Consider the following 110123-nt stretch of genomic DNA (forward strand, 5'->3'; position numbering starts at 1 on the left):
TGTGCGTGCTAACTTTGCCCGACACTAACGGAATGTGTTGTTAAATTAATCCGACATTTTGCAGCTGGCATTATCACAAACAAACCGATTCTAAATGGTGCGTTTTCTTTTAGCCTACATCGTAAAAAAATGTTTTGCTGGGCAAAGTCACAGCCCTCGGGTGTGTTCGGAGGGAGGCGTATCTAAGCATCTGAGTCTCATAGCAGGAGATGCCAGACATTGCCTACCCTACAACACAGTCGCGCGGGAAACAAAGGCTAGTATAGAGTCAACAGTCTCGCGCTCCATCCCAACCCATCAAGCCATGTGAGAGAGAGAGAGAGAGAGAGAGAGAGAGAGAGAGAGAGAGGAGAGAGAGAGAGAGAGAGAGAGAGAGAGAGAGAGAGAGAAGAGAGAGAGAGAGAGAGAGAGAGAGAGAGAGAGAGAGAGAGGAGAGAGAGAGAGAGAGAGAGAGAGAGAGAGAGAGAGAGAGAGAGAGAGAGAGAGAGAGAGAGAGAGAGATCTACTGTACAGGGACGCAGGCAGATATATCCACCGTCGGGTTGAGCGCCGCTCCCCGAAAACAAGACTTACACCTCCCCGCCAGAAGCTGAACGTGCAACCCGGACGGATAACAGAATTACTGCCCATCATTAGATAGTCATATTGATTACCTGTATCGTATACGCCTCTGAGCGGGGGTTTGGCTTTTTCCAAGCGAAGGCGAGCGATACATTTCCTATTCAAGTGGAACAGGTCTGGCATCCGAGTGAGTATTTATTTTGATTCAGAACAATTCTAGTTATTCTTGTGATTATTATTATCGTTTTCTGTCACATGTTTACACTACTGTAAGCTTGGCGCTTTAAATACTATTTTAAAATATGGAAGACAGACAGATGTGGGTGTTATTTAGTGTATAGTCAGCAAGAATAACATAATGGCGCGATATAGTGTAACAATGTTACATTTACTTTTCACAGAGAAATAGTATGAGACGTCGACTTTACGCCGGTTACGTCTTTCATCATATATTGTGTACATCAACCATGTTTATATTCAGTGAAAGGAAAACAACGGGATGGTGCGTTTTGCAGCGCGTCCTCTTCTAACATCAGCATGGGGTTATTGCTCGGGTGTGGGGAAGAACCACATCTCGTTATATACTGATGAAACAGGGTGGGATGATCCAATATGGCCGTGCAGAACTGGATTTTTTTACGATGAAAGATTGCCTCGTACACATCTGGATACGAATCATCCAGTTTGTAAATCTCAACCCCCGCGTAAAGTCAAATATTCTTCGGAGCGTGTCGTGTTGAGCATCACCTCTGTTGCGATATTCTGTCTCAGATTTGAGCCTCTCCACACCCACATGATCATGCGCTCGTTTCCCAGCTGGAAACGTTTTGTTTTCGCCAAGGACGACGTGAAATCCTCTAGATAGCAATAGTGTTTGTACCACGAAGCATTTTTTTACCAGGGTTACGTAACGTAGTTTGTGTTTTTCTAAATCCTGTGAAATGTCTCGTGTTTACCTTTGGCGGAGAATGACAGGACGCGCGCGACGACGAGACAGTGATATCATATGCAATGCCAAAAACATCCAAGTTTACGCTCGCGTGAACATTCGAGGCATTCGGTCATTGCGGCCACCAAAGCATCACCATTGATGAGCAGACTTGCATTATCGCCTCGAGGTCGCTGTGTATGACAGTTTATTAAATTAGTTCAGTGTTTTCTGGTAACTTAGAGAATATAAAAATCATATAAAATACTTGCGTGAACTTGTGGTTATCTCCAACGAGTTTACGCAAGTATTTTATATGATTAGGCCGCCTATTTTATATGATTTTATATGATAGGCCGCCTATCCCAGTATGTAGCCCGCAATCTTTCCATAAAAAAAGAATCATGTTGTTATTACAGCAAAAGTACCAATGTTTTACTGTAAATAATATGATTAAGCACATTTGTGTAAACTACTGTACTACAATCGTGGTTATTTTGGGGGTAATCTTTTATAAATAAATGTCATTTTTAGTATTAACATACATTTTCTGTTAGGAAGTTGACTGCACTTTTTTACATTTACAATTCTGTTGAAATATCTGTATTCATTCATATTGTTGTTTTTACATCAAGAAAGGTATTGTTCATTTTGAAAGGAATTCTCTATGATAGACACACTTTTATGCCAATGTGGATATATCTTATGTATCTTGAAATATTTTACAGGCCTGCTTGAATGTGACACGTGGCTTTACTCAAATAATACAAATATACATATATGGTGTTTTGATGACATGGTCTGTCACTTCACAGTTGTAGAGGTCCAGCAGCAAGGGCTCCTGACAACTGCCGTGACTGGACATGGTTAAGAGTTAAAATTAAACAGCTCTGCCACTGATGCTTTAACCCCTCACCTATATCTTTCCCTTTCTCTATCAGAGCTCTAACAGATAATAGCTGTAGCTTAAGCTGGGACGGACTCTTCTGATATACTCAAGCCCTCTCTGCTCACGTCAGCCCTTATGAAAATATCTTACTAGCCATTCAGAACTTGAGTGCACACTTTATGACCAATTTGAAAAACTGACCAATTTAGAGGAGATCTTTAGCAATGGATAAAATGTCAGTTTAAACATTTTTGAAAGTGGAAATGGACCTAATTTACTTAGGGTTGATTCTAAGGCTGTTATCTTTAAGAATCAGGGTTTCAGCACTAGTGGAGAGAAATCTTTGAAGCAGTTGGTGTGACTTTCATTCTGTATGCTTGAAATGTATGTATGCGCCATGGTCTGATTTAGGATGTAGGTATCCTTCCTTCCTCTTCTCCTCCCCACACATTGGCGGGGCCCTTGCTTATTGCACATCTCAGAAAAAGGGAGTGTATCTTGGTATCTTTAACAGCTGATCTGGACCTGCTCAAAATCCTCATGTTGAAGTTTCTCAGGTCTCCCTCCCACATTCCTCGCAATCAAATATCACTTAGTATGTAACGCAATGCTTTTCTGTCTGTTCGCGAGTTAGTTTGGGAGGGGTTTGGCTTTTATGTTCAATTTTGAATTTCGTTGAAATACATATTTTGTGTCTTGTATTAAAAACAGTTCATATTTATAAAATCTCAAATGGCCCTTGAATGGTTATGTTTAACTACCACTGAAAAGAGTCTTAAATGAGACTGCATAGTTTTCCTGAGTGCTCTACAATTTAACAACAAATGAACTGATTTTAGATTTGCAATTATGCTTTGTTCAATGTGGCGTGCCTTAAAATTGAGTTGAGTAGATATGTTATCCTACAAGCCATTAAAAATCCAGAGAGAGAGAGAGAGAGAGAGAGTGCTCTCAGGAGAGATTTACTTCACCGTTCTTGTCTCTGAGGAATGAAGATGGGTCTGCTTTGTTGTCATTTCACTGTAATTTGTACCTAATGCTTAAATAGGACCTGACATTTTTTTGTCAAAGCAAAGCTTGCATTATATAAGCATCTTTGGTTTATGTCTTAGGTCTTTGGTTAATGCCTTGGCATGTGTTTAATGAAGTCGATTCTCTCATCAGCACTCGTGCCATGGTTATCTATTGGCTGCTCTTTGTCACTTTTGGCATTTTAAATACTTTTGTTGGCCAGTGAGTGATCCAGTGAAAAGGTCACAGTATGGCTTTAGTGTGTTGCCCAGCAGTGGACTAGAGGGGGGAAACAAGCTCTAAGATAAGTGCAACCACACTGGAGACTTCACAGATTGGATAAAGCTGGCTAGTGTTGTGTTTTTCCTGGACTCCCAAATGCTTTTCCAATGCTGTCAATGAGATTTGGCGAAAGGAAACGGTTGCATGGTGTTGAAACTTTTCAAAGAGTTTCTTCTCATTCTTCAACCACTGATGCAGTGTTGATCTAATTTGCATTTTATTATAAAGTTAAAAATCTGGTTATATGTATCAATTAAAAGGAACTTTAAAGCAAGATATTACTTAATACCCCTAAAACTGTTTTGTCCATCAATGAAAATAACTTGAAGGTCAGGATCAAATATGACTGTGGGCTTGTTGGCATTTATACTTAAAAAAAGGTTCAGTTATTGTTATGCATGTTTTGTTGATTGTTACCAGTGTATCATTTGCTTGTTGAGGTTGTTTCTTTCTGTTAGCACACTTCATGTTTTGTGAGTGGGCCGTTCTCCATGAATCATCTCAAATGCAGCATCATGCATCATGCTTTAAAAGCAGGTGTTAATATAAAATTAGTTGTTTCTCTGTTGATCTTGGGTAAGTTTGTGTTTACCGACTGGTCTGAATGGGCAGAAGTAAATCTTTTGCTTGGATTTCATCTCACATGATCGGTCCCATGGTGATTCTTGACGTCTGATATCAGATGGTGAAAATAAAATATAGAGGAGAAGTAGAGATAACATATCAACAAACATTTTACAGTTTGTTCAGTGAGAGCGAGAACATGTGACAAGCTCTGCTCTGGTGGGCCATTGAGATTTCTAATCAGCTGGATGTTTTCCCCTGCAGCTGTTTTTCACCAGAATAGCTATTTTACTGTGGACCGTTGCAGAACCCTGCATTAAAACAGGCTATGACAAAAGACATCTTTGTGCCAGGTTGGGCTTGGCCTTCCCTTCTTGGCCATCTTCTTATTCCATGGTTGACCTCTTTTAAATCTGTCCCTTTTTTACTTATTGTAAGCTTTCAGTGTGTGTTTGCCACCTTCTCAAAAGACAGATCAATGTAGCAAACAGCTTTAAAACCACTGAGCACTGTTATGCTCATGTTGATGTTTGTTAAAGTTTGAATGTTGTTGGAAACATGCTCCACCATATAAGAAGTGCAAAGATGACTTTGAGCGCTTTTCCAACATCATTGCACCTAACCATTCTAAACATGGTCAAAAATGGTTACAGTTTCCACTTGAGTCTGGTTCAATTGACCTGGCACGATAACAAACTGTTCTCGGCACAGAATTATTGGCACAATTGTCTTAGCGTTACAACCGCTAATAGAATGCGTGCAGAGACGTTTTTGTATTGATGCTCAAATCAATACAGATAAACAAAATGCCATATAATACAGCAAATCAAACATCTCAAATAACCATGCGTGCAGTGACGTTATAGCTCAGTCTCTTGTGTTACCAAGGCAGCGCGTGACGCGTTTGTTAACATTCTAAGGATTTCCGTTATCATGGATCGGCACAGAGTGGAAAGATGAAGCAGCGGGAATGATTCGGCGTGATGGTGGAAAATCGCTCTTTGTTTTTTTTTGTTCACAGATCTTGTAGCCAAAAATGTGTTCGTTGTATGAAGAAGTTATTTTTCTTTCTTTTGGACCTCAGCAAAGTTGCTCTTTCCTTTAGGTTTAGCGTGTTCTGGAACCAATTTAGGAAGGAATTCAAAGGACTGTTAACAGTCATGAAATTTGCATGCCATTCATAACTTCTCTGTTCTTCCATCTCTGCTGGACCGCTGGGATCAGCTGCATTCTGGGAACAGATTTGCATTCTGCCAGTATATAACTGTAGTTTGATTTTTGAAAATCGTAAAACAGCCAGCCATTTCTCTTATCGATTCCCATCGACCTGTTTTCCCTCGAAGGAAAGAGGTGCAAAAATGCCTTGATTGAAGGAAATGTGTATATTGTAAACTTAGACAAAATTGTATGCAACCTGCTGTACAGTTGACGACAGAATTGATCAATCGAAGAATATCCATGAGTGAATATCCACAATTGAACAGTCTATGACCAGGAATACCTGCAATATCCAGTTGGTAATATATGAGCTACATTACCTATATTGTATCCTTGTGCAATGTGCTGGTGGCATTTTCTTGTGACTAAGGGTAAATGAAAAGTGATCCTAATTGCTCCATTACTCTTTTCTGGCTATAATCTAATTCCACTGCTCTTTTCTGCAGGATGTCGGAAGCTTTGTCACAGCAAGAGAGACTCCGGGCTATTGCTGTGAGTAAATATAGACGTCAACTATAACACACACTACTGTTTAAATGTTTAGGGTCACTTACATATTATTTAGTCTTTGGAACAATAATGCATGGAGGTTGGAACACAACTATGGGATCTGTGTTGACTCTCATCAAAATAAAAAGTCAAAACTATGTCGAAAGCATCTTTAAGTAGTCCCTTTACCTAGAATTTAAAACAAATATTTTTTGCATTTAGTCAGCCAGCTTCTTGAAGTCCCTGAGATGACTGCTTTTCTTTGTTTTTTGTTAAAAATGTTTTGTAATGGAAGAAATGTTATTTTCATATTTATGTTTTTTTTCTAGCACTAAATAAAAAAGCAGAAGACTTTAGATCTTAAGTTATTTATCTCATGAAAAACATTTCAGTCAAATGACTAAACTTTTCAAAGGCTATGTTTGAAAATGTTTAGCATCAGCATTAGGATACAGATAGATGCTCACAGAGGCTTAAGGGATGTTGGTCTCATGGGATATTTGCTCCCCAGTAACAGTCCCACTACAGCATGTCAATGACCATCTATAAGGGCTAATGCATGTTGAGGCATTAGAGCTTAAGCACTTTTGTGTGTTTAATTATTGATGGGACTTAGATTCATTGTGCAAACACCACCTTTCATCAGATGAAAGCTGCCTTTAGCTGTTTGTTTTGAGCCTTTCTCTGAAAAGAGTTACAGAGAGATATGCAATTTCAGCATTATGACATGGTGGGGAAGTGTTAGCTTCAATCAGGACAACCAGCCTAGATGTAGACATACTTTGACTAATGTGATTACTGCCATTAGTCACATTTATAAGCTGTGTGCAAATAAACTTGAAATAATGTCTAGTGGGCAGTTACTTTAACTACAAAATAAAGGTGCTTTACAATGCCATAAAAGCACCATTTTGGGCTGATTAGTATTATAAAGATCTTCAACATCGGAGGAACCTTTCTGTTTCACAAAATATTATTTGTTGTGAAAAAAGGTTCTTTAGACTAAAAAGAAAGATCCCTTGACTTAATGGAAACAAAATGGTATTTGTATGACAGAGCTGTGAAGAACCTTTTGTAGAACCTTTCTTTAAAGTGTGCATATGTGTGTTTTGTAAACTTAGATTTGCACAGAGGTTATTTCATGTAAAGTAGGATGTTTGTGGATGACTTTTATATTATTATAATATATTATTTCTCTGTGTTTCAGGAGAAAAGAAAGAGGGAGGGTGAGATTGAGAACAAAAGAAGACAACTGGAAGATGACCGCAGACAACTGCAGCATCTCAAGGTAGTCAAGAAATAATAAAGTGAATGTTGTAAACACCAAGAACTATTTAATTGTAAATTTCTTTGAAAAAATAAAAACATCGCACCCATGTGGGGTCCTCATTGAAGTAGCTTCTTTCGTCTGTGTCTGTATTCATTGGCTGTGTCACTATGTCATAATTTAGACTGCTGGCAGAGGCGTACACAAGGGTTAAAGGTCAGATTGCTTTGTTGTGTCTAGCTTATGTAATTTACTGACTGTCTAGCCTCCGACTTCACGTTTCTATTTAAAGGCTTAGTGTTGAAATTCATAATGTGAGATTGATTTTCGAAGAGTTTTGAAGTCACTGAAAGGGGAGGGGAAGTTTTAACAGCAGTTTCCTGTTTGAAGGGACAGGGGGGAAATCTGTATCCTCCCTTTTAAGTAAAGTTCTGCATTGTAATGGCAAGTATAGTGCTTTTGCAAATGTTTTGTAACGCCCATCTACAGTTTTTTAAGTATTTTCTTTTCTTTTTACTGAAATTAAAGCTTTGCTGATTAAACAGTCCAGTTTTATAAACAGTCCAGTGTTGTAAAAATAACCATAACCAAAAAATAGGTTACCGGAAAAAAAACATTATTTATAAAGGTGGAAAAAGTACAAAAATATTATACTCAAATACAAGTACTACTACTTTGATGAAATCAAATGTGGTACAGACATTAGTGAATCATGCGTCTACAAAACGGGATTAAACACAGTTCAAACTTCTTATTAGTTACCAATGCAACAAGGGTACGAGCATTATTTAAACAAATGTTATTTATCTTACCTCTACATTTTTGCACATTAGGATTTTTATAAAATGCCAGCATCCATAATCCTGTCTTGAAGCTGAAATGGTAGCTTAAATATATGGCCAGGGGTTTACTTCATTGTCTTCAGCAGTCAGAGTTTGGCTGGGTTAAACCTTCTCAATCGCTCTTCTGGTATCATAAGAAAATGTCATGGTCCGATTGCGGTTCCAATTTTGCGAATTTATGTGTTATGGTAATGATTCTCTCCGCCCAAAAGTGAGCTGAGTGTAAACATGACATATGTCATAACAATCGCTAAATAATCTCAAAATATGACTTGCTTTCGCTCACAAATCCATTCTTTTGCTTTAGAAGAGTTACTGGAGTATTGGAGTTACTTTTGCCGCTTATTCGCTGAATTTACAAAGCAACAACATTTATTTTAACCCTGATAATGTTTGGCTGTGGAAAAAGAGGTCACATACAGTACACCTAGGATGTCATGAGAGTGACTATGAAGTGATTTTCCAATGAACAAGTCTTTGAAAGAGGTTTTCTAATACCTCACTGTTTAAACAACAGGTGGTTCCACTTAAAACTCAAGTCTTTAGTTGATTCAATATGGCTGTGTTAACTTTAGACAGGAACAATGTCGCAGGTACCACAGACCTGCAGTGTTTACACTTCTTGGGGAGGTCACCTTACCTAAACGAATCCCTTAGCTAAACTAAAATATCGTATTGATTGAAATTGTAACTGCATACATTATTATTATGATTATTTTATCGATTAGGCAAAAAATCTAAAACTTCTTCATTTCTTAAATTCCCAAATATCCCAAGCGTGCTTCAGCGATTTAGTGGTCAAGAAAACCTTGCCTCCGTGCCTGTCCTCAGCTACCAAATATCCGGCAAAGCAATTGTTTCCCGTTTGTTATCTGTCACGGCGTGATATTTTTGGTTTGTTAGTTTTATACCTGCCATTGTTTTTTGCGCATATGGGATTTTGCTCGATGGGAACAATGGATCAAGCCCTGTTTCCTACCGAGTGAAACTCAGATCCTTTGTCCTCCCCTCTGTGCTGCGATTATATTGCATGTGCTTGTGGATGGGTGTGAACATGTGGTGATGTCAGTATTTCTGTCAGCACGCCAGAATTTGCAGTCACAAAGCCAGGGGCTGAAGGATGAGGAAAGAAACAGAGAGGGCCAACTTGGCCTGCTTGAAATATTGCTATTATGTGGGTCACAAGATATTAATCAAAGCATAGTAACTCCTTGTTCATTTGTGTTGATAAATATGTTTAATACTAATCCAGATTTTTTATGTTAATAAGTATAGAAAGTCTGGTTAAGAAGACTGGATAGGGGACAGTGTTGGCAAAAAAGACATTTTAAGGAAGCAGAATGAACTGTAAGTTCTTCAGAATGTGAGTATTTGCCTCAGTTTTTAACAGGGCACGTGACTGTGTTAGATGAAAGACTCTTTAGTTGACATTTTGTATTTTAGTATATTTGCTTGATTTTAGTTAATATCCATTTATCAGATGCTTATTGTATTTGCAAAGGCATTTCTTAAAGCCACTTGGAAATAAACGATTTGCCCTGTTAAACAGTTATGAGGTCTGAGTCTTGTTGCTTAAACATGGTCAAAGAATTGTCTGTAAAACATAAATTCGTTCTTAAGAGTAGTGAAGTTAAGGCAAAATAAGCTGGAGCCAAAAAGTACTTTAGGTCTTAAAGTTCAAATAAAGTAGCCTTGATTTAAAATTTTGACGGTTATTTGCCTCCAATGCAAGTGCCATCCTAATTTTTCAGTTTTAAACACTTAACGAACAACACAACAGGTGTTACTATTAGAAGCTCTGTTGTATTTCTTGTCCTTGCTGTCCTGTGCACACTGTTTGTTTTATCTGCAGGATGCTTAGAAAAGCCTCTTCTGACCGCCAGTCTAGAATAGAAACAGCTTTGTTGGCAGTAGTAGCTGGCAGCAGCAATTGTTTGGAATGCCAAACTAGTTTATTTGGAATAATGTTACACACACGTCTTCAATTACTGATTCTCTAAACTGTGTCCAGCGTCACCTTAGATCAGCACTTCCTGCTCTTCTTTAGTTTAGATACTTATTTTACGAAAAAGTATCTGCAGATAGTAAGTGTAATTTTGTTGCTGTTCTTGAGTTTACTATTCTTGTCTCATTTGATGCTCATTCCCTCATGCATGTGATGCTGTCCCTCGAATCATATTCATTTCATTCATCACAAAACTTAATTTTGACTGAATGCACATATCCAAGATACAGGTCTCACTCATATTGGTACTCAAAATATCTTCAGTTTATCTGTTATGTGTCGGGCACAGATGTCAAAACTCTCTGTCAGCAGCGGTGCATCTTCCAGCCCTGCCAGTTTCACCCTGATTTCTGATTCCCACAAACGAGGACAAGAGGCTCTGGCAGGAAATCCTGTTTCAGCTGGCGCCTGCTCCTCTCTCCAGCATGTGCATAGTATGCATTAGCAGCAATGAAGAATCCCCTAAAGTGAAAAACTAATGGTGGCTAATGGTCATTTGCTACACTAACCCTAATGGTCCAGACAACCAAGGAGATTTGACCACGTCAGCACAGCTGACATTATCAAAATTTTCAAGAGCACATGTTGTCAATATGCAATGATGGAGCATCGTAATGGTTGTGTTGTATATATAAGGATAATATGATATTTTAACTGTCATTTAAAATGATGTTAACTCTCTTTTGACAGTCGAAAGCACTGAGAGAGCGATGGCTTTTGGACGGAGCGCCATCCAGTGGAGAGGATGAGGCACAAAAACAATTACAGGAGGATGAAGCCAAAACCAATCTTTTGGAACAGACCATCCTCAGGTTAGTGCTCATCTAGACTTTTTTAACAATGCCTTCCTTTGTACCAAAAATGTAAGAATCATTTTCATCATTACCTGACAACACCTTTCTTTGAATGAACAGATTAGAACAAGAGATTGATGAGCTTGAGACAGGAGGCAATGAAAATGTAAGATTTTGTTTCATTCGTCTTTCATCTATCTGCTCACATTTATAAAATTTAGTGGAGAATTTAATCCCAATAATGTTACATCATATGTCTTCTCTGGTAGGCACCTGATGGCCAATTAAAGGGTGAGTGTAACAATATATTTAATATAAATTATTATTTTAGTATGTTTAGTATTTTAGCATGATAATTCAAGCACCGCCTTTAAAAAAAAGGTACAAACTAAAATAAATAAGAAAACTGTAAATCTATACAACATACTGGTTTATATTTGACCTATTAATGCCAACCCAACCGTTGGGTTTGTCTCTTTTCATGGATTGAAAATAACCCAGCATTTTAACTGGTTGTTCACATTTGGTGTGAGTTAAATCCTTTTCTTTGGTTTTGTTCATCTATTTCAGCAGTTGAAAATGGCCTACAGCAGCCCAGCCCAAATTCAGATCAAAACACCAAGAAACAGATCACAGGCATTGAGGCCAAACTGCAGTGCACAAATCCTGATGTAGCCATTGAGAATGCCAGCGCAGAGCACCCTGTCACCATGGTGTTTATGGGCTACAAGAATGTAGAGGATGAGGCAGATACCAAGAAAGCATTAGGCATGGAGGAAACAGTGAAAGCTGAATTTGTGGTCATTGAGGATGGAGAGAGCAAAGGAGGAAATGAGGGGGCCAAGGACGACCAGGCTCCGCCCAACGGCAGCGCCTCCAGTCCTGACAAAGCTCAGGGTGATGCAAAGAAAGAGGAATCAAAAGAAGAAGGCAATTCAAAAGAAAAGCAGAGGTGCAAGTGCTGCACAATCATGTGAGTCTGGCCGCTCACACTGAAGTTCAGACTCTCGCAGAAAACTGACACCCTGATCATAACACAACAAGGATTAAGTATACCCTGTATACTTATAATTAACTTTTGTTGTCTAGTATGTATTTCTTTTTTATTTTTATTAATATTTTTCTATATTTCTGTCTTGACATTTATATATCTATATATACATATATTTTCATTATGTAAACCAGTATTTTGCTTGTTGAAGAACAGAAAATGAGGACCACAACAGACTCCACTTTGAGCAATGACGTGGTTATAAAACATTTCTGTGGCCCTCGTCCTTATTTTATCTTACTTTATTTGAAGGAAACTAAGATAAACATCTCGATATATGAACATTTAGCTATTTATCTCCTGTATGCATTTGTGTTTTCAAGATATTAGTTTATTACACAAAAGAAATTACTATATTGATATTATGATGTTATGGTGCATTTTAATATATATTTTTTGCCTTTCGTTTTGATTTAGTTTTGCCAAATCATCTCAGACCACTGTGAGAACACTACATAGAGTTTAGTCTTTGTCCCCAATCGTACATTCTCTATTACTCATTATAGGCCATTATCTTTGTAAATATAATCCAGTTATTTATGAATGTTCCTAATAAAAATACATTTAATCGTGTTGTTTAAAATCTACCCCAGATCCCCACTCCTAACCACAGCAGCTTTGTGCTAAACTAAAGATATGTCTTTTTATGGGACATAATTTAGATACAATTATAACACTATTCTTTTTTTAACCTTACATTTTTGTCCATAGAAGTGTCTTAGCATATGTTTAATAGCCAACGCTGTGAAGAAATTGAATATTTACAGTGAATTTACACTTTGTGAAAGACACATTTCTAATATTTAAAGAAAACTGTAAAGCTTATTGTTTTTTTGTATTTTATGTTCTTAAACAGTTTTCAACATCAGTTTAAATGGTTTCGCAGTTCATCCACAATAATCACTTATGAGTTAACTAAAATTGAATAGCTGTAATCATATCTGGGGTCTAAAACATGTTTCACACTCCACGTGTTTCACAAGTCCAACAGCTTTGTAAATGTAGTATTGCTGTCTTTCTGATATTGCAATTTGAAGAATTGTTTCATTTTGTGTAAGACAGTAAATGTTGTGGATATCAAATAATGTCATGTGTTATAGGTGCTTTATTGGTATGCCCAATGCCTGTTATGGTCCAAGTGTTTAAATCAGGAACAATGACAATAAACAAAAAATGTTTGTTTACAATGATGTATTTGTAATTGTTTTGTAATTCCATGTACTCTAACCTACAATCAACACACAGTGTTAAACACACAGTATACAAATAACACGAGACATAGAAAATAATATAAAATAAATATGAGGCTAAGAGGATAAATAATATACAAAGGTGCAGTTACAAAATGTGCAAGTGTGCCTAGTAAGTACTGTATATTACAATTGTGGACTGTACATTTTATTAACCACAAAAAATATAATATGTACTTACATAAAGTATAAGAGTAAAGATATTTCACTGATATATGCACACAACTGGGAGGTCATGGTGGATGTACTAGCTGTTTAGGATTGAATCTTGTATCTAGATGTTCTAGTGTGCAGTGATCTGTATCGTCTGCCTGATGGCAGGAGTTCAAACAGATTGTGTCCAGTGTGGGAGGGGTCTTTGGTTATGTTACCTGCCCGTTTCTTCACCCTGGAGTTGTACAAATCCTGGAGATTAGGCAGGGGCACACCAATAATCCTCTCGGCTGTTTTAACAGTCCGTTCCAGTCTACTTGTGTCTGATTTGGTGGCTGAACCAAACTGTTCTGTGATTGATGAACACAGGACTGATTCAATCACAGCTGTGTAGAATTGTTCCATCAGCTCCTGTGGTAGATCGAACTTCCTTAGTTGGGGTAGGAAGCTTTTTATACAATGAAGTCTATGTGGGTCTCCCACATCAGGTCCTGTGAGATGGTGGTGCCCAGGAACCTGAATGACTCCATAGCTGTGAAAGTGTAGTTTTATTAAAGGCCAAACTGAAGTCCACAAACAGGATCCTGGCATATGCCCCTGGTCTTAAGGTGTTGCAGGATCAAATGAAGCCAAATGTTGACTGCATCGTCCAATGACCTGTTTGCCTGATAAGCAAACTGAAGAGGGTCTAGGTGATGTCCTTTAGGTGGGCCAGCATCAGTCTCTCAAACAATACATGAACACAGATGTCAGGGCAACGGGTCTGTAGTCAGTTAGCCCCGTGATCTTGGGTTTCTTAGGCAGAGGGATATTGGTGGAACGTTTGAGGCAGGAGGGGACTATGCACTGTTCCAGTGATGTATTTAAGATCCCTTTGAAGATGGGTGAAAGCTGGACAGCACAGGTTTTAAGGCATGTAGGTAAGACACCATCTGGGCTTCTGCAGTAATGAAATATACATTTGAAGTGTTTGAAGGTATTGTCGGAGGTCAAAGCCACAACAAAATTACAGTGGAAGCAAAGAGAACACACTTTAAGTGTTTAAGATATTAACAAGAAGTTTAGTATCAAATTTAAACGATTTTCTTTTAAAATAGACCAGATATCAAAAAACACTTCAAAGGGCGCTCACAGAGGACTCCCTTTCTGTGTTGAGGTTGCCATCTGCAGGCTGAAACTAGGCCTATGCAAAAACATACCTGTGAAACTGGAGTTTGCACTGTACTAGTGTTATAAAAAGTATCTGGACAGCTCTTAAATTATATAAGCATTAAATTAAGGTTAGTGGAGGGCTTTAAGGTCATGTGTTATGAAATAACAATTATGTAAGACATTTCCCACCATGATAGTGCGGAATTTAGTCAAGAGTTTTTGCCATTTAATTCCCCCACATGGCATCAGACTTCTGACTAGAAGTGGTCAAATAAAACCGAAATAAATCAGATTAAAAAGGGTATGAAATAAAACTATATAAAACATCAGACATTTCGCAACATTTAGCAAAAAATCTGTTTATTCAAGGTATATGTCCCTCATTCCACGTGATAAATATCTATGATTGCAGTAAAACTCAGTTGATGTTTTCTGATCTCTCAGCTCAGCTTCTATGAACACCGTCCCTCCCGAACCATTGACGGGTTCAGCCACAGTTCACTCCGCTTCTACTCTCATTTCTCACAGTGGCGACAGCGAAAAGTTTTCGCAAACTTTTCATGACCGCCTTTCGATATCGAAAGCCCGCTTGTCCAATCCCTGTGCTCAAGAACACTTAAGATCCCGCCCACGCGCGGCGCTCCAGAGTCGATTGGCCAATAGGAAAACGCCAGTCCCCCCTCCGCCATTTTGTAAGGATATAAGAAATTCTAGCAGATCTACCTCCCGATCTACGACAACCTGTAGTTTTGTATGGTGCCATGGACGGGTAAGTTGAAAACACATTAATTACAAGTATAATACTCCACGAAACGTTTTATTCGTCTATATTCGTGGTGGTGACATAACACCACGTGCACATTTAAATTGTGTGAAAGACGTAAAGTAAGGTGAAAATGGTGATTTTTTTTACTCGCCTCTGCCTTTCTTCACATCTCCTGTGCCGGAAGAGCTCTACTGCGTCCAAAGTTAGATAAAACTGAGCAGTAACCTGTTGCACGTAGTCTACTTGAGACAACTACTTAAAAGTACAAGCGAAATTGAGCTACAGTTGTTCGGCGGAAAATGTCAAATGGGGCTACGTATAGAAGCTACGGAACAGACTCTATTTGGCAACCAACGTGTCTCAATTTCCGCATTGTTGTTGGGTGGCTAGCTCATAACATGCTAGCCCGCTAAACCAATGCCAGGTCAACTTTAGTCGAGCTTTATTCGTTTATACTGTTGTTGGGCGCCACATTTGTATTTAGTGTATAACGATCTTTGCTAGTTTTACAATGGTCCGGCTTACAGTAACTTTTAGTGACGTTCGCGTGGCTAAGACGTGCACTCGGCGTAAAGAGCTGAGCTGTCTTTCTACTGGAATAAAGGTTTCCATATTAAATGTCTTCTATTAAGTTTTTTACATGCAAGATGGGTGATATCGGCGTTTTATACTTTAAAAACGCGCAAGTATGCAGAATGTAAAAACACGCGCTTTACTTTAAAAGTCTTGTTTTTTTCACTCCTGCAGACATTTAGAGACTGATTTGTATCCTCTTGGACCCACTTACGTCACTGAACTAGAGTAAGTTTTTGCATGTCTCTCACCCTTAAATTGACTTTCATAAATGTGGACTAAATTGAACTTTAGAGGACTTTTGTATTTTCATTTTATTTAAGGCCCAGTGGCAGCAATAGTGGATTGACAGGACTTGTTTTTTAGATGTTTAAATTCAGATTATTTTCCTGATTTGTTAATCACAGTCCTATTTTTCTCTATTAAGGACTATGATTGTCATTTCAATATTGGAGCTAAAATATGTAATACCCAAAGAGTTGCTGCTTGTCATTTATTATGAACGGTTTAATCAAATGCTTATGATGATTCATTTTCCTTATTTTCCTTTTTTAGCAGTGTCCATGATATATCCGTCGGCACAAAGGTATGTCTTGTTTCACTTTCCTGCCTTTTTAATGTGTTAATACATCTGACTTGTGGCCTTTAAGGTGGATTTCCACAGTCCCTTTTGGCACTCCATTACAATATTGCTTGGGTTATATCAGGTTTTACAGGTTGTACATTCTTCAAGCATTTATCTTTTTGTATTCAAATTACTGAGATTGATGGAACCGTGATTATTCTGGGCAAAGGGCATCCGCTGTTTAAACGTTGACTTTGAATGTGTTTTTATTGTTCTATTAAGCAGGTTAAATGACACACTGGGCTGGCTCGGTTTCTTTTGCATTTTGCATGTGGTCTTGCAAAAATGCATTGTTGTCTTTTGTGGTTATGATTTTTTTTTCTTGTTTAGAAGGGTTTGTGTAACCGTGCAAAGGGGATGCCTGGTGTTGTTCCCCTTATGTCTTCGACACATGTAAGGAGCACAGTAGTCGTAGGCCTTAAGACTGGGCATTAATTACTGTAGCTGGAATGTTGTGGTTGCATTCCTGTCTCCCTGACCCCTTATTTAAAACAGACTGCGCTCTCACACAGGAGCCTTGGTCTATGTCAATGAATGTAAACATGTTGGTACCTGCAAGTCTTCAGCACCTAGAGATGAATGTGGGAGTCAAAGTTCTCAGTTTTAAGCTGCAGTGCCCAGCAGTTAAAAATAGAGGAAGGAAATGCTAGAGTTGGGTGGATTTCACTTGAAACAATGGCTTGTTCAGCTGGAGAACGCTTGCCTGTCATAACTTTTCTGTGAAATTGATGTGAAAACCTGACTCTTGCAGTATTTAGCTTGGAGGAATGTGGCAGGCTGCTGTCTTTGATAAAACCCAGCGCTATTACAAAATGAGTTTTCATATTCCCTTCTGCAAGATATTTCTGACCTTTGCTTTGTGTAGATTGCTTGATGTTTTGTGGTTTTGTCTAAGGTAGTATGTAGGTATTACATCACACAGAACCGGGTGTGGTAGTGTCCTGAGGCTGTTTGTAGTAGACTAGACCGGCCGTTTGAGCTATGTGGGTTGAACTTTGTTAACAATGCTTTCCTTTTGGGCTGGAACAGAACACACATTGTGGTAATGATGTGTACATGGCAGGCATTAGCCGATCAAGCACATGTGACTGCTTCAGAGCCCTACCATATGAAGTAGTTTATTAAGAGAGTGATGCTGAATGATTTGCTCATTTTGCTATTGACCAGCCAAGTAGCTCAAGCTTGGCCTAGAGTAAAGAGCTTTGTGTTGGTGTAATGGCAGGACACAGATGGCCTTTGTTTGCATTTCTCCTTTTTTTGCTCTGGACTTGCCAGTGATCTTGACTATGTAGGTCTGAGCATAGTTGTCATTAGATTTGTTGTATTTAATGTATCATTCATAAAATAGTCAAATTGCAACACAAAATGAAGTCGTGTACTGTCATTTACAAGGGCAAGTTCATCCCCAAATAATTGTTTTCCCTGTGTCTTCGGAGCACAAATTAAGATATTTAGGTGACTTTCACGAGATTTCCAGGCCTCCTTATAGACATAATGGTTATAGTAGTTGTACAGGTCTGGAAAAGTACTAAAGACCTTGTTTAAACCGTTGAATTTATTTTTAAACAACGACAACTTTGTGGGGAAAAACTAAACAAAATAAAGACTTAAATCGATATATTCTCCTCTTGCTTGTCAGTCTAAAGGAGCGGGTATACTTAACCCCGTATCGTTCGACCTCTAGTTTTCAGGGCCGATATCAACAGGTCAAGTAGACCGATAACCGATATACATGTCTGGTGTAAAATGAAAAAAATTCTAAATTACAATAGCACTGACTTTGCCCAAAAACCATGGTTACTACAAGTTTACTATAGTAACACCATGGTAAACAGTAAGGAAATAAACATGCAATAGTTGTCAGAAAGATGCTCCACCTGAAGCATGTTGCTCTTTACAATGAAACCGTTTATCCTTGGAGTGGCATCTTTTAAAGGGAATGTAAACCTTTCATCTTGGTTTAGGACCGTCTGAAGATCTGCACATGCAGTGTGACATCGGCCAAACGCGCAGTAACATAGATGTCCAGGCTTTCATTTGTGAAGAGTATGCGCAAATCAGAGTTTGACACATAAGCAGTACAAATGAGTGTGTGTGCTCTACTAGACCATCAGAGGGCAGTACTTTTCTGGACTTGACGACAACTTTTACCATTATGTCTATGAGGGGGCTTGGAAGTCTCACGGATGACACCTAAATATCTTTTTTATATTGTGCTCTGAAAATGCTGGGAGGTGTCAAAACATGTTAAATGTCATGTGGGTGTTTAAAAAAATCATACAAATTAGATTTTGGGATGAACTTGCACTTAAATATGCTTGCCACATTAAAATATTTATTAAGAAAATCTATAGTCCTTCAGAAAGAAAACCAAATTTTTTTTGGGTTCATAAATCATCAGACACACTGTCACCTGGGTCTTTACAAATGTCTAATTAAAAGTATCAAAGTCCTTGTCAACTTGGAAAAACACTGTACTTTTAAAACATCTAGATGCATTTTCAATTTCCTGAAAAACCGCAAATTGGGACATCAGAGTTTTTCAGAAGGTTTTTATAAATAATACCATAATCGTTAAATGTAATGTTTCTTTCAGAGGGGATCTGACGAACTCTTTTCCTCCTGCATATCAAACGGACCTTATATAATGAGCTCTGGAGCAGGTAAACATTTGAATTGTTAAAAAGTCAATGTTTACACGTTTCTATCTAATCAGTAAAACCTTTTCTAATAGCGAATGGTAATGACAGCAAGAAGTTTAAGGGGGACATCAGGAGCCCAGGAGTTCCATCACGAGTCATTCATGTACGCAAGCTTCCAAATGATATAAACGAAGCAGAAGTCATTGCTTTGGGACTTCCTTTTGGCAAAGTAACCAACCTTTTGATGTTAAAAGGAAAGAACCAGGTAAAGTATCAATTTTTTTAGTCAGTTTCTATAAAGTAGGCACACTAAAGACATATGTGGCAGATACCACCATGGGGTATTAGAACAAAGAGAGGTTTTGCACGAGGGTAGTTCTCATCTTTGTTCCTCACAGGCCTTCCTTGAGATGAACACCGAGGAATCAGCACAGACCATGGTCAGCTATTACTCCTCTGTTACCCCTGTTATCCGGAACCACCCTATCTTCATGCAGTATTCCAATCACAAGGAGCTGAAGACTGACAATTCTCCCAATCAAGTTGTGAGTACAAAAGAAGTGCCTTATGCTTTAAATCAAGCGCAGTTCATCAATATAATTTATTCCTGGAGGAAGGATAATATAGAATTCTGTCCTGTCTCCTCAACATCCCATAGAGAGCACAAGCTGCCCTGCAGGCTGTGAATGCTGTTCAGACAGGAGGTCTGTCTTTGGCCAGTGCTGATGGGGTGGGTGTGAGCATGGGCATGGGCATGGGCATGGGGAATCAGAGCCCTGTGCTTAGAGTCATTGTTGAGAACCTCTTCTATCCAGTTACTCTTGATGTCCTTCATCAGGTACTTATTTAACCCTTAAACAAAAAATGTCACCTCTGCCAGGGTTGGTGCTTCATGTTTTTCCTTTTGTCCCAGATCTTCTCCAAGTTTGGAACGGTTTTGAAGATTATAACATTTACCAAAAACAACCAGTTCCAAGCGCTTGTCCAGTATGCTGATGCAGTGACTGCCCAGCATACAAAGCTGGTGAGTAGCACAATGGATCAATATAGAAGATGAGTGATCTGGTAAATCACATCTGAACCCTGTTATAATTTCATGATTTAACAATCCACAGTCTTTAGATGGCCAGAACATCTACAATGCCTGCTGTACCCTTCGCATCAGCTTCTCCAAGCTCACCAGCCTGAATGTTAAGTACAACAATGACAAGAGCAGAGACTACACTCGTCCTGACCTTCCTACAGGAGACAGTCATCCCTCCCTTGACCAACAGGCTATGGCTGCTGCTTTGAGTAATGCTTTCATTGATTATTTTAATGATGTTCACACTGCATGTTTAAAGTCAGGAACTTAACTTGATTTTCTCTCTCAGGTGCACCTGGTTTAATCTCTGCTTCACCATATGCTGGAGCTCATGGTTTCCCACCAACATTTGCCTTTCAGCAGGCGGGTCAGTCTACAACATTCATAATGGCTCTCTGTGGATTGCAGTGGCCTAGTTTCTCTGCATAGTGTCAGTTCTGTATAGTGATGGCTGTTCCTCCCACAGGTCTGTCTCTGCCTGGCATGTCTGCGGGGGCTCTTGCATCACTCGGCGTCCACGGGGCCGCGTCAGCCGCCGCTGCTGCAGCAGCTGCCGGTCGTCTAGGCCTCACTGGTCTCTCTGCAGGAGGTCATAGCGTCCTGCTTGTCAGCAACCTTAACCCTGAGGTCGGTGCTCTCCGTTGTTTAAAATCACTTGTCTTGTTAGCCTATTATGGTGTAGTGAATTATTTTAAAGGACCCATAAAATTGTTTCCTGTTGTAATTGCTAACTGTAAGAGGAATATATATATATATATTATACGAATAGATGTGCGTTTACTGTATCAACTGGCTGCTATGGATTTTCGTCTCCAAACTGTAAAGACCCCATATGACTTCTGTGACATTTTATATTGGCATAATTAGGTGATAAATCGTCTGCCAGCTTTTAATTTGTTTATCTACAGGCATTTCAGAAAATGTACTATAATCCTAAATGCTTAATTTCTTGTAAAGGCTCAGTAGCACTGAAATCATATGACACTGTTGTACAAACATGCACATCAACCGGTTTTAATGTGTTGACTCCTGTCTAAAGCCATCTGAAACATTTCATTTCTAGTATTTCTTTAGAGCTATGAGAATATATTGTCTCTTATCTTTCCTGTATTTCATTGTTAATCTTCTTTTTTTTTTCTTTAGTGTTCCTATAGTGAAAGGCATTTTAATTTAGCAAGTTCTGCTGACTGGAACACTACATTTCTTTGTGTATACTGACCTTGTTTTTTACTTCCTTTTTCATGTTTCTCTCCCTCCCCACTCCCCATTTATTATTTTAATACCTTGACCTGGAATCTTTTGCCAACTGACTGCACCACTTTTTGTTTACCATACCTACCCAACCAATACTTCTCCCCATGCAATCCAATATTTAATGCACATGCATTTTTTTCAATGTACAAACACGACAACGCCCTTCACCACAACCACATTGTCGGATACCCATATATCAATATCACCCACCTTCATGATCCTACCACCGTTTTTTGCCATTCCCGTGGAACTGCCTCGCTGTGGACATGTTCAACCTCCACTGTCCTGCCTCCGATCTTTTCCTGTCCCTTCCTCCCTACGCTGCCTTCCTCTGCTGTCTTAAAAGAGCGTAACGCCCCAATGCCTCTTTATTCTTTTCGGTATGTTATCATTGGCATCTCCTTTTATTACCTTTTTTGTTCGTTTCATATTTTAACTTCATCTTAAATGTGTACCTAATTTATGTATGGGGGATTAAGTAAATTGCAACAAGCTGCAGCTTTTGGGCCTTTATTTGGCAGAAGCAAAACCTCTATGACGATTAACACAATAGTTGTTGAATTGTGGTCCTGTCAGTGACCGAGTTTGACTAATCCTGCTGTTATGACATCCCACACTTTACAGAGTGTTAAATGGTGACTTGACAGCCTAATGTTGCAGCTTTTTGCTTTATTAAAATGTCATACCCCTCAAAGGAAGCCATCTTTCTATTTGTTGTCTTTAGTATTTAGGTGTCTAGTTGTATGTTTGATTCCTTCCAATGTTTTACCAATCAGCAGCAGTAGTTTCAAATTAAGAAACATTCATATCAATCAAGATGACTTGAAGTACCCCAAAGCAAAATAGTTTAAATGAATGTCAAATAAAAGGCTCTTTAGACTGGGGCCATAATAGAGATGTAGTCTAATTTCATCAGCAATGCATGCCTGTCTTTAAATATTTTTAAATGAATTAAAACATGACATTAAGATTTGAAACAATACATAAGACATGGAGTTTATTGTTGAGTATTTGATTTTTAAAATGGTATTTGTATATTTGTTGATGCCAGTCCCTTGTCATCATGAAGCTACTGTTATCTTTTGCTAGGTGTTTATGGTGACGTCATGAGGGTGAAGATCCTCTTCAACAAAAAGGAGAATGCTTTGGTGCAGATGTCTGATGGAACTCAAGCCCAGCTAGGTAGCTATAAATGTCCATAATGTTTATTAGCTGGATGCTTGTGATTCTACAACACTTACCTGTTATGTCCTTTCGTTTTTAGCCATGAGCCACTTGAGTGGGCAGAAAATGTATGGCAAGGCTTTGCGGGTGACTCTCTCAAAACATACCAATGTGCAGTTGCCGCGTGAAGGCCACGAGGATCAGGGTTTGACAAAGGACTACAGCAACTCTCCACTTCATCGCTTTAAAAAGCCAGGCTCCAAGAACTACTCCAACATCTTTCCACCTTCCTCTACGCTCCACCTGTCAAATATCCCGTGAGTGTATTGTCCTTTCTTCAATCTGTTGCATCTTTTTTTAGAAATGATTTATTTACGGTATTGTCTTTATTTCCTGCCTCCTGTCCAGACCTTCTGTTACTGAGGATGATCTCCGAGGGTTGTTTCTAAGTTCAGGAGCTGTGGTTAAGGCCTTCAAATTTTTCCAGTAAGTGTTTGAAGATTATTCCTACAGATGTAGTCACAATCCAATATGGGTGGCCTCAAATATGTTGTTAATCTCTTTAGGAAAGACCGTAAAATGGCTCTCATCCAGTTGAGCTCTGTGGATGAAGCAATTGAGTCCCTAATCAAATTTCACAATCACAACCTGGGAGAAAACCATCATCTCCGAGTGTCCTTCTCCAAATCCACCATCTGATGCAGTTGGTGGGTCATGGAGGCTTTTGTACTTTAGAGTAGGGGGAAAGGACTGTCACTTTAGACCAAACTTTAAGACTTCCACAATTAATCACTGTGGAAAATTGTTTTTCACAACACACACTTAATCATTCCTTTTATTATATCTATATTTACACACACATTTTATATACATGTCTATTTGGATATCTACTTTGACCAGTAGACCAGCGGAGTACTTTAACCCAATGTGGTATTTGGGTTTTAATAGTACCTTTCCCAGACGGTTTGTCACGCATACCGGTTTTAGTTATTGTTGGCACACATCAGATCATAGATGCTGCGTAGTTTACACTTGTGCCTCTGCGGAAACCCGCACACTTTCAGGTTGCACACACACAAAGCCTTTCTTCTTTATTTGAACCTATAATTAATGTTTTCAGGCTTACCCACTTTATGCCTTTCAAACAAGCTGTGCCTTACATGGTGCTTTAAGTATACATCTACACAATTGCCTTCACAATGTCTTTCATGTTGGTTTTGTCACGAGCCAATAGCTTCGAACTTAAAGTTGCCATTTCCAGGTTAAAAGGCAGCAGTGAGCTCTTTACCAGCTTTGCCTTTGCATCTAACCACCACAGCTTTTTCTTATACATAATGTGATTCTACTCCTTAATACCGTAAATTTAAAAAAACCTATATTCTATCGTTTCATTCCTACTTATTTTTTGTAATGGAATATTTACACATTTCTATACTGTATCAAATCTGGGTATTGGCCCACCATGTCTAGACCACTTTTTTTTCCATGTATTTCTCTGTCCACTTTCTCCGGTGATTTTCCTGTTTTGGTTTTTTTTAATTGCGACTCAGATTGGAACCAAATCACACACAGTTAATAGCCTTATAGCATAATCTGATTTATTTTAAAATATTTTCTTGTTTGCCAATATGCTGTTAGTTGTCTTTTTTAATGAACATGTAATTTGAGTTAATTACAAATTTATTTTGGGTCTATGATTATTTGTTAAATTAGCATTCTAAAGTCTTAAGCTGCTTGTTTGACATTTGCCTGAACCGAGACACTTGTGATAGGATTTGACTGTTTTGGCACTTTCGTATTTTAAAGTACAAGGGAAGTAAGGGGGGGGTGTCAATGTTAAGGCCATGGTCTTTCAGTTTCATCTTCTTTGTGGTATGAAGACATTCCTTTTTCACCCTTTAGCTTGTACTTGTGTATAGTAAAAAATGCCCTTTCCTGTTCTTGACCCTTTGTGTTTAGGCGGAACATTGGCATTCATGACAGGTGTTGATTTTTGTTTTCATTATGGTATGATGGACCAAAGCATCTTCTCTGTTCTGCCAGCCAGTTTTGCCTTTTCAATGTGTATCTTTATTCTGTATTTCGTATTACCAGCTGCTTTGATCCAGTGGGCAAGAGTAAGGCAAAGTTTAGAGGGCTTGTGTGTATATTTTATATATGACACCTTAAAATACATTCTGGCTAATATCAAATGATTATTTCTGTTCAAGAACAGAACCAAACAAGAGTCTTAAGTAGAGATGGATTTTTATATTACATTCAGTTATATTTTTCCCTGTATAGATGCAACGTTAAAAATGTTGAGTGGGTGAAGGCTACTGTATATAGGGTTTTTGTACAAGTTATTGAAAATCAGCATCAGTTCTTTTCTGAAACATGTATATTTTGATATGGTAAAACCAGACATACAGCTCACTGTAGAGCCTTCCTTTTTTTACTACGCAATATTAAAGAGATTCCTACATGTTGGGTGTGAACATGTCATTTCCCCCTTAAAGTATATCCTTTCTTTTGATTTCTTTCCTCATGTTTCTGCCTTCAATAAACCTTTCAATTTCTCGCTTTCATCTTATTGTTGTTGAATTTCTAAACATTTTCACATTTCACAGCTGGTTAACAATCTTCTTTTTTTAATCCTGCCTCGCTTCCGAGAGATCTGTAATAGCTTTCTGGTTTAACTCATTTTTGTCCTCGCTTTCTGGTTTCTCTCTTTTAAAAACAAAAAGTTTGCTTGGTATAAATAGTATAATTTTTCATTCTAGCAAATGTTTTTCCCCAAATTCATTATGACTTGCATATTGGGAGAACTTAACTTTTTGCCCTTAGCCAATGGATGAGGCTTTTAAATGACAACGTATAGTGGTTTGATATGAAGCTTTCTAGAGCTGTTTGCAGTCCCTTTAGATCTATGTAATCGTATAGTAAATGTATGTAATATACATTTTGTGCTAATTAAGTAATCTTTTGTTTGTATTTTCAAAGGTAAGTCCCGACTCTTAGTTTAAACGTTACAATCTTGATCTCTATGATTGGCAACTGGTGAAATGTCACTTCTTGTACAGCAGGTGGCGCACTCGCTCAATAGCCTTTTTGGCGCATTCACAGAGCTGAAAAAGCCAGGCAAATCAGGCATAGGTGATAGGCTCCTTTAAGATGCATCCTTATAAGTGAGAAAGTTATCTAATAGTCTTACACCAGAGAAGTAAATCCGTGTTTCAATCCGCATATCTTCTGCCTGACGTTTCAATAAATTTTACATTTAGTCATTTTGCAGACGCTTTTATCCAAAGCGACTTTTGGGAGTTCAGCGAGCAATAAAGCGAATTTATCATCATACAGGTAATGTAAATAGCGAATGTAATAACCCCTCACGTGGGTGCTTATTGAACTCGTCGAAACCCAATTCAATGCACTATAAATACGTAAAATAAACATGCCATGAAACGCGCGAGCGATATTGTGAGTTCGAAGAAGCGAGCGCGTCCATAGGCCCCGCCCCCTTCCGAAGGTAGACCGGTGATGATAACGGTCGGGCTCGAATCTGTATCTGGATGACCTGATGAATAACGCGAGTTAAATGCACTCGGTTTCTAGCGCAAGGATCGTATTTGATCTGTAGAAGCTAAACATTGAACAGACCTAAAAGGCTGGCATGGGTAGTGAGAAAAGATAAGAGATACGCAAGACAGAATGTGACAAAATTGCCTTTGTTCCTTCAGGACAGGGGACTCCGCGAAACGGGTCGATGTGCGCGTGGGGTCGGATCTTTCTCACTGTAGCCAGCCTGAAACGACACGATTCTCGCAACAACTGAGAGAGAACTTGAGTACCACTTGATAAGATGGCTAACTGAAGAAACGCGAAACTGAAAGGCGTGCGTCTTCTCGTGGAGACCACATGAGGTAGAGGTATCTGGAAGTTGCTGGGCTAAAACGAGGACCATTACAGTCGGAGGCGCGAGCGCGCATCGCACTGTCCCGCATTTAGATGATGATGGACGGGTTTCGGATGCGATAGAAAATCCGACTGTAGCTTTGACCACATAGGACCCTTGTCGCGCTGTAAGAATTTAATGCAATGGATTTTCCCTAAAAACTTGTTTGTAAAGCGATCTTGAGAAAGTGATGCTGCTGAAAATCGATCTGGATTACACGCTTTCTTATGTTAAACCATTACATGCGCAGACTTTACTCGAGCATCTTGGTATTTGAGAAGTTTTATCTGAAGTAGAGGACCGTGAGTATTCGTTTCGAGGTGAAGACTGAAAGCAACAACTCCGATGGAGTTGCCGGTGGTGCTGTTTACGGTAGTGTGTTGGGTGTCCGTATGGTCGGACGACAGGATCATCTCCGATAGACATGCGGTCTACTGGAACAGCTCGAACTCCAGGTGAGTGTCCAGTGCTCGTACCTGTGGCTCTCAGAATCCTGGGTGCAAGATAAAGTTTAATAAAATCTGTATTATGTGCTTTTTCTAAATCAGCTCTGAATGTTGAATGAGAATTTTTCTATCAGACTGCTATCATTTGTCACTTGAACCCTTTTAAAACGACACACTCTGATATTAACCAATATGGGTTTATAATTTCCAATGCCAATATAGATAGCACGGTGGCAGCTGGTTTATATATCGCATTCATACAAAATGCAGATTTTTACACAAATAAAATGAAAACGTTTATCATCGTTCATCATTGGTGAAAATGTCCTTCATGACCTCTCATTATGCCAAGCTTCTTTTTGTTTTAAGTAAAGCCATGCGGTGGTTTATCTCTGAACTGTATAACATTTAAAATCAGAAATGTTTATTTCTTTAACAATGTTTTGGAACTGAAACTTTGTCCAGTGACACTTAAAGGGACGGTCACCCAAAAATTCTGTCAGGATTTAGTATAAGCTCACCCTTTGGTAGTGTCAAACCTGTATCGTTTTTTTTTTATTTGGTTGAACGCAAGGTAATATATTTGGAAGAGTGTTAACATCTGAAGCACCATTGAAAAGGAAGTCAAAAGTGCAGCAGAACCGTTTGCTTTCCTAAATTTCTCAAAATATCTTATTTTGTGTTCAATGGGAAAAAATGTACACAAATGTTTTCCTACTAGTCAATGGGATCCACTATCTGTTGGACGCTAAGTTCGCTAACATTCTTTCAAATATCTTTGTGTTCCATCGAACAAAGAAATGTATGCAGGTTTAGAACAACTTGAGAGTGAGTATAATGACAGAATTTTCATTTTTGGGTGTACTATCCCTTTTAAATACACATCAGCCATTTATTTGCTCTGACATGTGTGTGTGTGTGTGTGTGTGTGTGTCTATAAATATTTTCAGGTTTTGGACTCAAGTAAATAAAAGCACCTTGGCATCGTGATGTGTGTGCATCATAAAACAGATTCATAATCCGCAGCAACCTCAAACACGTTCCCAGACTAACAGAATCTAAAATCACAAGTTCTCATTGAAGTTCTGTGACATTGGCCATCTCTGCTTATTTCAAGGTTATCTGTGAGCAGGGTTCTCTCACTGGCGTGGAGGCTTTTGCTCAGGGGATGTCAGCCTAATGGCTTTTGACATGCTGCTCCTCAGGTAGAGCTTGGCTAGATAAATAAACACGGCGAAGGTGCTCTTACGGCTGAATTAACAAAGTTAAGAGTGGCTGTCTTGCAGTACATCAGTAGTCTGCTGAAGTTTAAAATATTAAAGAGGCTCAGAGGAACATTTCTTTGTGAGCAGGGTGCACACTCTTCTACCTCAACGGAACACAGAGCTGGATTTGAATGTTTTCCCATTAAATAAGCCACAGAGACACATTCAATGTGCATTAATCCTTATTTAGCAGAATGCTTTACTAGTTCCTCCTGATCTAACGGGCTTTGCGGTGTTTAGATAAATGATATGAAAGTTAAGTTTGCAAATCCCAAATCCATTTTCCCTTATTTATGACAGGCAATTTCTTTTGACTCCGGTTATGAATTTGCATGCCTCATTTTGCAGTGCTTTTATTGGATATTTAATATTGTTATGTGCCGCATTAGTACCCATAGATAGTGGGTAAAGCCCTGTTGTATTTACGAATTTGTGCTGACAAAGAGCATCTATTTCTCTTGCATTGTGCAGTGTATCAAAAAGAACAGCATTCGCACCCCACTAAGGCATTGTATGTGAAACAATACCAAAAATAAAATAGCACAGAAGGGTCAGTATTACTTTTCAGACCCTCCGGCCTTGCTTTTGGTTCTCCATGAGTATTATAGTCGCGGTGAGCCTTTGCAGGCCAATTCACCTTGAGCATTAAAAGCTTGCTATGAATCATATTTTTTTCTCCTAAGCTCCCTGTCAGGGGTTTTCTATTGAAGCGTGCACAGAAAAGATGGACATCCCCTCAATGCCAATATGGTCGGCCTCTTGGGGGTCCACATGAAAAAAGGAAGATGCCAAGCTCTGTAACCCAAGAGGATGGACTAATCTAATCCTGTGGTTTATCCTTCAAAAGGCCCTCTTTTCTTGAAAGCTTTGAGGTTCTTAACAGAAGTCCCGGCTCATAGCCTCTCGCTCAAGTTGTGCTGCGGTTGGCTGGGGACAGCTCAGTGCTCGATGTTGACTCTTCCTTCGCGAAAGAAAAAAAAACAAGTTGAGCCGAGGAATCCAGTCCTCACAGTGATTCATAGATGGGCACTGTCATTATTCCCTTGACAGCTCGCACTGCTTTTTTTTTAGACTGCTGCCTTTTGAGGCCCGCTGTAACGCTTGCTGTTGAAGTTCTGTCGCAGCGAAGCATCTAAAGGTTATTTGCATGCCGCTTCATTTCTAAATTGTTACTATTATGGAAACAATGAATATGTGAAAAGGTCTAGATGGAAGCCCCGAAAACAAACCAGACTATGAATATCGAAAGCAAAATTGCCTCTAAAGTGATGCATCAGCGAGCCTGAATCGCGAGTCATTATATTTGCTTATTGTTATTCACGATTGAATTTAATTAAACATAACCTCTCGTCTGATTGTTTGCTCTTGGATGGGGTTGCACAAGCATTCATGTCTAATGATTTTCACGATCCACAGCTGCGTTGATGATGTAATGCCTTTGAAATACTTTTCTGTACCTTTGAGCTCTTTAAAAGAGATCTCACAGCAGCAAATCACTAAGATTTATTCAACACCTTTGTTTTCCTAGTTTCCCACATTTTCGTCGGAATAAAATTTCGGAAGTGTAACCCATTTTTCCCCTTCACGCCCATTTGTCCTTACATATTCGTATCTATGTAGAGAGATGCAAGAATATGCTTCCCAACTCGGTTTCCGAGTATCAGAGCGCTATCAGATTTCCTTTCGTCAGACAAAGCAGGTAAAAGCTCAAGTGGCTGTTTGCACAGTAAGAGGTTCATGTTCTGATTTGACATTCCTATCTATCTCAGGCCACCAAAAAAAATCTAGATGTTTTCACCCATCCGTCTCCAAAGAGACAGTCCCCCTCTGAGGCCACCGCGCTGAAATCTTTTTCTGCAGAGGAGTTACAGTTTCAAAACGCAGCAGAATCCTTTCGAAAACAAGAGAGGATTTTACGTTTTATTTCTTTGTTATCGGAGTCGAAGCTTTAATGTCATTTTCTTGGTGCTTCAACAGTGACTCATCATCATATGAGAGTCTTAAAATATGCAGGTTCAAATTTTTATTTTTATTTTTTATCTTAGGTCTAAAACTAAATACACACCCTAATTGTTCTCATCATCCAAATAATTCAACATGTAACTCTTAGTTATGTATCTCTTCACAGTAAAAGCATTTCAATGCTTGTGTTTTCAAGCTCTATTAGACTTTAATACTTAGCAGATCCTGAGAAGTAATTATAGTAGTTTCATGCTTCTTCTAGACTTAAACATTTCAGCATGTGGATGTTTATCTGAGGAAAACCAAACAAAACATGGAGAGAGACAGACATAAAAGTCATGCTCTTAACCATTTAAAAATAGCACAAGGTGCTGCTTTCACCCTGTGGCCACAATAAGGCCAGTGGAATACCATTATATAAATCCCTGTTTTTACTTTCCATGTGCAGTTCACAATGCATGAGGACTTACATTTTCTCTTTCAATCCGTAGCCTCCGTCATTGTGAATGGATTTGTGGATGCTCCGATTTCTGAGTGTCTTTCCTTTACTGCTTGCAGGGTTTGCTGTGTCTGTCTCCTGGGAATACAACTCAGATTTTTTCAAGCTGTCAGAACATTTGCAGCACTGTGGAATAAAAGCTCGGCATTGTTTCCGAGCATGCGGTTTCAGAGAGGACGCATGCTTGTTCAGCAACCATTGAATGGCCCAACTGTATTTGAAATGTTTCAATCAGATTGGCAGAGAGATTTCATCATTATAATTATTTTATCATTTTATTATGGAATCTTTGCACTACAAAGGTGAGACAGAAGCTGCACCTGAAGTGGCAACATATGCCTTAAAATTATATTATGACGTTATTTTGTGTAAATTTCATTTTAAGTATAACTTAAGTGAAAATTTCACTTTTATGCAGAACAACAGAAATATGCACAATATGTCAATATGTTAAGACTGACCAGTCAAAATCACTCGTCTCAAATTAAGCTCACATCAGCAACCTGAATGAATTGAGGTACGGTGGCCTGATAAATCATAAATACAAATTACTTGATAACAAAGTCTTCCTCTTGTTGTTTTGAACAACGTTTATCAGCTTCTCACTTTTATTCAGATACTTGATGATAAAGTTCATCCACAGGCTGTTAGTTTTTTGCATTTTTTTTTAATTGTGGCAGTTGGCGAACCAACTTGGATGCTTCTACTTTATGAGATTTCTGGTGAACAACCCCCCCCAGATGGCTGAAAGTATGCAAAAAAACAAAGGCCGCCCGTTTAGAAAGATGAAATGATTGGTCAGTTTTACTGTCACTCAAAATGAATCTCTCCAGTTGATTTACTGTAGTGTCAGCCAGCGGTATGCTAACAGAAGGCAACTGACGTAAACACACGTTCGACGACTTGCAGCATGCGCAGGCTGTGCAGAGAGCGTATGACATCACAGAACTGCTCCGTGATCTTGAATTTCTCAGATGAGACTTGGAAATATCACGTGGATAGTGTCCGCATCAATCCAGGAAGTCAAATGTACATATGTAATAGGGAAAAACTTTTATTGAAAATAATATTAAAGAGTTTTTAAATATTATTTTTTACGATAGGCTAGGTCATCAGAGGGCCCCGGGGGTTCGCCACTGACAGATGGTGATGTTGCATTTCATTTGCAACGAACCAATTTAGCTGATGCTAAAGGCTAAGCCAGTTTATTGTCAAATCTGACGGCTGAAGGGGAAATATTGGTGCAATATTTCCCCTTCAATATCCCCTCGTGTTACAAATGGTGAATTCCATGTAAGGGGATCTGCGGTGTATGTAGATAGAAATAGCTCATTCTAAGGTCATAAAAAAAACATAACGCTTTATTATGTTAGGTCTCTGTACACCTCTGAACACAGTTATGTATATTATTTTGGGTTTCTGTCATTAGATCATCCAAAAAATTGAAGTCTTAACCTGGCAGTGCAAGGAGGTCTTAAAAAGACAAAAGCATTAGTTCAATGCCAATTGCAGTAACTGTCCATTTGCATTCTCCGCTAATTGAGTGCACTCAGTAAATTGTGATAATGTCCTTCACCTCCTTTTAGGTGAAGAGTGGGAGTCGTGATAAGAGACTGAATCAGTGAATCAGACACAGAGTGTTTGCAGCTCATCAGGCCTGGCTGATTAATAACATCTCCATGGCACTTTACATTATCGCCTCAATATAATGAAGAGCGTATTTATCTCTCTAGATCTCCTCTCAATCGGCACACTACACAGGATTCATACTTTCATCCCGTAATTGTATTTTACATGTTATATGGTGCGGTTTTAACCGGAGAGCATTCTCGAAATGCGATTTAGAGTTTCCCGACAGAGCCGGTGTACTTTGAGTCAGGAAGCGTGAAGTTCTCATTTCTGTCCCCTTAAACCAAGCTATAACTCTCCATTGTGCTCAGCGCCGGAAAGTGGTTGTCTTATATCAAACCCATCGCTGTCTGCGTTTCCCGGCCCCTCACAGACATTCCCACTGTGGCTCTTAATTAAGAATGTTGTCACAGAATAAAACTTCAACAGATTGGTTATTGATTGAAAGTCCTTTCTTGGCAACAGTCTCTGATTCCCCCATGACTTTTCGCCAGAGGCTGCTATTACACGCGGCGCAATATTGGGTACCGCATGTTTAACTGGTCCATTATTCTCCAAAGCCATTTTGCGTGCTGTATATTTGTTTCGTTCGCTTATTTATCAGCGTCTTCTGTCTGAGGATTAAAACGGGTGGTAGCATAATTCCTAAATACATTACACACAACTCCGTTCTGGCGCGTCTGCTTAAAAGGCAATTTAGGATGTATATCGTGATAGCAAAGCAAAATACTAACCCTGTTTGGCAGTCTTTATGCATAGATTCCAGGATGTGGAATGTAATCCTTCCCTGAGGCTTGTTTTCACATACGGATATCTCAACGAGAGATAAGATATCATTCAACTTTGTTTGGGAGACCTCAGCTAAGCACAGATCACCTCCATTGATTAGCATTTCGGCAAACGCTTTTCAGCAATGTTACTCCTGACAGGTCTGACGAAAACCTCCAATTAAACGCAAACCCCATCAGCAAAGTGAAAGTGTAATTGACATAATTAAGGATGAATTTAAAAGACATTTCATTTTAAAAGACATACGACTTTGTATAGTTTGCACATTTCTGAGAGGAAAGACGGAAGAGTACCAAGGAGCATTGGAAAGGGACAGTTCTTGGCCCCTCATCTATCTCTTTACCATGTCACGCTCTTTTTGGTTTTAATGCCAAACACTCTGCAAAGAATATCAATGAAGAGAGAGAGAGAGAGAGAGAGAGAGGGAAGAGGCATTGCTAGTTTTTAACACCCTGAAGTATATTCAATGCATCATATCATAGAAGCTGCATAGTATTTGACTTCTTGGCTGCACTTTAAACATGGTAAACTAACAGTGTGTCGATTTCCAACAAAGAATTTTCTTCGGTTCCTATAAACTGTTTTTAATTCAAGTTTTGCTAAGCGCGGTTACTAATCTTAATGGTTATGTGAACCAGTTAGTGTTCATTTCTAGGTCTCCATAACAGTGATAGACCGTTCCCAGGCTTGAATATTTTTTTTTCTATAAACCAGATGGAATCAGCTCTATAATATTCTCTGGACTGCAGGCGGAAAGTCCTGATGCCATACGAGGTGCCAGACACGCTCGCCCGTGGGACATTTTTGCCCACTCAGATTAATGGCAGAGATGTTCTCTAATGGACCGTAAGAGCTGGTTCCTGTTATGCACTTAGTGACCAAGTAATAATTTATTCACCTTTTGCCACAGAGTGTTTTCAACCTTTCTCCTAGTAGCAAATCAGGGCAATACCTCTCTGGTCATCGTCTTAGATTCCTTTGCTTTAAGCGCGTGTGTGACTCCTCCTGAGAACTAATTAATTTTCCAAAATCTTGCTTCTGTTTTCTAATTTGAGGGGATGTAGCCACTCGTTTGTTGGAGGAAGGATGTGCAGTGGAGGTAAATTTGGCATAGGGGATGTGCAGAGAGAACGCTAAAATGATAGATTTGACATGGTTTGTGTAAAACGGGAGCTCTTCTGTGATTGGTTAAAGTAATTTTTTTCTTGTCATTTTAAACCTGTATGACTTTCTTTATTATGCAGAAGACATTTTGAATAAGGTTGTTAACTGGCCCACATTCACATGCATTGGTTTTGTGTCCATACAGTAGAAGTGAATGGGGGCCAGTGCTGTTCGGTTAACAAAATTCTTCAAAATATCTTTTGTGTTCTGCCGAAGAAAGAACGTCATTCAGGTTTGAAATGACAAGAGGGTGAGTACGTGATGACATCATTTGTGGGTGAACTACCACTTTAATGGTGATCTTATCATCATCTTCTCAGAGATCTCACTTTACTTTTCAAATATTTTGTTTGATATCACTTTTCTAATTTCACCTTTTCTAATTTCACTTTCTTCTGCAAAGAGTCTTATACAGGTTTTGTATGACGAATAAAGGATTTTTAATTTGGGGTGAACTATCTCTTTAAAGTAACGCAACATTCATTGTTTTTGTGAGTGTATTACACAACTAACTTGACAGCTCTCCAAATGTAGATTTTATGGACCCTCATACCTAGTAATCTGATATTCTAACTTATGTGCATATTGTATCTACGTTTCAGTTTAGATCTTTTTTCTCTTTGGAGATATTCCACACTACCTCCAAGGGTCTGAATCGTGTTGCCTGTCAAAAACGCATCTCTTTTGCATCAATTTCATGCATGTTGGTGTGCGTTCACCTATGTTTGTTGCTCACAGTATATTAGTTCCGAGCTGCCCGGTCGCTTTTCGCTCACACTGGTGGGAATCTCATGGTGCTCACTTTAATTCTGAAAGGCAGGCCTGTATAAATAATTCATTTCCCCTTTGCTAGCCTTATTTCTGCATGTGGTACAAGTGTTACTGCCAGTCTTCAGGGGAGGGTATTGGGGAAATGCAGGAAAGCTATGAAGAAAGTAAAAACAGTCACTGCTCTTTTACATCATTCGTTTCCTTCACCCCCTTTCCTTCTTCTCTCTCACTTTATAAGATTTTTCTTTTTGTTTACGCGACTCCTTTGTTCCACATATCACCAGTGTGCAGATTGTTTTTCCCGAGCCAAGAGCAATCTAACACTTGAATACTTCGAACGAATGAAAATCATCAGAGCCTTACGGCATTTACGTGTAGGTCGCCGGTGAAGGTTTTGGAAACGTGGCGGGTTGGCCTTTGAGGACTCATCAAATTAATGTGGTCAGAAATAGAGATCAGACTTGCCTGTGTCTGCTTGTTCATCTGAGAAAGATTTGGTTTCTCTAGGGCATGATAACCCTATAATCACTGCAGGGAAACTACTTAAGAAACTGTCGTACTCTGGAGTCATGAACCGGAGAAATTGTGATGTCTCTGAGTTCAATAGTTTAATTTAACGTGTATCTGGTTAAAATGTCAATTTTCTCTAGGAAAGCTTTTACACTATTTCCTGTTGTTTCCAGGCATACGCTCAAAAAATAACTCTTTGGCTGGATCTAACTCAATTGTGGACAGTGGTTCCGGAGTACGGAAATGAGTTTACTTAACATTAAATTAAACTGTGAACTCTACTTAGATACTTAATGTAGTGGAAACTGAATTCAGTAAACACAGAATTAGTTATGTCAAACTAAGGCATCCAAATGTCTTGCAGTTAACTAGCAAGCAACAGCTTAATGTAAATCATTTAATCTATCCCGTCCCATGCAAAATTCCATTGCACACTTTCAACGTACTACATTAATCCCAAAAGTACATTTCTACATTTTACACATTCAAATATATTGAATTGCATGCAATGAAATCACACAGTGACCGAATGTTAAAGAACTATTTAGCATTAGCTCAACTTAATTAACCAAAGTGAGAAAAATCATTGTTAGTGTAGTTAGCGTGAAGGCATTTGTCTCCAGCTCTAATTTTAAATATCACAGATATGAAGACATATTCTAATTATCATCTTCAACCAGAAATTACATTTCTCTTATCAAATGTAGAGCTGGCTCTTGTTTTTACAATGTGATTTTCACCAATACACTTTTAATAATAGCTCTTTTTCTTTAAATACCAGCTTGTAAGATTTAGAGTTAGACGTCACTTTTGGCCACAGTTTTATACACTGTAAATAGAAAGATGCCGACCTGATCTAATGGGAATTTGTAACTATTTTAGGAGGTGGATAATTCGTAGGAACTTGTACGATGTAGGACAGAGGAAGGACAATTCTTCACATGCGGTATTGATTGTTACTAAAAATGAATACATGTCATAATCAAATATATTAAAAAAAAGATCTGCAAAGAAAGTTGGAATAAATATGTTCCCCGTTAGAGGGTGATGAAGGGTACTTCAGGAATCCTACTGATAGGGTTGTGTAGATACATATGACAAAAATAGTTTAGAAACCTAGTACCTTTCCTCCAGAAGCTACATGCTACCTAAGCCTGCTTTTAAAAACAACGTGTTAATCTGTTAATATCTGCTCGCAGCAATGTGCGTTTATTTTCCTATACTTGTCCAAAGACCTGGAGTGACAGACGAATGCGAAAATGTAATACAAAATTGTAACTACTGCAATTTGCTCAGTGCACACAGATGGCTCCCACAATGGCCCTGTTCACATTAGCTGTGATTGCTTTTAAATGATAAGTGTCATTGAGAAGCCACTTACCAAAAAATGGCTTTGGCAAAGGCAGTGAGCGTCTAAAAATGCGGTGCATTGTATGAAAGGAACAGTGTGTGGTTTACAGCTTGTCACTTTCTAAACCGAACCCCTTCCCTGAACAGCCCTCTGAACAGCCCCTTTAGTCTGTGATGCTCGAAGAAAAGGTTTTTTCCCCTGAACCCACAAAATTACTGTCTCGTTATGGTCTATTTGTGTTGGATAGATTTCCTCGCTGCTAATCTCTGCCACAGAGGACATCGATGCAACGCGGTGATAGCAATGCATTGTGGGTCAGACCCAATCCTATACCTCCTACATCTCCTTAGAGGGCTATTTCACTTCCTCCCTCCCCCAGTTTAATGTCGCTCCGTACAATTATAAAAGCCTCTCTTTCATTGGACACAATGCTTTGCCCTGCAATTTCAGGCCCATTTCTGATGCAGGTTATTATGCAGGCTTAGAGGTGACTTGCAAAAACTTTTGCCGGCAAATAGAGCTTGAGAAACAGAGGAGGAGAGAGAGAGAATACAACAAGCGTAGATTTACTCCGCTACTTCTCTCAGCCTGGCGGGGAGTGTGGGTGGACCGCAGGATACAGTTTCCATGACTGCTCAAGCTCACATTTCAGAATTGAGATCTGGAAGCTGCTACATGACATGGCAGTGCTTTTCAAATGTAATTTTATACACAGAAGTTTAGGTACATGGCGGCTCATGACAATGAAGAACACGGTCACATCAAGGTTATTATAGTTTATATACCATATACAGCTGCTGAATTTTTTTATTTAATCAGCATTTCTAGATGTATTGTTGCCATTCCAGTCCAGTGTCGGTTGAATTTCAACAAAATCAATACCCAGGAATGATATAAAGTCATTCAACAGCAATGTGAAAGACTGACAGCATGACCAGACACACGAAACTGTGATAAAAATCACATAAAAATAATTGTTGAACATTTCCTTAATACATGTTGTATTGCTTAAAAGTGAATATAAACTTCTTCAAATACAGAGCATATTTTCGGCAAATAGAAACAATATTGTTATTTGATTTTTTTACCTAAAAATAGTTAATAATAATAATATTGGCCTATATACTATTTGAATTTGTTTTACTAAATGAAAATGAGAAATGTTCAGAAACATTGAAATAACTACAATAAGTTTGAGTCACTAAAGTTATTAACTGAAAATAAATAAAAAAGAACCAAGAAATATAAATGATATAAACTGAAATAAAATGAACTTGTAAAGCAACATAAAAATAAACAAATTATTAATAATATGCACTTTGTACAAAATTACAAAAAATAAACCTAAAAATGAAATATAAAAATAAAGCTAATTCAAAATATTAATAAAACAGAAGGAAAAACTTGTTTGACTACATACAAATTTTACAGCATTGAAAAAATTCTGATTATCTGTTTGTTTCTATATTATCTTTATGCATAAAATCTTATTTCTGTGCTGTTACACTGTACTACAAAAATATGAAACATAAGGAAGAAAAGTTTCTCTTAATTTTGCAGTCTGAGCCGAGCAGAGACATTTTCCACATACTGTGATTGATATATACTTCTGGGCATTCAGGCTAACAAGCTGCTTGTGGACTTACCGTCCCATCTCCAAGGTTTTAACGTTTTTTTTCTTTTGTATCACCTTAACAAAATCAATCCATTTCCATTTCTCCTGAAAATAAGTATTGACTCTTCTGAATTAGAGCTAGTGCTCCAGTCAGCAAATGACAGGAATCAAGTATGGTCAAGCTGGGTTGAAGTGGATCTTTAAGGAGTATTTCAATAGCGGGTGAACTTGATAAGCCGCTGCCGCTCTTCCACGGATCTCTCTGGTTTGTGACAGAACAAGCCATCATTCTGTATTTGCAATGCATTCAGCCAGGCTGATAAAACACGAGCGGCCTCGCAACATCTGCCATTCCAGCCAATCTGGATTTATTTTTACGGAGCATATTCTGACGAAAAGGCTGTTTGTCGTGAACCTCATTAAATCCCCTCTGCTTCCTTAGCACACGGAGCACGTGTGCAGGGTTTGTCAAAATGATCTGAGAAGATTTCAGACCACAGTGTTTGTGCTGATTCATGGCATTCATCAGTCTGCCGCAGTAATGAGCTTCTTGAATCAATATCAATAAGCGGAGGATGAGAAATGTGATGAGGATGAGAATGGCCAGTTTAACGCTGCCTTCTGCCTTCCCATCGCCATCAGTCTGCACTTTAGCACATTGTTCGGGAATAAACTGTCCATCACGGCTTAGTGTAGCACTGACACGAGCTTAAACCGACTCTCATATCTCTTCCTAAAATAAAGTAAACAAGATTGAGAGTTCTTCAGCCTCATTTAATCATGCTGAGATTTCATACATTAACAAAGATATCTCGCAGCACTTGAATGTAGATTCAATAGCTACTGCCAGAATATATAGAACCAGGGGCGTAATTTCATCTGGGGACAGGGGGGACATGTCACTTTTCAAAATCCTTTTCGTGTCCCCCTCACTTTCAAATTAGTTTGCAATGATTTTTTAACCACACGCTGTCATTGCCACGGAGATGTACTAGGACCGAGCAGGACACAGAGAGTCTGCCTGTGGCGATGTGCGCGCCGTGCACACTCTAAAAATTTGCTTTACGTGGTCCTTGTTTCGGTAGGCGATGTTAAGCTGTTTCCTCATAATGGACTTCAATGGGGATGAAACGTGTAGAACTTTTTTTCGTTTAATAAGGACTCGTTCTTTTATGACGAGGCTTGACAGAAACGTGGTCTTCCCTGGTCGTTGTTAAGGTACTTTAAACCTTGTTAAGCATTTTCGAAAGTCATCCGGCTCATCTCCATCCAACCACAGATTCAGGTTTACAAACCATGTTTTCCTCCGTTTCTCAGTCAATGTTCGCATTTCCCCCCTTCATGAACATCATCTTTTGCTACAAAATATTTAGAATTTACAAAAATGTAAAATATAGGTATTTTGAATTTGTGATGAATTAAAATAAAAAAGATTTTGTCCCATTTTGTTTCCCCCCACTTCTCAAACCAAAGTTACACTTTTGTATAGAACAAATATGTCTTTCGCTCTGGACTTTCTAGCAAAGTGCTGACAGAGAGAAGCAACAGTTCTTTATTATTGACAGAAGTGTAAATGTATTGATTTAAAGGCCTGCACCTGAATAATTGGCTAATGCCTTACAATATTGCTTTTCTGACACGAAGATGCTGTTTGATGGGTGGTTTTAGCAAGAAAAGCAGTTGAGCGTTGCATTATGGGTGTATGCTCACTACCGGGGCTCTTTTAATAAATGTCTGGCAGTGTTGAGCGGTTATTGACTAAAAGAGGCGATGCTACGTACTAACTTATCGACACCTGTCAAACACGTGAAGGTTGTTTTCTTAAGATTGCAGCATTAACAAGTCTTTTGTAAGATCGCAAAAAATAAACTCTGTGGTTTATGATGAAAGGTGTATGATGTTTACATGTTTTGTCTATCAAGCTCATCTTTACAATGAGCACAACATTTGTTACTTTTGAAGCTGAAATACAATCTGCAGAAGTAAAAAGCTAACATGATGCTATAAACAGACTACACTAAAGGTCGCTCGATATCAACATCACCACCACCACCAAGCCTCTGACTTTATTAAAAATGTGTAAGTAACTACTCTGTGAATGAATCCGCAACTAAGTTTTTTTGTGCCCGTGTTGCATTATTTGTGAGCAAAAAAATCACAAGCGGGTTATAATCGCTGTGTTTAATGTCATATGGTAAAACGTGAAAATATTTTACAGGTTTGTTTACCACAGACTTTATATCGGGCGATTTACCAAAAACCCATTTAAAAAAAAAATTTGATTTTGGAGCAAAGGAACCAGAAGTCCTAAAATGGGAACTCACTTCCGGGTTTTGCATACAAAAATACGTCATCTCTGAACTTCCCTATTGTTGTACATTCTGATCTGTGAACTTCTTTTAAATTGGTAGCTTGACTGGCGTTTAAAGGCACATTATGTAATTTTCTCTGCTAGCCATTTCAAAACGATAGCAAAGCTTGAAGATACTGTGAAGGAGTCTGGAATTATTGGAGCTGTCGTCTTTAACGCCCCTGCCAATGTATAACAATCCAACGAGACTCACAAATCATGTTTATAAATGACATATAGCGTAACTTTATAACAAAGTAAGCCAATAGTGTTGCTTGATAGAAAAAGCAACAGAGTGCTGTGCTGGACGCTACTACCACAGCTTTGCATTTTTTATGATATTCAAATTATCGACTCAACAGTACTGCGTATGAAATCCTTTGACAGTACTTTGATGTTATATGCCGGTCAGCAACTCATGAAGTCAGACACACCTATGATAAGGGTTGGGTATTCCTTATTGATTCTAGTTCTTATGATTCTAGTTCTTATTGATTCCCAGTTTCATTTCCAAAGCTGTTAAAAAATGAAATAAAACATTTAAATATCAACCTGTATGGCTATTTACCATGCTTATTGACTGGTTTGCAATTTTGTATTGATTTGTGTATATATACACATAGCAGCAATGTTTTGGTATTTTCAATTTATATTGCCATATATTACCATAGTTTAACAATAAATATCATGGTGAAATTGTAGTTATTATAATAAAATGTCTGGTTACTGTGCTTACCTACAAACACCAATTACATGTAGCATTATTAATGTAACTAGAAAGACTATTAATACAGTATTTAAATAAAATGAAGAAATACATCTTTATTCCTTCCCATATCCTTTAACATTTGCCTTAGTTTTCAGATAATGTTTTGCTTGCATCAATATGTATACGATGGGCTATATATTAAATGTTCTAGCCTAAAATGTTAGATGCGCTTTCTTCCAACTTACCTTCGCCATCACGATGTGTGTTCGCGCGACATTGTTGGTTACCTATCAACGAACGTACCGTGGCCGAGAATGTTCTGTCAACTTCCGTGTATTCGCGCGTCTATGTTGCCTAGTAACGAACGCAATCCGGCCGAGATACGTTCGTGCGGTAAGTATACGACTTAACCTTTCAATTCCGATTCTAGAATTGAAATTGATTTTTAATTCCCAACCCTACGTATGATGTCTACGACAGTAAAAGCGAAAACCTAGGAAAACGTGGACATGATGCCATTGATAAGTGTCCTTCTTTACACAACATTACACTGATCAAAACTCTGCTTTTCTTGTATTCAAATATCGGTAGGATAATGTAACACAAGAAAAAATATAACACTGTGCTAGTGGTTTTTGCATATTTTGTCTATAACTAAGTAAAGTTCTTTGTATTTTGTAAGAGCCTGGAAACCTCAAGATCGCTTCCTCGTCACTGCTTAATAGCTTTACAGCGACATGTTGTTTGGCGTAATCTCTAGCTATAGGCACACAGCAAATATTATTTTTAGAAAAAGGTCCGTTCTTTTTTTCTCCAAGGCAGGGGGCAGTAATAGTAAACACACTTCTTGGAAGCAGGCACGTGGAAGGGATCAGAGAGCAAGCTGAGTGCCCATTGGTGCATTGTCTGGGGAGTATATTCAAGGCTCCAAAGCTGGAATGAGGGGCCCCTCCTGGTGATTGGTGGGTCAGGTCCCAACAGAGACGGCTCTCTGAGAAGTTCTTGTTCCCTTGGCAACATCACAATCCAGGAGGTCACAAAAGGCTGGAGGAAAGAGGCTTTGGGGTTCAGCTCGGATGCTTATTTCTCCCCTTTTCTGTCAGATGCTGAAAGAAAAGGGGAGCTGGGTGGGATTACACTGGACAATTCTTCCCTCTCTCACTTCTTCCTCTTGTAATGTGGGTTAGAGCAGGAATCCACGTAGTGGATCGGCGCTTTTTTATTCCGCCTTCTCGCTCCCTGCTGAGTGTGGACCTCCACCAATTCTCTGAACTTTTAAGTGTGGAAAGATGCTTCTCTGTCTACTTTATTCAGTGACAAAGAAACAGAAATAGGAATAGAGCAGGTTTTATTGGCTGTTAGAGGAGCCGGAATGTATCTGATGCTGAGTTATGGAAAAGCTAGACCGGTTTGCAAAGCTCCAATTTATAATTTCTTCTGGAACATCGACGCAAGTAGGAGTTATTGTAAAAAAAATTGAGGCGTTATTGTTTCAAATTCGACAACATGAGTGCTGCTGATGTGTACAATTAGAAAAAATGAAATCCTTTGAATTGTTCCACCCCTCCTGGGCCAAGGTGATGAAATACAAAAGCTAACGCTAAAAATGTAAACATATAGAAGATGAAAATGAATAATTCATGAGTCAAAGTAACCATTTCTGTTTATACCTGTTCCTCTGGAGAATGAGAAACAAACATGCATGTCAGTGTGGTAATTTGAATCACTTACTTTCATTGTAAGAGCAATGTTTTGTATTCTCTCCCTGGGGAGCGATGTGTTTATAAATTTCTGATAGCATATCGCTGTAGTTCGATCCCGCGAGGTGTTCTCAAATGACATGAGCTGCTTTTAGTAAGCTAGGATAATTTTGTGTGACAAACAAGTTACATAAACCACTAAATCATTAGTTAATATTTATGTGTACTGTCAGCTTTGTTCGGTATAAGTGACAACAGCATGCCTATTGGTATTCCACACTTTTAACCAGCTTTTCAGTTAAAAAGGCCTACTAAAAATAATTTTGACTGTCAAACCAGAATTCCTTTGTGGTTTCTGTTACTCTGTTATTTTCTGCTGATGCCTATAAAATGAAATCTGATGCCTGCTGGGAGAATTTTTTTCCCCCCATAATTGCAATAAATGCACTGCTTTTTGTAGGTTATCTCTCAGCTTCAGTTAGATCTCTGTATAGTCTGCATATTAGTTGCTTATTGAACCGGAGCACAACCAACAACAAAACAGAACAAATTTCCATCAAATTGTGAACATTTATGTAATGTACATATTTTTGGAGAGAATGGTTATAAGAAAATAAAAAGCGAATAGTTGTGATGCTCTTACAACAAACTGCTATTTGTTGAGTGATGAAATGGCACATCTCCCAGATAAACAACTGCGAGGGAACAAGACATGAAAATATAGTTTGATGTTTCTGTGGTATGGTATAGTTAATAGTTGTTATATTGAACCATTTGGAATATATAGACTTTATAATAGGATGATAGGATGATAATCTATAGGATTTAATGTTTAGTTTAACACACCAAACCTGTGATATAATGATGCAGAAATATTGACATGTAAAAAAATCCATCCACATGGCAGTGAGTGTGCGAACAGAAACCTGTGCTCGGTAGTCGCTTCTGCTGGGCTAAAGCTTATCTCAGCATCAGATGGCACGCCCACAGACCACCCACAGTCCATTCGTCTGATGCATATATTCCCCAGACAATAAAAAAGCACTTTCTCTATGCGACAAGCTTTAAGCTCATTGGATGATGTATTGCAGCTTCTTGGAGTAAAGTTTTCATATCATTTAGCAAAAAACATGTGTTTCTGATCATTGGATTAGCCAAGATTTGAACATGAAATCTTTAACTAAGTAGGTTAGTTTGTACTTTTTGCACGCATATGAGAAGTTTAAACATTTTACTTACAGACATTTTTTCAGTAGTTCCCATAGACTGCCGGAATATTATTTAAAGAAATATTTTTACTTTTAAACATGATATTGATAACATTAACTAGAATATGAATATTGCCCTAAATAAACGTCTGACTAGATCGGTGGATGCCAAACAGGGCTACGTGAGTTAGAGACTAAAATAAAATTCTAACATCTTCTCAGGAAAGTTACACTTTTCTAGCGCCCTCAATCCAAACATCCAACGCGGGAGAGTTGCGCTCAACTTCCATAGAAGTTGAAAATGTTTGCATACCTTCAATCAAAATGCATCAGCGTAAAGAAGCGTAACTTAATTCACAGTACATTCTTTGCCACAAGGAAGCATCTGCGTATGTCTGAAGCGAGTCTTTTACAAATTTTGTACAAGAGGCTCTTTGGAACCATGCTTTAATGACACCTCTGCCTTTTGCGAGTACAGTTCTTGATAAAAGGACGTACTTATTAGCATGAAGAATGAACACAAATTGTGTAGAAAAGGATGAAATCAATGATAATCAAAATGGTATTTGTCAGCAGTCGTTGCACAGATGTGTTTCTGATTAGTCGTGACACTGTTCACATCTGTGTATCGCATCATTCTTGATCTGATTTTATCTAAAGGGGTTATTGGTACCCTACCAGAAATTAAATTTAATTTATTTTATATAGCGCTTTTCACAAGGTGCATTGTTTCAAAGCAGCTTTATAGGGGGAAATAATTCAAACAGAAAAAACGCAACAAAAGTCAAACAGAGTACATGGTGTTTATATAACAAGTTAAATTATTCTAGTAAATAATATCTAATGTCAGCAGTCTCCCGGTGGTTTATTTTGCATTAAGTGAATGCTTGGCTGAAAAGATGTGTCTTTAATCTAGATTAATATTGGGCGAGTGTGTCTGATCCTCCAATAGTATCAGGAAGGCTATTCCAGAGTTTAGGTGCTACGTATGAGAATTCTCGACCCCCTTTGGTGGATTTAGTTATTCTAGGTGTTATCAAAAGTCCTGAGTTTTGAGATCTTAGATGGCTTGTAGTGTGAAATAAAGCCTTAAACGGTTTAGCCCCTACCTACATAATAGAGCTTCTAAGTGATTAAAAGAACTTTAAAATCTATACGATACTTAATGAGTACACAAAGTGCTTTGTGTACCAACCAAACACCCATTTTTGCCGTTGAGGGCATCAGCACGATGGCACTGCACATCTGTACATGAGGTCTGACAGAAAACTATACACCCCACATGAGTTACTGTGTGTCTCACCGATTCTTGTCCGCTAGAATGCTATTCTCTTTGTTGTGAAGGTTAGGGAGTTGGCAGAAGCCTCATAAAGCCGTGCGGGGGGCAAATGGCAATCTTTTCATGAAGGCATTTTCCAACATAAAGCATTCTGTCGATACCAAAACCTCCCTCTCAATACTGGAATTGAGAGAGAATGAGTTGTTACGCCTTTGTCTTTCTGCATCTACTCAATACCTTTAGTGCATTAAATAAATGGAGTGTCACTTTAATGCTATTCCATTATTTCATTCATTCAAGTGTAAAGAAAAATAACAGAGGATACACTTTTGTGGTAATGAAAAAGAGGCCAGTGCCGCCCAGAAATGCTCAGTATGTTATTCCAGAATGCCACAGTACAGCAATGAAAGCTCCAGCTTTGGCTCTGCTGTTGACAGCATACTACTTATGAGATACAGTTGGTACAGTGACACCTGTTTGCAGCTTTTTATTCACTCCCCCTCTCTCTCTCTCTCATCGTGGTTGTTTCCCCTGAGTCTTCTAAGCCCCAGCTGGTGAGAGTCTCTCATCTGAGAGATGATTAATGAACAGGCATACATGAGACTGCCCAAAGAGCTCTTCAGGACCCCTCCGGTCCGCACCAGAGCTTTGCTTGTAAATCATCAGTCACTGATAGCATCCGGCTGTCAGTGATTTAATTTAATGTGTAAATGTGTTCTTCATTTGTGCATATGAGAAATCATCATTGACGAAGGTGATGCATTTGTTCAGGATCCGCTGCGATTGTTTGGAAAGAGAAGGTTGCTTTATGAGACGCTGCTTTTCTGGTTTTGTGAGAAATGTGTTAAAACGGCTGGACTTGGTGAGATAAGGCTGAAGCCCACGTTGTTTGGTTCTCTCTGACGGATCACATAGCTGGTGGAGGTGGGTGCCAACAGAGAGCCGGGCAATAAAACAGGAGCTCAGCTTGAATGCATAAATAAGCTGAGGTGCGCTGTGCTAAACATAATGTCACATCGTAACAGCGTCACGTAGCGCAACGTTTATTAGTTAAAATACACAAAATTTGGTGTTGCTGATAGATCCAAATTAGAGTTTAATGGCTTTTAGTCCGTGTCTTTGAGCGTTGGGGTCGACAATAGCAACAGTTTTTAGACTAAGGAGTGAACAAAGCTGGAACGGAGAGAACCATGTGGCAAATTCCTCCAATATAAGGCATCTTGTTATACATCATTAAGCGCATAAAGCTCTTAAACATAAAAGAGCCAAGATAATTCTGCATGAAGGAGAGCAGAGCTCTCGGGAACACTGCTTATGTTAACGTCATTATGCTCTTTCGGCATCATCAAATCGCAGCTTTTATCCATCTGGTTGTTATACAGAACCAATTCAGAGCTAATGTTAGGATATTGATCTGATATCTGGGTTACAGTGTCAAGAGTGAGACTATTGTGTGATTGTCTTGTATACAGTATCAAAGGGAATTTGTCAGATGATTTGATATATTAAATTGATTTCTGGGTCATGAAATGATACTTTTGTAATAATTCATGTTAAGGGCTGTCACAATATCAGATTTTCATCTCACCATAATTATGGCCAAAAGAATTCACAAAAACATATACTGTGTGCGATATCTATTATAATGTTTATTCTTCCAAAGCTAATGACGTGAACATTTTACTTGGCATATCAATGATGTAATATTTTTCCACATGCCAAGAAAAATATTAACATGTATATTTATTGCAGTTTTATACAGTATGTTGGGGTTGGCAAACATGCTTTGACCCGGTAAAACATGATATTTTGATATTCATTAGGCAGGAAGGCAAACTGAACGGCTCCACCGTTTTGGAAAAATGAGAAAGAAATCTCCCACCTGGTCATTTCGCTCTGAATCACTTGCTCTCTCCATGTTTTTCTCTCATATATTCTCCTGTATTCTGGGGCTTAATTGTCCATCTGCTTGGCTTGGTCGTGAGGGGGATTCAATGTGACTCTTCTCATGCAATTTATTACTAGTGACATTTCAAAAGCTAGAATTTCATTTGCGAGCATCTTACCAATGTTAACTCAAAGTCAAGCAGAGTTGCTACAACACTTCTAAAAGCAAGTCATGTCCTGATGATGACTCGCTAGGAGTCACTGAATCACTACAGTAAGTCATTGCACGTTTTGTGGATAAATGTTTAAGACTAGTATGACACGTGAAGATGTAATGTTAATGTTTCGTTTGAAAGTTATCTTTTAAAGTGTTTACATGCTCTAAGCATATTTTTCAAGTTCAGGCTTAACATGTGTCATTTCTGTGTGCTATTATTGAAGTGTGCTGTTAGCAAACTATTAAACTAAGAAATAAGAAAGTATACTTTAGTGTACTTTTTACGTACTTCTCAGAAATATACTTATAAATGACACTTGAAGTATATTTGGTCTACACTTGTACTCAATCTTTCGATGAAGATATACTTTAAAGTTTTATGAAGTATTCTTAGTTTACTTGTTGTTGTGTTTACACTTTTGATTGTTAAGACTTTTTCTTAAACCTTTTTTTATATATTATGAATATAATATAAATAATATGTAAACTGTAAGTGTAATGTTTACGTAGCTTAAAGATCTTACATGTATACTTGCAATATAAAAACTACTAAGCTAGTAGTTTACTGACAGTATAATCTAGTTAGAGAATATACTGTAAGTGTGGTTTAATAAACAAAAAATGTGCTATACATGTTCTAGTACTTTTATCAATATTACTTAGAAGTGCAAATGACAATGTAGTTACAAACTGCAGTTTAACTTAAAGTAGTACTTAAAGTTATACTTATATCACCTAAAAAGTTTGTCTGTAATATTGAAGTAGTACACTTTACTACACAGAAATTAGTATATTTAAGTATAGCATAGTATACTTAAGAATATACTTGCGATGTATCCCAATTCACATACTATACCTAGTATGTCCCAGTGTGGCGTACTGTTTTGCTACACGCTAAAATTTATATATTTTTCCGGAAAAAAAACAGTACATACTTTGTGTATAGTATAAGTATGCGAATTGGGACCCATCATTGAACTTATGTATACTTAATAAAATGAACTTGAAGTGTACTTATTTTGCACCATTTAGTTTTGAAAATTGAAAAGGTAAACTAAGAGGTATACTACTAGACTAGTACACTAATATTAGTATCTTACTACATAAAGTATACTCAAGAATGAACTTTACCTAAGTATACGTAATAAAATGAACTTGAAGCAAATAATGTTGTGGGGCAGTTTCGTCTCTAGTATTGAAATAATATACTTACAAGTACACTACCAGTACAGAGCACTGATATTGTTATACTTAGTACATAAAGTTTACTTAAGAATTAGGAACACTTGAACTTCACTTAAGCATAATTAATCAAATGAACTTGACGTATACTTATTTTTTGTAAGGAAAATGCTGTTATGTTCAACAAACACATTCCAGTTTCATTTGGTGCCGCTAGTATAACAGAAATGACTCACTCCTTGTTCTTATAAGCACTTGTCAACATGATGAAGTTTGAAGATATTCTCTAGCAGGCTAGTCTTAAAGAGGTCGAAATTGAACTAAGATTAGATTTTTGGTTGCTGTTTTTGTTATAAAACAGATAGTTCTAGACTATAAATTGTCATAGGATGAGAGTTGTTTGAAGGTGTTGTAAAGTAGCTGATACATCACATCGGTTAATTAGCACATTAATTCCATGTTAATGTGGCAAGTGGCTACATCGAGGGGTAGTTACGAAGGCCTCTTACCTGTGGTGAAACGTAACGCATGGCCTCTCGTGGTTTATTGCTTTCATTAACATTCTGAAAAGAAGAAGTGTAAGGACACAATGAAGGACTTATTTCAGAGTCACGCATAGTTTAACATTTTGCCTATCATTTAAATTCTAGTAGGCTAACACACCTTTTGGCCAGTAAAACCATTTCTTTCTAGTCCATTACACGGCAAGGGACAAAATGGTGTCTTAGATCACGATGACACATTTTTTGCGAACTGTAAGTGCTAATGTGGAGCTTTTGGCCCCAAGCACTTCATGAATATGAACTCTTGACAGCTGTTGCCAGCAATAACTGCACAGTACACTTACACAACAGAAACGGGACCTTTCCCCCAAGAGTAATAGTCTGCGGGGGTAGAGATATATTACAGTAACGCTCATCAATGCTAATAAGCTCCAGAGGGGCTCTCAATAACAATTAGTTTCATCATCTGATCCCAGAGCTGTGTGATACAATCTTAAAAAACTTGAACGCTGTGCCAACAAGTAGAGATATGTATGTTTTCTATACTGGGTGAAAATATCATAATCCTGAGTCGACGTGAACTGAGAATGTGATGATGCTTTAAACTGTCACCAGGGGCATTAAACAAGATTTATCAAAACTCTTACACGCTGTGCCTAATTATAATATTTGTTTAATGTTGTAAATAAACAACATAACAAATCTGAAATCAACACTACAAATATCGCAGGATTTGAGAAGATTTAGCATCAATGCAAGCACGGAAATGTCACAAATTCTTTTGCATTTTACGTGGCAACATTCTGTGTTTAAACTGCTTCAAAATACTACAATATTCAGTTTGTTTCCAGGTACGAAAATACAGAGCTTACTGTAAGCTCAACACATAGCTGGATTTTCCACTGAAATCATACATGCATTGTGTGTTTCAAATTGGAAATGCGATTTCCCTTTTTCTTTTGAATTCATTTATTCAAGTCCGTGATGCACATCGATTTCATATGAGTCGATTCATTTTCAAGCTCCGTTTGATGCGCCACCGCCCCAAGGGCTAATTACTACAATGAATCCATTCATTCTCCATTAACACAAGAGCTAGCTTTTTTATTTTCCAAACAATGAGAGAGAAAAGCATGCGTCGACGAGAAGGGGGAAGGCCGACGGCCGTTGATATTTCAGAACGTCTCGTACACAAACTGACTACACTCATTCACCCACAGGCAACATCTCAGATTACTTCACCTCCATGTGCTCCCTCACTAACCACTGATACTACTGCAGTTCACCGCTCTTTCCCAGCAGCGGCGGAGTTTTGGGCAGAAATGGTGCAGTTGTGTTTCTTTATGTTGTTGACAGTCAGCTGTGGGAGGGTGAGAAGTGTTGAGGGACACTGCAGGTACCTTGGGTATCTCTAATTGGCCCCAGGTGAATAGTTTTGGAGGTGTGTGGGAGATGAAGAGGCACTTGTGGAGGAGCTGCACACCGATTGGAGGGATCGATCCCTGATTAGAAATTCACCCATATCCTGAGTTAAAGTTGAGTAAAAAGGAGAGTTGATCTGAAACTTTCCTCTGGGAAACACATAAGCGGAAATGCTGAGGAACGTACAGGCTATGTTTTCTATCAGATTTTTAAGCTCCATAAAAAAACAGATGAACGTTTTATTAAAGGAACTGTAAAGCGTTTGCACTATATTCTAAGCCACAGAATAGCTTTGTGAATTACACATACACAGTAAGTTATAAAAAGACCTAAACAAAATCTTGCTCTTTGTTGTCCATGTTTGAATCAATTCAAACGTAATGCCTTCAGATGTCATGTGTTGCACAACCAATGCGAAGGTTAACGCTTCGCTGCTGTCCTTCTGAAACCATGTATCTACCTCCTACCCTTTTTGCTATAAATTATACTGTTAGTCTCCCTTGATGTTTGTCACTGAGTTTTGCAAATATCTAACCAGTAAAAATGATTAAGAAGTGCTTGTCCACTTTGACAACACAGTATTTAATTGTTTAAAACGTTGGCTGCAGTGTTTTTCAATTTCCTGAAGTCAACCTCGACAACCGTGTTGAATTATTTACAAAGAAATTCCATTTGCTAAAAAGTGGATGCTTTTGGGATTACTGCCCGGCAGCAACGATATGGCACGATAGGAAAGTTGCATATGGAAGACATTTGAATTCCCTTTTCACTTACATATGATATAGATTTGTGATCCATATGATATATTAAACAATACATTTCCATATATTGGAACCAAGTGCTTATATTTTTCAATATAGGACCGGTGGCAATTTCATATATTATAATATTTACAATGTATGGTTCAATATATTTTCAAAATCATATTAAATGCTTTAATACATTCAGGTAATTTATGGAAAAATGTATTTTCTTTGCATTAAGGGTGTATCACAGCTGTAAATGATGATAGAATTTTATGTATTCTTCGCATCATTGATGAGGTCAGAATATTTGCTGGGTATACTGCAGTGCATCGTATGATGTGCCGGAGTAATGAATTTACCGTAGAAAGTTAACAGAAGTTAAAATGAGCTTCTCGCTCGAGCATTGATTTTGGGGAGATATTCAGTGGAATCTTTTTTTTTAAGAGCGTTTATGTGCCAGAGGTGGAGTGTAAAGTTGTTATAGGTTGCGAGAGAAGGAAATGTACAATATTGTCAAGCTGGAGGAACTTCCTGAAGGTTGACTAAGATCAACTGACAAGTCTCACAGGGGAATAAAATCAAAGCCCAGTTCAACATCAACTTCTGTTAGCCCAACATCCTTTGAAAGGAAGCGGAGCGGTCGGGCGTATCGTTTTGAGAGTTGTGAAACATCGACCATTCGATCTCTTTTATCAGCAAGTTTAACCTACACAACAATTAACATGCCACTTTTTCTTATGATGACTAGCATCTCTGGCTGCTTTGATGTGCTAATGAGCCGAGGTCTTTTTTCTCCTTCCCCATAGCAGAGTATGTTTACATAACGTAGAGCTCTGGGAGCCCGTGAGAGGCAGCGTGCCAGCGCTGCCAGGAGAGGCCTGATAGATCTCAGTGTCTGATCTCCGCTTAGCCATGGGCACTGAGAGGCAGCGGAGAACCCGGGAATACATTATCCACTCTGGGAATTTTAAAGAGGGGAGATAGTGGGAAAGGTAGAAGAGAGAGAGATAAGTGTGTGTGGGGCTGAAGATGGAAGATTCCCACAGACCACACTCTCTCTTTCTCTTTCCCACTCCATTCAAGTCATCACTGTACTTGTGTCCTGATTCTGCAGTTCACTTCGCTTTATTTATTTACCCTAACAGGAGCGCCGCCATCCGCTCAAGGTCAAACTTACTTAAGCAGCATTACGTAACCTCAGTAAATATTCTCTTTGTTTCTTTGGCCTGACGTGAATACTAAAGCGTTCGGCGAGTTGTGCATGCTGATTTGGAAGTTTGGAAGATTCTGGTCTTTACACAGCTGATTGAAGTTTAGCGCTGCATCTAATTCATGCGATTTAAATATTTCACACACATGGTTTGATTACTTGTGCGGGCGGATATATCAGCTGCCGCCTCGTGATTACGCTACCCAAAAGACCCGTTTGACTCATTTCCGTGCTGGAGGAGGTTGGTTTGTACCAGTTATGGCTGGTTTGATGGTAGCCGTGCTGTCCACCAGCAACACTTTGCTGGTAAAGCTTGTTGATCATGTTAGTCTTGTAGGTTTAGCTGGTAAAGCCTGGGGGGAATACTAGCATCCTATGGCTGAGTTATGTTCTTTAAAATTCAGTAGTTGCTATATTTACTGGTGTGGAAATGTTGTCATACATTTTTGATGAAAACCTTCAGGAAATTATTGAGTGGAGAGCCTGTTTTGCAGCCAGAAGATTTATTTCTGGACGTAAATCATATTTACGGATTTTTGCACTTTGAACTCTCTCTCTCTGCACCTTTCTATGAATAAAATACATGTCAAATATAAATTAGAAAGTCACCTGTGGTGTGATCTGAACATGGGCGTGGTGCCCATCTCTTGCCTCCTAAATCACAAAAACACGGAGTGAGGAGAGTGTCATTAGAAAGCGGCGTAGTGGAATGAAAATAAGTCGCCGTTCCCAGACCTCAATCATTCGCTGGACACGGACCAAACCTCAGTGCTAGCGCAGTGCCAAGGACCCGGGAGTCAATCGATGTGACAAACTGCTCGCCATCTGTTTAGGAGGATCTTCCCCCTTTTGAAACCACCTGCCAAGGGGGCATTGATCTCAACAGAGCCTTAGGAAATAAATCATTAGCATTATATGGGGGTTACGCTAAGCATTAGCATTATTTACAGACAGTGGTTGATTCCGGATGTTGCCAGGGTGTTTTGGATAAGGGGATTTGGATTTTATGCACTGCCCAAAAGTATGTGGGCACCATATATCAAACCCACATGTGCTAGCTGAGCATTTCATTTCAAACCCTTTGGCCTCAATAGAGAGTTGATATTCTCTAACATCTTCCACTCCTCTGATGGTCGTCCCACTCGATGTTGGATTAGGGCTGCGTGATTCAGACCGGTACAGACACGAGAGCACCAGTGAGGTCAGGTAGGGATGTTGGGTGATTGGATCTGGCTCGCAGTCTGCATTATAATTCATCCCAAAGGTGTTTAATGAGGGTCAGGGCTTTGTGCAGGCCAGTCAAGTTCTTACACGGGCTCAGTAAAAAATGTATTTATGGACCTCCTTTGGCTTTGCGCACAGTGGCATTGTCATGCTGAAATATAATTGTTTTTAGAGTTTGTGTGCACATTTTATTTTTGGAGCTTCCACAAAATGGGATCAATATATAGACATAAAGTCAGATATTTTTAAGAATACTATTTGTTTGTGTTGTGTTATGTTTACCAAAGCAAACAGGAATCACCTGAGCAGTGACCTTTTCTCTGTTTTTACCGCTAAAAGAACAGTAATAGGCTACTTCTATAACGTTTTAAAAATGACAAGTGAATGTCCCATCAATCCTTAACAAAACTAATGCAAATGAATGGGTGCCAGTTAACAATATTCTTCACAATTTTTACTATATAACTATTACTAAGTATAAAGAACATTTGTTCTTATAATGGTCGATACCATCTGATATCACTTCTATAATATGTTGCTGCCAGTCTGCTCTTCTCACGCCTGAATTTATGTCTGTTGTCTCTCATTTTCCATTTCCTATACAGACATGTGCGCCATCCATTTCTATCTTCCTTCAAAACAAAACTACAATGTGACTGTCAACCACGAGCCCAATTAGTGAAAGAAGAAATGAAGAATAAAGAAAAAGGAAATAAGCTTTGGAGTCAATGACAGTCTGGCATAGTTAAATCAGCGCTCTTTGACACTTTTTAATTATCCTGCAGAAGCCCTAAAGAAGTTATACGCATGGATCAGTATTACAGTATTACCCCTCCTTCTCCGCTGAGCTCTTAAATACCTGTCATTGTGCTGTTTCCGAGCAGCGCGCTCCTGCACTTCTTCTTTTCAGGTATGTGTTTGATAGCGAGACTGCTCCTAATTCAGATGTTTCCCCCCTCACAGTTATCTTGCTGTGATCAATGCAACATGACAGTGATGCTTTTATCAGGGGTATTTATAGGGCAGAACGTGGTGGTCTGTTCCAACCTCTCACACCGCAGACTCATTAAGTGCCAATCACAGAGCTCCCATACCTGAGATCTATTCCCCCGGTAAGTGAAAAAACGTGTCTTTGCTGGCATCCCCGTCGCCTCACTGTCCTTTTGAAACGTTTTTGAATTTCTAAATTTTTTTAACTTCTCACTTGCGGAATAATTCAGTTTTTTATCGTGGCAACATTGACGTTCTTACTAAGCTGCAAAATAACAGGCAATGAAAACGTAGGTTATGTTTCAGTAATGTAATGTTTAATGTGATTTGTGGAAATTAAAAAATGTATGTGCAGTTGTGCAGAGCGAAAAAAACTCAGATTTAGGATATTTAAGTCACTAGAAGCATCTTGTGTGTGACGTCAAATGATGCATCTTCCTCTGAGTTCAGATATCTGACCTTGAGCGCCTCTTAAAGGTCAAATGTATGACATTTTGTGCCATCTAGTGGTGAGGTTGCGAATTGCAAACAAACTGCTCACTCCACCCCCCCCACCCCCCTTCGAAGTACTACGGTGGCAGACACAGAACTAAGATGTTGTTACATTTTTCACATTATTGAGACGGTGGGGAGAAGGGGGGTAGGAAGACATCAATGGAGAAATCAATAGATCCGGACTACACACTGGACCTTTAAGGCATTGCTTCCAAGTCTGAAGTACGTAGTATTCTAAATACAAGAAAAAAATAAGTAATAGAAGAACCATTAAGTGGAATCCAATTTCGATTTCCATCTCCGCTCCTGTTGGTGGGATCATGTTGCAATGGATCTGAAAGGACTTAAATGTAGATCAGTACATACACAGACCTTCAGCATGAAAATGTTTGTCAGGCTTGAGTTGCTTTAAACTGATTGAATGCTTCATTGAATTAGATAATTCCTGTCACCTCATCACAGCTCATCCCTTATGTCAAATATTTGCCGCCTGAAAAGCATTTGCTGTTGCTTATTAAAGACCCGTTACATATGCAGTTTCATTTACCGAAGCTCGTCTCACAAACCAAGATTATACACTAGACAAAGAATTTGCAATAATTGTTGCATGTACTGTAAGGCGCTAAATTTAACTGTACATCACACCCGCTAACAGGAGATGTATGTACATATGGGTTGCAGTGCTAATGTGAGCACATGCCAAGCATCCTTTTAACGCTGTTCTTTACGGGCTGTTAACCAGGAGAGGAAGGATCGCCCCCTTTTGGGGTCTAATTAGCTAATGGCAAAAGGGAGGAAAATAAGATGCAAGCAGCAACGCTAGCAGAGATAATTACTGAACTTCAAAAGGAAATACTAAAAAGAGCATCAGTTTGAATTAAGTGAATAATTTAGGAGAAGTGCTTACCCTGCTGCCCAAGTTTTTATTTGGGTTAAAAGGAGGAAAATATAAACCAGCAGGATTTTCATTTGCATTATTGTTTTTGCCCCAGGGGCTCAGCGGTGTTTGGCAGCAGACGGTTGTTTCAGCCTGTCATCATGAAACACTTTTTGACTGTTGGCTAGGCTAAGATATTGAAAGTCACACCAGCTAATGTATGAAAGTGACCTAGTGTGTGCTAACTAATACAAAATCATAAATGTTTGTCGAGCTTTTATTTGAATGGCTCCGTCTTTCATTGACCTTGATAGAACTACATATGAAAGTCAGCAGGGTCTTTTGTTGTTGAGTCACCTCTTTGAAAGCTATTTCCCTGCGCTTGCGTGGGAAACATCAAAAATGTATGTTTGTAGAAGGACTCTTTCATTTGGAGTTGAGGCCCCAAGACAGTAAGCCGGTCTAGTTTGCACAGACAAAAGAAACAGCCGTGTCCCTTTAATGTAAGTTAAGGGCCAGCTAGTAGAGCCCCGTTGAGGTGAATGAGGTCAAGTTACAAAAACTGTCTGTGGTTAGTCAGCACTTATCAGCTGTTTACACCTGATACTGACATGCTCTGCAAATCTTCTGTGGCCACTTGTGATGAGATGTCTATGGGCGGTACCTTGATTTTGTAACTAGATAAATTGAACACGTCAGAATGTTACTCTGAGAATTGATTTAGTTGTTGAACCTCTTTTTTTAAAGGGATGGTTCATTAAAAAAAACTCATGTGGTCAATAACTTGTAAGTGTCTCTTTCTTCTGTGAAACACAAAATTTACTAATGAATATTAGTAAATGCTGAATAGTATATTGAATAGCCAATGCAGAGATAAATAAATGCTATTGTTCAATTTTATTTCATGTTAGCTAATGCATTCACAAACGGTAACAAATACAACCTTGTATTGTAAAGTGTTACCGAATATGGTTTGGATGGTTTGAACCAATCACAAAAAAGCATTTATCACCCATTTAAACATGTTTTGGCATCGTACACTTGTGATTGGATCACCCAACGCAGATCTAACATCTGTCGTTCAGAGAAAATGAGAATGAGAAATTAGTTTGTTAAGGAAACAGATTGTAAGCGACAGAGTGAAAATGATGCCAGTTGAACCCTTTTGAGATTGTGCCAGCTGAACTTACGCCAATGGAACATTCATCACCAAAAACTGCATCTGTGTATAAAATAGTCATGTCTAAGAGAGAAAGTGCCTCGTGGATGAAGAATTAAAGTTAGGTCTGTATGAATTATTTTCATTCACTTGGCACTTTGACTCTAATCTTTGTCATGGGTGGGATGAGCACTTCGCCAGTCTTTTTTTTTGTATCCTGCCTTTGTGAAGCTCTCCTGTGACATAAAAGAATAAAAAGAGGTGAAAACACCATCCAGAAATGGAGCCTGTAGGCAGCGATTTGTTCATTTGCTTTAAAATTAGGCTGCAGCAGGAGCCGGTTTTCCCTTGAGTGTGTCCCTATTTCAAGAGCTCGATGGGGGTCAAGGTTTGGTCAGTGGAGGAGAAAAACAGCGTCCTCGTTTAAACAAGAGCCACTGCTGCTGTAAAGCGTCGCACCAGCAATTGAGAGATTAGCCAAACTCCAACAAACTGTTGTAGTTATAGCACTTACACTCCCTGTGAGTGTGGTCTAAACAGAGAGAACTAACACAATTATTCACATTTTAATAGGGCCATTGACGTGACGTTACCCCAGCATCCTGCAGCGTGACATGTTTTACTTCATTTGAATCGTTTTGCACTTTATTTTTGTAATTGGTGTATAATTATGCTGTTTTATAGCTTCGTATTAAACTTCACATTTGCACTTTTTAAGATTTGTTGTACCAGAGGACTATTTACGGATGAAAAGTGTAACTAGCAGGCTTGTAAAAAAGTGAAACGTTACGTTTTTCCCAAACTCCCGCCATTGGTTGAGCCAATTATGGTAAAGCCATCAGACTCAAACAAACAGACTGCAGTTCTGTTTGCCGCTGCTAATGGTGCAGAACGTACACACTTCACTTCATTTTATTGAACTGCAAAAAGGCATTAAAAATAACCAAAAACCTTGACACGATGATATGTCACTGCATCCAAAAATATCAATGTCCATTAAAATCTTGACGTTAAACAAAAACATAATTTGTCAACTAGCCAGCAGTGTCGTAGCTTTTCTTTGTGTTTGATCATTGTCACTGCGGCTGTCGACTGCACCCGCCTGTCTTTAGGTTTAGTGGTTTAGCTGTTTAGGTGCTTTAGGCGCTCAGTATTCTGATCACTTTCTATACCAGCACTCAAGTTTGTAACCATGTGCCTGTGTGTTAAATTGACCGTTCTGTCTCAGAGCACTCATGCATTTCAGCAGTGAGGACAGCTTACCACAGGAGCCCCCCTGATTAGAGCCAGTCAAAGGAGACGCGATGGAGGGTGAAAGCAGAACACGGTACTATTTACAGCCTACACACACTTGTGTGAGGCCGTTCGGACTGCGGCATGCGCCCGCTCTTTTCGGTGCGCAGTTGCGGTGTGTCCGTCACGCTTTCGTCCGTAGCCGGAGGGGGACTCAACGGGTGACTCTGCCAGAGATCCAGGAGACCGATCTGCCCAGGGCTGCGGCCAATTTTTCACCTATGTTTATGAGACACTAAAGAGAAATGGGGGAAAGCGGCAAATCGAACTGGCAATGGTGCTGAACACATGCTGTATTTGTTGATTAATTCTTTGAAAAAGGCAACAGATGGTAATGTTTTGCAGCTGTCAGAGCAATGATACAATCAATCAACCTAGCCCGACCTTCACTTCAAATACAACGAATGTATTTATCATCTGTGACATATGGGATACGTATCAAAATTTGTTTCATATATTGAAATATTTTCATTAACTTTGTGTGAGTGATAAAGGTCTATTGTAGAGCAGATAAAGCCACAGTACAGTTTGTGTCTTATTACATTATCTGTCCATGTAAATCTTCTGTGTTTTGTAGTTAATGTGTAATAAGCCACTTACTAAATCATATAGATGGCCTTATACCTGGTCACAATTTCAGCTGGCACATAAAGTTGCTCTTTTGGTCAACTCCTCACTCAGCTCAATACTCGACTCAAGCCCTCGGGCCGAATTCGGAACAGCTTGTCATATATTTTTATGAGTCACTTTGTATTTCATTATTTTAAATATTTAATGTTTCAATTTTACCTGGTTTCATAGCTTTACACAAGCTCCTTTTAATTTACAGTCTGTAAGTAGGGTTGGAAATCGTTTATAAGAATGGGTGTCATGGAACCAAAGACTCTCATGATTTTAAGTTGCAAATAATAGACAACTGCAGTTGTTAAGATATCAATCAATAAACTTTTTATTCAAGACACAGAGGTCCATAGAGACAACACAGTACGGATTTATAAATATATATATATATGTATATATATATATATATATATATATATATATATATATATATATATATGTATATATATATATATATATATATATATATAAATACAGTACAAAAACAATACAAAATACAAAACAATACAAAAACATATGGGAGAGACCGATGGGGTATCATTTATAAAAACATATACAGGCTTCGGGTCCAGTGTTTCCAAAACCAAGATGTATACCTTGTATCACTCTTAGAGACATCGACTAAGGATACAATGATCATATTCTTAGACCATGTCAGTCTGCACATGAATCTATACATAAGATTTCTTAAAACCGCATTAAAAGTGGGCACATCGTTAGACACAAACATTTCGCTGGCACTATTCCACCTAGGAACTTTAAGCACAATTCTCAGTGCATCATTATAAGCCACATTAAGTTTCTTCATCTTCGACTCACTTGAATTACACCACAGGTGGGCAGTATACAATGGAGTGCAATAGGCTTTAAAGAGTGCGATTTTAACATCAGGAGTGCACATGTGAAATTTGTGTGCCAGCATATTTGCCTGTCCATACAGTTTTCCACACTGACGCTGCACATCATCATCATCACAGAGGTCATCTCTCATCACATGTCCCAGATATTTAACTTTCTTTACAAAAAACAGCACATTTACATTTACGATAACTAAGATAAGACTTTAACAATAATTATATTAGCGGGCATCTCAATAAATATTATCCTAATCTCACAGGATTTCTTAACTATTTTACGAGGTGGCTTATTTGTTTGAATTTGAACGATGTGAAAAGCATACTGAAGCCCCTCCCCCAATCCCACCCCTAAACCTAATGTCATTGGCGTGAAAGCAAATCATACTAAAACATGCTAATATGATCGTACAATTTAGTCACCACGTAGAATAGAATTCCTGTAAAGATTTGGCCGTACGATCCCTTTAAATTTAGATTGTGATATTCTTCTGTTTAGTAATTGTTTGTGGTGTAGACTCCACTATTCACTTAAATTTGAAAGGATTTTTTCAACTTTATAGCTGTAGCTTTATGTTATTATTGATTTCCACTGCCTATTCTTTCTTCTTCAAAATGACGGAAAGCAAAACTGTTAAGGATCCAGAAACATTAACTGCAATCAGAATCTGTAGCTACATCTCAGGCTACCCTGAGAGGAAATTCAAAGAAATACAAATGATTTGATTTTGGTCTTAAAATTTGAGTGTGGGGTCACAGGTTTCGTTCAGAGGCAGGTTTCAGGCTTCAGCTCTCTACTTAACAGTCACCTTCAATGTGTGAGCCTTATGAGTCTGGAGGCAATCCGGAGAGTACTCACAATCATGTCTCGTAAAGTGGGCGATGATGGCTGTCAGGTGAGCTGCATGCGAGGCCGCGGCCTCATTGGAGCCCCTGTCAGAGGAGAGAAGAGACCCCTTCACTCAGTTTGCAGACACTGTGGGAATTACAGACTCTTGTCTGCTTTCGTGTAACATCCGCTCCACAACAGCTCTGAGCTCTGTTTCTTGGGTGGCTTCATCTGTAGGACCATCACGCAGAAGCTGAGCGTCTCCTCTGTGGACAGCTGTCCAGCATCATTAGGCTTCCTCGATCAGAGAGACATGCGGCGACAGAACCGCGTCTCACCACTGCAGGTGAAGCCTCCACGCCTCTCAGTTCATTTCAGCAAGAAAGACTTCTTTAGATTTTTTCTACACCAAAGAGAAAGAAACTAGAAATTCCATTTCATGAATTTTCATTTTCGGCTGAACTATCCCTTTAACGAATGATTCTATGTGATTGTGTTTTATTAAACATTGGTTATTTGATCATATCTCTGTTGCTTCTGTTTTATAAAAAGCAATACGCCATTTGAAACCATGCATTACAGTAATTTATGCCACACGTGTAGGCTCATACAATATCTGCAGACTTTATTTTGTATCGCCCCTTACACTTTGTTCCCATAGAAAAATCACTCTAATGTAAAATACCTTGTGGCTTATTAGATTTGCACAGGTGTAATTCACTTTGTGTCCTTTTTCCATTGATGCATTTTCTTATCTATTTACAGCTATAAAGGAATCAACAACCCACAAGACGCTTGACAATTTGCAGACAAAAACTATATACTGTAATCGTCCCCCCTCTTATCATAATCCATATTGTAGTCAAACAATAAGAAACTTTCCAGCTGCTTCTATTTGACACAAAGCTTTAATATTCATTTTACGTGAAATGAATTCGAAAATGATGCGTTTTCGAGTCGTGCTCACGCTGCCCGGTGTAATAAGTCACACAGGAGCCAAAGCCTCCAGTCCTGCCTGCAGTGTCATGCAGAAGAGCGGCGAAATCTCCTGGTTGCGACTTCCATACGTGAAAGCTCATAATTTCACGTTTAAAAAGATTACGGCCCCTGCGAGGCCGCGGAGGCTCCCTACGGGCGCCACGCTCCCTTTCAGATGTATAGCCTGCTGAGGAGCCGAGCTGCCTAACAATGAGTCAGATATTAGGGCCGGCTCTGCCTGTGGTAGGATGCCACACTCCCAATCCAGTAATTGTATCCAAAAGTATTATTTCTTCCCATGGAGATGCTACGGTATCCCCGCTGCTTTTCTGTCTCGGTAGAGGGGAAATAATGAAGAGGGCTGTGTGCTGTGAGGAGGCTTTGGACGGCCGTCATCAATAGGATCAGTTGCTTCCACGAAAGCCCAGGAGCCTGGCTACAGCTCTCAGCTATTGTGACCAGAGGCAGTTACGATCCAGACGTCATCTATCATACACCAGGCTGCTAAAGCAGTCAATGGCCCTGATTAATCACCTCAGCCTGGCACTGCTATAGGAGGAGCAATTGAGGCTGGATATTAAGGCTTTATTTATTTTTTCGCCCTCCATCAATTCCACATAATAGATTAGATTGCAGAATGCCGGAGTTCAGTCAACCCCCTTTCACGTGCCTGAAATATGTGTGTTTACATGCACAATTTTACACAATTATGCCAAGTGTAAAATACTTAAAGGGATAGTTCACGAAATAATACAATTCTGTCATCATTTACCCTCATGTCATTCAAAATCTGTATGTGACTCTTTCTTCCTTCGAACTTTGCATTCTTTCCTTACAATGCAAGTCAATGTTGTTTGGTTACCAACGTTCTTCTGAATATCTTAATTTGTGTTCTTAAGAAGAACGAAAGTCGTTCAGGTTTAGAATTTTCATTTTTGGGTAATTCATCTCATAATATAAGTAGGTACAGGCATACCTAGATTTCATTGTGCATGTATAGAAGAATATTGGTAACCGAACAATGGCAGTTCCCTTTCACTTCTATTGAACAGACAAAAAAAACCCAAGTCAATGGCTACCGCCAGTTGTGTGGTTACCGGCATTCTTTAAAACATCTTCTCTTGTATTCTGCAGAAGAAAAAAGTCATACAGGTTTGAAGTTACAGGAGGGTGATGAAGTGATAACAGAATTGTGGGTGTACTATCCCTTTAACCAGCAATATGGTGGATTATTTAACGTGTTTATTTTGTTAAAATGCAAAAAAAGCATAATTTTCTGTCATTGTCAGGTTTTTTTAGTAAGCTAATTTTTTATGTAAACACGCTCATTACGAGACCAGCTAGACAACTGCAATAATTATGCGCACGGCTGAATTTCAATTCTGCCGATTTGATGATTTCATGTAATCGAGTCTCTCAGCTCCATGAAGTGCCCCGGAAACAACCAGCACTGGTGACATCATCAAGACTAGATCTGACCCACTCGCCCAGCATGGCTGTCGTTCGGGGGCACTTGTTTCAAATGGCAGCACTCTCTCACTCTCGCTCTCTTTTTTCTCTTTTGGCTGCGTCAGTACATCCTCGCTCCTCTTGACATAACAAGGTCCGGTTCCCAAGCCTGAGCATCAGATGAGGGGAGCAGATAGCTCCAGCGATAAGTGGCTTTTCTCCTTTCTTTTATCTTGCATGGAAGAGCTTTGCCTTGGAGCTTTGCATTCACAACATTGTTGCAGCCCTTTGCTTTTCCGTATCATTAAAAGCCCCTAGTGTCTCGAAGGGCTGGCATGATAGCAAAAGGCCTGCTTGTGTCAGGAACACAATGGGAAACTCTGGAAAGCCTCCAGGATCACATCGCTGTGGCTGTGGTTTGCCTTAATGTGTAACGCAAGTGTTTTAAATGCCAGACTTTCAGATCAGAGCCCAGAATGATAAAGTGCGTGTACATAGGTATTTATATTTTGTAAATTGTCCTCAGAAGACAGCTAATTCATTTACTTAATCCAATCCATTTATTTAGTTTTGTGAACATTTGTATATGATTCAGTACAGGCAGCTATATACAGCCACGAAAAAAAAATATATTTCAAGTTTTAATTTTATCATAATTTCTAGATGTATGTATTTTGGCCATTCAAGTCCAGTGTCTGTTGAATTTTAACAATATCAAACCTCAGGAGTGACAGATTCATCCAGCAGCATTTTCTTTTACATGTACAAAGTGAATATAAACATTTTTCTCTGCAGTATTTTAGAATCAGATTTATCTTTATTGGCCAGCTGTGTTCAAACACACAATAAGCTCTTGGTACATACATTGCCTACATGACATGAGAACTGGAAGAACAATAAGAAAATAAAAAATAGGAAATAATAATAATGTTGTTTTGTATACAATTGAAACCGAAGATCTATGTACAGATTTGTGTATTTACAGAATATCTAGCTTTATAAATAAAAATATGCATATGTATTTACATAATGCATACATAAGTCACTTGCACTATTTTAGTCTAAATTATTATCTGTTCATATCCACCTGTACATTAATGTTCATAGTATATAGTCTTCTGTATATATTGTTCATAGTATATACCTACTGTCATATTTTCATAGAACACACCTACTGCAAAATATTTTCATAGTCCATGCCCACTGTATTATATTCTCACTATTGTACTCTGTATTTATTCTAATTGTATATCCTGCACTTGCTAACTGCACTTCTGGTTAGACCTAAACTACATTTCGTTACAATGTACTTGTATATGTGTAATGACAATAAAGTTGAATCTAATCTTATCTAAATCTAATAATACTTTAGAGAGAGGTGGAGATTAGGAGTGAAGAAATGAATTGCTGAAAAAACTGTTTTACAAAACAAAAGTTGTATCAGTGTGTATTCGACTTTTTAATGTATTTAGTTTTCATTTGTCTGTTAAACCCTTAAAGCTGTTGCCCTGATCATTTTTCAGTGTTTTGTGCTGGAAAAATACACATCTGGTTAAATGTAATTATATCATCAGGTATTTAAACATTTAAAAACATAATGCTCACTTAAATAGCTTCAATGTAATTAACTACCTTTTGTTAGTAGCCTTTAGTGGAACTGGCTTGTTTTTTAAAGTAGCTTCCCCCACAATGTTGTGTATGTCTGTGTGTGTGAGATGTTGCGCCTCAAGTGATCCTTTGATACAAAGACTGGGGAAAAGTAAGAGAGCAAGACTTCCTGTATGGCTTAAAGTAATGCTCATATATGCTGTAGCTACTATTAATAGCAAAAGCCTACAAATTCACTGAACTCTGCCACAGGAAAAATGTACTTACAAACTGCCCTTGTTATGCTTGTGTGTTTGTGTGTGTGCAGGTATAAAATGATTATGGAGGTTTTTTTTGGTCATTCAAAACTGAAATCTCTTTGGATTATCAAAAGTGGATTACAGAGAGACTTTAAAATAAAAAAGAACTAAAGTTTCTTTACCAGCACGTTTTGTGTCCTTTGTGTTGCAGATCTTAAAGGTCCAGTGTGTAATTTTTTGGAAGACTATTGATAGAAATGCAATATAATAACAGAGGTGTATAAACACCTTACATAATGAAGCGTTATGTTTTTATTACCTTAGAAGGAGCTATTTCTATCCCTTACATGGAATTCACCATGTATAAACAATCAAACTGCTCTACAGAGCGCATTTCGTAAATACGTTATCTTCTTCGGCAAAGAAGCGAAAATGTGATGACATCTTTGTCCTGTGTCAGCTACCGTAGTGCTTTGAAAGGGAGGGGTGGAGTGAGCCGTTGGTTGCATTTTGCAACCCCACCAGTAGATGTCGCTAAATTTCATACACTGGACTTTCAAAAGTATAGTTCACCCGAAATAACAATTTTTCACACTCTCATGTCTTTCAAATCCCACATGACTTTTCTTTTGTCGGTGGAACACAAAAGGAGTTATTTATCAAAGGAATGGTGACCACAGCTGTCAAACAAAGCTGCCAAGACTTTCAGGGAAAATCATTTTTAACTTCGGCCTGTTTCTCACACAAATGTGTCACATGCCTTCAAAAGATAAGGAAATTAGCGTATGAGTTGTATAGACAAATGTGATGCATTTTATTGTTGTTTTAGTAGAATTGCAGCTGCTGGTCCCCATATATTCGAACATGTTAACAATCGAGATGAACAATGGAGTCTAAGACATGAAACCACAACATACATTCAGTGTGCTCGGTTCTGCTCCTTTGCAGATTTTCTGCGGATTTGATAGTGTAGATGTGCAGGAGTGTGTTCTCATCCTGTGAGCCTTTGCGCTGTCTAAAAGAGGTTTCAGATGCTCGAGCGTGAAGATCTCCTGAATATCAAAGTTCTGAGAGACAAAGAAAAGAGAAAACGCGAACCGACAGCAGGTGAATGAGGAGCCTCACGCTGGGAGAGACTGAAGTGTGTTAGTTTACGATTCTGCATGATGCTCCACCTATCTGAAAGCTGGATATATATATATATATAAATAAAACAGATACTATTTCTTAGTATCACTGTTAAAACCACCCCCACCCGAACCCCAGCCAGATATGAAGTGGTTTGTGAAAAGCCATTTATTGCGTTTGATGATGGAACCAATCAGCGGTTATAGATCATGAAGTTATGGAAGCCACTGTAAATTCACAGATCAATATTTCACCATGAACCATAAACAAGTTCCTCAGGGAGATGAGAAGGTCAGTGCGTTTCTAGCAGGATAGTAAAGGATGTGCTTCACTGACGCGCTCACACACACATGGATGGGATCCCTCAACATATGCCGGGATGTTCGCCTCACCCTGATATATGTCCCCTCTGTAAGCTGTTCATGCTTGATTAGAAAAAAACGCCTTTGCGCCGTTTACATTAAAGGTCAGGAGCTCCAAACTTTCAGGAGATTGATTCCTTTTGATAGTATAAACATTTGATTAGACAAACAAGTCACTTGGGCTTGTTTGAAAGGGCCTGAGATGCATTTGTCAGTTAAATGTAAACTTGACTGTGGAGGGATGGTATTGAGGTAACAGTTTAGAAATGTGCTTAATCTAAAACAGGTGGACTTGATTAGGACTATGAGAACTGATTTACAGGAACATATCCAGAGATGTTCCGCTGTAGGGAAAGTTTATTGCCGCATGTTTTATGGGATAGCTCAGCGATTTCTGTAACGCTACTTTGTGGCTGTATGAGGGCAAACAAAATTCTGTTTTATCAAAGATGTGAGCTTGTAATTTGAATTGACGTGTGTATTTATATGTACAGAAATATTATTAACAGGACACAGACACACACATGCTGTATTTTATTATTTTGCATACGATTTTTTGCTTCTAATTATTGTACAGCCTAACTGTAAATTACAGGATTATTAAAAACATAAAAATATTTCCAAGATGATTTTGTAAGAACATTTCCCAAAGTAAAGAAAAAATTTAATAATAAAATGTTTTTTATTAAATTGTTGTATTCAATTGTCTCATTGTAAATTGTTGAAATAAAATGTATGTAGATTATAGACAGGTGCATTGGATGCGAGTGCCTGGCCTGAAGTCCTGTGTTTGGTTATAATATAACAATGTATTAAATTCAATAAACAGTTATTGTTTTTGTGGATGTCTTCCGGAAGTTACGTTTGGGCCACAAAGGTGCAACAAAAGATTCTTCGTTGTGATGCTGTTGAAGAACGAGCTCTGGTTCCCCAAAGAACCTTTCAGTCAAAGATGTTCTTTAAATAACCATTTCTTTCTTATCTTTCTAGAGCTTAAAGAAACGTTTTTCACTTCAGAGAACCATTAGTAGAAAACAAAGGTTCTTCGAATGTTAAATAACGGTTCTTATTGGAACCATACAGCCAAAAAAGTTATTTAATGGCTGTGTGTAGATGTTCTAGATTTCGATAAAGTTGATGAGAAATGTTTGAGTTCGTATAAAAATTCTTCAATAACAATGAGTTTGTAATTGCAGCAAAACTCAATTTTTGACATTTTTGACATCTCACCTAAAACTGAAGTGGAGATACGTGAAAAACAGGAGAGATTTTAGCAAACGTTTCCGTTGCTGTCAAGGATAAACAATAGCAATATAAATGAGATCTCATCTGTGATTTGTCTCCATTATGTGTGTAGTTACGATCAATTGTAGGGTGTTGGGGGGTGATCTGAGGGAATCACTGGTTTAGGTCTATAAGTTTTTGTGTGTGTGTGTGTGTGTGTGTGTGTGTTTGTGTGTGTGTGCTGACATCTGAAAGAGCCATTAAGTTGAGGGCACAACAAGCAGCCTTTAAAAAGGCACTTGGCCATAAGTGCAGCTCTGTGAGGGAATCACCCTGCCAATAGTTTGTCTAGTTAAAGGACAGACAGCGGGTGCTGGAGAGGGCAGCTTCCCTATATAAGAGGACAAGACCTCATCCCGAGCAATGAAGGGAAATGGACCAATAGCTGACAGTCGTTCCTCACTTACACATGTGTGAGTGCTTTCCGCTGTTCTTGCTTAGATACACGTTGGTCTATAAAAAGACAGGCTTACAGAGTTCAGATCAGACACTGTCAATGGTTTGGAAAGTATTGTGCTCTTGTTCTGCTCAGAGCGGTAATTTCTTTAGTTTGTTTAAAATCATTTATAAGCACCGGGAAGTTATTTTCTTTTGTGTAGGATGGTGTGTATCTCCCAGAAACATTTTTTTTATTGTTAAATTTACCCAGACGTGCTCTTTGTGTAATTTACTTTACAGAATTTCTGTAATGCATTAAAACTGTTTTGTTTTTCAAAGAGCATTTTGTCTCGCGTCACAAGAATAAACCTCCGTCTTGTTTCTTATTCCACCGACAGCCAGTTTTTGCCGTTAAAAGCATATACACACAGGACAGTCACACACATTTTGTAGCATTTGTAGGTCACACTGACTTTCAAGCCGATTCACTAATGCTATCTTTTGCCCCTTCCCTCTCTTCTTTTTTCTTTTGCTCTAAAGCTGCATTCTCATAAAACACATGCTGTATAGAGAAAAAGTCGAAAGTGAAGCATGAAAAATGATTTAAGAGTGCCAGTGTAGTTCAAAGCTCAGATTAAGGGTGCAATTTCTTATGAAGTTTATGATTTACATGACAAGCTCACGGAAATCAACTCGCTTAGTGAATTTGCCAGCGGTTTATGTGAACATAATCAACACGTTCATTTATAATGTCATTTCTGACCTTCAGAGTTGTTTTTAAGCGCTCTGTTTTAGGCTCTCTCACACATCCACATTATATTATTACAAAGAGAGCTTGCAAGTGTTTGTGTGCAAGATTTTCAGTATGTTCTGCTTTTCCATTCTCTCTCTCTCTGCATAATGGTGACCTAGATAGGAAATGTGCACTGTGGCTTTTTATTACAGCTTATTCTGTTGCCTTGCCTGTGGTTATCTGCCCAACCGATGTAACCTTTGTGTGTTAAACATCTTCCTGTAATGCTGTATGGTCTGAATGGCGGCAAAATACAAAAACATGAAATGAGAAATGAAGACAGTGGTAATGTCGTTCACCCGGTTGGATCAAGTGCGATAATACTCTCTGACTCTCGGTTGCAGGTTCTGGCAGGGGGAATACACTGTGGCCGTGAGCATCAACGACTACCTGGACGTGTATTGTCCGTATTACGAGACCCCCCAGCCTCACAGTCGCATGGAGCGCTACATCCTTTTCATGGTTAACCATGATGGTTACCTCACCTGTGAGCACCGCATGAGGGGCTTCAAGAGATGGGAGTGTAACCGCCCCCAGAGCACTGACGGACCCCTGCGATTTTCTGAGAAGTTCCAACTCTTCACCCCCTTCTCGCTTGGTTTTGAGTTTCGACCTGGACACGAGTACTATTACATATGTAAGTGTGCATTTCTAACACAACCATCCCAAGCAACCAATACAGCATTAGATATTTTATCATTTATATTAACATACTGTTTATCAGAATCAAATGATTACTTTCGATTAATCGCATCTAGAATAAAAGTTTTTGTTTGCATATTTCTGTGTATTGTGCATATACATTGTTGTAAACACATACATGTACTGTGTATATGTACAGGAAATATTTGATGTATTTATTTATAATTACCAACCATTTAAATTAGATATAAATGTTTATTCATTCTTATATTTTTCTTAAATATATGCATGTATATGTTTATGAATACAAAAGTAATATGCCAACACACAAACATATTGTCAGGGTATGGCCGTTTATATAAAGCGCAAAATAAAACGAAGAATTCCAAAAGGTCTCTTTTAATAAATCCACAGGGAGTGATCAAAGAAACAAGAAAACAAAACCAAACATAACATTCAAATAATAGCAGACAATGAACTCAGAAGAACATGGGGGTATAAATACAAGGGAATGCAATCAACAGAAACAGGTGCGAACTAATAGATAACTATGGAAACAAATGACTAAGTGGAACAGAAACTGAATCAAAACAAAGCATAACCATGAAACATTTATTATGTAATCACAAACTTTTATTCTGGATGCAATCGCGATTAATCGTTTGACAGTCCTAGATTTTTTACATTAATTTTTGAAAATAACTTTACATTTATTTGTTTTAGCTACTGCTGTGCTGACTGTTGTTTGCTGATTATGTATATCCACCTTCTTTAAGAGTTGTTTGTCATCTGATCTTTAAACACGGCAGGTGTAATGATGCTTTCAGACACAGAGCTGCACTTGTACTTAAGCAAAAATCATTATTTCACTTCTTCGTTCCTGAATTGATTTCGATGCAGATGTGACTAAAAAGGTTGATGTCTGTGTTTATATGTTTTCACCAGTTTGACCCATTTGCATAGTTTGGTTGACCTGTTGTAAACATATCAAATTAGTACACCGACCCCCACTCCTTTATTATTTATATTATTTTATATTTGTATTATAATGTTTGTTTTTTATTCTTATTGCACTTGCACCATGCTTTGGGACCTCTGAGAGAATTACATCTCAAGGAAAGCAAATTAGACTTTTCACTGTATTGTATCCGCTGGTGATTTGCACACAGTTGGATCTCATATCTCATCATATTTGTTTTGTTTTATTTCTATACTGTTGATTATAATATTTTAAAGGAGGCTTTAGCCTCTTCGGACAGAACGTCTCGTGAGTTACAACGTGAAAAGAAACGGGTAGATTAAGCGAGGAATTGAAATGGAGAAATAGAGAAGCTGTAATCTTAACAGCCGAAGCTGTTTTTTTATATGAGAAAAATCCAACAGCTTATTCCCATTAACCTCCCAGCATTAACAGGAAACGTGTCTTTTCATTATTTGTTTTACTCTCCTCTGCTGAAGACAGTTTGGTATGACTATACCAAGACATCTTTTTATTCTTTGTTTAGTTTCCTGCCTAGCTGTTTCAGCGAGATAACATGTCGGTAAAAACAGAGAGCAAGCCAATCAATATTTAATATGGTGATTACAATTCAGGACATAGGAGGCTTTGGTGTGGGCAGATGTGGAGGGGCCGGAGCCACCTGTGTGCTCTGTGTACAGTATGGAGATGGGCGACTTTGAGCTTTGCAGGCTTTGTGTCACTGTCCATCAGGAGACGTCCCTCAGACGAGCCTTTCTCTCTCTCATGGAGATCCTACATGCTTTTCATTTGACTGTTGATTATTCCCTGATTGACAGCTCAGACTGAAAGAGAATGAAGCTTGCATTGGGACGAAGGAGGGGGGGTTGGGTTGCGAGTCAACATCCCCTCCACACCAACCCCCATAAGTCAGCGGGGCGTAGCACTGCTTATCATACACGCCGCAGTGTTGTCTCTTCACACGAGGGAGAAAGAGACATGCCACAAAGAGCAAGAGCAACTGTTCAAAGATGCCCTATCCTCCCAAACTGATTTTTAATGCACCCGCCTCCCAGCTCCCAGCCAGGCCCTACATTGTTCAGGCTTTTGTTTCAAGGCTGGAAAAGGCATTCGGACACCCCACCTCTCCCCAAGAGCCACTCCTTGAGAGGATTGTTTGGATACCGGCAGCTCTGTGGCCATCACAGGCCCTTGGGAATTGATGCTTTGAGGCGGGGTCGGGGGGTCGCCGATGAGAGATAGATCTGGGAGGTTATCAGGGGGAAGTGGGGGCCGATCTTGATTGTCTGCTGGTAAAAAGAACACGTCCATCAGGTCTAGTCAGACTTAACCCTAGACTTCCTTCTCTCCGCCAGTATTGATTGGCCCTGATGACATCTTGACAGGCGTCTTCTACACAGCTGCCGGCGGTCGAGGTTGGGTGCTCTCCAATGAACCGAAGATCCGGTGTAGTGGACATGCCACAGGAATACACAATGACCTGAGAAAGGCGATGGGGGGAGGGCGGTTTGGTCTGACGATGATAAACTCCCGACAACTCCTCGTGTACTGCATCAGCTTGACCGGGACATTAAAAAAAGTAGATGTGCCAGGCGATCAAACGCATTATTTTTCTGTGCGGGGGTTTGACAAATTCAGAGTTCAAATCGTATTCCCTTTCATTGTCGTCAGAACCTTATAAGGAAATAATCGAGAGGTTTGTTGGGTCTGCACAGCAGAGATGAATGAAGTCATCTGTCTGAAGGGTTACGTCTGGAGTGCCCAGATGAGCTGTGCTGGAGATGTACTGGTGGAGGATGATGTTCGAGCGCCGGCTGACTCAATGGCGACTTAGGTCACAGACTGTTCTGTGGGATAATTTGCTATGGGGCACTTTGTGTGACAGGCTATTGCAAGTGACGACACCAAGCTAGAGAAGGTCAGAGCAATTTCCTCTGAATGGAGAAAATATGGGACTTTGTTCTCGATTTGGTTGTCGAGGGGTCAAACTAACTCTCGGGCTTGAGAGACTTTTAGTGTCATCTCGGAACAGCGTCAGAATCTTAAACAGATTGATAAATCACATATTTATTCTGTGTTTTTGCACATTTGGCTGATTAAAGTCAACTTTCTGCATTGTGTGGAACTCATTATTTCTCTACCATTTCCTCTCTTCCTTGTCAACAGCTTCTCCTCATCCCAACCACGCTGGCAAGCCTTGTTTAAAGTTGAAGGTGTATGTTAAACCCACAAGTAAGTCATCTATCGCACACTGCCCGCCGTCTTCATGTCCACACTCCAGCCAGCTGTTAGATATAACAAGCATGCAAATAACTTAGTCACATCTTCCAGGAACATTTTGTTAATGAGATGTCATATTTATTTTCTAGATGCGAGAATGTGTTTAAATGAGATCTGCATCCATCATAATAACAGCTGAGGTCTAATGGGAAACTATTAGAATGAGCTTTAATAATTTGTCATGAACTCATCACTTAGCATTGTTAAATAAAAACAGTCAGCAAGTTCAAGTTCTGTTTAAGTTGTCTTGTTTACATGTTTTTAGGTTTGTGCGTCTGTTTTAATGTTGATCCTATCTATGCAATTTTTTTGATAATACAGTTATACAATAGCCTGTATACATTACCCAGGGGTTTTCAGACTTTAGGATGCCAAGGATTATATTATGTACATCTATACATTTTTATGTATAAAGAAACATTTAAACTTTGTTAGGTAAATAGTAAATGTGATATTATAAGGAAAACATATTGTTTTTAACTTAAATAGTTGGCTACACTTGTATCAATTTGTAGGAACTGTGAAAAAAGGACTATAAACATTTCTGGAAACTTTGCATGTAGAAGAAAAGAAGAGATTTTTTGGGCAACCTTCTGGAGGGTCCCTGGGGGTCCCTGATACAAATTTCAAAACCCCTGCCTTAATGCCTGTGTTTGGAATTGGCCAAGAATTGTTGTTTAAATCAGTATCGGCCCCAAAATAATCCTATTGTGTATAACTCCTCACATCACCTCAAATCTCAAACCTCTTGTTAAATGTGCACACCTCGATTGCTTTGTCATTGACAAATTGGTATGTGAATGCCCTTTGAAAAGCAAGTCTTGAAAACATAACACTCTACCTCTAAATGTATCTCCAGTTGTTTTGTTTTTTATCATTGGCACAAATATGTCAAGTTCCTGTAATCTATGAAACTCGTTGCATGCAGAAAAGATTTTCGTCTCAGTAATTAAACTGTAATTAGGTCAGTGCTGTAGGCCCCTGCTGCTTTGAGTAAAGGTATGAATTTCCTAGTTCTTCCTCGACCGTGTGCTGTCTCTCTGTGTTTGTGTGTTTCAGATGGTTCGGGCTACGAATCTCCAGAGCCTTTCCTGACCGACCGGAGCCATCGCTGCAGGGCAGACGGCCCGTGCCTAGCTGCGCTGCTGTTCCTGCTGCTGGCTCTGCTGCTGGCCCGCATTTAAAAGCTCCACGACGGCCCAGACTGCCTACCGTTCTCCCTCCGTCCATACTCCCTCAGGGAAGCCTTCTTCTTTAGCCCAAGGCTAACGCGCAGTCTGAGTCATGCATCCCCTTTACCGGCTGATCTGAGAACAGAGACGTTTGACCTGCTCTGGTGCTTGATGCTTGTGGGACAAATTAGCAGCTGATGTAGTGAGACTTGAGCACCTGGAGCGTGTCGTTGAATGTGACCTTTTATATATGCTGTCATGTAATCAAGGCTTAATGTGTCTTTTTTCACCGCGTAGGTCATCGCAGTTTCAATCAGCAGTTTACAAATGATTTTAAACACTGATTTAGATATCTATAAAGCCCCCCGCATTATCTTTCCACATACGTCATACTCAAGAAATTGATTTTTTTTCCCCAATAACAAATGACACCAAAGGACTCTCTTCAGAGTTTTGCATTTGAAGAGAGGAGAGAAACCACGATTTGTGATAGCCAGCAATTAGAGAAGTAGTGGTAGACATTCACATGCATGTGAAACACTGTGAAACCGATCTTCTTACAATAGTGATGATATATTTTTATTAGCCACAAAATAAAAAAATACCTTATAGACACTGGCGACCGGCTCTGCTGGTGCATCTGGCCCTCACCTCAAAACTGTGCGTCCGTGTCGTGGGGTTCTACTAGAGGAAGATGGACTCTGATTCTTCTAGATTAGAATACTCGCTTTGGTGCAAAACCCAAATGCCGCTTAATAAGACTCTGCATCGGTTTTCTTTCAGCTCTTTGGGATGAGGAACAAAATGACTTTTTCCAAACTGATCTGTGCAGATCAGGCATCAGCCACTTTTAAATCACCAGTGTAAGATGACAGCAATGCAGGCTCGGACAAAAAGGAAATGGATTTTTTGTATTCTATTTCATGTTATTTTTGTAGCATTTAAAAGCAACATTAATTATTCATGTGATATGAGGAACGGTTTTAGCGTCTTGAGTGGCGATACAGCATGTGAGTCAGCAGTCGGACGTATTCAGAGGGGCCCACTCGTTCACTCTTGCTGTTGTTATTGTGATCTTGTCAAACTGTATTCAGTATTTAAAGAGACAGAAAGCATTTATTTCCATCTGATTTGATCGTGTCATCTTTTTCATGTGACGTTTTGTACAGACAACATGTTTTGTCAAACCGAAGAAACATGCTCAAATTAAAAACAGAAAATAAAGAGGTTTTGTCTATAAAATGAAAAGACAGTTGCTGTGAGGAGAGATGGAGTTGGGGATTTATTGTATGAAGTTGACAAGTGACATTTTAAATCAGCTTGGCTTTCTCGATTTGAAGGTTTTGTGTGGGAAATGGTTTGTGTTGGGGAAAAGGTTGTCATGTCTGTGAGTTAATCCTTGCATTATGGGATGAACCATACGTACAAGCAGTTTAAGATCATTTATTTGAACTGGTAATATTTTTGCAGAATTTATGTAGATCATGTAAATACATGAAATAATGACATATTTTAAATGGATAGTTCACCCAAAAATGAAATCATGTCATCATTTACTCACCGCAGAACACAAAATGAGATACTTTGAGGAACACCCATTGACTTATTTTGGATTTGTGTCCATAAAATGGAAGTGAATGTGTACCCCCCATTGTTTTGTTACCAGCATTCTTCAGAATCTCTTTGTTTGTGTTCTGCAGAGGAAAGAAAGCCATAGAGATTTAAAGGCGAGAGGGTGAGTAAATGATGACAACATTTTTAGGAGAACTATCCCTTTAAATAATTTATAGGTTTAAATAATCCTAGGTTATTAAATCAGCAAAAGTTTTTCATTAATGGTTAAATGAATTAAAGTATTAAAGTTAAAACGCCTTTTTAAGAGCCAAAAATACAACAAAAGCATTGTTAGCTTGGCAGAGGAGAAAGATGCAGAATTCTTGAATTGTTTTCCATTATAAGGAGAGAAAATATTTGTAGCAGGGAGCTGAGTGCTCCAATCCCATCAGAGATTAATTTGGGAATATACCTATAACATTGCAGCTCATAGATGAAAACGCAAAATAATAAAGGTAATTTTGTTAAATACTATAGTGAAGTTATAAAATACTACAATAACGTATTTAATAGTAGCCTACGTAATGGCAAATGTGATTTAAGTAAACAAAAGCTGTAAGAAAAAGGAGCGAAGCTACATTCCTTTAAAATTTGGATGTTTTTTTTAGTGGATGTAATATGGAATTTTAAGAAAAACATAAAGAGTGTCTGTTAAGCTTATTTGTACACATGCATTTAAAATCTGATTGCTTTGGCATTGTGCTCAGATGCAGGCGGACATCATGATGACCACATTCATGGTCATCATACACTGGTGGACAGTGCTGACATCAGTTGTGGACTTTGGCCTGAGTGCTCATTCAGCTGTTAGGTGAGGGATCGGTGGCCTGGCCGGGCTCAGAAAACTCAATGTCCTATCTGAATATTTTATGCAATGTAGACTTTGATAAAAAATACATGGGCAAGAAAAGCATCAGTGCAAGATCTGCAGTTTCAAAGCGCTGGGGAAGCGATCCAAACATTTATGCAAAAATTAAAGAAGCGTGGCTCTCTGCAGACCCTTTGAGAAATTTATCACAGATTTAAAAATGTATAGGTAAAATATTTATATCTTATATCTTGGTTCTGTGTCACACCATTAGCATTATGTTATAGTTTGTTATTATAAGCAACAAGAGCTTTATTTATTTTTTCCTAAGTGTGTAAAGATGTAACAACACGTGTGCACATTTTTCTAAATGAAATATTGAGCTTTGTCGCCCCCTAGTGAATGAAGCCTTAAAATACTCTCTAGTCAGTCTTTTGATCTTCAGACTTATATTACTGAAAATATATTTTTGTCCTACTGTACATGTTCACCCAATAGCTGACATTAATCTTTTTAAATCATATTTTAAAATCAGTCTTACCTGCACCACAACCTATCTGTTGTAAATATGTTGACCTCCCACCGTTCCCTCCCCGAGGCAAAGAACAAACAGTTGTCGCAGAGCTCCAGAGCAGTCATTGCGTGTCAAGTCTGTCTGAGACATGAGCTCCTTCGAAGCAAGTAAAGGGAACATATCAAGAGTTAAACCTCTACAGAGAGCTCACCTCAAAAACCTTTGTGAAATGAAACAATTTGCGGACGAGCAGAAAATTCTCAGCAAAGATCATAGGAGGTCAATGTTTTTGATCAACAAAGAAATACAAGAGGTTCAAAAGACACTGATGGACATAAAGCTGATAAGTGGATATTGTCGTCAAGCCTATACTCCTCACCTGAGATCCGTAAGTATTGCCTTTGCAACTTTCAAAGTATATGAGAAAAACCTTTGTTATATTGACTTGAATGTTGACAGCGGAGACTCTGTGAAGTCAGATGTCATGTTTGGCCAGAGGCATGACAGCATGAGAGATTGTTTGTTTGAAAAAGACACTGGTGACCGTGAGAGCGATTTGTCTGAAGTGTACGAGACTGTGGACACAAATGCATGTAAGAAACTCAGTTCCAACAGCCTTCGCTTGACAAAGACTAAGAACTGTGCTTCACCAAATAAGCATTTAAAAAATGGTTTGGGTGAAAACATTAAGGGTGTTTGTTTCGATGTCTCATCATCTCGTTTCGATATCTTGGAATCGTCCTCATGTGAAAAAGATGAAGGCGATGCACATCCTCAGAAGACCTCCCAAGCAACTCATGACACAAAAACAGATCTGAAAAACAGTTCCTCGTCTCCTACACGATTCACCCGTCACAGAAGGGCAACACCAGTCCATCAAAACACTGATCTTTGTAAATGTCCCACACTGGTACCTATGAAGCTCTCGAGGGAAGGGAAAACCAGCAAGACGTTGTCAAGACACATCCAATATCAAGACACCAAGAGCAATGCTAGAAGCCACATATCAAAGGCAGCCACGAAACGTGGCCTTGATCTACTCATCAAAGAATATAATGATCCCCAAAACCTTGAACTTTTGAGAAAACAGAGAGTTTTGAAGGGCAAGGTGTCTGACTTTGTTTCAGAGCTTTCAGAGAGCAAATGTTAAGCTCCTTATGTTTCAATTGTAAATAAAATGAACATGATCAGTTTTGAGGATGATACTAGCATTGTCATATTGTGCAGGTACAAAAATTAAATGTCACCTGTTCAGGCCACATCACAATGATGATTCTTGTAATAAAACTTAGAAAGTAATTTTAATATTCCATTGAATGCTTTGATTCAAGAATGTATTATTAAAACTTACTTTAGTACTCTATTGTGTAACTACCATGTGAGAGATTCAATTTCTTTTCTTACATATATTTTTTTCAATTGGTAAATACAGTCCAGACATGATTAAATAGTAAACTTGAAATCAATATAGGCGTCAATGAATTTGGCATTTGCGGATGCTTTCTGGCCCACAGAAGATGCACAGATTTTGGGGGATTTTATAAAATTTTGAGATTTATCATACATTTTATGCAATTGACACTGAAAAATAAGCCCACCAACAAAAGAAATTGATGTTTCACCATTGTATAGCTGACCATCTTTTGGGTTTAATAAAATGTTTAAGATTATACGTTTCTATTTGGGTGCTGCAAAGCGACGCACCCTACACACAGGGGGCCTCACAACGAAAAAGATCTTCTCTAGAGCCATCACTAAGTGTCCCTGAATAATACACATACACTAAAATATACATTGCTGAAAAGTTCTTAGCAACCACTTTACCATGAAACAATTAGGAATCCATATACTCAATTCTGTGGGTGCATTAAGAAGTGGCCTTACAGTTATTGATTTTTGCATTTAAAGGCAAACATTTTTTGGGTGCTCCAAAACGAGGAAACAGTAAACAGTCTTTATTTTAATTATTCTTTAGTTAACCATGTACCTAATACTACAAACATTGTGTATGCTTTTGGTAAGGGTTCAAAAAGGATATCAAATGAGTAAAACCTACATGAACCATTTTGATGTTTGACATTCTGAGAGGTGTTCACTAACACAGAGTTTTGCATAATTGAAATATTAGATCAGGCTCACATATAAAAAGACTGACATTGCTGCCAGAAGAGTATAAAGTACTTGAGAATTTTACTCATGGATCAAGTAACCACAATTTATCAGTGTTTTTACTTCCATACATGACATAGAACATGCAGTACATATATCATACTTCATGTGAAAAATATATTTCAATTTTTATATTACAAACATACATTAAAAGTCATAGTTATCTCTTGATTTTACTCAAAAATATGTCGAAATTAATTTGATGGAATGTACTGGAGTAAAAAACATAATTTATGCTTTTTATAAACATACTTGATGAAAGTGCTTGAGTAAAAATACTTTACACGTTTGATTGCTGGTCCCCAACAATATTTTGGTTTTGAATAAAAAAATATGTATTCGAAGTATCAAACTCCACAACAGCCTCAACTAACCGTTAAAATTAACATTTTGGGGGTTTTGCCCAGAATAAAATGATTTAGTCAAGAATTCTTTATGGTAGTTGTGGCATTGTGGTCTATGTTAAAGGCAGCAGAGTTTGTAAATGGTTTTGAATGTGCGTGTGTTGGTGGGATCTAACAACAAAATAACAAGAGCCAAGAGACTGTCGTGACATGCCTGTGTCACAGATCTCACACTCTGAACAGCTTCTAATGAGAGCCAGTGGGGTTTCACCGGAGCCTAACAACCCTCCAGTTTATTTCTGCAAATCTGTCAGGGGTCTGAAGATTGCTGCTATTCTGATGAACTTCACAAACTCTGTGAAAATAATTGATTATTTCTTCGCTTTTTCCAAATGCATGCCTATATAATTAAAAGTCTAACAGTTCATTGCTAATAGCGGATATAAATTGTATTGCACTGTGTAAAGGGGACATTTTTGGCTGGATTTCAGATTTTGTGTGAAATGCTAAACTCTGGCTAACCTCAGCCAGATGCACTGACTGAAAATTAAAGAACCCGTTTAAAGGTTCTCATTGTACTGTTTTATATGCAAACTTTATAAGTTCAATTCTGCAGGCATTACTGAAAAACAATGTAAAACAGCAGGCCATCCGAATCTCATCACAATCTGTGTCAGAAGCTCCAGGGGTGATGATGAGTACTTGATTTCTTGAAGGGAGCGTCAACAGATTAATGAAGACAAAAGTCACACCTGATAATGAATCATCTTTAGAAATCAGCCATCATTTTTTCATTGTGAATATTCAGATTTTGTGAAGGATGTGATGAAACTACTAAAACCTGTGAGCCAACAATGTTTAAAACAAATTGAAAATCAGTCAAATGAAATATTTATTCTATCCACACAGCTGCCACACTCTTACACTGACAATAATGTTGTGAATGTGAAATCAATGAGTAAAATAAAAGAATGTGCACATAAAATTATATTTATACCACCTAATGTCTGAATGCATTAGACACCCTTTCCAGCAAATACTTTGCTTTGTCTTGCACACTGATGTTGGGATTTGGCTATCATAGATTACATATCTCTCTCATTTATTAAACACACTTAACATTAAACATTCCTTGATGTGAGGAAAGAACTTCCTGAATGATTATTATAAATAAAGTTATGCTTGTACACCCCCAGTGAAGCTACAAATCCCAGCATGTTTAAGAAGCAAAAATCAAAATCAGACAAATGACCTCACACATACTGTGCATACATAATGACAAGAGAACAGTCAAATAATGCAAAAACAGTCTCTTTACAGCCAAATTTCTTGAATCCTGGTCCTTCTAAAGGCTGCACCTATTAGTTGAAGAAGACAGCAATATTCAGTGCTCTCCTCGCTGTGCTGGTTTTCCAGGTTCAGAACACCGGGCTGGCTGCACACGGGTTGGAGGGGAATGCAACGGCCACGTCGAATATTTCAACTCAGCTCAGCAAATCCGGTTGAAGGCCGATCCTCTGAAGCACATCTTCAGGCATGCAAAACACAGGGTTCACTGGTTTAATCTGCTCATCTCCCAGCAAAGACAGTCCGGCCACACCAAATAGAGTGTGGAACGGATCAACCTGCATGGAGGATGAAAAAAGATGCCTCTGGTAAGAATGAACCACTGAGATGGTGGATTTTAAGTTTTGAATGTGCAAAGCGCAAATACGAGCTCACCATGTCTCCAGGCCTATCTGCAAACCCTCCGGTTTCTTCATCCTGGCAGGCAAGAATAAAATTACGCAGTTTTGTTTTGTCAATCCAATGGATTCTGCCGATGATCTTAAGAGAGGCAAGAACCCACCAGGAATAGCAGACATCAGGCAGCTAAAAAACAAAATAAATATATATATATATATATAAAATAAGCTTTTGCAACAACTTTGTTTGCTCTAACCCAGGTTTATTTTGGTTTTAAAAAAATCACTATTTTACATTTCCTTGAGATTTAATGATTTTTTTCTGATGCATGAATAGTTTTAAAAGTTGTGTTTTTATTTGTTCATTTCAGTAGGCTGTGATACATTTTAATCAACTATATACCCATGGTCTGCAGGACTGCTTACCTTCTCTGGTCTCCCATTCAGACCTCCTGATGGTAACTGTCTTTCACAGAGCCACCAGCCCAACAGATCTGCATTTACCCGATGCAGCTGTCCAGTAACGGACAAAAAGCCTGTACAGCAGTAAATCTGCACCGGAAATATGGGTATCACAAATTACATTAAAAACTTTTTTTTGTAGCAATGTTGATATGAACATTAAAATAACTCACCTGACCAGCATGTGACTCTGAACCAGGCCTACAACCAAATCCACCATCAAAGTTCATACAGGAGAGCACAAACTCCACTGCCTTGTCCATGTTGATAGCATCCAACTTTCCCTGCAGAGAAATGTGTTTTGTTATATGCCCTAAAACAGTGACGTAAAAAATATGTTTCATATATAAAATTCAAACCAGTAGTGCCAATGTTGCAACCGCACAGAAGGAAAACCTTGTATCGATTTCTCCTGTTAAAAAAACATTGATCAAGTTATATAAAATCTAACAATGGTTTACTTTGCTTAAATAAACATTAAATATACGAGCATACATATACCCCATTTGTCCCCTGCGAATGAGCCATCCTCTTGCTGCAGTCCTTTAACATAATCCACCACTTTGTCCACATCAATCACATTGATGCTATCATACAAACACAGGATCTGATGGGTCATAACAAATTTTCCTTATAAGTCCCACCGTCTTCATAAACAATTTCTAATAAGGATTTTCCACGACATTGTTGTAGCCTTTAGCAAAATTCTTCTGACCTGCACAGCACTGAGCGTATAGAGGAGATGAGGGTCATGGCCAAGGCTGGCACTGATACCTCCACAGTCGTGCTGGCAGGACTTGATGAACTCTATGATCTCCTCACGGTTCATTCGAGAGAGCTGATCCATAAGGTCCATTACTGTCAGGCCCCAGTAGATGCCACTCATTCGCAGGTACTCAGAGAGGGTGTACTCCTTCAGAAGATGGTACAGAATATATACATTTGCATGACGAGACTGAGAAACATGCCTCTGGTTAAACTCATTTTTAGCATTTTAAAGCACTTGAACTTACATAATCGTCCTTCTTGGAGCCATAAGCTGCAATGTAGTCTGAATGCTTGTCTAGAAACACGGTGCTTGGTGCATCAGGTTTAATAATGACGTCTTTAACCTGGGTCCCCTGCAAGAAAACGTACGACTTTATAAACACAGTGTGGCATATAAATGTGCTGATTTAACGCATAAACTGATTGGTTTGACTGACAGCCCTTATCTCCTAACGTTAGATTAAAACCGAGGCTGTAAACCGTGATGAATGGCTCGAGGATGACAAGCTTGTTTACGTTTTCTCGTCATCGGATTTAAATGCGCGCTGTTATCTTTGTTCACCATCGCGACTAATCGCTGTTTTCCTTACAGCAGAGGAAATACATTAATACAAACGATCAATGACCACACAAATATATTCAACTTTACCATCCTGCCGAAGAAACGATGTGGACGAGGCTGCGCCCTAGCAGTCACACGCGAATGACGTCATCATAGTGCTCGTGATTTCTACCGGTGCCCATAAAGAACAAAACGTGTCACGTTAACTGGATTTTAACCCGTGGATCATTTTAGTCATCGCCATAGTTAGTTTATCAATGTTGACAAAGAGTAGGTTGTGTTTGTTAAATTCCTTTTATTGAATCATTTTAAAATCATACAAAAACGAACTTTGCATCACCCGTCATAACCATCGCTCGTTTTCTATTTGCTGGCCTTTTATTTTATGTAAGGGGAGCTGCTGAAGTCATGTATGAATTGTGGGGGTGTCACGCTCTCAAACATCATTACATGCGAAATAATTTCAGACAGATCTTTATTTAGTGCACTGCAGAGGATGTTTGTTTAAGTCATTGTGATATTAAGCTAAATCATGCCAAGGCAAAGAAAGCATGATGGCTCTTCTCTGCCCAGATTAAAGTGTTACTTTAATGTACGACACCCTCCTGTGTCCGATTCTGTACAAAATATGAAGTCATAAACAAGATTTCAGAAATTGGTCACTTTGGCAAGATCGAAAATGTTAATATTTCATCCAAGGTTCCTCTCGATCTTCTGCAAACAACCAAGTAAAATCTCAGGGGGTGTCTTAAACTCTGCGATTGAGAGAATTCAGAACAGGCCATTTTAGTTTGAATGTTCAATACAGTTGTAGAAAGGACTTTTAGATCAACATTTATTTGTGTTAGGAACATTGAACAATTATCGCAAGGCATGCTGATGTGACAAGGCAACCAACAAACATCCTGAGATCTAGTGATCAAAAACATCATGTACAAAAGTCTCCAAACAAAACAATTAGCTTCTTGCATGAATGTGCTGGCTATACAGATTTACGGTTTGTATTTCCCAAGGTGCTCTCTTGAGATGATGAGCCTTTGGATTTGAGCCGTTCCTTCATAAATCTGTTGAGAGCAGAAGACCGTAAAGTTTAAACATGTTTCTACAAAATCAATCATCAAGAATAAAGATTGAGACGACAATCCTGACCTGGTAAATCTTAGCATCTCTCATCAGCTTCTCCACAGGATATTCACTATTAAAACCGTTTCCACCAAAGATCTGGACCGCATCACTGGCACACTGGTTTGCAATATCACCAGCAAAGGCCTTAGCAATCGAAGCGTAGTACGTGTTCCTGTGGCCCATATCCACTTCCCAGGCTGATCTCTGATAGGCCATCCTTGCAAGCTCCACTTTCATGGCCATTTCAGCAAGGAGAAATGACACTGCTTGATGCTGGAGATCAGAACACAATGCATGTACACTGTAGATTAATTTTTAAATTCTATTTGTCAGTCGGAGTATTTATGTTGAGAAATTGTATTACCTCTGCAATCAGCCTGCCAAAAGTCTTTCTTTCCAAAGCGTACTTTGTTGCCTCATCCAGCGCTCTCTGCGCAAGTCCAGTGGCACCTGCAGCCACCTGAAAAGCAGAAATACTCAATAAAATTTTATGCAGGATAGTTTATCAATCAACTGAATTCACAAATCAAACTATTATTAATTACTACATGGGCTCAAATACCGTAGTTGATAGTAATAATGGATTTAAAGTACAAACTCACTGGTGGTCTGGTCTTGTCAAATGCACCCATAGCAATCTTGAAACCAGCTCCTTCTCCAATCAAAACATTCTCTTTTGGAACAACTACATCTTCGAAGGTGATGCCCCTAGTGTCGGAGCATCGCTGGCCCATGTTTAATTCCTGTTACCAGTAGATGACAAACTGATGTTATTAATATATTACTAAAAGTTTTATCATAATAGCATCAAGAGCTCATACCTTTCTACCAGGCAGGAGTCCTGGGGTGTCAGCCTCAACAATAAAGCCTGTAAAAGCCTTGCTGGCAGGGCATTTCGGATCAGGCTCTGTACGGGCCAGCAGGAAATACCTATACGCAGTACAAACAGATAAAATGGTTATACCAATAAAAGTACCCGGAGAAAATATATATACCCGAGTCCAAAGTGGTTCACCAACCAGTTTGCTTTCCCCCCATTGGTAATCCACATTTTCTGACCGTTGATCACATAGTCATCTCCTTTTCGAACAGCCCGAGTCTTAATAGCAGCCACATCAGAGCCCGCCCCCGGCTCAGTCACACAGTATGCCTGTCAACACGTGCTTTGTTGTTATCGCTACATGTTCAGATTACATCTTTGGAACAGCTTTCCAGCACATAAATTAAGACTAGAAAAATGGAAAGACTTACACACATAAGTGGTTCCTCTGTCATTCTGCCCAAATATTTCTTCTTCTGAGCATCATTACCAGCAATAATGACTGGCATTTGCTGAAAAAAAAGATTCAAATGTAATGTAAAGAAAGTCTTTGACAGTGTACAAAAGCAATTACATGAAATTATTATGGATCAAATTCTCAATTGTGACTTCTATTTGTGAATATATTTTGTAGAATTACACTTGAAATAAAATATGAAATTAAGCTCTGACTTACTCCAAGAGAATTCGCCTCGATAGCTGTCTGTACTCCAGTGCATCCATAGGCCAGCTCCTCTGTGATGAGGCATGCATCAAATATGCCCAAACCCATTCCACCTGTGTTGGCAATATCCGACGCAGTAATAATAAAGTTACTAATCAATAGGATGCTCAATGAATAAGATAAAGTACCTACCGCAATCCTCAGGAATATGACCATTCATTAGACCCAGCTCCCATGCTCTCTTAATTAGAGGAAATGGGTACTGCAATGAAGGCAACAGAAAAAGCTATTAGAATATGTCATACAACAAAAAAGACATGCGCATAAGATGCTATTATGTGCTAAAAGCACATATAACATACATCTATGGTTTAAACAACATACTTCACCACTTTTATCAAAGCCCGAGGCAGCAGGAACAATCTCCTCGCGTGCGAACTTTCTTGCCAACTCCTGAAACTCTTTCTGCTGGTCAGTTAATTCTGTAAAATTAAGCATATTGTTTTTTGGGGGGATTTCTGACAACAGTCAACAGAGGCCATAGTTTATGAGAAAAACATACCAAAGCTGAAACCTCCATGGCCTGGTTTTGAGGTGGCAGCAGCAACTTTGACACTAGCTTGAGCACTTGTGCTCTGAAACCTGAGCCCAGCCTGAACACCGGACCTTAAAACCTGTCAGACAATTGTGAAACAGAAATCACATTCTATTCAATATCATTCAACTCTGTATACATTTAGTGACGCTCCCTATTTCAGATACAAAATCCCGGCAGTAACAAACAAGGAAATGAACCAAAACAACATGTGAAGTAGTTATCACCATATTACCACATGCAATATCGCATTTAATGTGTATTTTTGCTAATATGTAACGATTTCTTTATATGTTAGTCATGTACTGCCCACGACTGACAAAAACCGAAATCAAATCTACTATAGGCAGTGCACGAACTAAAAGTCAATAGTTAGAAAAAGTAATAAATTAATATTTAAGAAACTTGTATGATCTTACACACAGCGACCTTTTTACAAACTGCGTAGGTCATGTTTAGGAATGCAGCTAACAGCTTTGGCTAAGTGTCTCGCGACCTCAACAGATTTTAAACTTGACATGCATTAACAAGACAGCAACACAGGAATTACTTGTAAATATATCGATAGAAATGCGTATTTACCTTCGTGAGAAGCATGATCTCTTACTGACCGGTCTTAAACTTGACTGTCTTGATGCCTTTGCCCTACAGAACAGCGACGCATCCACCAATCAGCAGCCTCTTCTTCATTTTATGCAACTTTTACTTCTTTTATGTTTAATGGCAGTTGGCAAGCCCAGCTCTTCGTGCATTACCGCCACCTACTGGATGGAGTGTGAAGACGAAACACTTCATTCTACTCATCAAGCCTGTCTCTTTCAGGTGTTTAAATAAAATAGGGTACACTTTTGATTGTTGTCTGGAATAAAAAGTTGATCATATAATGACATTATTTAGGTTGGAATCTTCTACCTACACGATTGTTAATATTGCCAGGAGTTCTGTTCTATACTGAGATGTAGTTAGATAATCTTTTAAGAACACTATGCTCATGGAATATATATAGCTGCTGCAGTGTTTCCGGAATCTGGATTCTTAGACCCATCTGTTAATATCTGGAATTTGTCTTTTTTAGATTCAGATACTTTTTCGCTGTTGTTTCTATAGGTATATAACTTTTCATTTTTTATGTTTTGCAGCTGGGGATCTATTGAAGGCATACTGCACAACCATGGAGGTATTGTCGATATAACACAGCTCACAGGCAATGATTTGCAAAAGCGTGGGGACGATACAATCCAAATAAATGAACAAACAAGAATTTTAGTTGTGTATGGTTGATAACTGGTATAATTATATCTTTGGTGCCATAAATAACCTTTGTTGTAATATTTCTGCATTCTTTAGCCTACATGACCAGACTTTTTTATTAATTCTGTGGTACTGCATGCAGTATATCTGTCTCAAGCTAATGTTGACAAAACATTTAAATAATTTTCTTATGTTGGTCTAATAGATGAAAAAACATTTCCACAAAACTTTCTTTCCATATTATGTAAGGGTGTTTATAAGCTAAATATCCTTTATATTTTTTATAATAAAAACAAAAAAATGATTTTTTCTAAAAAACAAACACACCAAATATTTTCAGTGGCGCTATAACAGGAAACAAGCATGAATATGTTTGCTCCGCCCATAACACCTTCACTCTAGTAACTTTTGCCCTGCTTTCTTACGTAACTGTACATATGACAAAAAATGATCTCATAATTTAGTTTAGATAAATGTTCAAAGAGACTGTGTCAGTATACAGTAATTTTCCAACATTTACGATAGAGTACCAACTCTCGACCAACAGAGTATTGCATTCAGCAATACAATTGAGAGTTTGAAAAAGAGCTATTTAAATAACATTTACCCTTGACTAATTTCTTCGGCCAAGCAAAAAATAGACATAATATATACAATATATAATCTCGTTTATATAAATACAGATAAAATCATGTTTTGTTGTTATCATGTTTTTAATGAGTTTTGTTGTGTAATCCATCAAACAAAATCCAAACAACTCAACATCACTTGCACACTTGCACTTTTTTTCACATGAACTCTTCATACATGTAATGCAATTGTTTTGTGCGTAATATCATGATTAACATTCAAATTGTAGAAGTACAAAATAAACAAAAACGTATGGCATACAATATAATTACAATTATTATATTAGATATTCGATATGAAACTTTTTTAAACAAATTAATTTGGAAGTACCACCATGTGTGTACCAGACAGTTTTTCCAGTAGGGGGTGTGAGGTAAACACACATGAGCGGATGGCCAGCCCGAGCCCTTCAGACCGGCAGAGATAGCTGCCTTGACAGATGCCAGTGAATTAACGTTAGCTCCGATTAGATCCACGAGAAATATCTAGTGGCAGAAAAAAAGTGTTGGCCGTTTCTAGATTTTAGGTAGACATAGGATCTCGTTTAACGCCGGCAAATAGGGACATAAAGGTAAGTGTTATGATCGCTGACGGCCGAACTCCTCAGTGTTGTTGACACATCCTCGGCTAGCTGTCCGGCTAGCTAGCGCACTGAAACTTGGAGATGTCTCCGGGCGACAACCCTCACACTCTCCTGGGGAGGATCCGATTTTTAAACAAGTGCATTGAGTGCTTCCGAAAAAGCGAACCACTGCCGGAGTCTTTATGTTATGTGCCGAAAGAAGTTTGTTACAAAATGTGTAAAGATTCGACGTCGGGCTCTACTTCCGCGTCGTCGTCAACAGCTGGTAACTCGAGTGGAAAGAGTGTGGTCTCGGTGTGGGAGAGCCCACATCAGGCGCCACAAAAAAAAACATGCAAGTGTAACATTGAGCCAAAGAAAGGGACGTGTATACGGACAACAGGGGAAGAATACTGCAACAGCCACGGCCTGTGGGTCAAAATTAGCAAGGTAAGATATCGATCTGGAAGCGGGAAATGATGTCAGAGATTGATCTGTAGTCACAATGTATGCCAGTGTGTCCTCCTTACACTTGACTAGTGACACAACACTTCCTGGTCCATGACTTCAGGACATGTGTTGATGTCATTTTTTTACTGTCCTGCTCAATGGCTGTTGTAGTGAAATCGTCATTCAAATGAGGTTCCGTCTGTTTTGTTTGACTGTGCCGGTCATCACAGGAGCAGCTGGAGGAGTATCGACCCGGTCTGGATTTAGAGGAAGGCTGGATTCTGGTGTGTAAACATACAGAGGGTGGAGACAGGCTTGTGCCGGTGGAGTCTCCAGATACTGTTAGCCGACAACAACAGCTCTTTGGCTATGACCACAAGCCTTGCAACAGGTTTGTATCCCTTTGAATGCCATCCAAACTCCAAACTGAGAGCAAATCTGTGTGCCAGCCACTACGTTCCATTTCGACACAAAAACTTTAATGCATCAATTTGTATTGCCTCAACAGAAATGAATAAAAAACCTAAAAAGCATGAGCAACCATTACACGACTTGTCTCAGACATTGCTGTTTACTCTTATATTTTGTAGAATATAAGCTACTATTATTTGTTTGTCTGGGTAGATGGGAGCAGGTGGTGGATGTGGAGTACTCTTTACACATGGGTGCCAAACCCAAGGTGGCAGAGCCAGATGAAGCTGCTGTTCAGAAACTGAGGTGAGTGCTTTGTCTCGATACCAAAAAAATCACATTATCCATTGCAAGAAGCAAGTTGTGTTTCTTTTGCATTGTTATATTAAGTAAATATGCTTGTTCCTGTGATGAATAGCTTGCATTTGAAGTAAACACACTCTGTATTCAGGTATGTACCTTCTACATGGACATTTGAATGTGATGAGGACCTCGTTCACTACTTCTATGACCACATTGGAAAGGAAGATGAAAATCTTGGCAGTGTGAAGCAATGCGTGACCAGCATTGATGTTTCCTCTAGTTCGGTACATAAATGAATCAAGCTATTTACAGTGTAAAACATACTTCATGCAAGAATGCCAACAAGGATGCATTGCAAGACCATAGATATGGGCATGAACAACAGGACATGAAGTACTCATTGTGGCCTGACACATTGCAAGAACACATAACATTTTCTTTGCAAAGCATATGGTGCCTCTGTTAAAATACTTGCATTGGGGATGTTTTCAGAGAGCAGAGAGATTTTTCAGATATTATCAGATGAGGTAGGTTAGTAAGTGAGTGTTTTTTATGTTTAAAGGAGGACCCTAGTGGTGGAGCAGGCTGCCTGACAGATGGAGACACTGAGACATACTGGGAGAGTGATGGCATGCAGGGACAACACTGGATCCGTCTGCACATGAAGAGAGGCACTGTGGTCAAGTAAGGTCACGTGCTAACAGCTCTCATGATTAAATATTTTTGCTTATTAATATGCAACGTATGCATTATTTAGGCAATATAGCTGTTTTAATCTTTAACGTATTTTATACTAACTCTTATATGGTCTTTTATCTACATTTTCTGTTTCTTTACTCCATGTTGAATGTGCAAATTCTTCCTTCAGTGTTTGTTTATTATCTCTTTTAGTAAACTGATATTGACTGTGGACTCAACAGATGATAACTACATGCCTAAAAGAGTGACCGTGTATGGTGGAGAAGGAGATAACCTTAAGAAGTACAGTGACGTATCAATAGATGAGTAAGAAGGATGAGTTTATTGCATTTCAAACCCAAAAGTTGCATGTGCTAAAAATCTGAGTTTTTGAAGATAGAAACATTTTTGCTATTACTATTTTGTTCTCAGCAATTTAATAGGAGAAGTCTGTGTACTGGAGGATATGACATCACACTTGCCTGTTATAGAGGTCAGGATTGAGGAATGCAGAGGTAAGATTAATTTAAAACTGATAGAAGTTGACTATTTAAACTAGTTCTGTTTTTTTACGGTGTGGTGCTTTGCTATAGATGAGGGAATTGATGTACGGATCAGAGGTCTAAAGATCAAATCCTCCTGTGAACGAGACCTGGGCCTGAATGCTGAAGTGTTCCAGTCTCCCAACCTAGTGCGCTACCCAAGACTGGAAGGCACGCCCCCTGATGTTCTCTATCGGCGTGCACTGGTCATTCAGAGGTGTGTTTGCTTCCCAAAATGAATAGCAAGACACTGTTTATGATCAAATAAACTCAAGATTTTCTGCTTTATAGGTTTATCACACTCCTGGACAGTCTGTTGCCTCATATGGTTCCTGCATGGGACTTCAGCCTTGGAACATTCAACCAAATCAAAGTTCGTATTTAAGACAACGTCTGCATCTCTTGTGTTTAATCTCGTTCAAGATTTTTTTCTTTATAATTTTCTTTATATACTGTGTTTTGAACATTTTCTGAAAAATGCAACATTTTGTTGTGCTAAACATTTCCAAACAAAATCTTCATGTTTTGGCTTCTCAAACTCGGTGTTCTCCCATTAGAGCATAAAGCAGTTCCTGTTGTTGTCAAAGCGCCGCTCTGCCCTCATCACCCAGTGCCTGAAGGACTCTGAGACCAGTAAGCCCAACTTCATGCCCCGCCTTTACATAAACCGTCGTCTCGCTATGGAGCACCGTGACAACCCCAGTTTGGACCCCACGTGCAAAAGCGCTGTCTTTACTCAGGTACTCCGGAAAAAAATTCAGGCACAAAACCCATTTATTCTGTGTCTTACATTAGATTTCAGTGTCCGGGGTAAATGTTCAGTGAATGCTCTTTGTTATCATGTAGGTGTATGAGGGTCTGAAGCCGTCTGACAAGTATGAAAAGACTCTGGATTACAGGTCACTCTCCCTGAGATTTCTCTAGTGCTACTCAATATTTATTCCATTGTACTTTCATAATAGACATTCATAAAATTGAATTTTGTCTTTGTGGCAGGTGGCCAGCACGGTATGACCAGTGGTGGGAGTGTAAATTTATTGCAGAAGGCATCATTGATCAAGGTTAAACAAAGATAAACCTCTCTATGTCCATGTAGTTTACAGAAAAAAATCCGTCCTTACCTGTTTTGTCTCTTGTAGGAGGTGGATTTCGAGACAGCCTAGCAGATATGTCAGAAGAGCTGTGTCCCAGCTCATCAGAATGCCCCATGCCTCTTCCATTCTTCACTCGAACCTCGAACCAGGTAATATTTTACATAGACATCTCGTCCTGTTTGCTTCTTTTGGAGTCTACTTGTCAGTGACTCGCTTCCGGGACTTGCTACTGTGTTAACTTTTTTGATTGCAGAAGGATTAATAAGATGTCTTTGATGGATAAATTGTTATTAGGGAGCTGGAGAAGCTAGAGACTTTTACGTGCCGAATCCTTCATGCAGGGACTTCCATAAGTTTGAGTGGATCGGGCAACTTATGGGAGCAGCTCTTCGTGGGAAAGACTTTCTGGTCAGTACTTGTCTTGGTCTGTAGTGTTTCTGCATTAACACCATTTAATTAATTTATTGCAGTATCCCTTGTTGGAGGTGGGGTCTCATAATATTTATCTTTTAGGTTCTGGCTCTACCAGGGCTGGTGTGGAAACAGCTAATTGGAGAAGTTGTCAGCTGGAACAAGGACTTTCCTGCTGTTGACTCAGTGCTGGTATGAAGCTCTGAAAATCTCCTCTTATGCATTTATTCTATGATGTTTTCTGCTGACTGCTTTCTTACATGAACTCTTGCGATGGAACTTGTTTTGTGTGTTTTATTAGGTGAAGTTGTTGGAGGCTATGGAGCATATGGACAAGGAGACGTTTGATTTTAAGTTTGATCAGGAGCTTGTATACACCACACCCCTGAGTGATGGACGGCTGGTGGAACTCATTCCAGGAGGTAGTGCAGTGGTGGTTCAGTATGAGGATCGTATGGAGTTCACACGCCTGGTTCAGAAAGCGAGACTTGAAGAGAGCCGAGAACAGGTATTGCCACATACAATTGGTCAGTTTTGTCATAAAATAATTATGATGTTGGGAATCTGCAGAAAAATAGCAACCCTTATTTAGCACATACCAAAAATATATTTTCCAATTTGTGCCCTAAAGTCATGTATTTAATGTTCCTGCACTACAGATAGCAGCCATGCAGGCTGGACTGTTGAAGGTGGTGCCACAGGCTGTGCTGGATCTGCTGACATGGCAGGAAGTAGAGAAGAAAGTGTGTGGAGATCCAGAGATCACAGTGGAGGCACTTAAACGCCTCAGTAAGTCATACACCACCTGGCACATTTTAATATAATAATGCCCAATATACCGTGAAATATATAAAAATGCTTTTTACTTTCTGTCAGCGCGTTTTGAAGACTTGGAACAAACGGATGTCAGAGTGCAATATTTATGGGAAGCCCTCATGAACTTCACCAATGGTTAGTTAAGTTCCTCGTGTATGAAAAGGGTTTCAAAATATTCAAGATATTCAAAATAAAATAGGCCTGCTTTTCCTGCTCATATTGATATTTTCTGTTACCAGAGGATCGTAGCAGGTTTTTAAGATTTGTGACTGGCAGAAGTCGTCTTCCTGCTCCAATCTATATCTTTCCGGACAAACAAGGGTAAATAAAGGAAGTGGCATGTGAATTACAAATTAAATGTAAAGGATTACAGGACTTTAGCTTGTGGCCTAAATAAACACTGAGCATATGTTTTTTTTTTGTCTAGGTCTGAAATCACAGATGCACTTCCTCAATCTTCTACATGTTCCAGCACCCTTTATCTACCCAAATACCCAAGGTTTGTTTTTATCTAAAATCATATATGTGAGTGAATTAAATAAGATGTCACAATGTTTGACTGTTGTTTAATCTCAATTGACAGTGCTAAAGTTTGTGAAGAGAAGCTTCGCTATGCCGCATATAACTGTGTGGCCATCGACACAGACATGAGCCCTTGGGAGGAGTGACCTGATATTCCCATGTTTACAGATTTTACACCAGAATTTTGTTTTTGCATAGATTAACTGTAGCCTTCAGCATCGTGCACATGACCATATCTACACTATTGCCAATAACATCTGTACAATATAAATAAAAATGTTATAAATGAAAGTCCCTTTATCTATTAGCCTAATCTAGTATTTCCCATGTATGAATGACCCTTTAAAGTAAAGTATGCTAGTGAAAATCATTCTGTTGATCCTGTTTGATACTTTTTGTTCATTACAACCTATATTTGTATTTATTAAGAATTCGAGTGAGTTGAATAATTATATTGAAACAGGTTTCAGAATTTACTTCAATCCTTTCCGTTACGAGCCCAGAGCTCCGACCACTATAACACACATTTATGGTTTAATGAAGAAATATGCCTATGACGTCCTTGGGTTTATTTCAAGAAAATGTTGATGTTTTATTCATTACAGCATAATTGATAAAAAATATTCAAGATAAACTATGTAGCAGAGCTTCAATACCTGTGCACCTAAATAACCAAACATAGCTTTGGACAATACAGTGATTTTCCATATAGAAATAAGCTTAAGACATGAACAAGTTTGAGCAATTGTTTTGTATGCAACAAACAAAGACGTTTCTAGAGTCTGTCCGCCAAATGACACGCTTAAAAATGAAGCCTAGTCTTTTGTAATGCTTGCTGCGGTTTTACTACGAATAAACATGTTTAATTTCCGTAAGAGATCATTAAACACTACACTGGCAATAGCTTATTCAACAAAGTACTAACACGTGGTGGCAGTCAAGTGTTTTCCCTCTTAACCACCAACAGATGACCCTCGGCGAGGAACTCCCTACTACTCTCGCAACTTCTCGCGATACGTCGATGCTAGAAACCCGCCCATGAGCCTTTGCGATTCCTCTTTCTAGCCGGCGCCTGAGAATGGGTACGTGTTTTCAGAATCTGATCGCTGGATGAATCCGTCATCATCCTCACTATCTGAAGATAGCTTTGATTTAACTCGTTTTGTGGTGTATCGCTAAAGCAGTTTACCAACGATGTAGTTTTAAATGGCTCCGTCCGGTGTGTTTTAAAGTCTTTTTGGGCGAGGAGTTGGCAAAATCGTTGGAGACATGTCTCAAGATGGCTGCGTTCATGGGGTACAGTGTTCTGATGCAACGTTTAGAGTATAGATAATGTTCCCGACGTGCTCCTGAACGGGACAAGGCTGTTGATAATGTTTTCTGTCGATATATATTTTTGCGATCATTTTCAAGAAAATCTCGCGTCTGTGTTTGAGGGAGTGGGGACCGCGTTAGCGAGACATGCTAACCGTGTAGGACGCGCATGTGTCAACCACTGGAAGACTGCGAGCATTTAAATCAGTCGCGAATGGTTCATATTCACCAAATATAATTAAGTCCATATTTCCAGAACGGATTGCAAAAATGACCAATGTAGTCTTCGTATTTCTAATGCTTAGCTGATGTTAGCTTTGTGCTAAAGCGCGTGTCTGCGTTGGTTCAAATACTATTGATCTACACCACATAACTTCCTGCGCAGCTTGAGTGTATATGATGAATCCAATAGCGGAATCCGATTTACTGTGTGGATACACCTTGGAGAACTGATCACTCAAGTGTGCATGGGAAGCGAGTTCTTTGTAATGGCTCAATCTAGTTTCTTACACGATTCTTGCGATCTCTTTGCCCTACAGGTATCTCAAGGGACAACTGGCACAAACGCCGTAAGACCGGTGGCAAACGTAAGCCCATCCACAAGAAAAGGAAATATGAACTTGGGCGTCCTCCTGCAAACACCAAGGTACGTTACAAGTGACGTTAACCATTACATATGTCGCTGCTGGGCGATGTGAGTGATGTAAACCGTTCCTTAGGTTGGTCATTTTTGATCGTTTTGGTCAAATTCATTGATCTACCCATGTTAGGATTCGTCATAGTTACACTGACACATGGCCATTTTAAAACTTGTATCAATTGGTCAGTTATGTCTATTTAAGTGTAACACTTTTGGGCTCTTTCTAGATTGGAGCTCGTCGTATCCACACAATCAGGGTCCGTGGTGGGAACAAGAAATACCGTGCCCTGAGGCTCGATGTGGGGAACTTCTCATGGGGCTCAGAATGTAAGCGTTTTTACATGTGGTGCTGGTTTTTTAAAGATGCATGTCAGTCTTTCGACGATGATAATCTGTCAAGATTTGCTACTGAATTGCTTTGATGGATACTCTGTTCCAACTCTGAGAAAGCTTGTTTCTGTTGCTCTGCTAATGCGAGATCCACCTTTTCGCTGCCATTAAAAACGTATTGTCCATTGCAGGTTGCACTCGCAAGACTAGGATCATCGATGTGGTCTACAATGCCTCTAACAATGAGCTGGTGAGAACCAAGACCCTGGTGAAGAACTGTGTGATCCTTGTGGACAGCACTCCTTTCAGACAGTGGTTCGAGTCTCACTACGCCCTTCCTCTCGGAAGGAAGAAGGGCACCAAGCTGGTAAGCTTGGGTCATTAATTGGGAGTTGTGGTGTTTGTCTTTCTTTGATGATAACATGTCCAGTTCTGCTACTGAATGAAAGTGATGCAGTGTAAGACTCCTGAGGAAGACTTGATTTAAAGTAATGGTTTTTCTTTGTTCGAAAAGAATGCATGGCGACCTTAATCTTATTAAATCTTGTTCGTTTTTGTTTGATTTGTTAATCCAGAGCCCTGAGGAAGATGAGGTTCTGAACAAGAAGAGGTCCAAAAAGGTTCAAAAGAAAATTGATGGACGCAGAAAGAACAGCAAGATCAGTACTCTATTGGAGGAGCAGTTCTTGCAAGGAAAACTGCTTGGTAAGTTTTTTTGCAAGTTCTTTGTGTTTTAATCATGCGTAATATGATGAAACTTAACCAGTTCTGCTACTGAAACTGATGCTGAGTATGTTTTCTGATATACCCAAAGGTTGACGTGACAACATTTGGTTGTAGATTTGAGTGTTTAATAAGGTTTCTTTTATCCCTCCCCAGCTTCCATTGCCTCCAAACCAGGACAGTGTGGTAGGGCTGATGGCTACATCCTTGAAGGCAAAGAACTTGAATTCTACCTGAGGAAAATTAAGGCCAAGAAAGGCAAATAAATGTACAGCTCTCTTTGATACGACCATTAAAGAAAATCCCCCAATCCAGCGTGTTAAGTGTGTGCTTATTTTATAAAAATTAGTTGACTTGATGAAGGCAGGTGTTCTCATTTGTTCGTCTAAAGACTAAAGTATGTGTTTATCAACATTCCTGCCAGATAATTAAAATGGAGGATTGAGAAAGTTAAGCAGAATGTTTTTGTACTGCATTAACTGGTTATAACCTCCTATAAAAATGACAGGTTTTGCTGGGCCTTGTGTTTTCCTTTACTAGTGTCATTGCAATACTTGTCTACAATTTTACATGGTCACGTCTTTTTAATAGAATACATGAAATGGTAATTAATTTTCAAGTTGTAAGAACTCACAGTCTGCCAGTAAATTGTTTTCTCCAACATAGTTGTCAAGCTCATTTACAAAAGGCTTAACTATTATAGAGGTTATTTCACATAAATTACCAATATGAGCGGAATTTAACACCTTGAATCTAATTACAATTAAGGAATTGGCAAGGAGACTTCTAGTTCACCTTCAAAATAAAAATTATTTCATTATGTCCTCTTGTCATTTCTTTAGCAGAACACTGATTTAGAAAATTGTGGTTAACAGGACAACATAACCTCCCATTAATATATTGTAGGGACACAAAACCAGTGAAAGCTGTTAACAACTTTCTTCTAAATAAATTTTTGTGATGAGCTACCATGAATAACCAACCATTTTTCTTAGGCAGTATACACTTCTCTGGTTATGCTTCGTTGTTATACACAAATTTTTATAAATTATGACAGGCTTGTACATTTATTGGTACACTTATTCATAGATTTAAATTGCGTTTTATATTCTATCTAAAGTTAAACATCATATAAGTTAAACTTCTGTAGCATTGTTAGATAGTTTATCTAGGCCTCTTGGTTTGTTGACCCCAAGGGTTCTTCATATCTCTGTTGCATTGGCATGTTTTGTAGCTGAAGTGGGGACAGCATGCTGTTTTTCAGGGGGGCTTCAAGTTCTCTGATGGGGTGTTCATCCTTGCATTTTGTCGTGCAGCAAAGACACCTCTGTTGAAAGCTCTTGCTCCTTTGCTTTTCTACCTTGTGAGAGGTTGGCCACACATTGACAGCAAGCATTGCTGCTTTGGGGCTCTGTACAAATTCTTCATTTTCATCCTCTATTATCCTAACACATTAGAAAGAATAATACTTCAGAGGGTAACTAAGGAAAGTGAAAACATTAAGGTTATAAGTCATCATAAAACTTGTGATGAAAATGTGATGCTCTATGTACTGAATTTAGGTAGAGTTATGAAATGATGTTGAAATATTGATCACAGCACTTGATAATGTGGAGGAAACTATAACTTCATTAGTTATTGTGGTCATCATTTTACCTCATGTCATGTGTTGAACCCATAAAGACAGGTTTTGTTGTAGTAGGAGGATATGAGGGACCCATATCAACCCAGTGTTTGTCCTTCTCAAGCGGTGGGAGATTTTGATGCATGTCATCTACTGCTAACATAGAAACCTATATCAAATGTAAAAAGAAGCCATGAATGGTTAAAATTAAAATAATTATAGATTTGGTCAATATATTTATCAATTTAGTGACCTGAATGTTCCGATCTATGAGTTCATTGGTTTCAAAATCGTCGTCGTCTTCTCCAAATGGGTTGATAATGAGTTCCCCTACCTTCAAGAACACAATGCACTGTCAAAGTCAATGAAATTTACAACAGTTTGTTGATCAGAATAGGATGTTTGCTTATTACACATCATACCTTTAACCAGCCAGCATAAAAGAAGAATTCCAGGAGAGTGAAAACTGGGACATATATGTCCAGATGAACACTGTGCTCATCCCGATTCTCAGGTTTAATAAACTGTCGCCCAATTAGACAGAATGTGAAAAAGGAGTAAACAGCCAATGTTACAACCTGAATCCAGAACAAAACTGAGATGAGATTCACGCAGTAAACTACACACTTAAGCATTCTGTGTATTAATGTAAGTTACGCTTCACCTGTGTGTAAACCAGAGGGATGCTAATCCAGTCGTAGTGAAAGAGCATGCTGCATTTTGACCTGTAGTTATTCAGCTCCTGGAATACAGGAAGTTAGTTTGAATTGTTTGATTATTGCGTATATACGTCATGTTGACATGTTTACACACACTTACGTCCATAAGCAATCTCAAGGCTATATCATCTTTAACACGGCCCTCTTTTCTTGCCTGTGAAGCCAGATTTGCAAACCAAGTAAGGGGCATCCAGTATTTGTTAAAGTCTGAATACAGATGATTCAGTTTCTTCAGCTCCTCTACAGTCATGAATCCTGTGTTTAAAATGACGAATCAAATACTGTACTATATACTTTATATATTCCTAAAGAATTACCTAACTTTATTCACGTTGTGGCATTTCTCAGTATTTTTCAAATGTAAAAGTAAGATCTTACCTGCCTCCACAATGTCCTCCAATTTTGGAAATCGCTTGCGTACTCGTGTGCTGATGGAACGCAGGATGAGAACAGATGAGAGGTTTGCATACCTCATCAGAGTACGCCTCAGCAAACGCCCTCTTTCATCTGTGCCATGAACATTTGCAGAGACAACCATCATGAGGTTATCTGGCAGGGGAAAGCTTGTATATTGACCCCACCAGCGCTGAAACGCCTGTGTTACGTAGAACCCTACAACAAACCACAATGGTTTAACGATACAAAAGGAAACCCTGCGCTAACACTACCCTTTTGTTATACTTAAAACTATTTCGCTTACCAAGAACAAAGGACATGGGAATGAGTTTAGCAAACTTGTTACAATGTCGTGCTAGTCGCTCAAATTGTTCCTGCTGATGGTTGTTAAGAACACACCTGAGACGGGACATGTTGATGGAACCCAATCCACATATGACATTCAATGCACAAAAGTAAATAAAAGAGGTTAGCTTTTTCCACCTCTGGGGAAGTTTTGCTCACTCATAACCATAAACTAATGTCATTCGCTTTCAATATAAATCTCTGCAAAATGAATGCATACATTTTTATTCTTAATTATAAACTTTCTTTATACCTGTACAGAATGCTGAAGAAGCCGTACATTAAGCAGAAGACCAGGAATTCTCTGTACAAGAGCTTGTAGATGCTTCCTCTCCATCTGAAGAGCAACTTCGAGAAGCCTCCAAACCGAGCATTAGCCACCTCGAGAGTGTAGGATACAGTCATGGTGCAACACTACAAAAATAATCTGTCTTTTAAAAAAGTTTCTATTCACGCCGACACTTATATAATTGCACTTCAATTCTGTCAAAATGTATTTTGTACCTGAGTCTAGCTATTCCTTCGACTGGTTTCCTCCTTTATATCCCTCTCTTAAATATGGACCTCTTAATCCGTCCTGTGATTTATGGCTTGGGAACCCAGATATAGAGATCACTGTCAGTTTTACACAGTTCTCAGAATTGATCCCATGAATTGAACGATTACTGATGCATACACACACAGTAAACTTCTAATTTATGACTACATGCATTTATCACAAAAATTATCTTTTAATCAAGACTTTGCAATGTTTTAGTACAGGGTAGAAATGTATAAAAGACGTGATTTCTAACAAGCATTGAGCAAACCACAGGTTTCGTGTCCGCCAAGGTCCAAAGAAAGGAATGGGTACACGTTAAGCATGTAGGCCTACAATAAAAACGTGATTGCCTGAATGGCTTTTGTAAATAAAAATGATAGATGCCATGTACAAAAGTATTTACATAAATCGTAAATTCAGCTGTTATAAATCCACTGTCACATGCCCTGTTGTAAAACTATTCTCGTGTGAACGGTTCTCTAGTTTATTGCGAGTATACTGTGCTTTTATCCAAATGAACTAAATCAGTAGTGGAAGTTGAATCAGGGAGATGTACATTGTCTTGAGAAGCGTAGTTTGTTAATACTCATTGCTATTATACCATGATGATATCCTGGCAGCTTGCCACATTAAAACTTTCTAACAATGACTAAAGAATGTTCTTAGAACACAATAGTTCCAAAAGGTTTAAAAAGGGGAAAAGATTAAACCCAAATTCTTTTTTAGTTTTTCGAAAAAACCCTACAGATTTAAATATGCACTTTAAGACCAATATTGCGTTTCAACAGTCTGCACGAGTGCTTGGACTAAAAACAATCTCTAGGAGGCGCTAACTGTTAAGGGAGAGAGAGAGCAAACCAATGTTAAGAGGGAGAACACATTAAACCACATATTTTGTTGTTTTGTTCTTATAAGGCTGTTTGTACAAAAATGTGACCCGGGACCACTAGACCAGTCTTAAGTAGCACGGAAATATTTTTAGTAATAGCCAAAAATACATTGGGTCAAAATGATCTGTTTTTCTTTTATGCCAAAAATCATTAGGATATTAAGTAAAGATCATGTTCCATGAAGATATTTAGTACATTTTTGTAAATATATCAAAACTTTATTTCTGTGAGTTATATGCTATGCTAAGGACTTAATTTGGACAATTTAAAAGGCGATTAGATTTTTTGCACCCTCAGATTCCAGATTTTCAAATATCTCAGCCACATCCTATCCTAACAAACCATACATCAACGGAAAGCTTATTTATTCAGATGATGTCAAATAATTAAATTAAATAAACAGTAAAAATAATTGACCCTTAAGATTGGTTTTGTTGTCCAGAGTCACAAATTGTATTTTATTCAATTACTTGGTGAATTGTAAATCTGGCACAGAAAAGCTGCTTAAATTAGACAAGCACACAGGTTGCATGACAGCCACCAGCACTTTAAAACTTCAAAACACATTTTTCTTACAATAATATTCTATTCAATTAAATTATATTTTGAAGACATTTTTGCAACATACGAATACATAAATAGGTATTAATATGTCAAATATAAAACCAGTTGGGATGCACTGCTTCTATTTAGCAATGGAAAATGTATTTCACACAAACAATCGTCTATTTTAGGTAACTTAGTTTGAGGCTGTTATCTAGGTAATGTTTTTGCCTGTACAAATATAACAACCAAAACACCTTTTGGTAAACCATAATGTCTTTTGCCACTCAAGACTTTGATAATAATAATTATGGACCTAACCTAATGAATTGTATTTTGGAATTATAATTGCAATATTGACTTAAAGCAGCATCTGATTGAAACTCTAAATTATAAAGCTTCAAGTATAATTTTGTGTGTGTTAGCGCAGGGTTGTAAAATATAGATTCACAACTCTCAAGCCCACACGTATCTCTCTCCTCAAGTAGGGCAGGTAGAGATTCCTGTGAGGCCATTACAGTGTCCCTAGTTTTACTGGGACTGAGTAACCCAATGCTATAATTACAAACTCCCACACAGAAGGAAATCAGAGCTAGGGTTTTATTACTGTTGAGTGATTTCAGTCACTAATGAATAGGCTCGGTCATTATGGGGACACAGAAGTAGATAAATGGTGTCTTGTAAAGGCCAATGTGGGATTGTGAAAGAGGTATATTTGGTTCATATTTTGGTCCAAAAACAATACAAAAATGTTAAATGTAATTATAATACATTAGTTGCTGACATCCCTTTAATGATCTGTCAGTTGCTAACATTCTTCCATATTTCCTTGTGTTTAACCGTACAAAGGTATTTAAACAGGGTGTGAGTAATTTATGACAGAAATGTCATTTTTGGGCGGATTAATCCTTTAATACTGAAAGGATTAGAGAATAACCTTTATTTTATCATTTTAAGTATTCTTGTCGAACACTTTCAGACCTCATAGTCAATTCATAAGTCAAATTGAAACGTTACCAAATAAAGTGATTTATGGTACAATTCTGTTTACTGTATAATAACACATAACATAAAAACATTATGTAAACAGTGAGTAATGTGAAAAAGGCTGACTTTTCCCATTTCCGTTTCTTTTATAGCCTTGCTATGTTTGTAATGAATTTTGTTTGCTGAGAGAGGCTGACTATCTGAAAGGCACATGACAATTCCATACAGTTTCTTTAAAAGTCCAGTGTGTAATTTTGTGATGGTCTATTGACAAAAATGCGATACAATACACATAACTATGTCTTCAGAGGTGTATAAAGACCATACATAAAGAAGCGTTATGTTTATTATCTTAGAATGATCTTTTTCTATCTACTTCCCCTTACATGGAATTCATCATGTTGTATCTGCAGTAGCCTTAAACGGAGAAACTTCTCTATAGAGCGCGTTTCGTAAATACGTTATCTCCTTCAGCAAAGAAGCGAAAACGTGATGACATCTTAGTCCTGTGAGAGCTGCCATAGTGCTTTAAAACGGAGGGGTGGAGTGAGCCATTGGTTGCAATTTGCAACCTCACCACTATATGCCGCTATAATCTATTGTATTTTATTAACACAGTAACAAGGTAAAAACTGATGACGAACTAATGTAAATTTCATAAGTTTAGCAAGTTTAGCAGTCAAACATGTGGCCAGTGACGATATTTACCATATCCTAGAACTGAAAAGTCCTTGTTTTTATATTTACAATGTGACATTAAATAAGCCTCCGTAATGGGAGCTCATCATGCATCAAAACTTTGGCAAAGCATTTGGTTCAGTTACGATAACCATGTTGGATTTGTAACTTCTGATAAAGAATCTCTTTATCAACGAATGCAAATAAAGCTAAAAACGTTCTTCTTCATATTATAATATACAAGTTATATGCAACACCAAATACATCTACACTGTTAAAACCATCTAAAACGGTAAAAAATGAGAGAAAAGAGAGACGAATCTAAAAACAATGTAAATATTGAGGCAACAGCTATATAATAGCTTATCTTGTCATCAGACTAATGAAGTCTGCAAAAAAGGCCCTTTTGACACATTATCACAGCAGTGCAGTAATTTATTCATGTATGGAAATGAACTGGTTTCGCACTGGTTCAGTAACTTCCTTTTTGGTACTCTATGGTTCATTGTACTCTGCAACACATCCTGACCAGTCATCCTACAGTGTAGAAACAAAACTCCAATACACCTGACAGCATGTCAACCAAAAACACAATGAATATCATCTCATGATGTCACGAGAGGTCCACGCTCTCATACTCCCCGTGATCAGAGTCTTCGATCTCGATCCCAGGTACCAAGCTGTAATATTCAGTAGACTGGATCATGTAAGCTCTCTCCCGATCCGCCGAGTCTTTCAACACCTCGGTCACACTCACTGTGTCCAGATCCTGCTTGCCTAGAGTTCCTTCCGTGGAGCAAGTGGACGGCGGAGGTCCAAGCGAGTCCACCGAGCCCAGTTTGATCTCCACCTCCTCGTAGATATCCCGAGTGCTGCCCAGCAGGTTGGATGAGGGCTGAAGCTGGTTACTCAGTATGACATCCTTTCTGTTGTCAGCGGACTCGCCAGTGCTCAGTTTGGCATGCGGCCACCATCCGTTGCACTGCGAGTTGTTGGATCTTTTGCGAGCTGGGCTAAACGATGATGTCTCTTTCCTCTTCTTCTTCCTGCCACAGCACCAGCAGAGCACCAGACTGAAGAGGAGGAGTAGAGGAAGCAGGATGAAGAGAGGGGTCAGGTTGGCCAAGTGGCACACATCGCTACTCTGCAAGGACCATACTGTCCGTCCGGCTAGACTCTGAGGAGAGCCACAGGTCAGATTTCCGACAAGGCCTTGAAGGCTACTGGAGTTGTCATGTTGAGCACCTTGAAGCTTTTCCAACAGCGAGCATGTGCAAGCCCAGGGGTTCTCAAAGAGGTCCAGATGCTGTAGAGAAGACTTAAGGACCGAACCCGGGAGCAAGCTCAGCTGATTCCATCCGAGGTTCAGCACCTGCAACTGTTCAGAGTTCTGCAGAAATCGCCCCGGGAGATCTTTCAGATAGTTCATCCCCAGGTCAAGCACCTCCAAATGATAGGCTTTGGAAAGGAAGTCAGCTGGAAGAGATGCCAGTTTGTTTTGACCGAGATACAGCTTTCTCAGTGAAGTGGAGGCATCTCCAACGTCATCAATGTGACTGATATTACAGTTAGTTAAGTCCAAAATCTGCAGGTTTGTTTTTGACATGAAAGAAGACCATGGCACCTGGTTGAATGTGGATCCTGAGTAGTTTAAGCAGCAAGAGTCATTGGGTACAAGTGATGGAAAGCGAGTTAAAACGGTGGCCGCTGGACACCCACATCCTCCATTGTGTCCTTCAGTCATGTGCAGCATCAGGACAATGCCAATCGCACATAAGACAAGACCTACAAAAAATTTATTTAGAAATGAAAAAATGTTACATTTACATTTAGATAAAGGTTCACCAACTTTATATTTCACCACATTGACAGCATATTCACTTAAGGTACAGCAAAAAAAATTCAGTTATCATGCTCCTTCAAACCAAAACGTTGGAACTTTAAAGGGATATTGTTCACCCAAAAATATCAATTCTGTCATCATTTACTCCCCCTTTTGTCATTTCAACCCATTTCAAAAATGTTTGTTAACTGGACCCCATTCACTTGCATTGGTTTTGCGTCCATTCAATGGAAGCAAATGGGGTCCAGCACTGTTCGGTTACAAACTTTCTTCAAAATATATTTTTTTGTGCAAATGTATTCCACAGAACAAATATCATAATAATTTGAAATAACTAGTGTCAATGACCGAATTTATACATTTAATTTTTAATGGCATTCTACATGTGTGAAGAGTTAAATGCCCCGTGCTTGATCCTCTCTCCTCATTCTGTTTTGTTCGTGTTTGAACTCCTGGGATCTGCTATGAGCAGAGAGGTGAAGGTCCCGTGTGCATATAAACACTGCCACGGCTTCAGCACTGTTGTCATTTGTGTGAGAGTTGGCATGGCGATGGAGTGAGTCTGGGATCAGGAGTCCACGCTTCACAGAGAAACATCTTATCTGGCAACAACGCCGCTCTCGGTTGGTTGGGAACTGAACAAATATGTAACACACATATCCTGTGATAGCTGAGGTGCAAAACAATGAGTCTCTTTAAGAATGCTTTTCTCCGTTTACTAAAAATTTATAACATAATACAAAAAAACATTGATTTTGTGATCAGTCTATCACAATATATTGGAAATCAGCTAGTTCATTTGAATCACTCTCATTTAATGAGAATACACGTAAAATGCAAAATCTAAAGGCATTAACTGTTCTTTTTTTAAAAGCCATTTTTTGTTAACCTTTTTGTTATAATCAGGAAAGAAAGTCTTAAGTCTTTACTTGTCTCGGACTGTTTAGATGAGAAGATTGTTTCTTCTGCTGTGAAGTCTCTACATGTTTTTCTCTCACATTATATCATCAGACTTTCCTGATATAAACAATGGGAGTGGAATGTGCAAGGCCCTGACAACGCAGAGGTTCCACATCAAGAACGAGGGGCGAGGAACCGAGCCAACCGACCTACAGCCCACAACCCTGCATGTAGAACTGCTGAAATACTCATTTCAGCAAAAACAGGTGTTTGTTTACCCAACACGGGTCTGAATTTTTCTGAAAGCGCACATACATCTGGCTTACGTCTATTTGATGACTGCATTTACATCTGCAATACATAGTTTGCTCATCTGCATTACATCTCATATAAACCTCTAGAAGATGTCTGTAAGATGTTTATGCATTAGAATGGATGTAAAGCTGCTCTTTCAAAGATGTTTAGCAGATGTTTTTACGCAGCAGATGTTTTGAGATCTCCAGATCTTTAGCAGACGTATTACAGACGTTCAGACGTCTCCGAGACGTATTGCAGATGCGTAAATGTCTTGCAGATGTAAATGCAGACGTCAAATAGACGCAAGCCAGATGGATTGTTCTATCTGGGAAACTATTGGGCTATTTCATCTGAATAAGTGAAGAACATGACAAATCCATTCACCATTAGTTATTACACACAGTCAGCTAGTTAATAACACGAAGAGTCGAGTAATGTAACGATTTCCAAACTCACATTAAACCTTTTATTTTATGCCATTGTAGGCTACTACTTACACCACAGGTCTTAGATCAAGTTACCTTATTGCAATGATTCAGAAATAACCTTATCAAAAACAGAGAAGTGCCGATCTATTGTGTTCTTGTGTAAACACACACAAACTTCACCTCACAAAACGTCTCCAAATATTCACGTTTGCGTATCCGTTCTTGCAACTAGAGATGATGTCTTCACGAAACAGAGATTCATTGGGATCAATAAATCTATCTGACAACGACATCCTCAGTGACTTCTTAGCCTAACAGTGAAAATCATTACAGTCATTCTGAAAGATTGTGTTATCCATGTATTGTGCAACGTGAATCAATTCGGCGAGGTGAAAGGTAAAAGTGTTCGAGCACAGAGTTTGTGTAGTGATGAAGGGGCATTACATGCATGCTAAAAGTTATAGTTTCAACAAATACGTCAAACTTATCCTACATGATCTCATCCCAGAACAATGAGCGCTGTTGCTACACCCAGTCCACCAATTTCCTCTCAGATAGCGGATCTTTTATTTCACTCATGCGCACTAATACACACCGAGTCTGCTTGACGCTGATAAAACAACAATAAATCAATGAAAACACCATTCAAAACGTAAACACAACAGGTAAGAATTTATATTGGTCTGGCATAAACAACACGACCTATACATTATAGGGAGGCAATTTTACAACAACATACGTGCATATCATCTCTGGCCACCTGTGCGAGTGGCCTTGACTAGTGCAAGTATGTAAATGCGACGCTTACCTTCGGGTATCATAACGGGACCTGTTGTGTTGCTGTGTCCTGTAATAGAGCTGTCATTCATATCACTGGGATACACAAGCCTCAGAGCAGCTACTGTACTGTATGTGTGCGCAGCTGGGCGTGTCCTCGTCCATAAAACACCGAGGAAACTCCTTCCTATGTGTGTGTGTGCCAGAGCGCTGGATGTAAAGACTTCTTAAAGTCTTCGTTTGCGCTCTTTATACTTGTTATTTAATTACATTACGCAATGAAATAATTTTCTATTTGATATTTCTTTCCAACAACCTTGTCTTTACCTTAACTTAGACCTACTGTAAACTTATTGTTATGTATACATGCAGCTATTGACTAACTCACACCCACAGAAAATGTTCTTTACCGAAGACATTCTTTACTTCCTTTTTCCACCAATGAGACCCGCCCCCAAAAAAAGAAAGAAAGAAAGAATAAGAGGCATTAATCCTATGCTACTGCATTTCTGCTCAGTCAGAAAACTGTATTCGTGTCTCATGTTTAGAGAGTGTTAATAAGATGAAGTGCTAGTAAGTAATACCGAATTATCTGTAGCCTAAAGGTATCAACGCAGATATGCTGTTAAACCCGTAGCAATATTAAACTAAATTAACCCTGAACTCTTTGTAAGTATCTTTGGATAAAAGCGTCTGCTAAATGACTAAATGTAAATGTTTTAAAATTTAAAGTAAGAAAGCAAAACAGCCTATTTAAAATAAAGCCACAAGACTGGTATAGCAGCTTGCACATATTCTATAATGAGAGAAATTTGTAGGTCACAGTCACATTTCCTTTCACTGTGAAATTGTGTGAATGATGTTGTAGTCCTTGCGAGGCATTGTAGTTTTTGATGGGTTTTCTAGGCCTTAAAAAGTGGACTATACTTCGGAGTAGATCATTTTAATGCTCAAAAAGCTAAATAAACACCAACTCAAGTTGAAAAAGTGAAAATGTTTAGCTAGGCTCCTCGGTGAACGTTAAATCAGTGAACATATGCAAAACGGGACCCTTTTGGGAAAAGTTGTTTAAAAACCTTACTTCGAGGGGAGATTTTTGACCAATAGATGGCGCTAACGGCGTAGTCAGTGAACAGGCCTTACGGGCCTTATTACGTTTTTATTAATTGTTGTCGTTACATTCCTCTAATAATACTACAAATGTCATAATAATTCTACTTTTTAAAATGTAATGTGTTTTGGATAGAGTTTGGTTGACATCTTCAGGCAACTGTCTTAGTCTTTGAGTTTGTGTGAGTTCCATCTCGCATACTTTATTTTGAGAAAATCAGCCTCTAGACAAGCAGTGTTGTCTTATAGAATTCAGCTATGCAAAAATCTATAAAACATTACTTTTAAAGCCGTGTGAAGCAAACTTCTGCCATCCAGTGGACACTGGTTAAATGTGACCACTAGATGGCAGCATTTCACTAGTAATGCGTTATGGTTTCTGCACACAATATACATAAGGATTAAACACCTGAAACAGCCAATAAATATCCACTTTTACTTTTTACATGAATTAAATGGTAACACTTTCTATGGGAGTACAATAAACTATACTAAAACCTGAAAATACATAATTTAAAATGAAATAATGGCGAGGCATTGACTTCTAGAGAACTAATGAAGCGCTAATATACAACTGCAGTTACATTTACCATAACAGATCACCTTTAACACAGCTAGTTATAGATAATGTCAGTACTTCATCCGTTCCTAAATTGTTACAGGGACAGTTCAAAAAATCTGTTATCATAATT

General features: G+C 38.6%; 9 protein-coding genes across 13 annotated transcripts; 5 read left to right on the top strand and 4 right to left on the bottom strand.

Annotated features, from left to right (window-relative positions):
• Positions 1–235: 235 nt before the first annotated feature.
• Positions 236–13090, top strand: palm1b (paralemmin 1b). Its single transcript, XM_079452584.1, has 7 exons — positions 236–748; positions 5900–5945; positions 7150–7230; positions 10747–10868; positions 10971–11016; positions 11120–11141; positions 11421–13090. The coding sequence occupies exons 2-7, from the start codon at positions 5901–5903 to the stop codon at positions 11825–11827; spliced, it is 723 nt and encodes a 240-aa protein (XP_079308710.1). The 5' UTR covers positions 236–748; position 5900; the 3' UTR covers positions 11828–13090.
• Positions 13091–15143: 2053 nt separating this feature from the next.
• On the top strand, positions 15144–25131 carry ptbp1a (polypyrimidine tract binding protein 1a). 2 transcript variants are annotated; one of them, XM_079452585.1, is made up of 16 exons: positions 15144–15225; positions 15970–16023; positions 16351–16381; positions 19017–19083; positions 19155–19327; positions 19461–19607; positions 19721–19900; positions 19976–20086; positions 20178–20355; positions 20436–20513; positions 20613–20773; positions 21747–21780; positions 22490–22582; positions 22665–22881; positions 22973–23050; positions 23131–25131. In XM_079452585.1, exons 1-16 carry the CDS (start codon positions 15218–15220, stop codon positions 23261–23263), a joined length of 1743 nt encoding a protein of 580 aa, XP_079308711.1. In that variant the 5' UTR covers positions 15144–15217; the 3' UTR covers positions 23264–25131. The 2 variants fall into 2 exon arrangements, with proteins under 2 accessions (XP_079308711.1, XP_079308712.1); XM_079452586.1 differs by lacking the exon at positions 15144–15225 and adding an exon at positions 15368–15826.
• Positions 25132–26074: 943 nt separating this feature from the next.
• On the top strand, positions 26075–75790 carry efna2a (ephrin-A2a). Its single transcript, XM_079451929.1, has 5 exons — positions 26075–26132; positions 26284–26953; positions 69818–70110; positions 73261–73326; positions 74434–75790. The coding sequence occupies exons 2-5, from the start codon at positions 26844–26846 to the stop codon at positions 74556–74558; spliced, it is 594 nt and encodes a 197-aa protein (XP_079308055.1). The 5' UTR covers positions 26075–26132; positions 26284–26843; the 3' UTR covers positions 74559–75790.
• A 5084-nt stretch (positions 75791–80874) lies between these two features.
• Positions 80875–83659, bottom strand: rabggtb (Rab geranylgeranyltransferase subunit beta). The gene is made up of 9 exons (XM_079453432.1): positions 83560–83659; positions 83156–83263; positions 82858–83055; positions 82644–82749; positions 82502–82554; positions 82316–82426; positions 82107–82232; positions 81718–81867; positions 80875–81620 (listed from the first exon to the last, which is right to left on the bottom strand). Exons 1-9 carry the CDS (start codon positions 83560–83562, stop codon positions 81480–81482), a joined length of 996 nt encoding a protein of 331 aa, XP_079309558.1. The 5' UTR covers positions 83563–83659; the 3' UTR covers positions 80875–81479.
• Positions 83660–83748: 89 nt separating this feature from the next.
• On the bottom strand, positions 83749–87476 carry acadm (acyl-CoA dehydrogenase medium chain). The gene is made up of 12 exons (XM_079451565.1): positions 87259–87476; positions 86644–86755; positions 86466–86563; positions 86274–86343; positions 86094–86194; positions 85849–85929; positions 85617–85747; positions 85419–85527; positions 85200–85340; positions 84962–85057; positions 84622–84870; positions 83749–84536 (listed from the first exon to the last, which is right to left on the bottom strand). Exons 1-12 carry the CDS (start codon positions 87271–87273, stop codon positions 84465–84467), a joined length of 1275 nt encoding a protein of 424 aa, XP_079307691.1. The 5' UTR covers positions 87274–87476; the 3' UTR covers positions 83749–84464.
• Positions 87477–88897: 1421 nt separating this feature from the next.
• On the top strand, positions 88898–94977 carry hectd3 (HECT domain containing 3). Of its 2 annotated transcripts, none has more exons than XM_079453279.1 (21): positions 88898–89569; positions 89800–89960; positions 90194–90286; positions 90432–90567; positions 90846–90967; positions 91175–91288; positions 91394–91476; positions 91555–91720; positions 91795–91876; positions 92061–92243; positions 92350–92402; positions 92500–92564; positions 92643–92746; positions 92892–93005; positions 93111–93200; positions 93310–93516; positions 93668–93797; positions 93885–93959; positions 94064–94145; positions 94252–94323; positions 94408–94977. In XM_079453279.1, the coding sequence occupies exons 1-21, from the start codon at positions 89222–89224 to the stop codon at positions 94490–94492; spliced, it is 2565 nt and encodes an 854-aa protein (XP_079309405.1). In that variant the 5' UTR covers positions 88898–89221; the 3' UTR covers positions 94493–94977. The 2 variants fall into 2 exon arrangements, with proteins under 2 accessions (XP_079309405.1, XP_079309406.1); XM_079453280.1 differs by having other exon boundaries at positions 88922–89569; positions 89806–89960.
• Positions 94978–95255: 278 nt separating this feature from the next.
• On the top strand, positions 95256–97663 carry rps8a (ribosomal protein S8a). Its single transcript, XM_079453373.1, has 6 exons — positions 95256–95428; positions 96200–96306; positions 96528–96627; positions 96822–96997; positions 97206–97335; positions 97510–97663. Exons 1-6 carry the CDS (start codon positions 95425–95427, stop codon positions 97617–97619), a joined length of 627 nt encoding a protein of 208 aa, XP_079309499.1. The 5' UTR covers positions 95256–95424; the 3' UTR covers positions 97620–97663.
• A 203-nt stretch (positions 97664–97866) lies between these two features.
• best4 (bestrophin 4) lies at positions 97867–100968 on the bottom strand. Of its 3 annotated transcripts, XM_079453371.1 has the most exons (10): positions 100942–100965; positions 100691–100851; positions 100397–100491; positions 100075–100308; positions 99797–99951; positions 99642–99719; positions 99400–99555; positions 99231–99311; positions 99010–99146; positions 97867–98798 (listed from the first exon to the last, which is right to left on the bottom strand). In XM_079453371.1, exons 2-10 carry the CDS (start codon positions 100840–100842, stop codon positions 98522–98524), a joined length of 1365 nt encoding a protein of 454 aa, XP_079309497.1. In that variant the 5' UTR covers positions 100843–100851; positions 100942–100965; the 3' UTR covers positions 97867–98521. The 3 variants fall into 3 exon arrangements, with proteins under 3 accessions (XP_079309497.1, XP_079309496.1, XP_079309498.1); XM_079453370.1 differs by having other exon boundaries at positions 100691–100965; XM_079453372.1 differs by having other exon boundaries at positions 97868–98834; positions 100691–100968.
• A 1428-nt stretch (positions 100969–102396) lies between these two features.
• LOC306892591 (uncharacterized protein) lies at positions 102397–108468 on the bottom strand. The gene is made up of 2 exons (XM_079453740.1): positions 108353–108468; positions 102397–105861 (listed from the first exon to the last, which is right to left on the bottom strand). The coding sequence occupies exons 1-2, from the start codon at positions 108411–108413 to the stop codon at positions 104690–104692; spliced, it is 1233 nt and encodes a 410-aa protein (XP_079309866.1). The 5' UTR covers positions 108414–108468; the 3' UTR covers positions 102397–104689.
• Between the last annotated feature and the right edge of the window lie 1655 nt (positions 108469–110123).

Source organism: Barbatula barbatula, assembly GCF_947034865.1.
Source record: "Barbatula barbatula genome assembly, chromosome: 3".
NCBI classification, from domain to species: domain Eukaryota; kingdom Metazoa; phylum Chordata; class Actinopteri; order Cypriniformes; family Nemacheilidae; genus Barbatula; species Barbatula barbatula.

What these genes read in the sequence shown, in the direction of transcription:
- palm1b (XM_079452584.1), top strand. Translation starts at nt 5,901, where the DNA reads ATGTCGGAAGCTTTGTCACAGCAAGAGAGACTCCGGGCTATTGCT. An exon ending in AGAGACTCCGGGCTATTGCT is followed by an intron (nt 5,946 to 7,149) that starts GTGAGTAAATAT and finishes TCTGTGTTTCAG; the next exon opens with GAGAAAAGAAAGAGGGAGGG. An exon ending in TTGGAACAGACCATCCTCAG is followed by an intron (nt 10,869 to 10,970) that starts GTTAGTGCTCAT and finishes TTGAATGAACAG; the next exon opens with ATTAGAACAAGAGATTGATG.
- best4 (XM_079453371.1), bottom strand. Translation starts at nt 100,842, where the DNA reads ATGACTGTATCCTACACTCTCGAGGTGGCTAATGCTCGGTTTGGAGGC. An exon ending in TCCCATGTCCTTTGTTCTTG is followed by an intron (nt 100,309 to 100,396) that starts GTAAGCGAAATA and finishes GGTTTGTTGTAG; the next exon opens with GGTTCTACGTAACACAGGCG. An exon ending in GGAGGACATTGTGGAGGCAG is followed by an intron (nt 99,952 to 100,074) that starts GTAAGATCTTAC and finishes TTTTAAACACAG; the next exon opens with GATTCATGACTGTAGAGGAG.
- efna2a (XM_079451929.1), top strand. Translation starts at nt 26,844, where the DNA reads ATGGAGTTGCCGGTGGTGCTGTTTACGGTAGTGTGTTGGGTGTCCGTA. An exon ending in TGGAACAGCTCGAACTCCAG is followed by an intron (nt 26,954 to 69,817) that starts GTGAGTGTCCAG and finishes TCTCGGTTGCAG; the next exon opens with GTTCTGGCAGGGGGAATACA. An exon ending in ACACGAGTACTATTACATAT is followed by an intron (nt 70,111 to 73,260) that starts GTAAGTGTGCAT and finishes CCTTGTCAACAG; the next exon opens with CTTCTCCTCATCCCAACCAC.
- LOC306892591 (XM_079453740.1), bottom strand. Translation starts at nt 108,413, where the DNA reads ATGAATGACAGCTCTATTACAGGACACAGCAACACAACAGGTCCCGTT. An exon ending in TCCCGTTATGATACCCGAAG is followed by an intron (nt 105,862 to 108,352) that starts GTAAGCGTCGCA and finishes AATTTTTTGTAG; the next exon opens with GTCTTGTCTTATGTGCGATT.
- rabggtb (XM_079453432.1), bottom strand. An exon ending in ATTCGCAGGGGACAAATGGG is followed by an intron (nt 82,555 to 82,643) that starts GTATATGTATGC and finishes TTTTTTTAACAG; the next exon opens with GAGAAATCGATACAAGGTTT. An exon ending in TTGCAACATTGGCACTACTG is followed by an intron (nt 82,427 to 82,501) that starts GTTTGAATTTTA and finishes ATTTCTCTGCAG; the next exon opens with GGAAAGTTGGATGCTATCAA.
- rps8a (XM_079453373.1), top strand. An exon ending in GTCCTCCTGCAAACACCAAG is followed by an intron (nt 96,307 to 96,527) that starts GTACGTTACAAG and finishes GGCTCTTTCTAG; the next exon opens with ATTGGAGCTCGTCGTATCCA. An exon ending in CTTGCAAGGAAAACTGCTTG is followed by an intron (nt 97,336 to 97,509) that starts GTAAGTTTTTTT and finishes ATCCCTCCCCAG; the next exon opens with CTTCCATTGCCTCCAAACCA.
- acadm (XM_079451565.1), bottom strand. An exon ending in CCATGGAGGTTTCAGCTTTG is followed by an intron (nt 86,564 to 86,643) that starts GTATGTTTTTCT and finishes TTAATTTTACAG; the next exon opens with AATTAACTGACCAGCAGAAA. An exon ending in CAGAGGAACCACTTATGTGT is followed by an intron (nt 85,748 to 85,848) that starts GTAAGTCTTTCC and finishes ACGTGTTGACAG; the next exon opens with GCATACTGTGTGACTGAGCC.
- hectd3 (XM_079453279.1), top strand. Translation starts at nt 89,222, where the DNA reads ATGTCTCCGGGCGACAACCCTCACACTCTCCTGGGGAGGATCCGATTT. An exon ending in AAAGCGCTGTCTTTACTCAG is followed by an intron (nt 92,244 to 92,349) that starts GTACTCCGGAAA and finishes GTTATCATGTAG; the next exon opens with GTGTATGAGGGTCTGAAGCC. An exon ending in TTCGTGGGAAAGACTTTCTG is followed by an intron (nt 93,006 to 93,110) that starts GTCAGTACTTGT and finishes TTTATCTTTTAG; the next exon opens with GTTCTGGCTCTACCAGGGCT.
- ptbp1a (XM_079452585.1), top strand. An exon ending in CTCTTGATGTCCTTCATCAG is followed by an intron (nt 19,901 to 19,975) that starts GTACTTATTTAA and finishes CTTTTGTCCCAG; the next exon opens with ATCTTCTCCAAGTTTGGAAC. An exon ending in CTGCCCAGCATACAAAGCTG is followed by an intron (nt 20,087 to 20,177) that starts GTGAGTAGCACA and finishes AACAATCCACAG; the next exon opens with TCTTTAGATGGCCAGAACAT.